The sequence below is a fragment of the Acanthochromis polyacanthus genome, chromosome 11 (genome assembly GCF_021347895.1).
Source record: "Acanthochromis polyacanthus isolate Apoly-LR-REF ecotype Palm Island chromosome 11, KAUST_Apoly_ChrSc, whole genome shotgun sequence".
Classification (NCBI taxonomy): Eukaryota; Metazoa; Chordata; class Actinopteri; family Pomacentridae; genus Acanthochromis; species Acanthochromis polyacanthus.
In genome coordinates, this window is record NC_067123.1 from 3,902,400 (window position 1) to 4,046,578 (window position 144,179).

Sequence of the window (144,179 nt, forward strand, 5' to 3'; positions counted from 1 at the left end):
TGAGTTTACTGATCACTGCAGCTGACAGTCACTGGGGTAATCAGCAGGAGGAGTGAGAGAGAGAGAGACATGAGGAGAGGTGACAGACGGAACCAAACCGAAACAGATCAGAAACAAGAAAGGAGGAAAGAAGGGCAGGGGCCAGAGCAAGATCCTAACAAACTGCATCATAAATATTCAAGACTAAAAACGTGTCGATAAAAACTAAATATTTTTTCAAATTATGATAATTTAGCAAATCCATTTAATCAATCTTTCATGTCAAAATATGTTTTTTTGTTTCTATTTTGTTCACAGTTGAAGGATTTTGATGTAATGTTACATTAAACGTGGACATTCATTGTCTATTTTTATTCTGATATTTGCGCATATTTTTAAAATCTTGAACAAATCTGCAGAATTAAAGGCTTAGGGTTCTGTAAAATTACATTTTTTATTTTTATGTTCTCAGTTCTGCATCATAAGTATTAATGACATTTTTCTGCCCATTTTTTTACATGACAAAAGTAGAAAAAGTTGTAATTGACGGGTTGATTCCAGTAGAAACACTATTTAAATACAGTTTATTATTAGAGATTATAGTCACATTATTAAACTGTCCGGTCAGTAATCACAGTAATCTATTGTTGAAGTAAATTACACTGTAAAAATAGTTTGAGGTTCCACATCTGGATGTATTTGGTGAAATGTTGCAGTAATATTTGTTGTGTTGTGTATAAAGTGGGTTGCATGAGTGTTTCCAGTTGCCAGCCTCCATCTAAAGCATAAAGAGCCTTTAGAAGGAGCAGATCCTCCTCCCATCACGCTGTTATCTCTACAAAGTGTCTCCGTGTTCCACTTCCCCTCCATCCTCCTCCTCCAGCTGCTGGAGCTCTTCCTCCATCACGTCCAGCCTCCTGCAGCTACAGTCCACCGGTTATCTGCAGGAAGATTCACTCTGCAGGTCTGAACCGGAGCTGCAGGGAAGTGAACTTTGCAACACTCTGGGAGTGAACTAAAGGTCAGCGGGAGTCGTTGGAGATAAAGGAGTTCCTCCAGCAGCTCAGATTCAGCTCAGGATTTACTGTTTGCTTATTTAGGACACGGAACTGTGAAATGATTTGGACTGAATTATGAGAAACCACGCCTTTACATTTGGAATTGTTTTTATTTTCACACTCAAAAGTCATTTTATTGGTTCAGTATCTCCAGAAATAAAACTCCTACAGCCATGAAATGTGGTGAGAAAAGTTTTCATCAGATCTAAGTAAATAAATGAACCCAACAGAAATCAAATCTTTAAGTTTTTGACCTCAAAAATGGGGAAACGGTGCAGAAATATTCAAACCAGGCTGGTGTAGTGTCTCCATTAAGTTCCTGTAAGTGTATATAAATGGATGGATCCATGTTTCTACTAAAATACAGTCTTTGGTTGACATTTCACCAACTTTTGAGGCTCTAACATCAGTAGAATCTGATGTGGGGAAAGTTTGACCAGACAAGGTTCCAGTTTTTAGATATTTAGACTTGAAATCTGTCCTAAATGACTTCAATGACCGAAAATGAGTCAAAACTGACTAAAAAATCATCTAAAATTAGTCCAAAATTATCTCCAACTTGTCCAAGATGACTCAAAAATTGCCTAAAGTGACTCAAAATTGTCCAAAACCACTCTAAATAATCTAAAAATAAAAAAAAGGACAAAAACAAATCATTTGCCCTTAAAAATGGAAAAATGTGTAGAATTTTCAACCCAGGCTGCGTCTCCATAAAGTTCCTGTAAGTGCATACATATGAATAAAATACAAACACTAAATGCACTTCTCGTGTGGACTTTTGTGTTGATAAAAACTGCTAATGAACCACAAAGAGAAATGAAACTTGTGCTGTTTAAAGGACATAAAATGAAGTAAAAGCAAAAAATGTGCTGTATTTCTACTAAAATACAGTCTGTGGTTGAGATTTTGCCAACTTTTGAGGCTCTAACATCTTTTTTTTTTTTTTTTTTGAGGCTCTAACATCAGCAGAATCTGACAACTGGCAAGACAGTTTTATTGTTAAAATTATTATTATTGTTATTATTATTATTCTTGAAATCTGTTCAAAAAGATAAAAAAAGTGCCAAAAGTCTTTAAATTCATCCAAAATTACTAACAAATTACAGAAAAACACTCAAAATGATCCAAAATGACGATAATAAACACGTATTGAAGCTGCTTTTTGCAGCGTGTCTGCGGTCATGTGCTGCTGTGTTTGTGGTCCTGATGCTGGCATGCGTGAATCTGACCGTGGATCAGCTTCAGTCTGGGATTCCAGCCGCCGTCTGATCCCACATGTTTCTGCAGCTCCAGATTAATGAACTGAAAGAAAACACTGGAGCAGAGCTTCACGATCCGTTCTCTCCTCCTTCTAGTGCAGAAAAAAAACCTCTAAATCATCAGAACCTCAAAATATGAAGCTAATATTTCTGTTTGATGTGCAACTTTACACAAACTCCTAAATCAAACAACTTAAACTGATTATGAAGCTTTTACTTCTGCAGGAGCAGACCCTGTAAATGTTGTTTCCAGCGTGTGCAGAGTCATGCTTCGTGAAACCTGCTCCATCATGACTCAGCGGATAAGTGACGGCCTGGACTGTGATCAAACCAGCAGACAGCGGGTAAAAAGCTGCTTTTCGTGCAGCTGCTGGGTCTCTTCTGTCTCAGCTGCTCAGCCAAGCTTCAGTCCCGCTGAGCCGCCTCACAACTGCTTTGATTGTCAACCCATAAATGATTCACAGAGTCGTATTTTTAGGCCACTTTGAATGATGCATTTATCAAGTCTGACTCCATATTTTAGCTTCTGCTGCTTTAAAATGCTACAAAATATTCATTTTGCTGCTTCAGTTTGGTGGATTTATAACCCGTCTGAAGGTTTAAAAAGGATCTAAAGGACAGAAAAATGACGTCTGTTAGATTTGAGTCCCAGCTGGAGTTTGTAGAAACGATGAAGTCAAACTATTTAGTTTACTTTTGCTATGAAAACAGTTTGAACATTTTGAAAACATCTGTGTACAAAAGACCCCAAATAAAGTTCTACCTTCATGCTGTGAATATTTCCACAGTTCCAGGTCCTTGAAGTCCATAGAGGTGGGTCCAGATTTATCACCTTTCAATGGACTTTTTCCATCATTTCTGAGCCTCAGAACTTCATCAGTCCAGCAGATAGAACCATGATTCAAATTTATTTATCAAAAAACACATGCAAAATCACCCAAAAACACCCAAATTAGGTAAAAAAGAAGCAAAACTATCCTGAAAGGCTCTAATATGACAGCAAAAACATGCAAAATCACAGAGGAAAGGACCAAAATTATCACAAAACAGGATGAATTACAACAAGAACTGTGGAATATTACTGCAGAAAGGACCAAAATTACCCAAAAAGAGACAGAAAATCACCACTAAAAGAGGCAGAACTACTGTGAAAGATTCAAATTTAGCAAAAAAAAAACCAACAACATGTAAAATGACAACAAAGATACAAAAAAGGTAAAACAACCCTGAAACATTTAACTTTACCAGTAAAAATGTGCAAAATTACCACGAAAAGGACGGAAATGACAACAAAGAGACACAAAAGCACCACAGAACAGGTCAAATACAGCAAATCTACCCCAAAGATTCAAATTTGGCACAAAAAATGTGCTGAATTACCACAAAACGGCTAAAATCACCACAAAAAGACACAAAATCGCCCCAAAGAGAGCCAAAACTACCATGAAAAAATCAAATATGGCAGTAAAAATGTGCAAAATCACCACAAAACAGGTGAAATTGCAACAAAAACTCAAAATTGCCCAAAAAAAATTGGAAAAAAGTGTGACATCAGAAATGACCAAAATGACCACAAAGACAAAGTCACCATAAAAAGAGTCAAAACTACTTTGAAATATTCAAATTTGGTACGAAAACAAGAGACATACAGGCACCAGAAAATCCACCAGAATGACCATAAAGACACAAAAAGAGGCACAATTACCCTGAAACATCCAAATTCGCCTGTTAAACTGTGTAGAATTACCACAAAATGACCACAAAAAGACACAAAAGCACCTCAAAAAGAGCTAAAACTACCCTCAGAGACAGAAATATGCTAGCAATAATGTGCTAAATCACCACAAAAAGACACAAAAGCTCCACAAAAAAGACCAAAATGACCAGAAAGACACAAAAAGAGGCAAAACTACCCTGAAACATCCAAATTCACCAGCGAAATCATGTAAAATCACCACAAAATGGACCAAAATGATCACAAAATCACCCCAAAAAGAGCCAAAACTTCCCTGAAACATTCAAACATGCCGACAAAAACGAGCAAAATCACCACAGAAAGAACCAAAACGAGCAGCAGAAACATGCTGAGTCATACTGAGCAAGTTATAAAGCATCTTGGACAGTCTCTAATTTATTTTTAAATTGGCAGTTTGAGTAATTCTGGACAAGTGTGCACCACTTTTACCAACATTACGACAAATTTCAAGTCATTTTGGGCCATTTTTAACCATTCCACAAACGTTGTTTAGTCTTCCTGGTTGGGTTTCAAAGTGTTTCACATGATTTTCGTGTCACTTTAGACAAATTTAAAGCTATTTTGGCAATTTTGAGTAATTTTGAACAAGTTTCAGATGACTGTGCACCATTTCTACCAAACACCGGACGAGTTTCAAACCATTTTCAAGACACTTTTGAGAAACAGATCCAACAACGCTGAGATAAACGAAACAAAAACACGTATTTATTGCTTTCAGATGCACTTTTCACCTGAAGAACAAACACAGCCCCTCAGCGTTCGTCTTCTTTTTGGTGCTCGATGGCACCTTTCCGTGTTCTCAGCTGCTCTCTATGATGACGATGATGCACAGTTTTCCTCTTATTAACCCGAAGCCGGACCGTAAATCACATTCACGGCGTGGGAGAGAAGTGGGAGGATGATCTTCTCGTCCTCCGCTCGGGTGAAAAATTAAAATATATTTTCTCCAGATAATCTCCTTCATTCTGAGCAGAATAAGTGGGTTTGTGTTGGGAGGCAAACAGATCAGGTGAATCATTCTCTACAGCTCATCATGTCTGATGGGATGAATGAGATCAGGAGTGTGTCGTCTGAACATTTCTCTGTCGGATTCCATAAATACAGAAGTCTGCTTCATTACGATCCTTCCTGCAGGAGACATCCAGACAGACATCCAACGCCAACTTTAGAAGCTGCTCAGATCAATATTTCTAGTCTGACAGCAGGTTGAAGTGACTCAGATGCACCGTTTATCGTTTGAGCGTCTTGATATGTTCACAAGAGTCAGGAAATACTGTAAATTAACTCAAACACATCAGGCTGCAACTTTTCTGCTGCTCGATATGAAAAGAAAACGAATCATTTTCCATTTCACTAATCTAGAAGAGAAGTTCTTGTGATTTTAAGGCTTCTGGATACATTAAATTCATTTATTTTCTGACACTGAGATTGTTTTTCAGTATTAAAATGTATTTTATAGTGCTAAGACACATTTTATTGAGTTAGTTTCATAGTATTAGGATGTTTTTTGCCCTATTGAGATGTTTTTTATACTATTAAGATGTGTTTTGTAGTATTAAGATGTATATTTTATACTGTTTTAAAGACATATTTCACATTAAGAAGTATTTTATAGTATGAAGACGTATTTTTGCTGCATATGTAGCGTCACAGATGCTAATTAGCTGATAGCTAACTCTGGTGCGATCACTTTAAATTGAGCAACGGTCCCTGCAAGAATAAAGAAACAAATTAAACTGATTTAAGTGCATCTTTTTGATAAAAGCAAGTTAGCACTGTCAGTTAGCTCCACATGCAGCCAGCGTAGCTTGACAGATGCTAATTACCCGCTAGCTAACTCTGGTGCAACTGCTTTTAATTGTGCAATTTTCCCTGCAAGAATAAACAAGTAGGCTAAACTAAACCGATTTAAATGCATCTTTTTGACAAGAGTTAGTTAGCGCCGTTAGCTAGCTCCACATGAAGCCTATGTAGCCACAAGGATGCTAATTAGCTGCTAGCTAAGTCTGGTGTGACTACTTTTAGCTGTGCAAATGTTCCTGCAAAACATAAACAAATACACTAAATTGATTGAATTTAAATGCATCTTTTTGACTAAAGTACGATAGCGATATCATGTAGCTGCCTGCGTAGCCTCACAGATGCTAATTAGCTGTTTGCTAATTCTGGTACAGCTACTTTGAATTTACAACCCTTCGTGCAAGAATAAACAAATAAACAAAGCTAAACTAAACTGATTTATATGCAGCTTCTTCACAAAAGCATATAAAGCATATTAGCGCTGTGGTTTAGCTGCCTGGATAGCTTCTCAGAAGCTAATTAGCCACTAGCTAACTCTGAGGCAGTTACTTTTAATTGCGCAATTGTCCCTGCAAGAATATACAAATACGCTAAACTAATTTAAATGCACCTTTTTGATGAAAGCTTGTTGTCACTTAGCCTCATACTTAGCCTTGCAGATGCTAAGAACCTGCTAGCTAACTTTGGTGCAACTACTTTTAATTGTGCAATTGTCTCTTTAAGAATAAAAAATTGACCTAAACTAAACTGATTTGAACAGACCTTTTTGACAAAAGGATGTTAGCGCTGTGGTTTAGCTGCCTTTGTAGCCACAAGGATGCTAATTAGCTGCTGGCTAAGTCTGGTGTGGCCACTTTGAATTGTACTGTCTGTGCAAGAATAAATGAATAAACTAAATGAAACTAAACTGATTTCTATCCATGTTTTTTGACTAAAGCATGTTGGTGCTGTGTTTTAGCTGCCTGGGTAACCTCTCAGTTGCTAATTAGCCGCTAGCCACCTCTGGGGCAGTTATTTTGAATTGTCCCTGCAAAAGTAAACAATCACACTAACCTGATTTCTATCCACATTTTTTGACTAAAGCATGTTAGCGCTGAGGTTGAGCCGCCTGTGTAGCCTCTCAGATGCTAATTTAGCCTCCGGTTGGGCTTTTGTTTTCACTCGTTTGCAGAAAACGAGACTTTCATGGCTCAATTAAAGGAAACGCTGCTCGGTGAGAATGAACTTTGTTTTGTTTTTACATATTTCCTCGCCTGCAGCCCGCTGTGATAATCTGACACGAGGACTTTGATGTGAAAAACAAACCTGACCTTCAGCCTGTTTGTTCTCAGAAACATCGATCCTGAATTAATTCAGCGGAAAAGGATGATATTTGTTATTTCTCACGTCTGTATTTCTTCTATAGCTTCACTAGAAACACCGCCAGACTGAATAAAGCTGTGAGGTTTTAGATTCCAGTCGATCATCAGACCAGAGGACCAGTTTCTGTTTCTAAAGGGAGATTCCACTCAGATTAATCCTCTTTTATTCGGCGTCAGCAGCAGATTAGAGCGGTATAAAAGCTGTAAACATGCAGCTGATGGAGGCGTCAGACTCTTCCCCTCAGCTGGTTCAGCATCAGTTAGTGGTTATAAACTCACAGCGTGTGATGGAGAGCCGCTGGTTTCCATGTGAGGATGAAGAACAGACGCTAATGTGGACAAACAGAGCAGATTTAAGGACGCTCTGGATCTGTGGAGCTTTTTTTAATCAGCGCTGAGACAGATTTATGTTACGTCACTCAGAGCTGCTTTCTAATGATGAGAGCTGAGGGGCAAATAATCGCACAGAATGTGAAATAAAAATGAAACCTGCAGCTATTTTTGAGCATTACTGGATATTAAAGTGGATGCCATTAAAATGCTTCAATGTCGTTCATAATATCTCCAACTACTAACTAGGAATTTATATGTCCCAAGATTTAATACTAGAGGAAAAGAGGGATAATATTTGAAAAACATAGAATATTAGGGATTTTTTCAATTTCTCTGACAGATATTTTCTGCAAAAATATTTGTAAAATTGCGAAATTGTACGATTTATCGGCCATATTTCTCGACTAGACTAGAACCAGAACCTGCGGCTGATCTGAGTCCAGCTGTGAGCCTCTGGATGAGCCTGATTTCCTTATTTAAGGTTCAGATCAGCTGATTTTTAGGTCTCATAATACTTATAAAACACTTGATGTGATCTAAAATTAATAGTTTATTATTGCAAATATGATCGTTAGTGTTTCATTTAGGGGATTTTACATTTTTTCAAAGGCAAATCTTGTAATTTTATATTCAGAAAAATGTTTTAATGTTAAAGATTTTTCCTGTAAAGTTCGAAGTAAAACTCAGATCAGACTTGATATGATCCAAGACTAACAGTTTATTAGTGTAGTTATAATCAAATGTTTAAAAATGATGAATTTACATTTTTAAAAAGAGCTATTTTTTAAATAAAAAACCCCACAAAAAACAAATCAAATCTATTTGAAATAATAAATAAAAAAATAAAGAGTCTATTCATCTCCAGCATTCATTTTTACTGCTTGATTCTAGTCTTAGTTGAAGTTACTTATTTTTATTTTAGCAGCTAAAAAACTATATTAAGAAAAACATTTTTTAAAAAAACATCAAATTTTTTTGAAAGAAAAACTTTTAAAAAAATCTAAAATTAAAAAAAACATGTTTATCTCTCTCTAGCATTCATTTTTAATCTTCTATTGCAGCCTTAGTTTAGGTTGCTTATATTATCTAAACATCTAAAAAATAAATTAAGAAAACATTTAAAAATATATGAAGAGTTCATTTGCAAAAACAGATAACTCTGTTTTGATAAATTTTCAGAAAACTTTTTTTATTTACTTGAGATAAAATCAATCAAACTGAAGTTGAGTGGATTTGACTCAGTAGAAAAATACATGTCAAAATAGAGAAAAAAATAAAATATTAGTATTATTATTTTCTCAAGTTAACAATAAAAAATGAGTTTTCTGAAAATGGAGTTACCTGTTTTTGCAAATGAACTCTTCATATATTTTTCAAAAAATTTCTTTAAAAAAAATCTTAAATAAAAAATGAAAAAATAAAGTGTCTATTCATCTCCAGCATTCAGTTTTCTGCTCTATTCCAGGTTTAGTTTAAGTTATTTTATTTCAGCATCTGAAAAATAAATTCAGAAGAATTCTTTTAAAAATCGCAATAAAAATCTCAAAGAAAAAGTAAATAAAAGTTTTAAAATAAAACATCTGTCACTTTATCATTTTGTTTGGATAAATAAACACTAAACCTGCTTCATGTTTATCCGTGTCTCTAAATCACACGGCTGCTGGTCATACATGTCGGCTCAGAACACGCTACAGGACTGGAGGAGCAGCTGTGGAACATCTGGAACCAGCAGAGCTCTGATTGGCTGAGAGGAAGCAGAGGGGCTGATGGGAGTCTGAGTCTGACAGGCGGCGACATGGGGCTCTTATTATGGGATGTAACAGAGTGTGTTACCGTTCAGCTAATCCTCTGCAGTAACCATGACGACCACATGACCAGGAAGCAGCGGGTCACATGACGGTCAGCGGTTAAACTGCAGACTGTTGATATTTAACATCAAATGAAAATAACAGAAAAGTACCGGCAGCTCATTACCAGGACGGAAGCTTCTGTGAATTCATGATGTGTACAAGAACTTTTTGTTTCTTTTTATGTCTCTACTGATGTTTCTTAAATGTTTGCACTATCTTCATTGCACAAGTGGTCCAGCAGAAACTTACAAGCAGCGTTGCATTTCAGCGATAAATAATTTAATAGATAAGTTACTCAGCAGCCCTGTCACTGACAGTATTTGTACTTTAATATGTTCTGTTATTGGTCACATTTAACCTATCATTGGGAATTTTTAGTGCATATTAGCAGGATGTTTGTGCCATCAAGTGAGTTATTACACGCCTAAGTTCCTCTACATGCAATTAATTAACAGAAAATAGTAGCAGTGAGACATTTTACTGTTTAAAGGGTAAAAATTAACAGTGAAACATGAGCAACCATCACAGTTTTGCAGGAAAATGTGTCAACGACTGCAGCAATTTGAGCTGAAAATTTAAAAAAAACAAACTACAAATGTACAAAATTGAATAAACTGCTGATATCTACAAACAAAAAGTCTAAAAAACTATATTTTGTATGCAGACAGGCTGTGAATTTTTCTACAGTTTAACCAACTTAAATGAAAATGTTTATTTGCAAGCTGCTGGTATTTTACAGTAAAATTCATATTTTGCACAATGGCGATGCCCGACGCTGCCATTGGCAGGGCAGCTCGAAAACAAATTTCATTGTATATGAAAGTGTGCAATGATCAATAAAGTTGATTCTGATAAAGTTCTGATAAATTTACCCATAATTACCTGTGTGTATATATATTACAAGAGTACTCCTGTAAAAAAAATACTGTAAAATATCAGCAAATACTGCAGTTTTGCCAGAAAATGTGAGTACAGTTGTGGCTGAATGAACCTTTTTTGCAGTAATTTGAGCTGAAAATTAAGAAAACAAACATATTTAAGGGAAATGTGAGACTTTCATTAATTAGCCAAATTTAACATGAAATAAAATGCTAATTTACAAGTAAAACAAACACGTTAAAGTTCTTCTATCCACAGTAGAGTGCGGTAATCTGATTAACTGTTTAAATTAATTATATAATTGTCAAAAATGCAGTAAAATGCTGGAAACTCGTGCTGTTTAGTAGGAAATGTCTTCCAGTGATGGAGGATTGAAGCATGTTTTCTGTATTTTGAGCTGAAACTGTTGGATGTTTATGACTTTCCCGTTAAAAGAGGAACAGAAGGAGACCTTTGAGGTGCTCTGATCCTCACAGTCCTGATTTAGTTCCTCTATTATCAGAGCAGCGACCGCCGAGTCACACCGCTGCCCTCCATCCAGCCTCCATTACCAGCGGTCTCCATGGCAACCGGACAGAGTCAGCCGCTTATTATAGGATGGGGCTCAGCTGGCGGGTTTGTCACGACAGGTCGACGAGTCAGAGGGCCAAAGTTTCTGCAAGATCTGGACTCTAAGGAGCAAAATCATGAAGCAGAGTCCACTGGAGACGAGAGTTTTCCTGCAAATAAGTGATGTGAGGGAGAAACAGAACGGAGAGGAGAACCATGCAGCGGGAAAATGACTCCAAAAATCACTCAGACTTCTTCCAAAATGGCAAAAACATGCATGTGCATCAACAAATTTACTGTGTAGAGTCTAAAATAATAACTTTTAGTCCAAAACATGCAGCCACAAGGTGCAGAATAACCACAAAGACTCAAAATCACCACAAAAAGAGATAAATACACCACAAAAAGAGATAAATATATCACAAAAAGAGATAAATATATCACAAAAAGAGATAAATACACAACAGAAAGAGATAAATACACCACAAAAAGAGATAAATACACCACAAAAAGAGATAAATATATCACAAAAAGAGATAAATACACAACAGAAAGAGATAAATACACCACAAAAAGAGATAAATATATCACAAAAAGAGATAAATATATCACAAAAAGAGATAAATACACCACAAAAAGAGATAAATACACCACAAAAGGAGATAAATACACCACAAAAAGAGATAAATATATCACAAAAGAGATAAATACACAACAGAAAGAGATAAATACACCACAAAAAGAGATAAATATATCACAAAAAGAGATAAATATATCACAAAAGAGATAAATACACCACAAAAAGAGATAAATACACCACAAAAAGAGATAAATATATCACAAAAAGAGATAAATATATCACAAAAGAGATAAATACACAACAGAAAGAGATAAATACACCACAAAAACAGATAACTACATCACAAAAAGAGATAAATATATCACAAAAAGAGATAAATAAACAAAAGAAAGAGATAAATACACCACAAAAGAGATAAATATATCACAAAAAGAGATAAATACACAACAGAAAGAGATAAATACACCACAAAAAGAGATAAATATATCACAAAAAGAGATAAATACACCACAAAAAGAGATAAATACACCACAAAAAGAGATAAATATATCACAAAAAGAGATAAATACACAACAGAAAGAGATAAATACACCACAAAAAGAGATAAATATATCACAAAAAGAGATAAATATATCACAAAAAGAGATAAATACACCACAAAAGAGATAAATATATCACAAAAAGAGATAAATACACCACAAAAAGAGATAAATACACCACAAAAGGGATAAATACACCACAAAAAGAGATAAATACATCACAAAAAGAGATAAATGCATCAAAAAAAGAGATAAATATATCACAAAAAGAGATAAATGCATTACAAAAGGGATAAATACACCACAAAAGGGATAAATACACCACAAAAAGAGATAAATGCACCACAAAAGGGATAAATACACAACAAAAAGAGATAAATATATCACAAAAAGAGATAAATACACCACAAAAAGAGATAAATACACCACAAAAAGAGATAAATATATCACAAAAGAGATAAATATATCACAAAAAGAGATAAATACACCACAAAAAGAGATAAATATATCACAAAAAGAGATAAATACACCACAAAAAGAGATAAATACACCACAAAAAGAGATAAATACATCACAAAAAGAGATAAATACACCACAAAAAGAGATAAATATATCACAAAAACAGATAAATACACAACAGAAAGAGATAAATACACCACAAAAGGGATAAATACACCACAAAAAGAGATAAATACACAACAAAAGGAGATAAATACACCACAAAAGGGATAAATATATCACAAAAAGATAAATACACCACAAAAAGGATAAATACACCACAAAAAGAGATAAATATATCATAAAAAGAGATAAATGCACCACAAAAAGAGATAAATATATCACAAAAACAGATAAATACACAACAGAAAGAGATAAATACACCACAAAAGGGATAAATACACCACAAAAAGAGATAAATACACAACAAAAGGAGATAAATACACCACAAAAGGGATAAATATATCACAAAAAGAGATAAATACACAACAAAAGGAGATAAATACACCACAAAAGGGATAAATATATCACAAAAAGATAAATACACCACAAAAAGGATAAATACACCACAAAAAGAGATAAATATATCACAAAAAGAGATAAATATATCACAAAAAGAGATAAATGCATTACAAAAGGGATAAATACACCACAAAAGGGATAAATACACCACAAAAAGAGATAAATGCACCACAAAAGGGATAAATACACAACAAAAGAGATAAATATATCACAAAAAGAGATAAATGCACCACAAAAAGAGATAAATACATCAAAAAAGAGATAAATACATCACAAAAGGAGATAAATACACCACAAAAGGGATAAATATATCACAAAAAGAGATAAATACATCACAAAAGGAGATAAATACACCACAAAAGGGATAAATATATCACAAAAAGAGATAAATACACCACAAAAAGAGATAAATATATCACAAAAAGAGATAAATACATCACAAAAGGAGATAAATACACCACAAAAGGGATAAATATATCACAAAAAGAGATAACTACACAACAGAAAGAGATAAATACATCACAAAAACAGATAAATATATCACAAAAAGAGATAAATACAGAACAGAAAGAGATAAATACATCACAAAAAGAGATAAATATATCACAAAAAGAGATAAATACATCACAAAAGGAGATAAATACACCACAAAAGGGATAAATATATCACAAAAAGAGATAAATACATCACAAAAGGAGATAAATACACCACAAAAGGGATAAATATATCACAAAAAGAGATAAATACATCACAAAAGGAGATAAATACACCACAAAAGGGATAAATATATCACAAAAAGAGATAAATACACCACAAAAAGAGATAAATATATCACAAAAAGAGATAAATACATCACAAAAGGAGATAAATATATCACAAAAAGAGATAACTACACAACAGAAAGAGATAAATACATCACAAAAGAGATAAATACAGAACAGAAAGAGATAAATACAGAACAGAAAGAGATAAATACATCACAAAAAGAGATAAATACACCACAAAAAGAGATAAATATATCACAAAAAGAGATAAATACACAACAAAAGGAGATAAATACACCACAAAAGGGATAAATATATCACAAAAAGAGATAAATACACAACAAAAGGAGATAAATACACCACAAAGGGATAAATATATCACAAAAAGATAAATACACCACAAAAAGGATAAATACACCACAAAAAGAGATAAATATATCACAAAAAGAGATAAATATATCACAAAAAGAGATAAATGCATTACAAAAGGGATAAATACACCACAAAAGGGATAAATACACCACAAAAAGAGATAAATGCACCACAAAAGGGATAAATACACAACAAAAAGAGATAAATATATCACAAAAAGAGATAAATGCACCACAAAAAGAGATAAATACATCAAAAAAAGAGATAAATACATCACAAAAGGAGATAAATACACCACAAAAGGGATAAATATATCACAAAAAGAGATAAATACATCACAAAAGGAGATAAATACACCACAAAAGGGATAAATATATCACAAAAAGAGATAAATACACCACAAAAAGAGATAAATATATCACAAAAAGAGATAAATACATCACAAAAGGAGATAAATACACCACAAAAGGGATAAATATATCACAAAAAGAGATAACTACACAACAGAAAGAGATAAATACATCACAAAAACAGATAAATATATCACAAAAAGAGATAAATACAGAACAGAAAGAGATAAATACATCACAAAAAGAGATAAATATATCACAAAAAGAGATAAATACATCACAAAAGGAGATAAATACACCACAAAAGGGATAAATATATCACAAAAAGAGATAAATACATCACAAAAGGAGATAAATACACCACAAAAGGGATAAATATATCACAAAAAGAGATAAATACATCACAAAAGGAGATAAATACACCACAAAAGGGATAAATATATCACAAAAAGAGATAAATACACCACAAAAAGAGATAAATATATCACAAAAAGAGATAAATACATCACAAAAGGAGATAAATATATCACAAAAAGAGATAACTACACAACAGAAAGAGATAAATACATCACAAAAAGAGATAAATACAGAACAGAAAGAGATAAATACAGAACAGAAAGAGATAAATACATCACAAAAAGAGATAAATACACCACAAAAAGAGATAAATATATCACAAAAAGAGATAAATACATCACAAAAGGAGATAAATATATCACAAAAAGAGATAACTACACAACAGAAAGAGATAAATACATCACAAAAAGAGATAAATACAGAACAGAAAGAGATAAATACAGAACAGAAAGAGATAAATACATCACAAAAGGAGATAAATACACCACAAAAGGGATAAATATATCACAAAAAGAGATAAATACATCACAAAAGGAGATAAATACACCACAAAAGGGATAAATATATCACAAAAAGAGATAAATACACCACAAAAAGAGATAAATATATCACAAAAAGAGATAAATACATCACAAAAGGAGATAAATATATCACAAAAAGAGATAACTACACAACAGAAAGAGATAAATACATCACAAAAAGAGATAAATACAGAACAGAAAGAGATAAATACAGAACAGAAAGAGATAAATATATCACAAAAGGAGATAAATACACCACAAAAGGGATAAATATATCACAAAAAGAGATAAATACACCACAAAAGGGATAAATATATCACAAAAAGAGATAACTACACAACAGAAAGAGATAAATACATCACAAAAACAGATAAATATATCACAAAAGAGATAAATACAGAACAGAAAGAGATAAATACATCACAAAAAGAGATAAATATATCACAAAAAGAGATAAATACATCACAAAAAGAGATAAATATATCACAAAAAGAGATAAATACAGAACAGAAAGAGATAAATACATCACAAAAAGAGATAAATACATCACAAAAAGAGATAAATATATCACAAAAAGAGATAAATACAGAACAGAAAGAGATAAATACAGAACAGAAAGAGATAAATACATCACAAAAAGAGATAAATACACCACAAAAAGAGATAAATATATCACAAAAAGAGATAAATACAGAACAGAAAGAGATAAATACATCACAAAAAGAGATAAATATATCACAAAACTACCACAACAAACTAAGTTTATATCCCATAAAAAGACCCTAAATGTCCACTAAAAGAAGCAAAATTACCACAAAGAAACACAAAATTTCCACTGAAAGCTGGAAAAGTACCACAAGAAAAGATCAAATCAAGAAAAAAGGGCCAAAATTACCACAAACAAACACAAAATCAGCACAAAAAGACACAAAATTACCACAAAAAGGTCAAAACTACCAGAAACAAATTCAAAATCAACACAAAAAAGGTGCAAAAACACCACAAAAAGGGCCAAAATTACCCCAAAAACCATCCAAAACTGTTAATTTATGATTTGAAGACAGAAAACAGAAACATTGCTAATCTTTGCCGTTCCTTTCTAAATTATTCTTTCAATGCAAATTTTAATAAAAAAATTTTTTTTTCGCATATTATCTAAACATAACGGGTAGAAATGAGTCTTTAAGGACATTTTCGTGCATTAATGCAGATTGTTTCTATGTTTCCGGGTGTAAAATCGTCTCTTTATGAACGATGGTGTGACATGCATCTGTCCATAAAAGTACTAAAAAAACTATAAAAACAGCATCTAAAACCAGCAGCAGGTCAGTGTTCACGCTTCTTGGGTATAAACTGTTTTTATTAATATTTCTGTCTTATCCTGCTTTATACTTCCAGTTCAACACATCTCAGAGGGAAATACTGTAGTTTCTATGATATTCAGCAACTTTTAAGATGAAGATTGATCACAATGGATGGAAGACTTTCAAAATAAAACACAAAACTACAGTGTGTTGTTGTATGTCTCACTTGTGTTGTTTTGTGTCTCCTCCTAAATAACTCCCGACTCCAAATATCCAAACATTCTGAATCTTCTAGTTAATTATAATGAAGTTTCTAACTAGTTTGGTTGTGTTTTTCTCTCTATAACTGAAATTCTGACCAGAAAATGACATAAAATCTAGATTGTTTGACGTGTTTTCCATCCAGCTGCGGATGTTTTTGCTGCTTCTTCTCAGTTCTGTCAGGTCAATTAACGTCAGCCAATCAGAGCGCTGGATTACGTGTATCAGCATCAGAGCTGCAATGAGCCGAATCCTCCCGGTAACGAGCTCATTAATCCACCGACTCCTGCAGGAGCTGCCGGATTAGAGTTTCATCATCGTTCATGTTTCTGCAGAACAAACGTAATCCGTCTGATAATCCTGCTGCAGGTGAGCGACCCGTTAATCTGTGGACTCACATCATGGTTTGTAGAGAGACCATTTTACACCTGGAACCAGCTGACTGGAAATGCATAGAAACAATGTCCATTTATGTGCAGAAATGTCCTTAAAGAGTCATTTGCACCTGTTGTATTTAGAAAATATGTATAAACAAAACGCATCAATTAAAATTTGATTAAAAAGAATCTGTCTTCACATCATAAACTGACAGTTTTGGATATTTTCTGTGGTGATTTTGATTTTTTGTGTTGATTTGATGTCTGTTTGTGGCAGTTTTGGCCTTTTTGTGATCATTTTGCACCTTTCAGTGAAGATTTTGTGTCTTTTTGTGCTGTTTTTGTGTTTTTTTGTGGTAATTTTGACCTTTTTTGGTAATTTGGTCTCTTTTTGTGGTTAATTTGTCTGTTTTTATGGTGATTTTGCATCTGTTTGTGGTACTTTGGGCCTTTTTGTGGTGATTTTGCATCTGTCAGTGGAAGTCTCATGTCTTTGTGTGGTATATTTACTTCTTCTTGTGCTGATTTGGCCCTTTTTTTGCAATTTGGTCTCTTTTTGTGGTAATTTTCCAGCTTTTTAAGCTATTTTAGTTGCAGTTTTTACCAGAACTCAGATGTGTTTCTCCTCCTAAATGTCATGTTTCTATCTGCTGGACTGATGAAGTTCTGAGGCTCAGAAATGATGGAAAAAGTCCATTAAGAAGTGATAAATGTGGACCCACCTCTGTGGACTTCTAGGACCTGGAACTGTGGAAATATTCACAGTATGAAGGCTGATTTTACATGAAACAACCCCACAGAGACCAACATTTACCTGAATACAGATAACACATGATTTAGATGGAGATTTGGGAGAAAAAGAAGAATTCTAACTATTGAGGAGGAAATTAAACGGAGTAGCAGCAGTAAGTGAACGCATCCTCTGACATCTGATAAAACACCTTCAGCTGTTAATTCATACATCCACGACTCTAAAACAGTCTTTGTTTGGGTAAACTGAGACGTTTTCTAGTTAATTTCCTGTACAGCAGCAATAAAACTACGGCTGCAGACTAACCCTTGAACAGAGCTGTTTCCTGTTGTCCTGCTGCTTCCATGGCAACCAGCCGTTTACACCTTAAATTAAATCCAGGAGAAATAAATCAGGAGTTCTATGTTTAGAAGTATAATTCTAAAAATAGTAATATGGGCTGTGTGCAGTGAAGCCAAAGAGTTCGTCTGTAATGAGCCTGCAGTCCTGAGCTAACAACATGCTATTAGATTAGCAGCAGAAGAACGCTAATGGGATAACGAGGAAACAGAGGATCGGCCACGCCATGACCCTGAATGTTCTGATCTGAGAACTCTATGGATGAAGCATGTGATCGGATCAGCTGTTGGACGTTTCTGCAGAAAAGTTCAACAAAAGAGTGTAAAAACTGAATCCATGCTAAAGACGGAGCAGCTCTCGACTCTGTTTGTGGAGGATTGACCTGAACTCACCAGCTGCTCTGACGCCGTTTCAAACCGTTTTGTTTTTGCTGCTGCAGACCATAAAGTGTTGAAATCCTCCAAACCTTCCCCTCTTACATTTATCTCCACATATATCATCAAAATACTGCATGCAACACAAAATACTACAACAGTTTGCTTTAGAGGCTGCTTGGTGGTTTACCTCTTTGAGCTAGCCGCTAACTTTAGCATCCTTTCAGACACAGGAAGTCTTTGTGAATCTAATTGATTTTAAACAGAATCAGCTTCAGTCATTGAGCATTTTTAGCTGTATTTTTTAAAAAGAATTGACAATTATTTTTGATGTTTCATTGCATTACAGATAACAACTCACAATAGCGAATGTTAACAATAAAAACATGCCAAAATGCAAATAATCTGTTTCTTTCTTTTCTTTTTTTACACATTAGTTTTAGTACGAAACTTAACTGTAAAATGTCAGATAAACAAAACATATTGTTATCTTACCATTAAGGACCAAAAACACTTTTTTTTTTGTTTGTTTTACATTTTCCCACTTTTGTTAAATTGCATGGTCTTGCATACAATAAGAGCTTACATTTAATATAAATTTTACAAATGAGTAAAAACGGTAGAACGATAGTGAGGTGCAGCAGACCATTCTACAATACAGAATTACAGAATGATGGTGAGGAGAAGCCAGATCATACAACACTGAAGAATTACAGACTAATAATGACATGCAGTTAAACCACTGAACGTTATAAAATGATAGTGAGGTGTAGCAGACCATTCTACATCACAGAATTAGACTGTGTGAGGTGTAGCAGACCATTCTACATCACAGAATTAGACTGTGTGAGGTGCAGCAGACCATTCTACATCACAGAATTAGACTGTGTGAGGTGTAGCAGACCATTCTACATCACAGAATTAGACTGTGTGAGGTGCAGCAGACCATTCTACATCACAGAATTAGACTGTGTGAGGTGCAGCAGACCATTCTACATCACAGAATTAGACTGTGTGAGGTGCAGCAGACCATTCTACATCACAGAATTAGACTGTGTGAGGTGCAGCAGACCATTCTACACTGCAGGACAACAAAACGACGGTGACATGCAGCCATACTATTGTACACTACACAATTACAGAATAACAGTGAGGTGTAGTCAAAGCATTCTACACCACACAATTACAGAATGATGGTGAGGTACATCAGATCATTCTACACTGCACAATTACAGAGTGGTAGTGAGATGCAGCAGACCGTTCTACTTTACTGAATAAACTGGATAAGTGTGACTGTAGGCTCCTGAGCTCCTGTCCAGGTGTGTTACGTCAAATCAAAGCCGACCTGTTGGAGCTACTGAGCTGAATATTTCTGTTTGGCATCATCATGTAATGACAGCAGCTTTCTGAAGCGGCTCACAGATCTAACACTTCCCCTCCTCTTCCTCCTTTTAATCCTTTCATCCTCGTCACTCTGATCTTTCCTCCTTATCTCGTTCGGCCTGAGCGATGGGTCTCTTCTGCGGAGAGGACGGATGTGAAGATAAAAGGCAGGTTTAAAACGCCGGCGACTGGGCCGAGGCGATGTCAGATAAATTGGGACGACACCTCTCTGGTCCCATCAGAGGTTACCTGCTCCAGCGTGAGGAAGGTGCTGCCGCTGTGAGTCCTCACAGTGATTCATGGTGTTAAACTCCTTTAATCAGCCCCTGGTTACGTAGAGTTGAAATGCGCTCCGGTCCTCTTGCATAGATCTTCTCCTAGCTGTTGCTCTGCAGGTGTGACTGATGATCTCCATATGCCTGGACTCAGCAGCCTGCATGTCTTCCTCACCGTGTTTCACACCTGCAGCTGAGAGTCTTCATCACCTTCTCCTCAGTCATCCTCTCCTCTCTCCTGCAGCTGCTCATCACTGCTTGTTTACATCGTCCCTGTCTGAACCTCTCAGCTCACCTGCACTGACTGCTGCAGACACACAACCTGCCTGATGACTGTCACAACACTGCAGACACACAACCTGCCTGATGACTGTCACAACACTGCAGACACACAACCTGCCTGATGACTGTCACAACACTGCAGACACACAACCTGCCTGATGACTGTCACAACACTGCAGACACACAACCTGCCTGATGACTGTCACAACACTGCAGACACACAACCTGCCTGATGACTGTCACAACACTGCAGACACACAACCTGCCTGATGACTGTCACAACACTGCAGACACACAACCTGCCTGATGACTGTCACAACACTGCAGACACACAACACTGTAGATACACAGCAACACTGCAGATACACAACACTGTAGATACACAGCAACACTGCAGACACACAACACTGTAGATACACAGCAACACTGCAGATACACAACACTGCAGAGACACAGCAACACTGCAGACACACAACACTGTAGATACACAGCAACACTGTAGATACACAACACTGCAGAGACACAGCAACACTGTAGATACACAGCAACACTGCAGACACACAACACTGTAGATACACAACACTGCAGACACACAACACTGTAGATACACAGCAACACTGCAGATACACAACACTGCAGATACACAACACTGTAGATACACAGCAACACTGTAGATATACAACAACACTGTAGATACACAACACTGCAGATACACAACAACACTACAGATACACAACACTGCAGATACACAACAACACTGCAGATACACAACAACTCTGCAGATACACAACACCACTGCAGCTCTGACTGTCGTGTTCATAACTCGTGTACATGTAAACAAACTGCATCATCACAGGTGTTTCAGCTTTATGGCTTCACGAGCAGCTGCATTAAAAACTCTAGTATTTATTTGCATTTTTGCTAAGCGTGTGCTACAACTGTGGTACAGGATTTGGCAGCGCTCACACGTCTTCTGTGTGTAACATTTAGCATTTAGCTCATGTAATCCGAGCACGATGAACCGCTGAACACTGATTTTAACAACATGCAGGTAACAGAACACAGCTCAGGTATGTTTATGATTCAGTTTCACATCTCCACCACAAAGCCTCTGCTGTCTGTCGTCTCTTATGAAACCGTGTCGTCTTCCTCCTCTAGAATCAACTGATGTTTGTGGCCAAAGCTGCAAACTTTAGCAGAAACCCTCCGCTGCTGCCGTTTATAACCTCCTCATAAGCCGGGGTTGTCGCGGGTTTCCGTCACCTCGTCCTCTCCAGACGGAGGCTGTCTGAGTCGCAGGTCGAGCTATTTCTCGCTCTCTGGGAGCTTTTGTACTCGGCTGCTTCAGACATCACAGAAGTCTGACATCCCTGGGCTGGTTCAGGTCTTCAGATGCTCCCACCGAGTCGCAGCAGAGTGGCATTCTAACACCGACTCACGAAAACACCGGCTTCTGCTGAGCTGAACCGAGAAAGAGATGAAAACAAGCAGCAAGGAGAGAAACGGCAGCACAGCAACGGAGGCAGGGAAACACTCAAAGTGAACAAGAGGGTGAAAATGATTTATAACTCGACTGCCTGAATTGTACCAGAGATTCTAAAAAAACAACAAATTCTGACTGGAATCTGTAAAAACACAAGTATAAAAGTTGTTTAAATTGAGCTTTTTGTTGGATTAATTTGTCTTTTTAAGGCAGCCGGGTCAGTATTTTAATAAAAATACATCTAAACTATCAAACTGTGTATTTTGTCTGCGTAGGTTCTCATTCATCCAGGTCATGGTTATCCAAAGTAGTTTAAGTCAATCCACTGGACTTTAAGAAAGTTCCTTGAAGATGTTTCACCTCTCATCCAAGAGGCTTCTTCAGTTCTGGTGGTGGTTGGAGTTGCCTCAGCTCTTTAAACCTCTGTGAGGTGTGTCCAGGGCTATTATTCCAACGACCGATACCAAAACTCATCTGACTACTCAACGATGGTCGTTGTGAGTATCAGTGGGGGTCGTTGAAATGCACAGATGTCACTGAGCCCTCGTGTGCTGATGGTGGTCATTAGCATGAGTCTGCTGAGTAGTTCTTTTGGGGAGTTTTGAAAGGACCTGATTGGTGAAAGATGATGTCGCAGACCACCCCCCCTGTTCAGAGATGGCTTCTCTACTTTGACATGGATGGCTTCTTTCACTTCTCTCTCAAACCATCTGTCCTCCCTGTCCAAAATCTGAACATTGGTGTCCTGAAACGAGTGTCCTTCTTCCTTAAGGTGAAGGAAGACTGCCGAAGACACACCTCACAGAGGTTTAAAGGCTGAGGCAACACCAACCACCACCAGAACTGAAGAAGCCTCTTGGATGAGAGGTGAAACATCTTCAAGGAACTTTCTTAAAGTCCAGTGGATTTATTTAAACTACTCTGGATGTGTATTTTGTCCACACAGTTACAGGTTAAGTGGTGTTTGGAGGTCATTAACAGCTACAGAAGTCTCTGTCATGGTGACCCTTTGCTAGACTTCATGTGCATTTTTCTCCAAAGACAAAACCTTGTTTTTGGGTTCTCATGCATTTCTGCAGACGTTGGTTGGTTTTAGGGTTTCCAGTGAGTAGTTTTAAGGAAAGGATGTTTCCTCTGCATTGTTTCAGGGGCAAATCCTTGTTTTTTTGAAGCCTCCCATGCACTTTTTTCAGGAGTAGAACTTGATTGACGAGTTTCCTGTGAATTTTTTTAGAGGTAAACCTTTATCATGGGAACACTTTTATTTTAGATTGTCCTCTGCAGTTTTTATGGGGAAAACTTGTTTTGATGGGTTCCTTCTGTATTTTTTTCAGGGGCAACTCACTGTTTGGGGTTCGTTATTGATTTTAGCAAGGGAAAACTTTGATTGGGCGGTTTCCTATCACTTTTTTCAGGTTCAGTCCCTTGTTTTTGGGGTTTCTTCTGCATTTTTTAAGTGTCAGAACTTTGACGTTTTTGGTGACTCTTTTGAAATCTTTTCAGGGGCAACTCATTGTTTGGGGTTCTTTATGGACTTCAGGAGGGACAAACCCTTTTTGGGCAGTTTCCTTTGAATACCTTGTTTTTGGGGTTTCTTGTCTGTTTTTTAGAATCAACACCTTGTTTTAGGAGGTTTTTATGCATTTTTTTCAGGGGCAATACCTTGTTTAGGGGTTTCCTATGCATTTCTGCAGAGACAGTGCTCGTTTTTAGGGTTTCCTATACATTTTTCAGTGCAAAACCTTGTTCTTGGGGCCTCCTTTGTACTTTTGCAGGGCTAGAACTCGATTTGCAGATTTCCTATGAATTTTTTAGGGGTAAAACCTTTTTCAGGGGTAAGTTTTTATTTTAGGTTGTCCTCTGCAGTTTTTTGGGGGCAAAAATTTGTTTTGTGAGTTCCTTCTATAATTTTTCAGGGGCAACTCATTGTTTGGGACTCGTTATGGATTTTGGCAGGGACAAACCATGTGAGGCCAGTTTCCTATTTTCTTTTTCACAGTCAACTCTTGTTTTGTTTCAGGAGTAGAACCTTGTAATGTTTTCTGCAGTTTTTTCCGGGCACAATTCATTGTTTTAGTCTTTTTTAATGCACTTGTGCAGGCTGATGTCGTGATTTTGGGGCTTCTTATGCAACTTTTTCATGGGCAATTTGTTGTTTTGTTTTTTTATACACTTTAGCAGGGATGGCCCTCATTGTTACGGGTTTTTATGATTTTTTTTCAGGGGCAAACTTATGGTTTTGCAGTTTATTCCGCAGTTTTCTTTGAAGGCGACTTATGTTTTGGGGTTTCCTATGATTCTTTTTAGGAGCAAACCTTTGATTTAGATTTTCCTCTATGTTTTTAGAGGACATAACCTTGTTTTTGGGGCTTCCTGTAATTTTTTTTTTTCAGAATCAAACCCTTGTTTTAGGGTTTCGTTTGCACTTTTGCAGGGCAATACATTGATTTTTGGGGTTTCCCATGCATTTTTGCAGGAACACTGCTTTTTTAGGGTTTGTTATGAGCTTTTTAGGGGCAACACCTCGTTTTTGGAGAGTCATCTGCATTTTTGAAAGACAAAACCTTGCCTAAGTGTTTTTTATACAATTTTTGTGGGCAACTCATTGTCTTCTGTGTGCACTTTTGCACAGACAGCCCTTGTTTTAGGGGGTTAATTCATGCTAATCCAATATTGTCGTTGGCCTGACTGAGGAGAGTGAGCTGAGGCAGCAAAAACCTTAAATCCTTTTTTAAAGTTGAAGATTTTTAATTCATGTGAGCAAGAAAATGACACCAGAGGTTTGGGTACAGAGGCTCAGCAGCAGGATGAGAATTTATTCACTAATTTCCTCACTGCCAACATTTCACAAAGCTTCCAGACTCAAACTGCTTTGGCTGCTTTTTCCGTTTCTGTCTGGCAGCGTTGGTTTGCGTTGACGTCCAGGCTGCTTTTCAGGGAGCTCTACATTTTATTTAAAGACCTGTGAGTGCGTGTGTTCCAGCTATGAACACACATCATGGCTGCACACACACACGTAGACAAATGTAGTGTGTTAAAAAAACAACACAAACAAAAACTGGGTGGTGTGTGTTCAGGGTGTTTGGTGGACGGTTACGGGATCAGTCAGGACGGCATCTACAGCTAATAAGCAGCCAAACACACACACACACACACACACACACACACACACACACACACACACACACACACACACACACACACACACACACACACACAGACGTCTACATGTACACACTCATAGAAATGTGAAAGTGAAGCCAGCAGCTCTCAGCACCACACCCTGAGAATGTGCAGCTCCACCAGCCAGAGACCACATTTAATGAGACTGCCAGGGACGCCGGCTGCACGGAGTCGAGAGACCCAACGCTCGCAAAAACAAACACTCATTAAGAGCACACATAATTCCTCCCAAGGATAATTATTCTGCTGCACACACATCGCTATAGAAACGCTCGTCCACAAGGTACCGCAGAGTATTCCACTGTAGGATTCCTGCAGCAGGTGTAGAGCGGCCACAACACGACTCACCCAGACAGAAGCTGCTCTTATTGATTCCAGTGCAAGTTATGAATAAATATGTAAACAACAGACTTTGTATGCCTGTGTTTATATGAATGCATACGTCTGAACATGTTCTGTTTAGAACTCTGCATCTGCTGGGACAGAACTTTAAGAGTCCATGCAGCTGTCTGAGGGCGAGCTAAAGGGTCGCTTCACCAAAACTAGCTGCAGTTGTTTTTGGTTTCCTGTGACTTTCTACAGACGGTGATTGCTTTTAGTTTCCAGTGAACAGTTTAAGGGGTAATCCTTTGTTTAGCTGTCTCTTCTGCATTGTTTCAGGGGTAAATCCTTGTTTTTGGGGTCTCCTATGTACTTTTCAGGGGCAGAACTTGATTCACAGGTTTCCTCTGATTTTTTTTTTTTTTTGGGGGGGGGCAACCTTTTTCAGGGGTAATCTCTATTTTAGATTGTTTTCTGTAGCTTTTAGGGGGAAAAGCTTGTTTTGTGCGTTTCTTCTGCAGTGTTTTTAGGGGCAACTCATTGTTTGGGATTCTTTTTGCATTGCAGCAGGGACAAATCCTTCTTTGGGGGATTTTCTATGACTTTTTTCAGAGGCAATCCCTTGTTTTGGGGTTTTCTTCTGCATTTTTTAAGAGTCAAAACCTAGTTTTTGGTATATTCAACCTTTTTTTCAGAGTGTAATCGTTGTTTTACGGTTTTTAATGTACTATTGCTGGAACAATGCCTTCATTTTGGGGTTTTTCTGCATTTTGTTTTAGGATCAAAACCTTGTTTTGGGAGGTTCTTATGCTTTTTTTTCAGGCACAATACCTTGTTTAGGAGTTTCTTATGCATTTCTGCAGACAGGTTTGTTTTTAGGGTTTCCAGTGAATAGTTTTAGAGGCAAACCTTTGTTCTGACGTGTGCTCTGCATTGTTTCAGGGGCAAACCTTGTTTTGTACTTTTTCAGGGGTTGAACTTGATTCGTGGGATTCTCATGATTTTATTTCAGGGCTAAGCTTTTATTTTAGATTGTACTCTGCAGTTATAGTGGGGGAAACTCGTTTCAGTGGTTAATTTTTGAAGTTTTTCATGTCCACCTCATGGTTTAGGGTTCTATATGCACTTTAATGAGGACAGCCCCTTGTTTGGCCAGTTTCCTATATTCTTTTTTCATGGTCAACCCTTGTTTTGGGGATATCTTCTGTATTTTTAAGGTCAAAACCTAGTTTTTGTGGTATTCTACCATTTTTTCAGTTTCAAATAATTGTTTTAGGGCTTGTAATGTACTTTTGCTGGAGCAATGCTTTCCTTCTGGGGTTTCTTCTGAATTTTCTTTTAGGATCAAAACCTTGTTTTGGGAGGTTCTTATGCATTTTTTTCAGCAAAATTCACAAAAGCTCCCTCAGTTTTGAAAGTTTTTATGTTTGCTTGAAGTGACTTTTTTGAAAAGACTTCATGAACTTTATGGGAAACACAACATCTTTTCTGATGCAGGACTGCTCCACTTTGTACTAATGCTGATTTGTGCAAAGATAAAGCTGAACTGAAACTAAATTTAACACAGAATGGGCTCTAATTATACAAAAGACAGATTCATTGAACAAGGATCACAGATTTTGTTGCTTTTCTACTACGTTATTATATCTGCAAAACTCAAAAAACTCCGTCAGTTGTTCAAGTTTTTATGTTTGCCTGAGGTGACTTTTTGAAAAGGAGCTGAAAATGAGTCTCATAGGAGATAAAAGCACCTTTTCTGAATCGACTGTGATTGATCCACTTGGTACTGATGTTGATTTATGCAAAGATAAAGCTGAAGTGAAGCTGAATTTGATAAATAATAGACTCTCATATCTATTTTGCTCGTACTGGCTGCAGTTACCTTAAAACTACAAAAGACAGATTCATTGGAAAAGGATCACAGATTTTGTAGCTGTCTGTTAGAAAAACCCAATGGAAACAGCAAAATTTATAAAAGCTTTTAAAGTTTTTATATTGGCTTGAAGTGAGTTTTTTTAAAAGGAGTTAATTGAAAATAATGGCAGATAAAAGTTCTGCTGTTGTGATGCTGTGAATGTTGATTTGTGCACAGATAAAGCTGAAGGGAAGCTAAGCGTAATGTGTAGGTAATAGGCTAAGGTAATAAGTGTAATAGGCTCTAATTATACAAGGTGTGGCTTAAGTTCCCCAACAAACTATGAGTGTAAATTATGCATGGAGGAAACAGAGTACATGTCTGGAAACATCCTCTGCTTATTTCCTGCTAAGTGCTAATCACAGCTTCCACATCGTTCAGGCAATAAGGATTTGAAAGCAAAAGATCAAATGTAATAGAGCTCCATTTAGCCGGAAAGCCACAACACAACATTTTCAACACGCTGAAAGACTGCAGAATTATGTAACGCTTTATCAGACAGAAGACACAGAGACACATGGAGACATGAAGTGTTTAAAACAGGACAGAATCAGTGTGTCGACACCAAGACTCGCGAAGATCATCGAAGCTCTTTTTCTGTATCATTTCTGAACTTTTAGCACTGATCACCTGTTGGTCTTTGTTTCTCCAGAGGGTGAAAGGTGATCAATACCAGCCAAGAAATAATAAAAAATAAAGCAGTTTCTGAAGACTTTCCCTCCATTTTTCTCTTCTAAATGGACAAAATTTGGTTTGTTGGGTTGGACTTTGACGTGTGACTCGCAACACCTGCTTGTTAATATTTTATTCTCTTTACAATTACTGTACCTTTTAGTGTTCACTGTTATGCAGAAGTCAAATTCCTTGTACAGGGTGTCCTCGTTTTACGATGTCCTCTACCTACGGCGTTTCGTCTTTACGTTGGAACTAGTTAGCAAGCAAAGAGGACGAATATGTCGTCACGTGGCACTACTAGACGACTTTGTTTCCATTCTCCAGTTGTACACCACTTTAGATTGCGCTACATTCACTAACTTTTTGACCTTCATTATGGCTCCTAAGCGTAAATCAGACTCTTCTGATGGTTGTGGTTTGAAGCAAAGGAAAACCGTCTCCGTGGAAGTGAACTTTGGTAGAATAAAACGCTCAAGCTCAACATATTCTGTTGTCTTCTTGTAAAATGATTCATACATGTACGGAAGTCACTGGTATTCATGACTTATGAAGAACTGATTAATATGTTGATGCATGTAACGGCTTTGTTTACATTTTTGCCGGAGTTCCAACTTAAAATCGACGTACGTTGATGTGTAGGAACAGAACTCTGATTTCAACAAGTCCTCAAACTCATACGACCACACAGGTCGTATGAACGTGCCCCTGAATACGACCCATGAGAGTGTATTTACGTTAGCGCCCCTACGGGAGACAGGAACGCATTGCGGGATTTAATTTGCGAAACGGCTTTTTCCTCACTTTCGCAAGACGGGTTTAGGGTTATGGTTATGGTTATGGTTAGTGTTTGGTCAAAGTTTGTTCATGGTGACATTTCAGCTGAGACACCGGAGTGTCGATATTTACTCAACCGCTAGAGGTCGCTTAACTTTAAAACGTAACACTCGGTCGTAATACAGGCGTGTACAGACGACCTATGTGGTCGTTTTTTCAAGGAGGACAGTCTCCTGATTTAGGTTGAGGACCTCCTGTGTGTAAAATCCAACTTGACAAAGAAACAGATTCTGACTGAACTGGTTTTGTTTTTTACAGCTAACGTAGCCGACAGCGCCACCTTCTGACGACGGTCGAGGTTATTTCTTCCAAAGCGGTTAAAGGAAACAAAATAAATACGCACGTCCTTCTTTAAGACATTTTTAACCACATATCATAAGTTTTCCCTCGGGTTCACTTGGCAGCTACATGAAAACTGTGAAGGAACTTCAAAAAGTTCTCGGCTTCACCAGAAAACTTCACACAAGAAGGTTTGTTCTTGCAGTATTTTTCAACACAAATCAGGACAGCTGAATAAGCGCTAAAGCTTTCTTTCTCTTGCAAAAAAAATTATGACAAATATTTCAGTTTTTGTGAGAACTGATACAAGGACTTAGAATTTACAGTTACGCACCTTGTTCTAGGTGAAGACAAGAACCTTCTAAAGACCTGATACAGTCTGGGTTATTTGTTAATTATCTGACAATAATGAAGCTAAACTAATTTGCTTTTACTTTTAAAAATACACCTCATTTCGCTTCTACAAGGTCGCTCTGCTTGACCCAGCCACATTGCTCTGTGATTTATAGACTTCTAGCATGGTAGAGTACATGATTTATGTTTTGATCTCAAATGAGTGCTTTTCTTTATCCAATAGTTAATTTTGTATGGTTTATTCTATATACAAACGGTAATTCTCTTCGTCCTGTAAATGTTGACCTGATGCTCGTGCCTCCGGAGCTGTAATAACAACATATAGGAAAAAATTTACGTCTGAGAGGTCGTGCATTGTCTTTTATTTTGAAAGTTCCGGTTTAACGTCCTGTCTGGTGCTTTCTCAACGACAGTGAATTTACGAGGTTTTGAAGCGGCGGCGCAGAAAATAGACCTGAAGCGAATCTCCAGTGCCGTGGCGCGCGCCGGCGCTTCAGGGACGCGGCGCTGGCGCTCCACAGCGTGTGCAGTGGAAATTGTCTGATAGAAGAGAATGGGTTCTAAGTGCTGCGCAGTGCGGCGCTTTCGCGTTATGTGGAAATTAGGGGTCAGATGGACAAAAATCTTTCTTTTTGTTACGTCGCCTGCTGACATTATGCAGCCTAGGTTTATTGTTTTATGACATTTTAAAAGTTCTACTGTCCCTTAACAGATGAAGGTCACATCTTGAGCTTCCAGATTCTCCTCAACAACATTCATGAGCTCTTCATCAATCTAAAAAAAGGATGACCTCCAGATGGCGATTTCAGTTCGGTCTTGTGCAAGTCAGAGGAGTAACGTCCCGAAGCTTCCATGTCTTTGCGAGGGAATGAAATCAAACATTTAAGTTTTGTGGGTAGGTCTGAGGCTTTACAGTTTACGATTATGCCCCAAAATGGAACCTTTTTCCTCGTTCCAACTAAAGTGTCATAAACAATTCTGAGCAGTTTTTTATTGTCTCCATCTTGTCTTTGTTTCCCCGTCGCTCACCTGACGTTAATTCCTCCTCTATTCTCTCTTTTCTCCATTCTATCTTTATCCTGTTTTAAATTCCAGCGCCTTAAGTCATCGGGGCTTTGGGCACTCGGCCAGGACAGTATTTAAATCTGCCCATTCTCCTCCTGAGGAAGCCGTCTTCACGATGTGCCCTGCAGCCGAACACGGGAGCAATAAGCGGTGCAGAGGGGATGACGAACGACAATGAGTCAGGAAATTACTTTGTGTACAGCCAGTATTATTCATAAAGCGCTTAAATTGCTTGAATATTCATATACCTGCTGCTAAATCTGCAGCTCGGGAGATTTTACGGGCCTCCGAATGTACGGAGCGGAGGAAGCGCTGGAGATGTCCTGGAATAAACAAAACATTACTGCAGAGCTGCTGCGAGCTGGCACATTTTCATGAGATCGTTACAGATAAAGTGCCACTTAGTTAAAGATGCATTCCTCAGTATTCTCACAAACACTGCAAAGATTTTCAATATGAATTCCCTGCAAAGGCGGTCGGGTTACAGCCCTTCTGGCAGGAAAGAAAAGACGAAGAACTTTACAGACACAACCGCAGCAAAGTTAGAAAATGTACAGAGTTCACCAAACTAGTGAAGTTTTAAGCCCTAAAAACCAAAACGACAAGCTTGAAGAGGCTGACTTAACTTTATTTACCAACTTTTTTTGGTTAAATGTGCAGACTTGCCGTGAATACATCTTGAATTAAAGGAAACAGAACCTTAAAATAAAACCTTCTCCTCATCAAACGGCAACAAAACTGAAAATTTGAGCTAATGCTCCAATATTTTACAACCCAAAGTGTGTGTAGGTTGTACACAGCAGACTTTAGAGCTTTGACAGTGGAACCAGCCTCTTGGTGCAACAGGAAACATCCATAATTCACCAAAATAAGAAAGTTTTAGGCCTAAAAAATCAAAACAACGAGCTGAAAGATGCTAAAACAGCCGGAGGAACTTCTGAGTCCAATTCCTTTTGTCACAAGAAATCAGTCATTTTTGGATCTGCTTATTAATTATGTTGGGTTGCATTTATATTCAGGTCATTTTTGTTGTTTAAATGTGTAGCTTTGCTGTAAAAAAAATAACTCCAAAGTTGAACTCCTGCTCCAATATTTTCCAATCAAAACTTCGTAATACAGCAGATTTTTGGAGTTTTTACTGTGAAACCAACAGAAAGTGTCCAAACTTCACCAAAATAGTGAAGTTGAAGTAAAGTTTAAAAAACCACAACAATAAGCTAAAAGATGCTAAAACTCAATGGGTCAACTTTAAAGCCAGATTTCCTTCCAACTAATGAATCGTTCTGTTCCTTCCTGATTCACTGATTGGTGAAGCTGCAACAGATAAGAGCCAATTCATGAGTCATTTACTGGTCAGTTTGTTATTTATGCTGGAATGCACTTTTGTTTTTGCCATTTCGTTGTTTAAATGTGAAGCTTTTCTTTAAATACACCTTAGTTAAAAGAAAAATGAAGCCTTCTTACTGACACGACAGCAAAACTCCAAACCTGAAGTCCTCCTCCAATGTTTTCCAACCTAAAGGTCTTAATCCAGCAGACTTTTGGTGTTTTTGTAACAGAAAATGTCACCAGTTGTTCGAAATAGTGAAGTTGTAGGTCTTAAAAACCAAAACAACAAGCTGAAAGATGCTAAAACTTTACAGAGGAACTTCTGAGTCCAATTTCTTTTGGGTTTGTCAAAAGAAATCTGTCATTTTTGAATCTGCCTATTAATTATGTGGAATTACACTTCTATTTGGTCATTTTTTGTTGTTTAAATATGCAGCTTTGCTTTAAGTAAACCTCAAACAAGAGGAAAAAAACTGTAGATTACAACAAATACTCCAAACCTGAATTCCTCCTCCAATATTTTCTAATTCAAAGGTCAAAATCCAGCAGACTTTTAGTGTTTTTGCAACAGAAAATGTCCCCAGTTGTCTAAAATAGTGTAGTTTTAGGTCTTAATGAACAAAACAATGAGCTGAAAGATGCTAAAACTCTACAGAGGAACTTCTGAGTCCAGTTGTTTTGATAATATGTCGATTCACTGTCAATACACCTGAAACTAAATCAAACTGAGCCTTAAACTAAAGCAGGCGGCTACAGAAAACCTGGACTGATCTATAAATGAAGTCTCTGCTGGAGACTCCTGTCACTTCTCCGCCGCCTCATTTCCTTTGTGTCATGATTCTTCCTGCCTTCGTGTTTAATGTTGTTGCTGTTATTGTGTTGGGTCGATGTCTGCTGCTGATATTTATCTCCGTCCCTGTCCTCCTCCTGATAAAGCATCGGTCGGCTGAAACCTGAGCCGCTCTCCTCCCTGCATGCCTGAATAATGACATGAAACGCTGCCGGGTCGGCCGGGTCGCGACCCTCCGTCTTCCAGAGCCGCGACCTCTCCGTGACCTCGGCTCTGGATCTAAACATAACTGGAGGTGGCGCCTTCAGAAGAAGAAGGAGGAGGTTCTGCTGTGACACATCTTCAGACGGCGTTTGAGGTATTTTTAGCAAAGACGCCCCAAAAATAACTCCTTTATCACAGCAGCCCTGAAGCTGGTCCTGACTACAGAATAAAGGAACTTTTATGACGCAAAAACAGCATCTGATCCTTTATTCCTCTGAGGGAACGACGGTCTTCTGTCGGATCCTTCATCACTAGACGTCATTGTGTTGATAAACCAGTTTCCAGACACAGACTGAAGACTGATTAATGTGTTCCGCTGCTCTGACTGATGACAGTTTGACCTCTGACCTCAGTAGCAGCTGTTATATCGATGATTACTTCTAATCACCTGCAACAAATGAATTTAGGCTGTTTGATCATTTAGGACAGAATTATATCTCATGTATCTGATTTAAACTCTTGTCTTTAGTCTGAGTTGTGACACCACAGTAAATATGAAAACAGCACTGACAGTAAATGCAAACACACCACATTACAAGCTCTTATGCTTTTGCAATAATGACTATAAAGATGGATGCTGTGAGACGCACAATTGTCTAATCTGAAGCTAGCTTTTGAAATGTTGCAAAACTTTAGCAGAAAAGTGACTGAGGTTGACTTGTCTCATTAGAAGGTGGCCCTCAATGACCCACTTCTTGTCAAAAAGACAAAAACCTCTAGCCTAGCCGCGCTAGACCCAGGTCTGAAGACGCAAGGGTCTAGGAACTCTCAACAGGGAGGGAGGCGGGCTAAAAGGTTGTCTTTCAAATCACTCTGCAGCAATTGGGTAGGTATACAACCAATCAGGGCAACGAATAGGCTGACAAAGTTCCTAGAGCGCCGGAAATCAGAGGATGCGGGAGTTCGGTGAAGCCTTATTAAACACTTCAGTGCCGTCCTTTGTTTATCTTTCAAGTTGAATTTTAGCTTCAAATCTTTAAGGGCTGTGGCCAAAGCCGAGTCGAAAAATAACTGTTTATTGTGCGCAGCCATCTTCTTCTCTATCCTTGTTTCTATGGTTGTTTCCGGTTGTTTCTGTCAGAATCGTCACGCCTCTGTCGTCACTTCGTTACGCCCACCTTCTGACTCTACACTTCATGGTGATTGGTCCGGCCAGTTTTAGGAGCATCCAGCCTCGAGGCTTATGGAGGGTAACTAGACCCACCCTGGCAGAGAATTAAATTCGTTGCCGTGGGTTGTCTAGCGCGGCTAGGCTAAAAACCTCCATAAAATGACTCAAAATTCATCCAAAATGACAAAAGTTTTGTCCAAAATGATTCAGTTCTTGTCAAAAGTGCAAAGACATCTCTAAAATGACTCAAAACCTCTGGTAGGTACACTAAAACATGACTCAAAACATCTCCAAAATGATGAAAAAAGTCTCTAAAATGACTCAAGTAAAGAGATGTCTTCAAGAAAATATACATATTGGAAAGTTATTTTAAGTGTTCCCTCAATCAAATTTGTCCAAAATGATCCAATTCTTGTCTAAAAAGACAAAGACTTCCCTAAAGTGACTGAAGATTTGTCCAAAATAACTCAAAACCTGTCCAAACTGACTACATTTTATCAAAACTAACCGCAAATTTGTCCAGAATTACTCAAAATTTGCCTAACATGACAAAAACATGTCCAAAATGACAAAAGCTTTGCTAAAATTACTTTCAATTTGTCCAACATTTGTTCAGAATAACTCAAAATTTGCCTAACATGACAAAAACTTCTTGAAAAATGACTCTAAATTTGTTCAAAAATAACTCTTGTTCAAAAGGACAAAAACTTTTGAAAAAATTACAAAAAATGTCTCTAAAATTATCAAAAACTTTCTAAAATGACTCAGGCGAAGAGAAGTCTTCAAGAAAATATACATATTGGAAAATCATTTCAACTTTTCCCTCAACCAGATTAAGAGACGAAAACTTCTCTAAAATGACTCCAAATTTGTCCAAAATGAGACAAAACCGTCCAAACTGGCTAAATGTTTGTCCAAAATAAACGTAAATTTATCCAGAATTACTCAAACATTTGCCTGACATGACAAAACATCTCAAATGACTAAAAATTTGTCTTAAACTACTCAAAATTTCTCCTAAAAGAACAAAAAAATCTCTACAACTACTCAAGTGAAGAGAAGTCTTCAAGAAAATCTACAAATTGGAAAATATGATTTGGAGTCATTTTGAACCAAGTTTTGATTATTTTGGACAAAAACAGAGCTAATTTGGACAGGCTTTGGATAACTTTGGATGAATCTGGAGTCATTTTAGAGACATATTTTCATGATAGATAAGAATTAGGTCATTTTGGACAAATCTGGTTGAGGGAAAAATCAAAATTTTCTTGAAGACTTCTTATTTAAGTTTCGTCTGTTATGTGCAAATGCTATTTATTTCTGAGTGGTAAAACGTTTGACCTGAACAGGAGCAGTGACAAAAGACAGCAGAAATTAAAAAAAAAAAAAACTTCTTATTTAAGCCATTTTGGATCCATTTTTAGTAATTTTGATTGTGTGATTTATTGTCATTGCCAGCATTACATTTTGCTGTCGTATTCCAGCTTTATTTTAATGCATTTATTTATTTCAGTAAGTATATGCTTTTATTCCTATGTTTGTTTATATCACTGTGATTGACTTCATTCTGACTCTTTTTCTTTGCGTCTTTCCATCGGTGGCATTAATGGAATCCCTGCTGGAGTAATCTGTCAAATCCAATTGATTTAATTTAGCAGGACTTACTGCAGCGAACAGTAAAAACAATGAAAAACCGGCATCATTAGCAGCTTCCACTCAACGTTTATTCCCTCTCAGCGCTCCCATTTAATAACCGCCATGGTTTTATTGGCTCAGCGTGGCCTTGGGCAGGTTTAAAGACGGCTCTGGTCGATGTCGGCCGTTAATATCATCTCCTAACTGTGGAAATGTCACAGCTGCTCGTCTCAGCCAGACACATTTTCCAGCGTAGATGTTCGTTTTCCTGACGTTGGCGCTTCCACTTCTCTGCCTGAAACTCGACAAAACAAAAAGCCTCGTGCTAGGAGTGGAGGAAGTGGGCGACCTGCTGGATGAACGTGTTGCTGCCCTTGACAATCGCCGACATTTGGGTTCGGCCTCAGAGAATTCCAGCATGACAACCGTCCATCGATCTGTGCCTCTTTTTCTGCAAACCTGTGCAGCCAAGCGAAGGCTGAGAATAGACCGGCTGACTTGTCCTTAATAAAACACATCCGGCGCCTTGTTCTCGCTGCGACTTTAACCTTTCTTTGCAGAGTTTTTGGTCAACTCGACTTCTATTCCGTCCTGTTTCAGTTTGATCGCTGGGTCACTTTGCCCCGTCGAATCTATATTTTCCATTTTTGCCGCGAGCCACATTCCTGCAATAAACTCACGGTGTGATCTATGAAAATTCAATAGACTATAAAACATCCAGCGTTTGAACCTTTGCCGTCCTGACACCGAGGTCTCTGGGTAAAACTGAGAACCAGACACAAAAAAATGACTCCAAATGTGCTCCAAAATGATTCCATTCTTGTCCAAAATGATGAAAAAGTTCTCTACAATGACTCAAGTGAAGAAAAGTCTCCAAGAAAATAGATTCCTTCAACCAAAATGGTCTAAAATGACCTAACAGTTGTCCAGAATGACCCAATTCTTGTCTAAATGGTCACAAATTTCCCTAAAATGACTCAATTTTTGTCCAAAGGAACCACAAATTTGTCCAAAATGTGACAAAAACTAAACGTAAAATTTGTTCAAAATTATTCAGTTCTTGACTAAAAAGACAAAATTTCTCTAAAATGACTCTAAATTTGTCCAAAATGAGCCAAACCTTGTCCAAACTGACTAAATCTTTGTCTAAAATTACTCAAAATTTGCCTGACATGACAAAAACATCTCTAAAATGACTAAACGTGTGTAAAAATTACTCAAAACTTCTCTAAAAAGATAAAACATTTCTCTAAAATGACTCAAGCGAAGAGAAATCTTCAAGAAAATGTATATATTGGAAAATTATTTTAAGCTTGTCCTCAATCAAATTGGCCCAAAATGACCCAAGTCTAAAAAGACAAAAAGTCTAGAGAGTTGTCCAAAATGTCCCAAAACTTGTCCAAATTGACTCAGCTTTGCCCAGAATAACTGCAAATTTGTCTAAAACGACTCAATTCTTGTCCAAAATGACTAAAACATCTGTAACATGACTGAGAGTTGGTCCAAAATTACTAAAAATGTCTCCAAAAAGATCAAAAACTCTATAATGAATCGAGTGAAGAGAAATGTTCAACAAAATATGCATATTGGAAAATTATTTTGGTTTTGACTTTTTTTTTTAATGGTTTCAGGTTTGGTTTAGGACTGGTTCCAGACTGGATTCTGACTGGTTCTGAACATTTTTGAACTGGTTTAGATTTGATTTTGGTCCTGGTTTTAGACCATTTTAGTTCTGGCTTCAGACTGTCTTAGGCAGGTCTTTTTTTAACCCAAGAACACCAAACTTACCTTCAAGCATGGAGGTGGCAGTATCATGCCCTGAGGAACTGGAGCTTTACACAAAGTAAATGGAACAATGAAGAAGGCGGATCACCTCCACGTTCTTCAGGAAAACCTAAAACCATCAGCAGAAGGTTGATCTTGGACACAGTTGGATGTTTCAACCAGACAATGAGTCCAAACACACATCAGACGTGGTAAAGAAATGGTTCCATCAGAATGGAATGAAGGTTCTAGACTGGTCTCCCAAAGTCCTGATTTAGACCCATCAAGAACCTGAAGAACCAAGTCAGAAAGACCACAGATTTAGTGGAACTGAACCACTACTTCCAGGGTTGAGAACAAACTTTAAGCCTCAGATTCTTCAACCAGGGTGGAAAATAAACGTCCTCACTTCAAACTGGTTCAGCTGAAAGATCCAGAACAAGGAGCTCAAATGCTAACCAAAATGCTAAAAACAGATTATTATAAGCATCTGTCACCTGAAATCTACAAACTGATGATATTAAAAGTGAGTTAACTGACTTAAAAACCACCATATGGAGCCTCATTGAGACAAGAGTTGAGCAGGTTCTACATGAATAAAATTATTACTGTGATCACTATTAATGCTCTGAGCAGCACTGAGCTTCATGTAATCGTGCGTTTCTTTATATTAAACTTAAGAAATCTTCTTCTGCAGCAGAACCTCCACTTTAATCTCCCTCCTGCGTTACGGGGCGGCTCTCTCTTATCAGATTTATTCCTCCTTTGCAGTGTGAAGCTTCTTTTGATTAAGGTGTTTGTATATTAGAGACAAAAGGAGATATCAGATATATGAGTTCCAGAGCAGAATCTGATCTGGGAGCTGCAGCAGCTTATGAGCTCACATGTTGGAGGTTTTGTGTTTTTATTGAGCTAATACGAGGGCGTGTGTTTGCGAGTCGCATTACTGTCACTTAAAAATAAAATAAAATGAAGCACTTTAAATTCTGAGCGTGTCATTAATCCCACCAGGAGTTTACTCTAACGTTCGCTGGGTTTCGTCCTCGATTAATGTGAGAGAGCATTTTTCACATTCACCACCTGTACATTTGAAACTAATTAATCATCTCAAATAAACAGAAAACAAGCGTTGCCATGACGACGTGGCTTCTAAAACAGAGACAGACATGATCTGACTGCACCGCGGTTAGGGTTTAGCAAATGTGGAGCGGAAAGCAATTTCTTTATCGTCATTCGTGCAGAATAAATAATATAAAGTAAATCGACAGCTAGCAGAAAAATAAATAAATCAGAAATAAAATGTTCCGCATCAAAATAAGACCTTAATTGCGAGCCGGTTGGTTTGAAATTCATCTCATCTACAGAAACAAATCACCAGAATTACATCATTTATCAGCCAGCAAGAGAAAAAATCATCAGAATTTCAACTTTCCAGAGGTCCTTGAACTACACGTCTTCATACTAAACCTAAAATTGTGATATTTAATTTCTACTTTACATGCCTCATTTTCAAAAATGTGTTTAAAATAAACCATCTGCAGTAAGCAGATTCTGTAAAAAACTGAAAATTAAGAACTTTTTGGTGCAACTCTGAAGCCATGAATGGTTCACCTGCGACCAAAAGTCACATGACAGAAATTCAGGGACTTTTTGGCTGAACTGCAGGAAGTGTTTGCACAGAGAAGAGTTTGGAAATTAAAAATATAAACAGTAAAATATCTACTGTACAGAATGTGGAATCAGTGTCTTTTTTTTGTCCAGTTGTGGTAACACTTGTGGGCATGGTTAAGGTTTAGTAAATGTAAAACAAAAGAGAATTTCTTTATCGTAACTGCATTTGCAATGAAATTAGTCAATCTCTTCATGTAGAATAAAAGATATAAAGTAGGTACCAAAAAAATGTTTTGCATCAAAATCAGACCTTAATTCCTTACTGGTTGGTCTGAAGTGCATCTTATCTGTTATAATAAATCAGCAAAATTACACCATTTATCAGCCAGCAACAGAGAGAATCATCAGAATTTCAACATTCAAGAGGCCCTTGAACTGCTCGTCTGTGATCTGGGTTCTACTAATTTAATCACAATCACTTTACTCTACATGCTTAATTTGAAAAATGTGCCAAAAATAAACCATCTGCAGTAAAAAGATTCTGTTAAAAACAGAAAATTCCGTGTTTCTTGGCACAACTTGGAAGCCGTAAATGACTCCGCTGTGACCTACAGTCACGTGACAAAAATTCAAAGTCTATTTGTTGATTTTGTTTGAAAATTAAAAATAGAAATAGTAAAATATCTACTGTAAATAATGTGGAAAATATACATTTTGTCCCCAGTGGTAGTAACACCTGTGAAAAGAAAAATGCACATGCTAATTCCAGATTTTTCTAATTTTTTGTAAAGCAAATAATCAAAGAAATTCAACTTTTGTCTTCTTTTCTTTATGTTTTATGGTTGTATAAGTGTATCATCCTGACAAGGCACTTCTTTATGCTGTTCTGTTTCCATAGAGCTGCAGGAGTTTGTCATGCAGCGAAAAACTGACAGTTAATTTCAGGAATCTGTTCTGCTGTTTCACTGAAACTGGTAAAGACATTTTTAGTTGCTCAGCTGAGTGTGAAACAAATAATCTGTTTAAAGACGACACATTTTGTTCATCTATTCATTCACTCTGACTTCCTCTACCTGTGGCTGAGACTCTATAATAAAGTCAGAATACTCAACTGCTCTTTTACTTCTTTATTGTTTGAACATAAAATCATCTCTTGCTGAAATGACTGCTGCTGTTTTTTTCTGCTCTGCAGTCAGTTCAGGTCAACAGCAGTTAGAATGAATCATGTCAAAGATATCAGAGCTCCATTCAGACGGTTAAATCCACTTCTGCAGCAACTTATTCATCCACCAGCCAGCGATTAGTTTAACTGTACAGAGTCTCTGAAGCATTCTGGATGTACGAGGGTCAACAGAGGACGAGCAGATGGTGTTAAAAGGCTGCTTAGAGACGCTTCTGTGGAGGTTTTGATGTAATTTGTAATGATGTTGGCGAGTTTTATTATCAAACAGCTGAAGGAGCAAATATCACAGTCATGGGTTTGGATTTTATACTCATAAACTGGTCAAGAGTTGAGACTAAAACATCACATTTAAGACTGACAACATTTAAAAAAGAAAAGGCAAGTCAAGCTTGTTTCCATTAGCTGTTGAATGAACTTCAGTAGGAGGACACTATAGTACCATCAAGCATGGAGGTGGCAGTATCATGCCCTGAGGAACTGGAGCTTTACACAAAGTAAATGGAATAACGAAGAAGGAGGATCACCTCCAAGTTCTTCAGGAAAACCTAAAACCATCAGCAGAAGGTTGATCTTGGACACAGTTGGATGTTTGAACAAGACAATGATACAAACACACATCAGACGTGGTAAATAAATGGTTCCATCAGGCTGGAATGAAGGTTCTAGACTGGTCCCCCCAAAGTCCTGACTTAGACCCATCAAGAACCTGAAGAACCAAGTCTGAGTCAGAAAGACAACATGTTTAGTTGAACTGAACCAATCCTGTCCTCAACACTCCAACATCCTGATGATATCATGTTTCTTTCCAACAGAATTATGGATGCATCTAGTTTCCAGGAAACCAGGTTTTTGGGAGACAGTGTTTCAGACCAAATCGACTCGTTCACTGTGATAAACTAATTTTGATGCATTAGCTGCTGATGCTCCTCCGTCTCTACATGTGTGTCACAGTGAAGCCATTTAAATGTTGAAACTGAAAGCGCTGAGAGTGATTGCACAGTTATTACACACCACGTTCTGTTTCCCACCAATGAATCCACATCAATGTTTAGTCTAAACATCTAAAAACTGGAATCTTGGCTGTTAAAACTTTCCTCACATCAGATTCTACTGATGTTAGAGCCTCAAAAGTTGGTGAATTGTCGACCAAAGACTGTATTTTAGTAGAAATATGGATCCAGCCATAGATATACACTTACAGGAACTTTATGGAGACACTAGACCAGCCTGGATTGAATATTTTGTACTATTGTTCCATTTTCAAGATCCAATAATTATCCAATAATGTCATGCTAGACTATCCGGGTGATGTTGGCCAGGTTTCAGATATACTGTAAGTCCTTTCAAACTGGATTTTAACTAGTTTTTTAATACTTATGAGTAACTTTGGACATTTTTCTAGTCAGTTTGGGTAAAGTTTGCCAAATTATGGACAGATTTTACTCATTATGGACAAGTTTCACACCTAAATAGCAAGAAACTGGAACCACACATTAAATTCCTACACCAATGAGTCTACATCGACATTTAATCAAAATAGCTAAAAACTGGAACCTTGTCTGGTCAAACTTTTCAGACATCAGATTCTACTGATGTTAGAGCCTCTAAAGTTGGTGAAATGTCGACCAAAGACTGTATTTTAGTAGAAACATGGATCCATCCATAGATGTACACTTAAAGGAGCTTTATGGAGACACATCAACCATAATTGACCAATTTTGCATTTTTCTTTTCCATTTTCAAGGACCGATAATTAAAACTGTATCCTCTGCTGAATCCATTCAATTGTTCTGATCTGATGGAACTATTCTGTCTGAGTCCTTCACATATTTTATTACGATGGGAGTTTTTTTCTGGAGATATTGAACCAGTAAAATGGCTTTTCGGGTGCCGTGCTTTCTTGAGGGTGAATTACAAGAATTACAACAACTCCCAAGTCTGAAAACACGTGAAAATTCTCCAAATTCTACCAAAACATTTCACAGGACTGAGTCGTGTTCACCTCAAGCAAAAATCTGAGCAATTTGTTTTCTGAATTCTGTCTACAGAGAGCAAAGTCTGGGTTCATTGTTGGTGATGAAAGGACATTTTCCAAAGAGAAACTGCGGCATATTCAGCAGCATAAATCCAGGATTGCTGTCATGTTTTGATTTGCAAATATTCAGTGTTGGTAGAATAAAACCCTGAACCCTACAGCAGTGGAGGAGATGAGCTCCTACTTCAGGTGTAGAATAGTGAGGACATTCTTCTTGTTATCGTCAATCCGACAGCAGAGCTCAGGTGATTATATCTCCAGGAGGTGGACAAATTCTGATGGCAGATGCTGACGTGAACCTGCCAGGTGAGGATCACAATAAACCCTGCAGGAAGAGAAGGCTGGGCGGCTATATGAGTGTTTGTGTGAACGTAATGCGGTTGTACATTTGTGTGTGTTAGCGGCGGCGGTGCGGATTTCATATACCAGATTAAAATCAAAATGGAATGACATTCAAAATGAAGCCGAAAGGATCAGACTCGGCCGGCGTTCGTGGTTTGATGGACTGTCAAAACACTTTTGGAGAGATTACCCACCTGTCACAGGAATACCGGCGTAGATGTTATACAACACCAATAACATAATGGGATTACTGTTATGAATTCTAGCCGTGCCCTGGAAAGATTAAAAAAGAGAAGAAAAACACCTTTCGGTATTATTTAAACCGCCGTTGGTGCACCTGCCAACCCTTACCTGCTCCAATCCCAACAAACTGCAGCCTATTTAAGCTGATTTATTGCTGTCTTTTTTTCTCCTCATCTCTCCTCTTCCTCTCTTTTTTCCATCTGTTCTCACCAGTGACTTGATCAAACAGAAGGAAAAGCTGCTAAAACCAATACAGTCAGCCCTGTGTGGAGGACGCCAGATGCCAGAATCTCAGCTCTCATGTGGTCACGTTGCAACCAACTGTGAGTCATCAGGATTTTACTGAGCTTTTAAAGAGGCTCCATAAAACCAGATCTGCATGAAGTTTACGGCCCCTAACAGGGCTGTCAATGAATAGTGGTTGAATGCAATTAATTATGTCAGCGATTAAAATGTGTATGAAACAATAAGGGAGAAGAAGAAGCACATGCATGTCAGTAAATGTATCAAAGATCAGCTGTAGTTTCTGGTTGTTCCACCAGGTGGAGCCTCTTACTGACTAGTTCATCGATGCAATTTAAGGCTAGCTTTTATGGTGATTTTAGATAGGTTTAGAACAAGGTTTAGATTTGGCTTCAGTCTTATTTTAGACTTGATTAGTAATTCAAACAAAGAAGAAGGTCATGATGTCAGTAAATGTACTGTAGACCAGCTGTAGTACCTGGTTGTTCCAGCAGGTGGAGCCTCTTACTGTTTAATACTGTTGAGACTGGAGGAGGCGTCACTTAGACTACAGTTCATGTTAAGCTAGCAATAGGCACCATGACAAAGACTTCTGTGGTGGTTAAGGACCTCCAACTGGAGCTCATTCATGGAAGTGATGAGCAGCTTTTGGGATGATTTTAGACCGGTTTAAAACAAGTTTTAGATTTGGTTTCAGTCTTATTATAGACTGGTTTTGGTCCGATTTTAGACTTTCTTAATAATACAACCAGCTATAGAGATATTAACTGACAAAGAAGGTCTTGTATGTCAGTAAATGTGTTGTCAGCTGTAGTTCCTGGTTGTTCCACCAGGTGGAGCCTCTTACTGTTTAATACTGTAGAGACCAGAGGAGGTGTGGGACTTTAGCTAGCAACGGGCACCATAAAAGACTTCTGTGGTTGATGACCTCCAAGTAGAGCTCAGAAGATTAGCTTTTGGGTTGATTTTAGACGCGTTTCGAAAGAGTTTCAGACTTGGTTTGAGTCTAAATTTAGACTAGTTTTGGTCCGATTTTTGACTTGGTGAATATGATATGGCAAAGACTTCTTGTATGTTCAATGTTTTTTCCTTCCTGAAGGGGGCGGAGCCAGCACTAGCTTAACTACATTTAAAGTTTTTAGAATAACTACAGCCTGGATTATACAGTCATGGAGAAAACACTCATCTTTGTAGTGTTTTTAACTGAAAGACATTCTGTGGAAATGTGAGACTTTAATGAATTTCCTTAAAAACAGGACAATATGGAACCTTTAAAGGCTTAATGAGTAGTATGTTTCCTCGTAGACCAGATAACTGAAACAGTGGTCTTGCTGCTCTTGAATTTGTCTTTTTTTATGGTTTATTTTTTCGTGTCTCTGGACACAGAAAGGCTGTCAAAACCATCCATGTGCTGAAGTTTGAGAAACTTTGTCGTCTTTGACCTCCACTTCCCTCCAGAGGTTTGCTTCTGCTGGCATCTCTGCGGCTCGGCTTTCATCCTGTCTGTTCTAAACTGTCTTTTATTTCCACTTCTGTCGTTCTGCTCAACAAACGGCAGCTCGGTTCTTTAATTCTTTATGTTTGAGGCAACACGTTTGATCTACAGGGTTGATCTCTGGGTCTCTGGTTTTGTTCTACTGGTGTTATTTATCTGTTTTGTTTGAATGAACTTGTATTTTTTTATATATAGCTTCCTATGAGCCTAGTTGTTGGCTTTTGTTTTATTTTCATGCTGTCTGAAGTTGTACAGAGCTGCATGAAACAAATTTCCTTTTGATTATGGTGAAATATATCTCATCTCTCAGGTCTGTAATGGTCCAACATTTCCCGTTATACATTAACTTTATTCAACATTTGTCAGAACCACAGATGATAAAATGATAAACAAACACAAAATAAAACAGGAAAACAAATTAATCCTCCCACATCTTTAGGCTTCAGTTCTGGAGCCAGCAGGTTTCGATATTTTTGGGTTTGGCTCTGCTTCTCTCAGACTCTGCAGAGCTTCACCTGTTCACATCAACTCCCACTGATGTCTTTCCCAAAGCCTGTGGATGTACGATTGCTAATTAGCATTTAGGTCTTCAGTCATGATGCCAGCAAATGTAATTTTCTGGCGCTTACGAGTCTAATATGTAAAGGTGCTTCCAGATGGAAAAATAAATCATTGCAGTGACAATTTATCAGCAGGTCTGGACGTCTCGAGTCTATATTAACTACATGAAGTCATAATATATGCATCCAGCATCTTATTATACTGATTAAAAGTTCAGTTTAATTGCTTCCACTTGCAGTATTTTTGAGCCGTGCAGTGCTCCAGTCTTCTTCTTGTGTTCTGTCTGTTAATAACACAAAACTAGACTCAAAATGTGTCCACAATGATGTAAATAAAGGGGAAGTCTGTACAAAATGACTTACGTTTACCCAAGATTGATCCAAAATGACAGAAAATGACTCAAATGTGTCTAAAATAAAGCCAAGCCGTGTTCTTAATGACTACATTGTTCTCAAAATGATTCAAAAATGACATAAATCTTGTCAAAGATGTTTTTCTGAATGTCCCAAGTGACTTAAATTTTTCCAAAATTCCCAAAATGTGTCAAAACTGAGGTGAAATTCACCCAAAATGACTTGAGTTTATCAGAAGTTGATCCAAAATGACAGAAAATGACAATTTGTATGCATTATGGATGAGTTTTAGTCATTTTGGACTAATTTTGGATAAACTTAAGTCATTTTGGATGAAATTCACCTAATTTTTGACACATTTTAGAAATTTTGGATCAGTTTTAGTCATTTAGGACATTTAGAAAAATATGTTTGACAGGATTTATGTCATTTTAGACTCATTTTGAGAACACTGTAGTCAGTAATGACACAATGTGACTTTTTTGGACATGAGTGATTTTAGACTTTTTTCCTGTCATTTTGGATCAATTTTAGAGAAACATAGGTCATTTCAGAGAGACTTTCCACGAATTTTAGGAATTTTTGGAAAGTTCTCATCATTTTGGACTATTTTTGGGCAATTATTGACCAGATTTGTGTCATTGTGGACACATTTTGAGTCTAGTTTTGTGTATTTGCAATGATGTGTGCTGCTAGAAGCAGAAAAGTGCACACAAGAACATGTTATTTTTACACCTTTCTTGTACATTTTGGGTCTTTTTGGACAATTTTTGATGCATTTTGGGCAAGTTTTCTTACTAATTTTGGACTAATTTTTAATAAACTTAGATCATTTCTGATGGATTTCACCTAAATGTTAACAAATTTTAGTCATTTGGGACATTTTCAAAATGATTTTTTACTCGATTTCTGTCATTTTAGACTCATTTTAAGACATTCTGAGAACATCGTAGTCATTAAGGACACAACTTGCCTTTATTTTGGACACGTGAGTCATTTTAGACTTTTTTTCTGTCATTGTAGATCAATTTTAAAATAATTTTGGACAGATTTCACTTCATTTTTGGACACATTGTTTTTTTTTAAATTTTATAAAAGTTCTAGTCATTCTGGAGTATTTTTGGGTCATTGTTGACTAGATTTATGTCATTGTGGACACATTTTGAGTCTAGTTGTGTGTTTGCAGTGATGTGTGCAGCTGGAAGCAGAACAGAACACAGGAAGAAGACTGCAGCACTTCAAGAATAAAAAATCCTGCAAGTGGAAGCAACTAAACTGAACTTTTAATCAGTGAAAAAAGATGCTGGATGTATATATTATGATGGCATGTAGTGGACCAACACAATATTGGACAGGCGGTCATACACCAGTATATATGTTTACTTAATTTACTTGCTTTCTTACACTTAAAAGTTCCGTTTAGTTCCTTTCACTTGCAGTGTTTTTGAGCCGTGCAGTGCTCCAGTCTTGTTCCTGCGTTCTGTCTGTTAGTGGGCAGGAAATTGGAAGTGACAGGAAGGTGTGTTTGAGCGGTCGCAGGTCGTTTTATCGACATGCAGCGAATGAACAGGAGGCCGACTCGGGCCCTCGGGACTCTTTCTGTGGTGTCGATTGAAGTGAGGAGGAGGTTTCAGATCCATACAGCAGCTCTGACAAGTGTTTGTGTGTCCGGGTCTAAAGCCTCGGAGCTCCCGGGGGGTCCGGTGGATCAGACGGTGGAAGCCGACGGTTCCCAGGAGAACTCCCCACACCTCAGACTCAACCGCCGGTTGTCACGAACACGGAGACACCTGAACGCACCTGCAGCTCCAGGTCGCCTGAAGCAGACGTGTTGTGTCTGGAGTTTCTGCCGCTTCATGACAGGTTCTCTTTCACAGCTTTTATTCAGCGCCATCGTACCGTGACGACACATTACCACACAGACAAGACTTCAGTGGTATCAGAACCTTCTATTTTTAACCTCAGAATCCCTAAAATCTGAGCTGAACAATGTACACTACCATTCAAAAGTCTGGGGTCACTTAGAAATGTCCTTATTTTTGAAAGAAAAGCAGCTTTTTTCAATGAAGATAACAAGAAATGAATCTAGTGTAGACATTGTTAATGTGTTAAATGACTATTGTAGCTGTAAACGGCTGATGTTTAATGGAATATCTCCATAGGGGTACAGAGGAACATTTCCAGCAACCATCACTCCTGTGTTCTAATGCTACATTGTGTTAGCTAATGGTGCTGAAAGGCTCATTGATGATTAGAAAACCCTTCTGCAGTTATGTTAACACATGGATAGAAGTGGGAGTTTTCAAGGAAAACATGGAATTGTCTGGGTGAACCCAAACTTTTGAACAATAGTGTATGTTTGAGTGTAAACATTAATACAGACGTCCAGCATCGTGGTTGTAAAAAGTGATGGGAATGGGCATCATTTTAGAAAGAAATGTTGAAGGTTTGCATCAATATTTTTAAATTCTGACTTCTACTGAAATTATGTTCAATCAACAAACTATATTGAGTCAGATTAATTCCCACCTCCTCTGCAGTGAAAGAATTATTTGGCAATTGGGAGCACAAACACTTGAAATCCTGAACTCAAACTGGTGAAAAGTTAAGTGATCGAGCCAGTTTAGTTAATTTACTAAGGATGTAGTTTAAATTGATTAATACAGAAATCTCAGTTTAAATGACACAAAATGATAATTTGATGCTATGTTATTTAATCTAAATCAGTACTTTCGAGTTTTAACCAAACCTAAACTATTCCTAAAAAGTCCATAAACTCCCAAAAGTCTGAAGTCAATCCTTAAAAGGTCTAAAACCAAAATCAAACCTAAAGCAGTCCAAAAAAATGTTCAGAACCAGCCAGAATACAGTCTCAAACCAGTCGTAAAAAGTGAAAAAAATAGTACAATATCGGGGCAAACCAAATCTAAACTACTCTGAAAAAAGTCCAAGACCCGCCGAAGACAGTCCAGAACCAGTCCACATCCAGGACCAGATCCAGAGTAAAATAAATCCTAAACCAACTTTAAATCACATCCAAAACCAGGAGAACCAAGAATGGAACCAAACATAGACCAGTGCCAAGAAAGTCCAGAACCAGTCCAACATTCAGTCTGAAACCAGTCCAGAAGCTCTTCTAGAAAGCCCCAGAGCATGATACTGCCACCTCCATGCTTGATGGTAGGTTTGGTGTTCTTGGAGTTAAAGGTCTCACTTTCAGTTTTTCTTCCATCTGACCACAGAACTTTCCTCCAGAAGGTCTTTTCTTTGTCCATGTAATCAGTGGAGCTTTAAGGTTCTGCTTCCAGAGGAAGAACGTCCTTCTTCATGGATCCTCTCAGTTCATGTTGATGTAAAACCCTGTGGACACTGACAGCTGTGTTCCAGCAGCTTCTCATCCATTCAGACCTGCTTTCTGATGGTTCTTGGTTGACTTTTGACCATCCTGACCAATGGTCTCTCAGCAGCAGGTGATAGTTTGTGTTTTCTTCCTGGTGGAGACAGTAACACAACTGGACGATGAACTTTATTCTGACAAACAGATGATTTAGGATCTGAAGCTGCTTTCAAATGGCTCCAAGTGACTTTCTGACTTGTTGAAGTTTATGATTTCCTTATTCAGATCTTTGCTGAGCGCTGTGGAAGTTCAGCGAGGTCAAGAGAGGATGAGGAGGCAGACACAGAGAGACACTCTGGTGATTCAGATGACTTAGGTTTTGAGTAAGGTGTACTGACATCAGGAAAAGTGACACCGACAGAGTAGCAGTTCATGCAAGCAATGCCAGCATGAGATCTGAGGATTCTCTCTGATCTTTGGGTTTATTTTGTAGTTGGAAGAGGAGTCAGCAGCTGTAGTCGACTGTAATCACTCAGGAGACGCCAAGAGGCCATTAAACTAAGAAAATTTGATAAAAACAAATTTCTACTTCACCAAAACTGACAATTTAAGTTTCTAAACCAACAGTTGTGGTTGTATTTCCCATACATGTGTGACTTAATGGCATTAGAGGAGATTTAATTTCCTACGACTTTGAACGTAGCATACGCATGCGCACATACAACCTCTCCCTCACCCCCCCAACCTCCCCCCCTTAACATTTATGAAGAAACGCCCCCCTCCAGAAACTTGCGTAGGATTCGTTAAGTTGCCTACAGCCGCAGTATAATACAATAGTATATTTTACCTGTCCAGAAGGAATTTAGCAACCAAGGCATCTGTCTTTAGGTCCATTTGTTGCTTGAGCTGATGCCATCGCCCAAATGACTCGCCAATAATCACTTTTGTTTTTGCATTCTCGCGATCCAGTCGTCTTTTATTTTCTCTGACCTCAAAAAATGCCTTTCTTTTACAGCTGGGTTCCCCTGGATCTTTATCTGCCATTATGTAAAAAAAGATGAGCAAAACAAGTCGCCAGCTAACTACGAAGCTATACCAAAGCAACACATACAGAAAACACGTAAGTCCAAGGCGTACGTAATCTACGTAACTAGGCCTGAGCCGGAAGATTTTTGATTGACAGGAAAGGGAGCAAACCAAACGCCTCGGTTCGAGCGCATTGATTGGCTGATGTTTTCCAGGTCCTGCCATGTCCACAGTTATTTTATTTATTTATTTATTTATTTTAGAAACCATACATACAAGTCCACTAAAGGTCAGTATATTAATTTTATGTGAATCAGACAAATTAAACAAAAAAAAAACATCCTCCATAATGCCTTTAATAAATCTGTGAAAGAACCAATGACTCAATCACAGAAAATTCAGAAGTATAGAAGCCACTGAAACTCAAGATTGTCATGCTAACATGGACTTTATAGGATGGAAACCTTTGTTCATGATTATTTATATGTTTTCATATCTATATTGTGTGCAGGGACACTAAAGTTGAATCTAATTAATACATTTCTAAACAGAAGTACATAAAGAGGTTACAGTACATCAGGCTGTGTTATTTCCTTCCATCCCAGTATCTGTAAAGTTAATTGAACTTTTCTCATTTGAGCCTTTCAGTCTCTCAGTCAATAGAAACCTTTAATCACTACCAGCTCGATGCAAAGTAATTAGAAAAATCATTAAAAGTGAATAATAAAAAGGTAGTTTCCGGGCTCTTTCTTTATTCCCCTCACAGAGATGATCTCACGCTGCACCCCCGTCATCTCATTTTTACTCTCCAAGGCCTTAAATAGCTCCTCTTTCACCGCTCCGTCGCCGAAGGACACGATGTGCACGAGCTCCACTGAGCACGCTCAATGGAGCCATATCTGCTGGCGTTTCTGCTTTCAGTGCCAGGGTCTGAAGTGAGTCTTCCTCCTGGGTCTGCATCTTCTCTGCTGTGGCCAAACCAGATTAATGATTAATCAGAGTCCCAGCAGCCCATCTGTTTTGGCTTCACCCTGCATTGTCCATCAGATTTCTACTGAAATCCAGTCTTTGGTCGACATTTCACCAACTTTTGAGGTTCTAATATCAGTAGAATTTGACGTTTGGAAAGTTTGACCAGACAAGGCTCCAGTTTTTAGACATTTAGACGAAATGCTGATGTGGACTCATTGGTAGGAATTTGATGTGTGGTTCCAGTTTCTCACTCTTTGGACTTGAAACTTGTACAAAATTGGTCAAAACTGCCCAAAATCTCTAAAGACCTGTCCAAAATGAACAAAACTGTATGTAATTTTGCAAATTTGTCCAAAATGACTTGAATTATGTTAAAAATGACTCAGAAATATCTAAAATTTGTTTAAAACCCTGTTTTCTAAATGACTCAAAGTTTATTTGAAACCTGGCCAACATTACTCAGATAGTCGAAAATGACTTTACTGAATAATTCATGGACCTTAAAAATGTAAAAAAGTGCTAAAACTCCAACCCAGGCTGGTCTAGTGTCTCCATAAAGTTCCTGTAAGTGTATATATCTATCGATGGATCCATATTTCTATTAAAATACAGTCTTTGGTCGACATTTCACCAACTTTTGAGGCTCTAATATCAGTAGAATCTGATGTGAGGAAAGTTTGACCAGACAAGGTTCCAGTTTTTAGATATTTTGATTAAATATCGATGTGGACTCATTGGTGTAGGAATTTAATGTGTGGTTCCAGTTTCCTGCTATTTAGGTTGTGGATTCATTGATAGGAAACAGAACCTGATGTTATAGATAGATGTCTAAATGTTGGTGTTCATAGAGGTCTAGATGTTCATAGAGGTCTAGATGTTCATAGAGGTCTAGATGTTCATAGAGGTCTAGATGTTGGTGTTCATAGAGGTCTAGATGTTCATAGAGGTCTAGATGTTCATAGAGGTCTAGATGTTGTTGTTCATAGAGGTCTAGATGTTCATAGAGGTCTAGATGTTCATAGAGGTCTAGATGTTGTTGTTCATAGAGGTCTAGATGTTCATAGAGGTCTAGATGTTGGTGTTCATAAAGGTCTAGATGTTCATAGAGGTTTAGATTTTGGTGTTCGATGTACAGAGTTACAAGTTTGTGGTTCCATATGTGTCTGTATATTATTTATGTCCATCTTTTTTGTCTCGTTTGTGTTGTTTTTTGTGCGTATAGGCAGTTCTGTCTTTTTTTGTCATCATTCATCTTGTTTTTCTTGGTTTTGTGTTGCTTAGTGTCTTGTTTGCTTTGGCTTCTGTGTTTATGTTGTTGTTTTTTTAATCTTTCTGTGGTTGCTTTTTCTCCCTTCTGTCATTTTGTGTTTTGTTTCTCTAGTTTTGAGTCTTTTTGGGCCACTTTGATCTCCTCTGTTTCGTTTTGCGTGTTCTTTTTTAGTTTCAGTTTTTAGATATTCAGACTAAATGTTGATGTGGACTCTTGTAGGAATTTGATGTGTGGTTCCAGGTTCTTCCTATTTGGACTTGAAACTTGTCCAAAATTCATTGAAATTGTCCAAAACAAACCCAAACACCTGCCAAAATGAGTAAAAACTGTCCATAAACAGAAACTGGTGTTCATAGGGGTAGTTTTTAGATATTTAGACTAAATGTTGATGTGGACTCATTGGTAGCTTTTAGATGTTTAGACTGAAGTGACTCCTCCTCCTGGCTCTTCTCTGCTGTGGCCAAACCAGATTAATGATTCATCAGAGTCCCAGCAGCCCATCTGTGTCGGCTTCTCCCTGCATTCTCCTGCGTGCTACTGTACAAACATCGTCTTTAATCCTCTGAATCCAGGACAGAAAACAGAACCTATTTTGCCGTTATCTAGTTTGAAAACATTACCTCAGAATGTGATTAATAGAAACTCTTAAGCTGGGATTTGCTGCTACAAAGCCTATTAATCCACTTATCCCAGGCAGCCTGTCTATTTTTGTTCACACTTACATGTTTTTATTTGAACTCCTGTGAACCTCTAATTGAAAAATCATGAATATAAATTATGTCTTTCTCTTCTTCTGTTGTTGCTTTTATAAGTTCAGCTGCTTGTGAGGCAAGAAAAGCTGGAATGTGAGTCCAATCAGAGCTTAATTACAGCGACCAGTCAGTCCTCAGAGGCCTTCAGATTTAAAGGAATGAAGATCTTGGGCCTCACAGCTGCTTTTCACATCCTTCTGAGACTGTTGACTTCATTTCCTGCAGGTTTTCGCTTCAGGACACTTCGTCTGCTTTCTCACTCCTCCGGTTTTCTATTTCTTCGACCTCTTCTTGCTCCTGAAGTTCTCTCTGGTGTTTTGGTCTCTCTGATTTTTACTTGACCTGAGTGCGACCCTCCCAAACTTCCCAAATATCTCCCAGAGCAAAACAGTCACAGGCGAAGACGTCAACCGTCAAAATGTCAAGCAGGTCCTGGGTGTTTTTTTGTTTCTTCACTGTGGCTCAGTTTTCACCTCTATGCAAACAGAACTACCAGGAAGAAGAGAAGAGAAATCTGGAAATGTCTTCTGTATAGAATGACACAGTTAGAATGACTGAAACCAGAATAAAGAAAAAAAAGTAAAGTTGAATAGTTACTTATTTTACAAAAATAGAAAAACACCTGGAATCAACACGTCCAACATTTTGTCCACAAGTCTTACCAATGTCAGAAAAAACTTATTCTACATACAGATAAATATTTGACGACATATGTTTATATATTTTTCCATACTCTGCTCCGTATAAAGACTATGTGCAGTTTTTTTTTTTTTTTACAGAGTCTGGTTACAGCAATCCATGCTTTTGCAGCATCTGTCTCCCATAAATGCTGCAACTTTTTGTCTTTTCAGCAGGTTTTGAAATTCAGACAGTTAAAGGAAAATCAGAAAATAAAGGATGAGATAATGAGCCGAGCGTGGTGAATGATTTCTGAATTAAACGTTCCTCCTTAAAGCCAGGTAGATGCTCAGAACACCGTTGCTGAGTCATACAGCCACCATCATTTTTAGAAAAAGGTGTAAAAGTTGTGATTTGTAGCCAGAAGAACATGGTGTACCTATCAGAAAAAACACAACAAGTGTTGATGTCTGTGCAGATTTTTAGTCATCCAGATCGTGGCAATCACAGAAGCTTCAGTAGAAATCAACTGGACTTCTCTGGTAGGTCGTTGAAGACGTTTTCACCTCTCATCCAAGATGAGGGGTGAGAAAGTCTCTTGAAGAAGAGGTGAAACATCTTCAAGAACCTACAAGAGCTTCAGTGGAAATCAGCTGAACTTTTCAGGTAGGTTCTTGAAGATGTTTTCACCTCTCATGTTGAAGATGTTTCATCCAAAATGAAAGGTAAAACATCTTCAAGAACCTACTAGAGCTTCAGCAGGAATCAACTGAACTTCTCTGGTAGGTTCTTCTTCATCTTGGATGAGAGATGAAGACATCTTCAAGAACTTACCACAGAAGGCCAGCTGATTCTACTGAAGCTCTTGTAGGTTCTTGAAGACATTTTCACCTCTCATCTTGGACTTCTCTGGTAGGTTCTTAAAGATGTTTTCACCTCTTGTCTTGGATTAGAGGTGAAAGCTCTCTTGGAGAAGAGGTGAAACGTCTTCAAGAACTTCGCAAACCCCTCCCACAACAAAACAATAAACTGTCTGAATGTTTGCGACTGTTGTTCACAACCGAGTCACTGATGGTTTCACAGTTTCACTAAAGAGCTCAAAATTTTTAGTTTTTCATGAAATTAGGTTAAAGTAAACAATCTATTTTTGGCATTTTTTAAAATGAGACGTGATTTTGATAAAATATTACAATCTAAAGTTTAGGTGTGTTTAGGTTTCCTGTCAGAGTGTTTAAAGGCTGTCAGAAAGTTCAAAATCCAACATTTCTTCCTGTTTATGCCGCTTCCGTCTCCAATAAAAGATGTAACTTTACGTCTTTAAAGTTTTCAGCAGGTTTTGGGATTCAGACGGTTAAAGGAAAACCTGAAAATAAAGGATGAGATAAGTCGAGCACGGTGAATGACTTGTGAATTAAACATGAATCACAGGAAACCTGCTGAGTCACAGCTTCTCTCTGATCCTCGGTGAAGCTTCTTTGTGTCGTCTGCTGATGTTGGACTTTACTTTTATCTGCTGCTGTTCTTCAGGAGCTGCTGAGGTTCCTCCACTATTAAAGATTAAACTTGTGACCTCGTAGTGCGGCTTGTGTGTGGCCTCGGATGCAGCTATTTCAGGTTCATCAGAGGGTCAGAGAGACATGGAGGTGATTTATGGTTTCTGCAGGAGGAGGAGGATCCTTCAGAAAGGGATGTTTTGCCAGCCGGCATGTTGGCAGCCTCCGCCGTGACAAACCGTGTCGACAGCACGAACAAAAACAGGGCCAAGGTGCTTTGAGGAACAAAAAAAAACACAAAACTGAAGCCCAACTTTTGTTTTCTAAACACCTTTTCATCAACATTTGCATCTGAACATGTCAAACTGATTCAGATAAGAGATAAAAGCACATTTTTATTGCATCTGTCTTCCAACCAGAACCTCCTCAGGATCACCTGGTTCTTCATCTCCAGTAACTTTATCAATGATCAGAGTTCTACCTTCATACTGTGAATATTTCCAGAGTTCCAGGTCCTTGAAGTCCACAGAGGTGGGTCCAGATTTATCACTTTTTAATGGACTTTTTCCATCATTTCTGAGCCTCAGAACTTCATCAGTCCAGCAGATAAACCATGACATTTAGGAGGAGAATACATCTGAGTTCTGAAAAAACTGCAACTAAAACAACTAAAAGAGCTGGAAAATGACCACAAAAAGAGACCAAATTGTCAAAAAAGGGCCTAAATTACCACAAAAAAACACAAAATCTACACAAAACCCCCATATCACCATAAAAGTAAATAAATTTATCACAAAGACACAAACTTTCCACTGAAATATGCTAAATTACAAAAAAGGCCAAGACTACCACAAAAAGACACAAAATCAGCACAAAAGGACCAAAATTACAACAAATTGACCCCAAATCGCCACAAAAATAAGTGAACATACCATAGAAAGACACGAACTCTCCTCTAAAAGATGTACGGTTCCCACAAAAAGATGAAAAATCACCATAAAGAGGTCAAAATGACCACAAACAGGGTTCAAAGTACCACAAAATGATCTAAAATCACCACAAAAAAAGGTGAATTTACCACAGAAAGACTCGAAATCGCCACTAAAAGAAGCTAAATTACCACAAAGAATCATCTGGTTCTTCATCTCCAGTAACTTTATTAATGATCAGAGTTCTACCTTCAGACTGTGAATGTTTCCAGAGTTCCAGGTCCTTGAAGTCCATTTGTATTACTTTTTCCAGGATTTGTGAACCGAAATGACTTCATAAAATAATCCTACATGAGAAAATGATTCCCCCACAGAGTGAATGGCGTCCATAGAGGTAACTTCTGTGTAAAATGATCCTTTCATCGTCTATAATTGTTCTGATCAACCATCCATCAACATGTGACTTGAACCTTTAAGTTTACCCAGAATGCACTTTTTAAAGTTTTCTCTGGTGAATAATCAGGAAACAGAAACACATCCAGAGGAGCAGTGATTGTTTCTAGGACTCTAAACTGTTCACACTAGAATACATCCCATAACTACCAAAACTCCAACATGAAAATAGATTGGTGTTGGATTCTCCTCTGTCAGTCGAAGAACTTCACAAATCTCTGCAGCATATGCCGAACAATAAAGCACCCGGTCCAGATGGCTATCCAGTTGAATTCTATAAAGAATTTTGGACAATGTTGGCTCCCACCTTTCATAAAATGGTAACAGAAATTAAAAACAAACAAAAAATACCTTCAAATATGAACTTAGCCAAAATTATTTTGTTATTAAAACCAGAAAAAGACCCCACACTTCCATCTAGTTACCGTCCAATTTCATTAATAAATGTAGATCTCAAAATTATCAGCAAAGCTCTCGCCAGTAGAATAGAAAAAATAACCCCCCTTATAATACATCCTGATCAAACAGGTTTTATTAAAGGGAGACATTCTTCTACTAATATGCGCAGATTAATTAACATAATAGATTATTCCACAATACATCATTTAGAATCCACAATCATCTCGTTAGACGCAGAAAAAGCATTTGATCGAGTAAATTGGAAATTTCTGTTTGCAACATTAAACAGATTTGGTTTTGGGCCATCTTTTATAGACTGGATAAACATCTTTTATAATAACCCGGCTGCTTGTGTTAAGACCAGTGACCAGACTTCTCCAAGTTTCTGTTTGCAGAGAGGCACTAGGCAGGGCTGCCCACTTTCTCCATCACTTTTCACCATCTTTATTGAACCTCTTGCAGCTGCCATAAGACAAAATACAGACATCAGAGGAATCCAAGCCAACAATATGGAACATAAAATAAGTCTTTATGCAGATGATGTATTACTTTTCCTAAATAACTCCAAATCATCTATCTCCCAGACAATTACGCTTATTAATAAATTTTCATTGATATCTGATTATTCTACCAACTGGTCTAAGACTACAGCCATGCCTATTAATTGTGACATACCAAGAATATCTAACATCACAATACAGTCTGGAAACCTCAGATATTTAGGCATAAATATTTCTCCCAGGATATCAGAACTTACAAAACTAAATTATGTTCAGTTATTGAAAACAATAGAGGATGATCTTATACGGTGGAAGCACTTACCTTTATCACTCATGGGGAGAGTAGCCACTATTAAAATGATGGTTTTACCTAAAGTTAACTATCTATTCTCAATGATACCATCCAAACCATCCTCCTGTTAGTTTAAATCACTGGACTCATATATATCCAAATTTCTTTGGAAAAACAAACCATCACGTATCAGTTTAAAGACTCACAACAGACTAAAGATAGAGGTGGACTGGATTTACCCAACTTCAGTCACTACTTCCCAGCTAGTAAGTTGCAGTATATTTCCAAATGGTTAAAACCTAGTAATGTAGATGAGTTATGGTTCGATGTAGAGCAAGCAATATGTGAGGACATAGCCGTTTCTGACTTGCCATTTATCAGCACAACTATTAAATCTCATCAGTGTTTCAAAAGCATTAATATCAGCTCCTCTTTAATGGCTTGGTGGGAATTTCTAAAATTAAGTAAGTCTTCAGTCATTCCATGTAAATTTACTCCAATCTGGAATAACCCTGACATTCTACAAAATAAAAAGATGATACATTTTACTCACTGGAGAAACCAAGGGATAAAACAGTTAGAACATATCATAGAAGATGGTAACTTTCTGTCATTTCACACACTCACTTCACAATATGGAATTAACAACACAAAATTTTTAGAATACCACCAACTTAAATCGATTATAGGAAAAAAATACACTCTCAACCAATTACACTGGCAGCTTCCTCTTAGAGTAGAAGAATTCTTAAATTTTCGTCCCCCAAAGCTATTATCAAAACTATATAGAATATTATCAAAGTCAGAAGATACAATCTTTCTTCCTACAACAAAATGGGAAGCTGACCTATCCAGTAATCTTAATCAAAATGCATGGTCACAAATATGTTTAAATACCTTTAAAATGTCAAAGAACTCAAATATGCAGCTTATACAATTTAAAATTCTGCACAGAGTTCATTATACAGGACAAAGGATGTTCAGGATGGGTCTGTCCCATTCGGATATTTGCTCACACTGCAGTGATAACATGACTGACAGTTACCTCCATGCCATGTGGTCCTGCGCACCTGTGCAAAGGTTCTGGCTTGAGGTATGTGAAGACCTGTCATTATGGTTTAAATGCAACATTACTGCAAGTCCCACATTGTGCCTATTAGGTGACCTAGGTGAAATCAACATAGGATCTAACTCTGTATGTATGGTTCTCACCAGCTTATGCATCGCAAAGAAAACTATCCTTATAAATTGGAAAGCCAAAAACAGTCTGTGGGTCTGTGGCTGGCTGCGGGCTGGGGGCCTGCTGGTCTTTGGGGGTGCGCGGCTGCCCGCATCTGGGTGTGGGGTGGGGGTGGTGGTGGTGGGGGCCCGGTTTTGTGGCCCGGTGTCCCCCGGCCTTCCGGGCGTGCCCTCATGGGGCACTATGGGAGGGTGAGTGGCTGATCTTGGGCTGCGGCGGGGGCGCCGGCCCATGCCGGGTGGCCGTCTGGGGTGGCTGGTTCCCCTGGCGGTGTTGACCCTCTGCCTGGGGGGGGCGGGGGTTGCCTCCTTGGCGCCTGGGGCTCGGGGTCCTGTGCTGGGTCCGCCCTGGGCCTCCGGACCCTGGCGGGGTTGGCGGCCGCCGATCTTGGTCGCCTGGGGCCCGACCCTGCTGGGCGCTGGAGGTCCTGGCCGGGTTCTCCCTCTGCCCCCTTCCGGGCCTGTCCGTGGTCGTCCTCGTGGTTTGGTGGCTCGGATCTCTACTCTGGGATTGCTGCCGGCTCGCCTGGGTCTTGTGGGCTCTCAGGCCCGCTTCTGGCCTTCACGGAGGTCAGAGGTCATCGTTGCATGATCACAGTCACAATTGCACCGTACTCTGCATGTGGACATAGCAACCATGTTGTCTTGGGGGGTGTTAAGTTTGTCCTGGTGCCAAAATATCAAAAGACATGTTTCCTCAGTTTATTTGTTTCACATAGATGATTTGAATAATTACTAGCTGTATTTCGTAACAAAACCCGTAGGATGCGTTCTGTTCTTGTCTTTGTTAAGGTGTACTAGCTTGTTGTCTGTTGTGTCGGTTTCAATTGAAAGATAATTGTATTCTTGCACTTTTCCTTTTCTCTTCACTATCCTCTCTTGTTGTTGTTTTTTTTCTCCTTTTCTCGTTTCTTTCTTCCTGCCTTTCCCCTGTCAGGTCCTTCAAATTTATGTATATTTAACTAATCAACAAGTATTCAATCTAAATAAATTACTGTACAGTATCAAGGGGAGTCTTATACTTACGAACTCCCCTTGGAAAAGCAAATTTGTATGGCACAATGCAGCAGCCAGATCCTCATTCTGCCTGCTCTGTTGCCGGACAGGACACAAAAAAAAAAAAAGAATACATCCCATAATACTGATGGTCACAGCTTGTTTTAAAGAAAAATGAACAGAAACCAGATTTATTCTTTAGACTGTGACACCTGGATGGACGTAAACTGAACTAGTGTCAGTTTTGGTCGGGTTTTCATTGTTTTGTGCTCGTTTTTGTCATTTTCTGTCACTTTCTCCACTTTTGTGTTGTTTTTGTGCCTTTGGGGCAGTTTTTTCTGGATGTGATCATTTTATTGTCCTTTTGTTGCCATTTCATGTCTTGTTTTATGTGATTTTGTGTGGTTTTCTCTAATGTTTTTTCATGTTTTGCGTCTCTTCTTCTTGCTTTGTGTTTGGATTTACGTAGTATTTCGCGTCTTCTTTTTCTTGCTTCACATCTTTCTGTGCCTCATTTTTGTGTTTGGCATTTTGATCGTTTTACACGTCTTTGGGACACTTTAATCTCTGACATGAAACTCTGACACATCCCATAATACTGATGATCACCGTTGGTTATAGAGAAAATGAGCAGGAACCGGTTTTATTCTTTAGACTGTGACACCTGGATGGACGTAAAACTGATCCGGTTGGTCTTTTTGCGACTCGTTTTTACTGTTATACGTCTGATTTTTGTTTTTGTCTCTTTTCTGTCATTTTGCATCAGCTTTGTGTTGTCTTTGTGTTCATTTTCTATCTCTCTTTTTCTATTTTCTTTCATTTTTCTTGCTTTTTGTGTGTATTTGTCTTGTTTTGTCTGATTTTGTGTCATGTTTTTTCTTGCTTTGTGCCTCTTTTTTTGCTTTGTGTCCAGATTTAGGCATTTTGCATCTTGTTTTTCTTGCTTTGCATCTTTTTGTACCGTGCTTTGTGTTTTAATGGGACATTTTGATCATTTTACACATCTTTGGGACACTTTTGTCTCTTTGTGACAGGAAACCAGGACACATCCCAGAATACTGATGCTCACAGTTGGTTACAGAGAAAAATAAACAGGTTTATTCTTCAGACAGTGACACCTGGATGACATAAGAGTGAGTGTGAGGCGTTCAGGTGTCTTCAGATTTGATGCTGATGACATTAGCATCTCTGACCAATCAGGTCCTTCACCTCCTCTGCTCTCGTCCTTCACTTAAACATCCTCTCTTTAATCACAATCAGTCCTGATTTTCCCTCCATCGGCTGCTTTCTGTTCTCTTCCTGTAGTGTCTCTGATTAGACGTCCATCGGTTCAGCTCAGAAGCTCTCATGTTGTCTTTGAGGAGCTTCAGCTGAGCAGCATGGAGGCAGTTTGGGAGACGTTGAAGATGTCAGAGAGGTTTCTGTGAAGAGGACGGAAAATACAGATCTGTGTTTATTTTAACGGACAGCAGAGTGTTTGTGGTTTAACTCTGAAAACTTTTTCCATCATTTCTGAACCTCAGAACTTCATCAGTCCAGCAGACAGACACATGACATTAAGGAGGATAAACACATCTGAGTTCTGCTAAAAAGGATTTGTTTTCATATTTTTATTACTCCTCTGTAATTCAAAGACTTAACTTTTAAAATATCCATAGTATCAACTTTCCTCTCATCAGGTTCTACTGATGTTAGAGCCTCTAAAGTTGGTGAAATGTCGACCAAAGACTGGATTTTAGTAGAAACATGGATCCATCCTTTAAAAAAAACAGCCTCGAATGATAATTCTGCACTTTCTTCCATTTTTAAAGACCAGATAATCACTCATTAGTGTCAGTTTTCACAAGTATGGCTCATACTGGACAAGTTTTAAGACTTTTTTTTCAAATATCGATTTATTTTTGACAGTCTTTATCTCGTTTTGGACAAATTTTGAGTAATTTTAGAGAAGTTTCAAGTTAAAAATGCAAAAAAAACAAAACAAGAAACTGAAGCCTTGTCTGGTCAAACTTTCCACTCATCAGATTCTACTGATGTTAGAGCCTCAAAGTTGGTGAAATGTCGGCCAAAGACTGGATTTTAGTAGAAACATGGATCCATCCATTTATATACACTTACAGGAACCTTAAGGAGACATTACACTACATTATACTATCTATTTTGAGGGGCTGATTATTTATTATTATTGTCATTACTGAGTTATTTGGGACCATTTTGTGTAATTCTGGACAAGTTTTGAGTCATTTTGGTCAGATTTCAAGTCAAAACAGCAAAAACTCTGGGGTATTGGGGTTATATGTGCAACTTTGTGGGGTCACAATACCAAGATAGTTTGAATGTTTGACACGTTTTTTCAATTTAAGGGATCAACAAGCGTTTATTACTGGAATTTTTGGATCCATTTTGAGTAATTTTGGACCATTTTTGAGTCATTTTGGACAAGATTTGGGTTATTTTTTAACAGATATTGAGTCAGAATCACAAAAAACTGGAGCCTTGTCTGGTCATACTCTCCTTATCAGATTCTACTGATGTTAGAGCCTCTAAAGTTGGTGAAATGTCGACCAAAGACTGGATTTTAGTAGAAACATGGATCCATCCTTTAAAAAAAAAACAGCCTCGTATGATAATTCTGCACTTTCTTCCATTTTTAAAGACCAGATAATCACTCATTAGTGTCATTTTTCACAAGTTTGGCTCATACTGGACAAGTTTTAAGACTTTTTTTTCAAATATCGATTCATTTTTGACAGTCTTTATCTTGTTTTGGACAAATTTTGAGTAATTTTAGAGAAGTTTCAAGTTAAAAATGCAAAAAAAAACCCAGAAGAAACTGGAACCTTGTCTGGTCATACTCTCCTCATCAGATTCTACTGATGTTAGAGCCTCAGAAGTTGGTGAAATGTCGGCCAAAGACTGGATTTTAGTAGAAACATGGATCCATCCATATAGAGACACTTACAGGAACTTTGTGGAGACACTCGACCAGTCCTTAGATTTCTGAACTTTTTAAGTGGTATTTTTTTTCGGGGGTGAAAGAGAAAAGTTCCCAGGTCTGACAACACATCAGACTCTCTAGTTTTTGGTCTTCAATGACCAACTGTGACATGACAGAGCAGCGTGTTTCCTGAATACGGCCTGGACTGATGCAGGTTTAAGTTACAAACATGATCTGACAGAAAACACATTAACTTTAAAATATAATGGAGAATGCAGTTTGTGCTGCTCAAAATGGCAACTTCTTCAACAGAATCTGCACTAGCTTTTGTATTCTTTCAAAGAAAAACTGAATGTAAAGATTTCAACCTGCAGCTCTTTAAGCAGCTTTTCTTCCTAATCTTGAGGTTTCGTCTTTGCAGAAACAGTCCAGTTCACATCAGACTGCAGCTTCAAGCAGAACTAGCTCCGCTTTTAGAACGTCTCGGCCGCATTTTCCTCGTCCTCGTCTGTTTTTCTAGACTCCCGGACGGCTGACCGACCGGCGGCGGCACACAGGAGTCATTTTGTGCCGTTAAAATATTCATTCATGAAGTCCCGGAGCCTTTTAGTCCACATCAAACATCAGAGCCACAGGAGAGGCTCTGAGCAGCGAGCAAACAGCTCCACCGACCTTCAGCTAAATATTTATGCTCTAAATATACCCCCTATATTCATTGTGTTTTTAGGGAAATGATCTGGATCAGAAGTGAACCAACAGGATTCAGATTTGGGAGGAAATGTGCAGAATTTCTGAACGGTTTTTCAGAGCAGCTGACTTTATCTCTCACCTCTTTTTGCTCATTTTGTGTTTTTCTATTCATTTTGTGTGTTTTTTTTGTCTGCTTTTCAGTTCATTTTGTGTCTCTCTGTTAATTTTGTGTCTTTTTGTTCATTTTGTCTGTTTTTTTCTGTTCATTTTGTGTCTTTTTGTTAATTTTGTCTGGTTTTTCTGTTCATTTAGTGTCTTTTTGTTCATTTTGTCTGTTTTTTCTGTTCATTTTGTGTCTTTTTGTTCATTTGGTCTGGTTTTTCTGTTCATTTTGTGTCTTTTTGTTAATTTTGTCTGGTTTTTCTGTTCATTTTGTGTCTTTTTGTTCATTTTGTCTGTTTTTTCTGTTCATTTTGTGTCTTTTTGTTCATTTTGTCTGTTTTTTCTGTTCATTTAGTGTCTTTTTGTTCATTTTGTCTGTTTTTTTCTGTTCATTTAGTGTCTTTTTGTTCATTTTGTCTGTTTTTTTCTGTTCATTTTGTGTCTTTTTGTTCATTTTGTCTGTTTTTTCTGTTCATTTAGTGTCTTTTTGTTCATTTTGTCTGTTTTTTTCTGTTCATTTTGTGTCTTTTTGTTCATTTGTCTGTTTTTTCTGTTCATTTTGTGTCTTTTTGTTCATTTTGTCTGTTTTTTTCTGTTCATTTAGTGTCTTTTTGTTCATTTTGTCTGTTTTTTTCTGTTCATTTTGTGTCTTTTTGTTCATTTTGTCTGTTTTTTTCTGTTCATTTTGTGTCTTTTTGTTCATTTGGTCTGGTTTTTCTGTTCATTTTGTGTCTTTTTGTTAATTTTGTCTGGTTTTTCTGTTCATTTTGTGTCTTTTTGTTCATTTTGTCTGTTTTTTCTGTTCATTTTGTGTCTTTTTGTTCATTTTGTCTGTTTTTTTCTGTTCATTTAGTGTCTTTTTGTTCATTTTGTCTGTTTTTTCTGTTCATTTAGTGTCTTTTTGTTCATTTTGTCTGTTTTTTCTGTTCATTTGTGTCTTTTTGTTCATTTGTCTGTTTTTTCTGTTCTTAGTGTCTTTTGTTCATTTGTCTGTTTTTCTGTTCATTTTGTGTCTTTTGTTCATTTTGTCTGTTTTTTCTGTTCATTTTGTGTCTTTTTGTTCATTTTGTCTGGTTTTTCAGTTCATTTTGTGTCTCTCTGTTAATTTTGTGTCTTTTTGTTCATTTTGTCTGTTTTTTTCTGTTCATTTTGTGTCTTTTTGTTCATTTTGTCTGGTTTTTCTGTTCATTTTGTGTCTTTTTGTTCATTTGGTCTGTTTTTTTTCTGTTCATTTTGTGTCTTTTTGTTCATTTGGTCTGGTTTTTCTGTTCATTTTGTGTCTTTTTGTTCATTTGGTCTGGTTTTTCTGTTCATTTTGTGTCTTTTTGTTCATTTTGTCTATTTTTCTGTTCATTTTGTGTCTTATTCATTTTGTGTGTTTTTTTCTACTAACTTTGTGTGATTTTCTGCTTGTTTTGACCACTTTTGTGTCAATTTTCAGCTAATTTTAAACTAATTTAAGACTGTTTCAAATGATTTTTTGAAGTTTGTTGTTTTGGTCAAGCTTGAAGTCATTATCTGGGATTTTTCCATAAGTTTGAAGCATCCTTTGAACAACTATGAACAATATTTTTCGGCATTTTGGTTCATTTTTAAGTCATTGTGAGTAATAAACACTTTTAAGGCAGGTTTGGATTAAGTTGGACGGGATTTTTGGAGAAGTTTCTGTCATTTTGGTCAAGTTTGAAGAGAATTTGGAAAACCTTTGAGACATTTTGGATGAGTTTATGGGTCGATTCAGGCAAACTTTTGGTGGATAAGTTTGGGCCATTTGGACAATTTTTGAATCATTTTGAACAAACAAACATATCCAGCGTACCGATGATCGTTTCTACGACTGTCACAGACATTAAAGTGCTGCAGGTTTACTGTTCACACAAGGATGCATCCCATAATACTGATGCTCATAGTTGGTTATAGAGAAAAAGAACAAAAACCAGATGTGGTGTTTAGACTGACAGCTGGATGGAGGTAAAACTGATCTGGTTGCAGTTTGTTTTTGGTCATTTCATGTCTTTGTGTTGTGATTTTTCATCTTTTCTGGTAATTCCGGCTCTCTTTGTGGTAATTCTGTGCTATCAAATGCTTTTTTTCCTCCTTCATTGTTGGTAACACCTTTGGGCACATACGTAGCCATTGCAATATGTTCAATGTTTGGCCAAATAAACGGGATTTTCTTTTTCTTGCATTAAAAAAATGTTAAAGTGGAGGAATCTCACTTCAGTGCTTCACATTCTAGGTTTATACGAGGTCAGAAGACAGACAAAAATGCATCTATTATTACTATTCTTGAACATTAAAGACGAACAGAGGAATCAAATCTGCAGAAAGACACACAGTGGCTCTGAGAAACTGAAGCGGCTCTTCTATAAGATGCTGTGAAAAGCAGCAGCAGCAGCCATCAGTGGAAGCCCAGAAACTACATCTACATGCGCTCTGATCTCTGCTCAGCTCTCACATTTTTGGCCTCAGTCCTGAAATTCCTCCTCGTCTGGATCCGACCGAGCAGAGAAACTGAGCTCACGGTGGTAAAACTGCTGGAATTCAGGTCGCATAAGGTTAAAAAAAGTTAAAACCTGCTGCCAGTAGAGGGAAACTCCAAATGATTTACGTGCTCATTTCTAGTCATTGTTTAGCTGCTGACCTATCCTTAGAACATCACCTGCTGTAACATCTAAATTCCTAAAAATGGGTCCATAATTTACAAAGCTAACATCAAACTGTATTCAAGATGAAAAACGTTCACCAAATGTTCATCAATCTGGGCCAGCTTTTAATCATTTTAGACATGTTTTAGTCACTTTGGACAATTGTTGAGTGAATTAATGAGTCAGTGCAGACATCTCCATCACTTTGGACCAGTTTTTAGTCAATTCAGACAGTTTTGGATGATTTGGGCATTTTTTCAATTCATTTTTGTTTTAACTGGTTCTGAACATTTTTTGGACTGGTTTAGGCTTGATTTCAGTCCTGGTTTTAGGATTTTCAGTCGATTTGGACCAGTTTCACATCATCTCAGGCAACTTTTGAATATTTTTAGACGTATTTCCAGACGTATCTTGGACCATTCTTGAGTCAATCTGGATGATTTTTGAGTTAATGTGATTAATCTTAGCATCAATTTGGGAAGTTTTGGAGTAATTCTAGAAATGTGTTCAGCCACTTTGGAATAGTTTTGAATAAATTTGGACTAATTCTGAGTCAACTTTAACAAATTTTGCATCCACTTAGATGAGTTTTTCATCATTTTCAACATATTTGAGTCATTTTGGACAATTGTTGAGTGAATGTTTGACCATGTCTCCTCAGTGAGATTAAACCATGACAGTCAGTTTTGGGCAATTTTTCCCACTGTGGTGTTTGAGTCTAATGAGTGGATCTAATGGTTCCATTTAAACTGGATCAGAGGAGTCAGCAGAAGACACTAAGAGGCCATGAAACTAAGAAAATAAAACACAACTTTCTGCATCAGCAAAACTGATCATTTAAGCTGCTGTATGTATATTTTTGATCCAGAAGATCTTTAATAAATCTATGAAAGAACCAAAATGCAGCATTGTTTTTTAAGAGTTGAAGGAGTCGCTGGAAACCAAAGAATGATGATAAACATGGACTGTTGTTGATTGTATATGCAGTCTGCGGTTTGGATGCAGGAAAGAACAAACATGATGACAACAACCGGTTAAAAACTGAACTTCTGAGCTGCAAAACTGACTCATGATTACAGTAGAAAGAGAAAACATTTAAATGAGGATGTTCAGCAGCGACGTCTTCAGCCAGTCTGAGGCTTGTTAGCGAGGACTGTTTTGACAGTGAGAGTATTTCTGAGGTTGGAACTTCGTCTGATTATCTCGGGGAAATCCCGTCCCTCAGGTCATTTAGCGGCAAATGTTTGGAGACCGAGTCGAGCCGGGGAATGCAAATATCTCTGAGCCGTGTGAAGAACTCACATCTGCAGGAATCCGACTTTATCAGACCCAACGACTGTCAGGTGGTGTTCTTTTCCCTCACTGATACAATTATACTACCCAGTACTGCAAATATATCACCCATTACTACAACTATACCACCCAGAACTACAACTACACCACCCATTACTACAACTATACCACCCAGAACTACAACTATACCACCCATTACTACAACTATACCACCCAGAACTACAACTATACCACCCAGAACTACAACTATACCACCCATTACTACAACTATACCACCCAGAACTAAAACTACACCACCCAGAAAAACAACTATACCACCCATTACTACAACTATACCACCCATTACTACAACTATACCACCCAGAAAAACAACTATACCACCCATTACTACAACTATACCACCCATTACTACAACTATACCACCCAGAAAAACAACTATACCACCCATTACTGCAACTATACCACCCATTACTACAACTATACCACCCAGAAGTACAACTATACCACCCAGAACTGCAACTATACCACCCAGAACTGCAACTATACCACCCAGTACTACAACTATACCACCCAGAAGTACAACTATACCACCCAGAACTGCAACTATACCACCCAGAACTGCAACTATACCACCCAGTACTACAACTATACCACCCAGAAAAACAACTATACCACCCATTACTGCAACTATACCACCCAGTACTACAACTATACCACCCAGAAGTACAATTATACCACCCAGTACTACAACTATACCACCCAGAACTACAACTATACCACCCAGAACTGCAACTATACCACCCAGTACTACAACTATACCACCCAGTACTACAACTATACCACCCAGAAAAACAACTATACCACCCATTACTGCAACTATACCACCCATTACTACAACTATACCACCCATTACTACAACTATACCACCCATTACTACAACTATACCACCCAGTACTACAACTATACCACCCAGAAGTACAATTATACCACCCAGTACTACAACTATACCACCCAGAACTACAACTATACCACCCAGAACTGCAACTATACCACCCAGTACTACAACTATACCACCCAGTACTACAACTATACCACCCAGAAAAACAACTATACCACCCATTACTGCAACTATACCACCCATTACTACAACTATACCACCCATTACTACAACTATACCACCCAGAAGTACAATTATACCACCCAGTACTACAACTATACCACCCAGAACTACAACTATACCACCCAGAACTGCAACTATACCACCCAGTACTACAACTATACCACCCAGAACTGCAACTATACCACCCAGTACTACAACTATACCACCCAGAACTACAACTATACCACCCAGAACTGCAACTATACCACCCAGTACTACAACTATACCACCCAGAACTACAACTATACCACCCAGAAAAACAACTATACCACCCATTACTGCAACTATACCACCCATTACTACAACTATACCACCCAGAAGTACAATTATACCACCCATTACTGCAACTATACCACCCAGTACTACAACTATACCACCCATTACTGCAACTATACCACCCAGTACTACAACTATACCACCCATTACTGCAACTATACCACCCAGAACTACAACTATACCACCCAGAACTACAAATATACCACCCATTACTACAACTATACCACCCAGAAAAACAACTATACCACCCAGAACTGCAACTATACCACCCATTACTACAACTATACCACCCATTACTACAACTATACCACCCATTACTACAACTATACCACCCATTACTGCAACTATACCACCCAGTACTACAACTATACCACCCAGAACTACAACTATACCACCCAGAACTACAAATATACCACCCATTACTACAACTATACCACCCAGAAAAACAACTATACCACCCAGAACTGCAACTATACCACCCATTACTACAACTATACCACCCAGTACTACAACTATACCACCCATTACTGCAACTATACCACCCAGTACTACAACTATACCACCCATTACTACAACTATACCACCCAGAAAAACAACTATACCACCCAGAACTGCAACTATACCACCCATTACTACAACTATACCACCCATTACTACAACTATACCACCCAGAAAAACAACTATACCACCCATTACTACAACTATACCACCCATTACTACAACTATACCACCCAGAAAAACAACTATACCACCCATTACTGCAACTATACCACCCAGTACTACAACTATACCACCCATTACTGCAACTATACCACCCATTACTACAACTATACCACCCATTACTGCAACTATACCACCCATTACTGCAACTATACCACCCAGTACTACAACTATACCACCCATTACTACAACTATACCACCCAGAAAAACAACTATACCACCCAGAACTGCAACTATACCACCCATTACTACAACTATACCACCCATTACTACAACTATACCACCCAGAAAAACAACTATACCACCCATTACTACAACTATACCACCCATTACTACAACTATACCACCCATTACTACAACTATACCACCCAGAAAAACAACTATACCACCCATTACTGCAACTATACCACCCATTACTACAACTATACCACCCAGTACTACAACTATACCACCCAGTACTGCAACTATACCACCCATTACTACAACTATACCACCCATTACTGCAACTATACCACCCAGAACTACAACTATACCACCCAGAACTACAACTATACCACCCAGAAAAACAACTATACCACCCAGAAAAACAACTATACCACCCATTACTGCAACTATACCACCCATTACTACAACTATACCACCCATTACTACAACTATACCACCCAGAAAAACAACTATACCACCCATTACTGCAACTATACCACCCATTACTACAACTATACCACCCATTACTACAACTATACCACCCAGAAAAACAACTATACCACCCATTACTGCAACTATACCACCCATTACTACAACTATACCACCCAGTACTACAACTATACCACCCATTACTACAACTATACCACCCATTACTACAACTATACCACCCATTACTACAACTATACCACCCAGAACTACAACTATACCACCCAGAACAACAACTATACCACCCATTACTACAACTATACCACCCATTACTACAACTATACCACCCAGTACTGCAACTATACCACCCATTACTGCAACTATACCACCCAGTACTACAACTATACCACCCATTACTGCAACTATACCACCCATTACTACAACTATACCACCCATTACTACAACTATACCACCCAGTACTGCAACTATACCACCCATTACTGCAACTATACCACCCAGTACTACAACTATACCACCCATTACTGCAACTATACCACCCATTACTACAACTATACCACCCAGTACTGCAACTATACCACCCAGAAGTACAATTATACCACCCAGTACTACAACTATACCACCCAGAACTACAACTATACCACCCAGAACTGCAACTATACCACCCAGTACTACAACTATACCACCCAGTACTACAACTATACCACCCAGAAAAACAACTATACCACCCATTACTGCAACTATACCACCCATTACTACAACTATACCACCCATTACTACAACTATACCACCCAGAAGTACAATTATACCACCCAGTACTACAACTATACCACCCAGAACTACAACTATACCACCCAGAACTGCAACTATACCACCCAGTACTACAACTATACCACCCAGTACTACAACTATACCACCCAGAAAAACAACTATACCACCCATTACTGCAACTATACCACCCATTACTACAACTATACCACCCATTACTACAACTATACCACCCAGAAGTACAATTATACCACCCAGTACTACAACTATACCACCCAGAACTACAACTATACCACCCAGTACTACAACTATACCACCCAGAACTGCAACTATACCACCCAGTACTACAACTATACCACCCAGAACTACAACTATACCACCCAGAACTGCAACTATACCACCCAGTACTACAACTATACCACCCAGAACTACAACTATACCACCCAGAAAAACAACTATACCACCCATTACTGCAACTATACCACCCATTACTACAACTATACCACCCAGAAGTACAATTATACCACCCAGTACTACAACTATACCACCCATTACTGCAACTATACCACCCAGTACTACAACTATACCACCCATTACTGCAACTATACCACCCAGAACTACAACTATACCACCCAGAACTACAAATATACCACCCATTACTACAACTATACCACCCAGAAAAACAACTATACCACCCAGAACTGCAACTATACCACCCATTACTACAACTATACCACCCATTACTACAACTATACCACCCATTACTACAACTATACCACCCATTACTGCAACTATACCACCCAGTACTACAACTATACCACCCAGAACTACAACTATACCACCCAGAACTACAAATATACCACCCATTACTACAACTATACCACCCAGTACTACAACTATACCACCCATTACTGCAACTATACCACCCAGTACTACAACTATACCACCCATTACTACAACTATACCACCCAGAAAAACAACTATACCACCCAGAACTGCAACTATACCACCCATTACTACAACTATACCACCCATTACTACAACTATACCACCCAGAAAAACAACTATACCACCCATTACTACAACTATACCACCCATTACTACAACTATACCACCCAGAAAAACAACTATACCACCCATTACTGCAACTATACCACCCAGTACTACAACTATACCACCCATTACTGCAACTATACCACCCATTACTACAACTATACCACCCATTACTGCAACTATACCACCCAGTACTACAACTATACCACCCATTACTACAACTATACCACCCAGAAAAACAACTATACCACCAGAACTGCAACTATACCACCCATTACTACAACTATACCACCCAGAAAAACAACTATACCACCCATTACTACAACTATACCACCCATTACTACAACTATACCACCCATTACTACAACTATACCACCCAGAAAAACAACTATACCACCCATTACTGCAACTATACCACCCATTACTACAACTATACCACCCAGAACTGCAACTATACCACCCATTACTACAACTATACCACCCAGAAAAACAACTATACCACCCATTACTACAACTATACCACCCATTACTACAACTATACCACCCAGAAAAACAACTATACCACCCATTACTGCAACTATACCACCCAGTACTACAACTATACCACCCATTACTGCAACTATACCACCCATTACTACAACTATACCACCCATTACTGCAACTATACCACCCATTACTGCAACTATACCACCCAGTACTACAACTATACCACCCATTACTACAACTATACCACCCAGAAAAACAACTATACCACCCAGAACTGCAACTATACCACCCATTACTACAACTATACCACCCATTACTACAACTATACCACCCAGAAAAACAACTATACCACCCATTACTACAACTATACCACCCATTACTACAACTATACCACCCAGAAAAACAACTATACCACCCATTACTACAACTATACCACCCAGAAAAACAACTATACCACCCATTACTGCAACTATACCACCCATTACTACAACTATACCACCCAGAACTGCAACTATACCACCCATTACTACAACTATACCACCCAGAAAAACAACTATACCACCCATTACTACAACTATACCACCCATTACTACAACTATACCACCCAGAAAAACAACTATACCACCCATTACTGCAACTATACCACCCAGTACTACAACTATACCACCCATTACTGCAACTATACCACCCATTACTACAACTATACCACCCATTACTGCAACTATACCACCCATTACTGCAACTATACCACCCAGTACTACAACTATACCACCCACTACTACAACTATACCACCCAGAAAAACAACTATACCACCCAGAACTGCAACTATACCACCCATTACTACAACTATACCACCCATTACTACAACTATACCACCCAGAAAAACAACTATACCACCCATTACTACAACTATACCACCCATTACTACAACTATACCACCCATTACTACAACTATACCACCCAGAAAAACAACTATACCACCCATTACTGCAACTATACCACCCATTACTACAACTATACCACCCAGTACTACAACTATACCACCCAGTACTGCAACTATACCACCCATTACTACAACTATACCACCCATTACTGCAACTATACCACCCAGAACTACAACTATACCACCCAGAACTACAACTATACCACCCAGAAAAACAACTATACCACCCAGAAAAACAACTATACCACCCATTACTGCAACTATACCACCCATTACTACAACTATACCACCCATTACTACAACTATACCACCCAGAAAAACAACTATACCACCCATTACTACAACTATACCACCCAGTACTACAACTATACCACCCATTACTACAACTATACCACCCATTACTACAACTATACCACCCATTACTACAACTATACCACCCAGAACAACAACTATACCACCCATTACTACAACTATACCACCCATTACTACAACTATACCACCCATTACTACAACTATACCACCCATTACTACAACTATACCACCCAGTACTGCAACTATACCACCCATTACTGCAACTATACCACCCAGTACTACAACTATACCACCCATTACTGCAACTATACCACCCATTACTACAACTATACCACCCAGAACTACAACTATACCACCCAGTACTGCAACTATACCACCCAGAACTACAACTATACCACCCAGTACTACAACTATACCACCCAGAACTGCAACTATACCACCCAGAACTGCAACTATACCACCCAGTACTGCAACTATACCACCCATTACTACAACTATACCACCCAGTACTACAACTATACCACCCAGAACTACAACTATACCACCCATTACTACAACTATACCACCCATTACTACAACTATACCACCCATTACTACAACTATACCACCCAGTACTACAACTATACCACCCAGAACTACAACTATACCACCCATTACTACAACTATACCACCCAGTACTACAACTATACCACCCAGAAAAACAACTATACCACCCATTACTACAACTATACCACCCAGAAAAACAACTATACCACCCAGTACTACAACTATACCACCCATTACTACAACTATACCACCCATTACTACAACTATACCACCCAGTACTGCAACTATACCACCCATTACTGCAACTATACCACCCAGTACTACAACTATACCACCCATTACTGCAACTATACCACCCATTACTACAACTATACCACCCAGAACTACAACTATACCACCCAGTACTGCAACTATACCACCCAGAACTACAACTATACCACCCAGAATTACAACTATACCACCCAGAACTACAACTAAACCACCCAGAACAACAACTATATCACCCAGTACTACAACTATACCACCCAGAATTACAACTATACCACCCAGAACTACAACTATACCACCCAGAATTGCAACTATACCACCCATTACTACAACTATACCACCCAGAAGTACAATTATACCACCCAGTACTACAACTATACCACCCAGAACTACAACTATACCACCCAGAACTGCAACTATACCACCCAGTACTACAACTATACCACCCAGAACTGCAACTATACCACCCAGTACTACAACTATACCACCCAGAACTACAACTATACCACCCAGAACTGCAACTATACCACCCAGTACTACAACTATACCACCCAGAACTACAACTATACCACCCAGAAAAACAACTATATCACCCATTACTGCAACTATACCACCCATTACTACAACTATACCACCCATTACTACAACTATACCACCCAGAAGTACAATTATACCACCCAGTACTACAACTATACCACCCATTACTGCAACTATACCACCCAGAAGTACAATTATACCACCCAGTACTACAACTATACCACCCAGAACTACAACTATACCACCCAGAACTGCAACTATACCACCCAGTACTACAACTATACCACCCAGAACTGCAACTATACCACCCAGAACTGCAACTATACCACCCAGTACTACAACTATACCACCCAGAACTACAACTATACCACCCAGAAAAACAACTATATCACCCATTACTGCAACTATACCACCCATTACTACAACTATACCACCCATTACTACAACTATACCACCCAGAAGTACAATTATACCACCCAGTACTACAACTATACCACCCATTACTGCAACTATACCACCCAGTACTACAACTATACCACCCATTACTGCAACTATACCACCCAGAACTACAACTATACCACCCAGAACTACAAATATACCACCCATTACTACAACTATACCACCCAGAAAAACAACTATACCACCCAGAACTGCAACTATACCACCCATTACTACAACTATACCACCCATTACTACAACTATACCACCCATTACTACAACTATACCACCCATTACTGCAACTATACCACCCAGTACTACAACTATACCACCCAGAACTACAACTATACCACCCAGAACTACAAATATACCACCCATTACTACAACTATACCACCCAGAAAAACAACTATACCACCCAGAACTGCAACTATACCACCCATTACTACAACTATACCACCCAGTACTACAACTATACCACCCATTACTGCAACTATACCACCCAGTACTACAACTATACCACCCATTACTACAACTATACCACCCAGAAAAACAACTATACCACCCAGAACTGCAACTATACCACCCATTACTACAACTATACCACCCAGAACTGCAACTATACCACCCAGTACTACAACTATACCACCCAGAACTGCAACTATACCACCCAGTACTACAACTATACCACCCAGAACTACAACTATACCACCCAGAACTGCAACTATACCACCCAGTACTACAACTATACCACCCAGAACTACAACTATACCACCCAGAAAAACAACTATATCACCCATTACTGCAACTATACCACCCATTACTACAACTATACCACCCATTACTACAACTATACCACCCAGAAGTACAATTATACCACCCAGTACTACAACTATACCACCCATTACTGCAACTATACCACCCAGAAGTACAATTATACCACCCAGTACTACAACTATACCACCCAGAACTACAACTATACCACCCAGAACTGCAACTATACCACCCAGTACTACAACTATACCACCCAGAACTGCAACTATACCACCCAGTACTACAACTATACCACCCAGAACTACAACTATACCACCCAGAACTGCAACTATACCACCCAGTACTACAACTATACCACCCAGAACTACAACTATACCACCCAGAAAAACAACTATATCACCCATTACTGCAACTATACCACCCATTACTACAACTATACCACCCATTACTACAACTATACCACCCAGAAGTACAATTATACCACCCAGTACTACAACTATACCACCCATTACTGCAACTATACCACCCAGTACTACAACTATACCACCCATTACTGCAACTATACCACCCAGAACTACAACTATACCACCCAGAACTACAAATATACCACCCATTACTACAACTATACCACCCAGAAAAACAACTATACCACCCAGAACTGCAACTATACCACCCATTACTACAACTATACCACCCATTACTACAACTATACCACCCATTACTACAACTATACCACCCATTACTGCAACTATACCACCCAGTACTACAACTATACCACCCAGAACTACAACTATACCACCCAGAACTACAAATATACCACCCATTACTACAACTATACCACCCAGAAAAACAACTATACCACCCAGAACTGCAACTATACCACCCATTACTACAACTATACCACCCAGTACTACAACTATACCACCCATTACTGCAACTATACCACCCAGTACTACAACTATACCACCCATTACTACAACTATACCACCCAGAAAAACAACTATACCACCCAGAACTGCAACTATACCACCCATTACTACAACTATACCACCCATTACTACAACTATACCACCCAGAAAAACAACTATACCACCCATTACTGCAACTATACCACCCAGTACTACAACTATACCACCCAGTACTACAACTATACCACCCATTACTACAACTATACCACCCATTACTGCAACTATACCACCCAGTACTACAACTATACCACCCATTACTACAACTATACCACCCATTACTACAACTATACCACCCATTACTGCAACTATACCACCCATTACTGCAACTATACCACCCAGTACTACAACTATACCACCCATTACTACAACTATACCACCCAGAAAAACAACTATACCACCCAGAACTGCAACTATACCACCCATTACTACAACTATACCACCCATTACTACAACTATACCACCCAGAAAAACAACTATACCACCCATTACTACAACTATACCACCCATTACTACAACTATACCACCCATTACTACAACTATACCACCCAGAAAAACAACTATACCACCCATTACTGCAACTATACCACCCATTACTACAACTATACCACCCAGTACTACAACTATACCACCCATTACTACAACTATACCACCCATTACTACAACTATACCACCCAGTACTGCAACTATACCACCCATTACTGCAACTATACCACCCAGTACTACAACTATACCACCCATTACTGCAACTATACCACCCATTACTACAACTATACCACCCAGAACTACAACTATACCACCCAGAACTACAAATATACCACCCATTACTACAACTATACCACCCAGAAAAACAACTATACCACCCAGAACTGCAACTATACCACCCATTACTACAACTATACCACCCATTACTACAACTATACCACCCATTACTACAACTATACCACCCATTACTGCAACTATACCACCCAGTACTACAACTATACCACCCAGAACTACAACTATACCACCCAGAACTACAAATATACCACCCATTACTACAACTATACCACCCAGAAAAACAACTATACCACCCAGAACTGCAACTATACCACCCATTACTACAACTATACCACCCAGTACTACAACTATACCACCCATTACTGCAACTATACCACCCAGTACTACAACTATACCACCCATTACTACAACTATACCACCCAGAAAAACAACTATACCACCCAGAACTGCAACTATACCACCCATTACTACAACTATACCACCCATTACTACAACTATACCACCCAGAAAAACAACTATACCACCCATTACTGCAACTATACCACCCAGTACTACAACTATACCACCCAGTACTACAACTATACCACCCATTACTACAACTATACCACCCATTACTGCAACTATACCACCCAGTACTACAACTATACCACCCATTACTACAACTATACCACCCATTACTACAACTATACCACCCATTACTGCAACTATACCACCCATTACTGCAACTATACCACCCAGTACTACAACTATACCACCCATTACTACAACTATACCACCCAGAAAAACAACTATACCACCCAGAACTGCAACTATACCACCCATTACTACAACTATACCACCCATTACTACAACTATACCACCCAGAAAAACAACTATACCACCCATTACTACAACTATACCACCCATTACTACAACTATACCACCCATTACTACAACTATACCACCCAGAAAAACAACTATACCACCCATTACTGCAACTATACCACCCATTACTACAACTATACCACCCAGTACTACAACTATACCACCCAGTACTGCAACTATACCACCCATTACTACAACTATACCACCCATTACTGCAACTATACCACCCAGAACTACAACTATACCACCCAGAACTACAACTATACCACCCAGAAAAACAACTATACCACCCATTACTGCAACTATACCACCCATTACTACAACTATACCACCCATTACTACAACTATACCACCCAGAAAAACAACTATACCACCCATTACTGCAACTATACCACCCATTACTACAACTATACCACCCATTACTACAACTATACCACCCAGAAAAACAACTATACCACCCATTACTGCAACTATACCACCCATTACTACAACTATACCACCCAGTACTACAACTATACCACCCATTACTACAACTATACCACCCATTACTACAACTATACCACCCATTACTACAACTATACCACCCAGAACAACAACTATACCACCCATTACTACAACTATACCACCCAGAAAAACAACTATACCACCCAGAACTGCAACTATACCACCCATTACTACAACTATACCACCCATTACTACAACTATACCACCCAGAAAAACAACTATACCACCCATTACTACAACTATACCACCCATTACTACAACTATACCACCCATTACTACAACTATACCACCCAGAAAAACAACTATACCACCCATTACTGCAACTATACCACCCATTACTACAACTATACCACCCAGTACTACAACTATACCACCCAGTACTGCAACTATACCACCCATTACTACAACTATACCACCCATTACTGCAACTATACCACCCAGAACTACAACTATACCACCCAGAACTACAACTATACCACCCAGAAAAACAACTATACCACCCATTACTGCAACTATACCACCCATTACTACAACTATACCACCCATTACTACAACTATACCACCCAGAAAAACAACTATACCACCCATTACTGCAACTATACCACCCATTACTACAACTATACCACCCATTACTACAACTATACCACCCAGAAAAACAACTATACCACCCATTACTGCAACTATACCACCCATTACTACAACTATACCACCCAGTACTACAACTATACCACCCATTACTACAACTATACCACCCATTACTACAACTATACCACCCATTACTACAACTATACCACCCAGAACAACAACTATACCACCCATTACTACAACTATACCACCCATTACTACAACTATACCACCCAGTACTGCAACTATACCACCCATTACTGCAACTATACCACCCAGTACTACAACTATACCACCCATTACTGCAACTATACCACCCATTACTACAACTATACCACCCAGAACTACAACTATACCACCCATTACTACAACTATACCACCCATTACTACAACTATACCACCCAGAACTACAACTATACCACCCAGTACTACAACTATACCACCCAGAACTGCAACTATACCACCCAGAACTGCAACTATACCACCCAGTACTGCAACTATACCACCCATTACTACAACTATACCACCCAGTACTACAACTATACCACCCAGAACTACAACTATACCACCCATTACTACAACTATACCACCCATTACTACAACTATACCACCCATTACTACAACTATACCACCCAGTACTACAACTATACCACCCAGAACTACAACTATACCACCCATTACTACAACTATACCACCCAGTACTACAACTATACCACCCAGAAAAACAACTATACCACCCATTACTACAACTATACCACCCATTACTACAACTATACCACCCAGAAAAACAACTATACCACCCATTACTACAACTATACCACCCATTACTACAACTATACCACCCAGTACTACAACTATACCACCCAGAACTACAACTATACCACCCAGTACTACAACTATACCACCCATTACTACAACTATACCACCCAGTACTACAACTATACCACCCAGAAAAACAACTATACCACCCATTACTACAACTATACCACCCATTACTACAACTATACCACCCAGAAAAACAACTATACCACCCATTACTACAACTATACCACCCATTACTACAACTATACCACCCATTACTACAACTATACCACCCAGAACTACAACTATACCACCCAGTACTACAACTATACCACCCAGAACTGCAACTATACCACCCAGAGCTGCAACTATACCACCCAGTACTGCAACTATACCACCCATTACTACAACTATACCACCCAGAACTACAACTATACCACCCAGAACAACAACTATACCACCCATTACTACAACTATACCACCCAGTACTGCAACTATACCACCCATTACTGCAACTATACCACCCAGTACTACAACTATACCACCCATTACTGCAACTATACCACCCATTACTACAACTATACCACCCAGAACTACAACTATACCACCCAGAATTACAACTATACCACCCAGAACTACAACTAAACCACCCAGAACAACAACTATATCACCCAGTACTACAACTATACCACCCAGAATTACAACTATACCACCCAGAACTACAACTATACCACCCAGAACTGCAACTATACCACCCAGAACTGCAACTATACCACCCAGAACTACAACTATACCACCCAGAACTGCAACTATACCACCCAGAACTACAACTATACCACCCAGAACTACAACTATTTCACCCAGAACTTCAACTATACTACCCATTACTGCAAACAAACAACTATACAGCTCAGTACTGCAAGTATACAACTCAAAACTGCAAATATGTACGTATGTATGTTGATGCAGTTTTCATGTCTGTTTGTCGGTTATTTATTTATACATTCCTAAATAAAACCAGTATTCGTAGGTGCAGTGAGATGAAGCATTCTTCCCCTGATGCTGCGCTGTAAATGAGCAGAGTTGATAAACGTCGCTGTGAGGTAAACCCATCGACAGCGTGACCTTCAGATGTTGGCAAAACGGACTGAATCAATACGAGAACAGCTTTTACTGAACAAACCTCTCCGGAAAATACGCTAGCACTCGAAACGTGTCAAAGATCTGCTGTAGAAGTCATCTCAATACGCCGAAGACAGTTTATGAACCAAACACGAGTCTGTTGTGTTCCGCTGATGACTTTCATGGATTTTTAACAGCTTCAAAGAAACATAAAAGCAGCAGATCGTGTTTGACAAAGGCCGAAAATTATAGAAAACCTGAGAAAACAATTAGTGGAGACCAACATCCAGCTGACCTCCAGCGCTTTGTCATGAATGTAAGAGAATTAAATTAATAAAAAGAGCCGAACGGAGGGCGGATTCTGCATCCAACCGAGCAGAGGAAAGAGGAGAATTGATGCTTCGACGGGGAGAGAAACTTCCTTTTATTAAATCCAGATTTTTCCCAGAACAGCTTTAAGCTTGTGAAGCCACCAGCAGCTTTGAAATGTTCATTATCTTTAAAATAAAATGAAAAAAGAGCAAAATGACGTCTTCTGTCTTAATCAGAAACAGCAAAAGAAAAACACTTGTTGGTTGCTTGAAGTAATCATGTGTGACTTCCAGTTTGGGCAAGAAAAAGCTTAAAATTGCAAAAATTTATCAAAATTTCTTGGTTTGATTGTTAAAAAAAACCCTGAAAGTCATCTGGCTCCAGTTGTCTAAGTCACATGATTCATATTTAACCCGATTTATTGGAGCAAAAACAGAAAAAACAGTCAGAAAATTAATCGGATCTGAGCTTTAAGTCCTGACATTTTATCATGATTTATTTAAAAGTTCACCATAAATAAAGTGTGTGAATAAAACGTGGAGCTTCTTCACAGTTTGCCCTGTTTTTATACAGTCAGCATGTAAATAACAGTTTTTTTTATATGTGGTCTGAACATAAATATACAGAATTCTTCTTTCAAACAACAGCAAAAATATTGAAAAATTATATATTTTTTGCAGATTTAGTAAAAATAGTGTAATTTAGGGGTCAACTGTTACAAAAGAACTAATTATTTTTAGTAAAAAGTACCATTTTTTTGTAATTCACTTTTTATTGCTTTTTAGAACATAAAAACAATAGAACAGTAGAACAAAGACATTAATTGGACTTCAAAACTATTCCCTTATAATAACAAAATGAAATTCCACAATAAAAAGACAATAACCAATTTTTGAAGTGGAAATTATTTACAGTTTTTTTTTTTTTTTTACAGTCCACATATAAATTGTTTTTTCTATGGTTTCAGTAAATTATATTTGGAATTAAAAAATTTTTTTGCCATTTTTAAAATCACTAATATGTGTAGGCTACTATACAACCCAGTACTGTAAATATATACAACTATACAGCCTAGTACTACAAACAAAGCCAGCTGTACAACCCAGTACTGTAAATATATACAACTTTACAACCTATTACTACAGCGATACAACCCAGTGCTGCAAACACAGGACTACTGCGGTTTGTTCTGGTGCTGCTGCAGCTGAATTCAGGTTTCCGAACACGGAGGTGAGATCTTCAGGCTGAGAAACGCTGCTGTGAGAAAAACACCTCAGAAAGTCAACAGAGCTTCACAAGGAAAACCGTGTTCTGAAGCCAGAACGTGGAGGAAGGAACGCTCACATCTGGACGAGAGGAAGAGGAGGAGGAACTTCAAACAAGTTTAAAAGTACACTGTTAAAAAGATAATCTACAGAAAACAGACAAAAACCGTCAATGTGTGAGCAAGACAAAATACTAGATTACTTACTGTGTACTTATAATTGGAGATTTTGCACTTTTTTTTCCATTTCAAGGGAATTTTTGATAATTTTTATATATTTTATGTCAACATTTAAGTCATATTGGACAGATTTCAGGTCATTCTGAGTAAATTATGAGAAATCTGGAAGTCATTTTTGAACAATTGTCGGAATGATTTTGGACATTTTTCTATATTTTTTGGACAATTGTGAAGAGCCTCAAAAGTTGGTGAAATGTATTTTAATACAAATATGGATCCATCCACATAAAAAAACAGCCTCATATGATAATTCTGCATTTTCTTCCATTTTTAAAGACCAGATAATCGCTCATTATTGTCATTTTTCACAAGTTTGACTCATTCTGGACAAGTTTTAAGACATTATTTCAAATATTGATTCAGTTTTGACAGTTTTTATCTTGTTTTGGACAAATTTTTAGTAATAATTTTTATGTTACTATAACTTTATGGAGACACTATACCAGCCTTGTACGATAATTTCTTCTTACTACTTTCTTCCATTTTTGAAGACCTGAAAATCATTCATTAGTGTCATTTTTTACAAGTTTGACTCATTCTGGACAAGTTTAAGACCTTTTTGGTTCATTTTTGACAGTTTTTAAGTTGTTTTGTTCAATCTTTGTCTGCTTTTGGACACATTTTGAGTAATTTTCAAAGACATGTTGGCCAACTTTGACTCATTTAGGACAGTTTTCAAATTAAAAATGGAACCTTGTCTGGTCAAACTTACATCAGATTCTACTGATGTTAGAGCCTCAGCAGTTGGTGAAATGTCGACCAAAGACTGGACTTTAGTGGAAACATGGATCCATCCATTTATGTACAGTTACAGGAACTTTATGGAGACACAGTACCAGCCTGGATTGAACATTTTGAACTTTTTTCCCCATTTTTGGGGTCCAATCATTAAAAACATGTCCTCTTTTGTATCGTCTTTCCCTCCTGAGTTTGTCAGACGACATTATAAACATAAGTTCTCAGAGACCTCTGTGCTCATGTAGTGTTAATGAGCCGAGCTTCAGTCGCTGTTGTTTTCTTGTCTGATAACAGAAGCTTCATTATGTAAATGAGAGCAGCTTTACTGGGAGTGGAGCTGCTCTAAAGCAAAGAGGAGCCAGCAGATGTAAAGGCCCTCCTGGGTGTTGGTGTTGGTGCAGTGAGCTCTGCGGCTCTGAACAACAAACACCGACTTGTTGTGTGATGATCTGAACAAACCAGACTTTGGAAGAAACTTTTACTCAGTTGAACTCTGCAGCAGCCGACATTTTATTGAACTGGAGCCAAAAACAACCAACAGATGATAAAAAACAAGTCAGGGTGAAGATAGGACGACCTCAGAGAAGGAATGAATCAGGTCTGTAGATGATTCTGGTTTCTTCTGAGTGTAAAATGATGCTTTCATTGTCTGTAGAAGCTCTGACCGACCATCCATCACACATGCTGACATGAGCCCGAACGTTTACCCAGAATGCACTGTTGAGAAAGATAAACACTTCTATAAAATGACTCAAGATTTGTCCAAAATGACTCAAAGCCTGTCCAAGCTGTGTAAATTTTTGTCCAAACTGACAGCAAATTTGTCCAAAAATTACTAAAAATGTGTCTAACATGGTTAAAAAAAAAACTCTAAAATTACTCACACGAAGAGAAGTCTTCAAGAAAATACACATATTGAAAAATTACTTTAAGTTTTTTCTCAACCAAATTTGTCCATAATGACCTAAATTCATCCAAAGTGACTCAATTCTTGTCTAAAAAGACAAAACCTCTCTGAAGTGACTCCAAATTTGTCTAAAATGATTCAATTCTTGTCCAAAACAACAAAAAAATCTCTGAAATGACTAAAGGTTTGTCCAAAATTACTAAAAATGTCTCCAAAATGATTAAAAAAAAATCTTTAAAATGGCTCAAGTGAAGAGAAGTCTTGAAAAAAAATATACATATTGGAAAATTATTTTTGAAGCTTTCCCTCAACCAAATTTGTCCAAAATGACCCAATTCTTGTAAAAAGAAATTCAAAAATTTCTCTAAACTGACTCAATTTTTGTCCAAAGTAACCACAAATTTGTCCAAAATTACTGAAAATGTGTCTAACGTGGCAAAACCTTCTCGAAAATGACGAAAAATTTCTCCAAAATGATTAAATTCTCGTCCAAAATGACAAAAACATTTCTAAAATGGCTAAAAGTGGGTCCAAAATGACTAAAAATTGTCTCAAAAATGATCAAAAACTTTTGCAAAATGACTCAATTGAAGAGAAGTCTTCAAAAAGTCTTCCTTAACTAAATTTGTCCAAAATGATCCGAAACCTGTCTAAACTGACAGAATAGTGACTGCAAATTTGTCCAGAATTATTCAAAATTTGTCGAACATGACAAAAGCTTCTCAAAAATGACTAAAATTTTGTCTAAAGTGATTCATTTTTGTCCAAAATGACAAAAACATCTCTAAAATGACTAAAAAATTGTCCAAAATGATCCATCCATCGTCTAAAACTCATGTCTAAAAACACAAGAGCCTCTATAAAAGGAAAGTTATTTGCCAAAATTAACACAAATTTGTCTGAAGTGACAACAGCTTCTCACAAATTACTCCAAATTTGTCCAAAATAACTGCAAATCTGTCCAGCATTACTGACAATTTGTCTAGGATGATCAAAAACTTCTCTAAAATGACTCAAGTGAAGAGAAGTCTTCAAGAAAATATGCAGACTGGAAAATTTTTACCTCAACCAAATGTGCCCAAAATGACCCAATTCTCGTCTAAAAAGACAAAAACTTCTCTAAAGTGACTGAAGATTTCCCAAACTGACAAAAGCTTGTCCAAACCGCAAATTTGTCCAGAATCCCTCAAAATTTGTCTAACATGGCAAAAACATCACAAAAAATGACTAAACTTTTGACCAGAAAGACGAAAAATGTCTCCAAAATGATGAAAAAACGTCTCTGACATGACTCCAGATGAAAACTGTTCACCAGCTATAAATCTAAAGCTTGTGAATCCTGCAGTTTCATAAATCAGTGAGAATCCATCGCTAGCATGAAAGAGCAGAGAGGTTTACAGGTGGAACGTCCGCAGAAAGTGGTCTGTACGTTGGGTTGCCTCCTCTCTGCTGCAGCTCTGGAGAGTTTCCTGGAAAATATTTGAGCTTTTGGAGGTAACTGAGACAACAATGGGTCTGGAATCCAACCCGACATTTCTCTCCATTTTCCCTCCAGCCGAAGCCGTTTGTTTGGAGAAATGTGAGCTTGTTGTTCTTCACCATCGACAAATCCCTTCAAGAACAGAACTGGAGATACAGCGGCAAGAAAAGTGTGTGAACCTTCAGGAACTTCATGGCTTTCTGGATTCATCTGTCATCTTTTAATCAGTGTTTTTGTTCCATTTTGGTCATTTTATTCTTCCATTTTGCTCGTTTTGTGTCTTAAATTGTTAATTCTGCACATTTTCACGGGTATTTTTGTTCCAGTCTGGTCATTTTTTTGTTCCATTTTGGTCATTTTATTCTTCCATTTTGCTCGTTTTGTGTCTTAAATTGTTAATTCTGCACATTTTCACGGGTGTTTTTGTTCCAGTCTGGTCATTTTTTGTCACATTTTGCTCGTTTTGTGTCTTAAATTGTTAATTCTGCATATTTTCACGGGTATTTTTGTTCCAGTCTGGTCATTTTTTTGTTCCATTTTGGTCATTTTGTGTCACATATTGGTAATTTTGTGTGTCTTCGTGGTCATTTAGCATTTCATTGTGGTTGTTTTTGTTGTTTTTTTGTTCATTTCGTGTGTTATTTCAGTCAGTTTGCTTTTTTTTCTGCCATTTCGTCTTTTTTTGTGCCATTTTGGTCATTTTGTGTCTGATATTGTTAATTTTGTGCGTCTTTGTGGTTATTTAGTCTCACGTTGTGTTTTTTTTGTGTTGGTTTTTTGCTCATTTTGTGTGTTATTTTTAGTAATTTTGCAACTTTTTGTTGCCATTTTGTGTCTTATATTCTTAATTTTTGTGTCTTTATGGTTGTTTTTGTTTCAGCATCGTCGTTTTCTGACACATCCTGATTGTTTTGCATCTTTTTTGGACTATTCTTTCTTTCTTGGTCATTTGGTGTCTTGAATTCTTAATTTTGCATCTTTTCACGAGTGTTTTTGGTCCATTTCAGTCATTTTTTTGTCCCATTCTGGTCATTTTGAGTCTCGTATTGTAAATTTTGTGCGTCTTTGTGGTCATTTAGCCTCTCATTGTGGTTGTGTCTGTTGTTTCTTGGTCATTTTGTGTGTTCCTTTAGTCATTTTGCATCTTTTTGTTGCCATTTTGTCTCAAATTGTTAATGTTGCATCACTTCATAGGTGTTTTTGTTCCATTGTGGTCATTTTTTTGGTTATTTTTTCTCACATTTCAGTCATTTGGCGTCGTATTGTTAATTTGTGCGTCATTGTGGTCATTTAGCCTCTCATTGGGTTGTTCTTGTTATCTTTTGGTCATCTTGTGTGTTATATTAGTTATTTTGCATGTTTTTATTGCCATTTTGTCTATTTTTGTCTCATTTTGGTCATTTGGTGTGTCTATATGGTAGTTTTTGTTTAAGTATCATCACTTCCTGCCACATCTTGATTGCTTTACATCTTCTGGTGACCATTCTTTCTGTTTTGGATCATTTGATATCTTTAATTGCTACTTTTGCATCTCTTCATGGGTGTTTTAGTTCCATTTCAGTCATTTTTTGGGTCACATTTTGGTCATTTTGTCGTCTCATACAACCACAAAGTTCCAAAAGGTTCACATACTGCTTCTTGCCACTGTATATTTTCAGATGAATTGAGGACACTTCCAGCTCAGCTCCTCCTGATCGGCTCTTCTTCGCCTCCACGGATGTGAGTTTTGCTCAACAGTTTGTCCTTAAAGCTGAGCTGCTGCTCGCTGCCAGGGAAAGTCTCTCGGATGAATCCAGTCTTTTGTTTTTGGCCGCCCGGCGTACAGTAACGACATTAATTCTCTGCTCGTTTGTTTCTTCTTCAGTTTGCTGCTAAATTGCTTTTCTCCCTAAACTGTGATAATGGTTGCAGACACATTTTCCAGTCTGGAAAACTTTCTTCTGATTGAATGATGGTTCGCCCGTCTGGTTCTGTTCTGGATGTTTGTTTGTTCTGTGGGAGTCCTGCCAGCTACGAGACCGACGGTTCTGAAACCGAACGCTCCCTTCCACCCCCCACGGAATTAAAACAAATCAATGTCAATGGCATTTATTAGAGCAGCAGAGAAACTTCCCCTGTGCTGCAGATGTTTGCTTTGTTGGCAGCCAGAGCTGACAAGCACGATGCTCGTGTTTGCGTCTCGTTGATGATGCACATTAAAATCGGCGGCGTTGTGACATTTGGAAATGGCAGAGCTCCATATCTGTGTTCTGTCTGAGCATCTGCTAACCATCAGCAAAACACCACTTCAGAGGAGACGCAGCTGAAAACAAACCGGCACGGATAAATAGCAATCAAAGAATAAAACAGGAAATAAAACCAAACGCTTGCTTCACCATCTTGACAGCGTTTGTGAGACTTTTCTGCTATCAAAGGAAAACTTAAACACGAGGAAGTGATTTGTCTCGTTGCTAACGAAGCCACGTTGACTGTTTGCTCTTAGAATTATGCGTTCACGAGTTTGTGCAACAACAACATGAGGTTAAAGAGTGACAAAAAAGGAGTTTGTGCACAATAAAAATCACTTTTTCCACAGAACATATCTGTAGATACAGGGATCAAATTTTTGTGTTACCCAAAGTGGATCCACATATTTCCAGTCCAACGCAATATTCCAAGATCAACTACATAATATCTCACTGTTTAATACTGTCATGTAGGCAAGCAGAGAGCATTGTGGGAGTTTCGCTAGCAACGGGCACCAACAAAAGACTGAACTTAAGTCAAACCTGATACAGGGGGTCCTCGGTTTATGACGTACAGTGTTTTGACGTTACAATGGAGCTGGTTATGTGGAACTAGTTGGTGAGCGAAGCAGACGATACGTCGCCACGTGGCGCTAAAACACGGCTTTGTTTCCATTCTCCGGTTGTACTCCTTGGATTGTGCTACATTCACTAACTTTTTGTCCTTTATTATGGCTCCCAGACTCTTCTGGTGCTTGGAGGAAAAGGAAAGCCGTCTCCATGGAAGTGAAATTAGATGGAATAAAACGCTCAAACTGTACAAACACTGCAACATATTCTGTTATCTTCTTGTAAAATGACTCCTACATGCATGAAAGTCGTTGGTATTCTTGACTTTTCTGAAGAACTGATCGATATCTTGATGCATGTAACGTCTTTGTTTACATTTTTCTGGAGTTCCGACTTCCAATGGAGATCGACTTCCATCGATCCGTAGGAACAGAACTCTGGTGAACGTCAAGGACCCTTTGTACTGCGCTCTGGGTGCTTTTCTTATCATTGATTGGAAGTATTGCCTTCATGACACATAAAATTGTCCAAAATTCACATTTTCATCTTCTATGACAACTGTGTGACAGCAGACGTCAACAAAAGATTGGACTTAGTTAAACCTCATACTCGGTTTGAAAATGCCTCGATTAAATATATCTCCACAAAAGAGAATATCTGTAAAAATCCACCTCTTTCTCTGCCTTTGCTTGACTTAACTTGATACTTCTCATATTGCCTCATGGATTATGCTCTAACGTAAACCACAGCTTGTGCTACTGAGGTTTGGAGAGTTAGCCGAGTGTTTTGGTCGCTCTTCAGGAATGAAAATTGCTCGACTCTTTGCCTTACTGCTCGTCACAGTGTGTTTACACCCATCACTGCACGTTTCTTTTCCACTAACCATGTGTTTGACGCCTCCGATCTGAAAACCCGGATCTGGACCTTCAGGCTTCTGCAGGACGCCCTCCTCTCATTGGGATCCAACAGGACAGATTATCTGCGGAATTCCAACATCTGGAAGCAGTTGAGGGCCGAGGAGCCGCTTCTTCTGAGAAATATACAAATATGTGGGACAAAGTGCACATGAATGGCATCCTCACTGTAGATAACTGCATCCTGATGGGCTCCGGGGTTACAAACGTTCACACAGTTTAGGAAATATCTACAACTGTGTGCACTTTAACTTGTCAAACAACTTGTCCTTTAACTGTTTAGCTGTGGCATGTGGTTTGATTGGCAAAACTGAACAAATTTAACCTTAAAAATCACTTTATTCTGCCTTTAAAAAAATAGAATATTTGCACAAGTTTTCATTTTTCGAAGTGCAAAAGTTAAATTCCATTAGATTTACTTTTCTATTCTTGTCTATTTTAGTTCTTTTATTACAGTATTAAAGTATTATACTTATAGCGTATTGATCCTTAGAGAAAAAGAAGATTGAAATAAAGTCCTCATTTCGACTGCTTAGCAGAGAGAGTTTTCTTTCTGAAGGGGGTGGGGCTAGCAGGAGCTGATGTAACCCTGAAACGGCCGCTTTAAAACAAAACTAAAGCCAGGATGATACAGTCATAAAGAAATGGCCTGAGTTTATCAAAAGTTAGTCAAAAAATGACTAAAATTTGTTTGAAATGCATCAAAAATTGTCCAGAAGGACCCAAATTCTTTTCAAAATTAATCAGAATTCATCCAAAATGACAGAAAATGACAAATTTGTCCAAGATCAAGTCAAATTGTGTCTTCAGTGACTACAACATTTTCAGAATGACTCAAACTTAGTCTAAAATGACTAAATGAATTGTCATTTTGGACAATTTTTGATGCAGTTTGGACAAGTTTTAGTCATTGGGACAGATTTCACTTAATTTTGGACATAGTTTAGGAATTTCAGCAAAGCTTTACTCTATATTTGGGTAATTGTTGACCAGATTCATCTCATTGTGGACACATTTTGAGTCATTTTCAGAACATTGTAGTCAATAAGGACATAATTTGACTATATTTTGGACACATTTGAGTCATTTTGGACCAATTTTGGATAAACTTAAATCATTTTAGATGGATTTCACCTAATTTCAGACACAATTTAAAGAAAATTTAAGAAAAGCTGGAGTCATTTTGGACTTTTTTTGGGTAATTGTAGTCCAGATTTATGTCATTGTGGACACAATATGAGTCTAGTTTTGTGTATTTGCAATGATGTGTGCAGCTAGAAGCAGAACAGTGCACACAAGGACGTGTTATTTTTGCACCTACTTTCTTCTGTTTGCACATTTTGGACAATTTTTTATGCATTTTGAACAAGTTTTAGTCATTTTGGACTCATGCTGGATCATCTCAAAGCTCCATGACTGCATCATCCGTGCCGTTAGTTTTGCTCTAGTTATGTCTTTAGCTTTAAATCAGCTCCTGTTAGCCCGACCCCTTCAGGAAGAAGACTCTCTCTGCATCTGTGACTCACAGACAAAAATCGTCCAAAAACAACAAAACCTAAAGCTTAAAACAAGACTATTTCTCAGATTTTAAAACATTTTCATCATGATCTATTCTTCTATTACTAAAACTCCATAATCTGTAAGAGGGAGCCTTCTAAAGTCATCAACTCTACTCGTGTGAAACCTGTTTTTTGAAGGTAATTCTCCGTTTTAATGGTGCTGAATGAGCCTCTGCAGTCATTCACCCTCAGCTCGGTCTTGCAGGAACTCAGTCCTTTGAGAAAAAGTCTATTTGATGAATGCAAAGAAGGAAAATTGCAGGTTTTTGTGAAACAGTCAAAATGTTCCGACAGGAGCCTCCTCGGTTATTCTGCGTAGTGGATTTTCACAAAGACACACCTGCATGAGAATTCACACATGATGACGATAACATCCCTCCATCTGTGGATTCATTAGCACCTCGTCTGCACGTGAATGCTGAATCCTCGTGCTCGGCTCTCTGGAGGGCGACATGTAGCCGAAAGCAGGTTTTCGTTTTGATTTTTTTAATGATTCAGACGAGTGCAAAGCATCAATCAATTAAGAGAAGCTGTCAGAGCTGCAGAATGGTTTCAGCGCTGCTTCTTCCAGCAGTAATTACCACATAATTACCCTGAGTCATCTCAGGTACAGCTACCTGGTTGAGAATATAAATGCGTGGAACGTTAGTTTCGAGTGACTCGTTTGAAAGCAGAGCTGCTGTCGGGGAAACAGCGGCAGCGACGCGCGAAGAAACCGAACTGATAATGTGATGATTAGAATTACAGACGATTTATATCCGACCGGCAGATTAGATCTGTGAGTAAACAAGTAAAAACTATAAAAATGTCATTCCAGAGGAAGTATAGAGCAGGAAATCTGCATGAAACCATATAAAAATCTGCTGGATGTGAATACTGTGTTGTATTTTTCTTCCTCTGTGATTTTTACACTAAAAAAATGCTCAAAATTATCAAAATATCATCAAAGATTAACTTAAATTAGTCCTAAATGACAAAAGCTTGTCCAAAATGGATAAAAAAATTGTCCAGAATGACCCCAAATGAGTCCAAAATGTGCAAATAGTAGAAAGAAGGTGCAAAAATAACACATCCTTGTGTGCACTGTTCTGCTTCTAGCTGCACACATCACTGCAAATACACAAAACCAGACTCATATTGTGTCCACAATGACATAAATCTAGTCAACAATGACCCAAAAAAAGTCCAAAATGACTAAAACCTTTCTAAAATTGACCCAAAATGACAAAGGATGGCTGAAATGTGTCCAAAATAAAGTCAAATTGTGTCCTTCATGACTACAATATTCTCAAAGCGACTCAAAATTTGCTTAAAATAACATAAATTTTGTTAAAAAAAAAATACTCTTCTATTTGTCCCAAATGACTAAAACTTAACCAAAATTCCTAAAAAAAAAAACAAGAACGTTGCAGTCATTAAGGACACAATCCGACTTTATTTTGGAAACGTTTGAGTCATTTTAGAATTTTTCTGTCATTTAGAATCAATGTTGGATAAACTTTAGTCAATTTGGATGGATTTCACCTAATTTTGGACAGCATTTTGACAAATTTTAGAAAACTTTTAGTCATTTTGTATTATTCTTGGGTAATTATTGACCAGATTTATGTCTTTGTGGACACATTTGAGTCTAGTTTTGTGTATGCATTGTCCAAAATAGGGCTGCAGCTAACGAAGCCTCGAGTAATCGTCTGAGCACGATACGCCATCAAAAGCGGAAGTGAGCGCGCAATGCAACAGAAATCAGCATCCGACCGGAGCGCGGAACACGGACGGACATCGGCGCTGCATCGTGCATGTATTATGTATGCATGATGCAGCGTGGACGTCCGCGTTTAGATACAGCTGTATAGTACACGCCGAAATCCGTGTTTACGATAGATCGCTGATGTCTGCGCTGCATTGTGCATACATAATGTACGTACGATGCAGCGCCGATGTCCGTCTGTGTTCCGCGCTCCGGTCGGACCCTAATTTCTGTTGCATTGCGCGCTCACTTTCGCTTTTGATGACGTTTCGTGCTCAGACGATTACTTGAGGCTTCGTTAGCTGCAGCCCTAGTCCAAAATGTGTAAAAATTGTCTAGAATGACTCAAAATTCCCGTAGACGGCCTGGTGTGTCATTTACCTGGGGAACACATGGCACCAGGATGCATTTTGGGAAGAAGACAAGCTGGAGGAAGTGTGATGCTTTGGTCAACATTCTGCTGAGAAGCCTTTGGTCCTCCATCCATGTGGATGTTACTTTGACACGTACCTCCTACCGAAGCCTTGCTGTAGACCATGAACACACTTTCATGGAAACGGTATTCCATGATGGCCTCTTTCAGCCACAAAGCAAAAACGGTTCAGGAATAGTTAGAGGAGCACAACAACCAGTTTGAGATGTTGACTTAGCCTCCAATGTTCCCTAGATCCCAATCCAATAGAGCAACTGTAGGGTGTTCTGGTCAAACAAGACCGACCCATGGAGGCCCCACCTCACAACTTCCAGGACATCAAGGATCTGATGCTGACATCTTGGTTCAGATACCACAGCACACCTTCAGGCCTAGAGGGGTCCAGATATCACAGAACACCTTCAGGGTCTAGAGGAGTCCAGATACCACAGAACACCTTCAGGGTCTAGAGGAGTCCAGATATCACAGAACACCTTCACGTCTAGAGGAATCCAGATGCCACAACACACCTTAAGGGTCTAGAGGAGTCCAGGTACCACAGCACACATTCAGGTCTAGAGGAGTCCAGATACCACAGCACACATTCAGGTCTAGAGGAGTCCAGATACCACAGCACACCTTAAGGGTCTAGAGGAGTCCAGATACCACAGAACACCTTCAGGTCTAGAGGAGTCCAGGTACCACAGCACACCTTCAGGGTCTAGTGGAGTCCAGGTACCACAGCACACATTCAGGTCTAGAGGAGTCCAGATACCACAGCACACCTTAAGGGTCTAGAGGAGTCCAGATACCACAGAACACCTTCAGGTCTAGAGGAGTCCAGGTACCACAGCACACCTTCAGGGTCTAGTGGAGTCCAGGTACCACAGCACACATTCAGGTCTAGAGGAGTCCAGATACCACAGCACACCTTAAGGGTCTAGAGGAGTCCAGATACCACAGAACACCTTCAGGTCTAGAGGAGTCCAGGTACCACAGCACACCTTCAGGGTCTAGTGGAGTCCAGGTACCACAGCACACATTCAGGTCTAGAGGAGTCCAGATACCACAGCACACCTTAAGGGTCTAGAGGAGTCCAGGTACCACAGCACGCCTTAAGGGTCTAGAGGAGTCCAGATACCACAGCACACCTTAAGGGTCTAGAGGAGTCCAGATACCACAGCACACCTTCAGGTCTAGAGGAGTCCAGATACCACAGAACACCTTCAGGTCTAGAGGAGTCCAGATACCACAGCACACATTCAGGTCTAGAGGAGTCCAAGCCTCGACGGACCAACACAGCATTATCTAGGTGGTCATATTGTTAGACCTGATCGGTGTGTATTTGTCCATGGAATTAGAAAGCAGTACTTTGAGTAGACGTACTTGAAGCCACAACTGCAGTTAAAGTCAAAGTTTAAAACCTTCCGATGCTCCCTTTACCTCCAGTCAGCCTTCATCCCAACACTTCCTGCTTCTTCATCCTCAGAACAAACCGTGTGGCTGTAATAAGACAATAAGAGCCGTTCTGGCTGACAGAACAGAGCCGGGCCTAAATTACTGCACATTATCAGGACGGCGGCGCTGAAACATCCACGGCGGCAAACTCACGGCCCTCGCAATCTAATGAAACGAAGCTTCGCGTGAAACAATAACGCTGACATTCAGTTGGGCCCGGATTTGCCTTTCAAATGAGGCTATTGATGGTTTAGAAAGTCACAATCCAGCTGCGCCGGCCGGGAAAAAGCAACAGTCAGATCGGAACCTTTGTTCCTGTCACGCCGTCCTGCCTCCATCTGCTGCATCGAGGTTTTTATTTTCCACCTGCCGTCGACACAATAAAACAAATATCATTGTCTTACTCCGGCCCTGTTGGCGCCGCATATTATTAATAACAGACAACTGACAGTGGAGTCACATTCAGAGGCCTCTTAGTGTCAGTCCAAAATATGACAATAGAAGAAAGAAGATGTAAAAAAAAAACAATAAATCTAGTCAACAATTACCCAAAAATAGTCCAAAATGACTAGAACTTTCCTAAAATTAATACAATTTGTCTAAATTGTGTCTGAAATTAGGTGAAATCCATCCAAAATTACTTAAGTTTATCTGAAATTAATCCAAAATGACAGAAAAAAAAGTCTAAAATGTCTCAAATGCAATCACAATGTTCTCAAAATGGCTTGAAATTGTTCCAAAAGACTAAAACCCGTCTAAAGTGATTAAAACTTGTCCAAAATGCAGAAAAAATCATCCATAATGACCCAAAATTCATCGAAAATGTGCAAATAGAAGAAAGAAGGTGCAAAAATAACATGTCTTTGTGAGGCTGTTCTGCTTCTAGATACACACATCATTCAAATACACAAACCTACACTCAAAATGTGTCCACAATGACATAAATGTGGACAACAATTGCCCCAAAACAATCCAAAATGGCTAAAGCATTTCTGAAATTCCTAAAATGTTTAAAAAAACTGAGGTTAAATTGGTCCAAAATTACTTGAAAATCGATCCAAAATGAAAGAAAAAGTCTCAAATGGCTCAAATGTGTCCAAAATAAAGTCAGAATGTGTCCTTAGTAACTACAATGTTCTCAGAAGGACTCAAAAATGAGCCTAAAATGACAGTTTTCTAAATGTCCCAAATGACTAAAATTATCCAAAATTCATCAAATTTGTCCAAAATTCAGCGAACTTCATCTAAAATGACCTGAGACTATCCAAGATGAATAAAAATTGTCCAGAATGACTCAAAATAAGTCCAAAACGTGCAAATAGAAGAAAGAAGGTGCAAAAATAGCACATCATTATGCACACTGTTCTGTTGCTAGCTGCACACATCATTACAAATATACAAAACTAGACTCAAAATGTGTCCACAATGACAGAAATCTGCTCAACAATTACCAAAAATAGTCCAGAATGACAAGAACTTTTCTGAAATTCCTAAATTGTGTCAAAAATGAAGTGAAATCGGTCCAAAATTACTTGAAAATCGATCCAAAATGACAGAAAAAAAGTCTAAAATGGCTCAAATGTGTCCAAAATAAAGTCACATTGTGTCCTTAGTGACTACAATGTTCTCAGAATGACTCAAAAATAAGCTTAAAATGACATAAATCTGGTCAAAAGTATTTTTCTAATGTCCCAAATAATTAAAACTGATTCAAAATTCAAAAAAATTGTCCAAAATGTGTCATAACTTAGGTGAAATTCATCCAAAATGACTAATATTTGTCCAAAATGCAGAAAAAATTGTCCAGAATGACCCAAAATTAGTCAAAATGTGCAAAACTAACACGTCCCTGTGTGGCTGTTCTGCTTCTGAACAAGTTTGAATCATTTTGGACAAATTTTAGATAAACTCCAGTTTTAGTCATTTGGGACATTTAGAAGAATATTTTTGACAAGATTTATGTAATTTTAGACTCATTTTGATTCATTTGGTAGAATGATGTCATTTTCTGTCATTGTGGATCAATTTTGGATAAACTTCAGTCATTTCGGACCGATTTCACCCAAAGTCCGGTGACAAATTTTAGGAATTTCAGAAAAGTTCTCGTCATTTTGGGCTCATTTTTGGTCATTCTGGACAATCTTTTATGCATTTTGGACATGATTTAGTCATTTTGGACTAATTTTGGAGAAACTTAGGTCATTTTGGATGGATTTCACCTGATTTCAGACAATTTTGAGAAATATTAGTCAATTTTTATCCATTTTGGACTATTTTTGACCAGATTTATGTCACTATGAACACATTTTGAGTCTGGTTTTGTGTATTTAAATGATGTGTACAGCCAGAAGCAGAACAGTCACACAAGCATGTGTTATTTTTGCACCTTCTTTCTCCTATTTGTATATTTTTTCTTTGTTTTAGATGCATCCTGCCTCCACATCTAGAGGCCTCTTGGTCTCGGGGCTAATTAAAGTCATTCTTCGGTAATATTCCTAAATCAACTGCTTCCTCTTTAGCTCGTTTAGCGGCTAATTGGAAGCATGTGCACCAAAGCCAGAGGCTCCCTTTTAACCCCTGACACTTGGAGAATGTGTCTGTCGCAGGCATTGATTTATTTCTCTTTATTCTCGCATCCAGGAGGGAGAACGTGCAGCTTTCTAATTACGTTTGTCGATGCGCCGCCGCTGCTGCTGCTGGTGTTTATCTCAGCGCTTCATGCTGGCAGGAGGAGTTCAGGTCACGGTTTCTGGTAGAAGAAGTGATGTTTCACCAGGAGAAGCAGCAGAAACAGGAGTCTGACTAAAGACTGTGACAGAAACATTATTTCCTGAATTGCAAAGTGTTTTCTTTTGTGCGATTTCACTCCCGTTTCATCAGCAAGACAAAGACAAATTATCGACAATGTGATGTTTCTTGTTCACAGCGAGATTTTCTGTACAGTAAATAAAGGGACTATTTTCTACACAAAATTCAAATTTACTGATTTTAAGAAACCTTCCGAGTTGCAAATGTTATTTTAAAGAGGTTTTGGCAGAATAGTGTTGGATAAACTTCAGATTTTGTGCAATTTAAACTAAAATGCTGCATTAATTGTTTTAAAAGTTACTTAATTTTGAGGTAATTCCATGAAATTGATGCAAAAATTTAAGCATCAGTGGAATTAATGAATTTCTTCAAAGCGACTACATGAACAAAAACAAGAAAAATCCAAAAACTGCTCATTTAAATTATTTTAACGTTTCAAACTTTAAAACTTGTGTTCATATTTAAGGCAATTAAGTAATTAATGCACAAAAAATACTTCAAATAACACGAAAAACCACTTTGTTGAACAACTTAATGTGATGAGTAATTGCCTCAAAGTCTTAAAATAATTCAAAATCCCTCTTTTTTAGATGTGTAAATATCCTTTATCAGATATTTAAAAAGATTTTAAAATGTAAAATTAAGACTAGAAATAATATTTAAATTATTCAACCATTACTCAGCCATATTTAGAGCTAATTTTGTTGTTCTAAGACATATAAATATTCTTTATTAGATATTTAATACATACACAACATGTTAAATTAAAACTAGAAACAGTATTTTAATTACTCAGCCATATTAGGAGGAATTTTGTTGTTTTAAGACATATACATACACCCCCCGCCAAAAGTTTTGAGACGGGTTCTCATTCATTTGAATGAGAATCCGTCTCAAAACTTTTGACAGGGGATGTAGCCTTTATTAGATATTTAAAACAAGATTTTAAAACATACACAACATGTTAAATTAAAACTAGAAACAGTATTTTAATTACTCAACCATATTTATGAGGAATTTTATTGTTTTGAGATCTATAACGATCCTTTATTAGATATTAAAAATATTTAAAAACATACACAATATGCAGAATTAAAACTAGAAGTGGCTTTTAAATTACTCAATCATATTTAGAGCTAATTTTGTCACTAGGAATAGTAGCTTAATTATGGAATTTTTAAATATTTCAGTCATTTACAGCAGTTTTTGGCACTCCGGCTGCCAGAATATTTCCATTATTTACATTTATTCTACTGTCTGTCCATGACTGTGAACATTCTGAACACATTTGGACTTTAGGAAGCCTTGGAGGGAAACAACTCGCCCAATTATTTTAAATTTTCTCGTTCTTTTATTATTTAAAAGTTGATTTCAGACCAAACATCTCCTGTCTGACTGCTTGCAGCTCATTATGGCCTCGCTGCACCTCAGAGATTCTGTGGACCCGACAGACGGTTTTTATTCTCCTTCTGCTGCAGCAGTCGAAGGTTTTTGGTGTTTATCTGCTCAGACAGCTTCCCTCTGAACTCCCGTTAATCATTCATGTCGCTCCATTTCTGCAGCAACAGAAAAAACAAAGCAAACAGAATAACACTGCGACGGAGAAACGTCTCCAGATGCTGCAGCAGGTTTACTGAGGAGAACGAAGCTCGTCGTCTTCAACCAGGAAACAATCGGAGGACGGAGATTGATTTCCTCTTTCTGATCCATTAAGCTTCACCTCTCCTGGATCCTCTCAAACACCTGCCTCCTGACGGGACATTAGCGGTGTTTTATACATTAGCTAACCCTCTGATGCGTCCGTCTGAGCACAGAACCACCGTTTCTGTGCGCATCTCCATTTAGAGGAAGATCGTTTCTGTTCACCGGATCGTCCTCATGGAGAAGGTAAAGGTAGGACGAGGACAGAACAGACGGAGAAACTCTATGGAATCATCAAAGGATCACCAGACATGAGACGTTACAGACTTTAGAGCAGCAGTTTATACAGAAAAACCAATAAAAACAGATAAAACCTCAATAATGTTCCTGTTTTTAGCTCATTAATAGACGAATCACTCATCAGGTGTTCACTCTTGCAGCCATTTGTGTCATTTTGGACTCATTTTCAACTCGATTTAGACAAATTTTTAACTAATTTTGAGTCATTATGGGCAATTTCCAGTCATTTTGGACAAATTTGCAACTCATTTTAGGCAAGTTGTTGTTGTTTTGAACAAATTTTGAGTCATTTAAGATGAGCTTAAATTGCCTTTGGAGAAGTTTTGAGTCATTTTGGACAATTTTTCCCACTAATTTTAGGTTTGAGTGAATTTTTAACTCAATTTAGACACATTTTTGTCATTCTGGATAAATTTTAATCAATTTTGAACTTGTTTTTATTCATCTTGGACAATTGTCAAGTCATTTTGTATAAATCTGGGTGCATGAAGACTCTTGTGTTCACTCTGGCAAACAGTTTTTGTCGTTTTGGATTCATTTTTAACCCAGCGTGGATAAATTGTCATCATTTTGGACTAATTTTGAATCATTTCAGACAAGTTTCAATTATTTTGGACTAATTTTGGGTTATTTTAGACACGTTTCAATTATTCTGAACCAGTTTTGAGTTATTGTGGACGAATTTCCAATCATTTGGGACATGTCTGAGTACATGAAGACTCTTGTGTTCATCTAACAGCAGAACATCAGGTGAGTTTAGCTCATGGCTCAGACATTTTTGAGATTTTTCAAGTTCAAATTCTAAGTCATTTTTGACAAATTTTCAATAAATTTTAGACAAGTTTGAGTGCATGAAGACTCTCGTGTTCACTCTTACAGACAGTTTTTGTCATTTGCAACTCATTTTTGTACACATTTTAATTAATTTCAAACCAGTTTCAAGCCATTTCAGACACTTGGAGTGCATGAGGACTGTTGTGTTCCCTTTGACAGCAGAACATTTGGTGAGTTTTGTTCGTGGTTCAGACATTTCAAAGTTTGGCAGAAGCAGCTGTAGAAAGTAAATAAACCTAGAGGACTGTGAGAAAGCTGCAGGAATCCCTGACTGGCCGTTATGAACAGGAGGAAAAACAATAGAACGATTTAAACTGACAAGTGGGAAGTTGAACAGCTGTGAACCAAGCCTTTAATGGAATCAGTTGTAGAAAAAGAGCCATAAAAGCTCTTTCTTTTTTTGGTGGCACCTTATAGAAGAGCCTTCCAAGACCCTACTTGAACCCAACTGCTCTGAAGATTACTTCAACGAGACCCATCTCTGGTCCTACTTTGGATCTTACTTGTGAGGAACTCCGTAAACATCCTGTAAAAATGTCTTGTGACCACTGCTGTCCATTCAACAGCTATGTTTCTTTTTGTCCATTATTTTTACACACATAAAACTTATTTACCAGTTAAAACCAAATTTCTCCACCTTTAAACTCCTCCGCTAACAACAGTGACTCTCTGTTCAGACAAACACTTGCTTTGCTGAATCTTTATGACACAAACAAACCAAAGACGTCACAAAGTTGACTTCATGATAGTTTCTGAGCAGATCTGAAGCCTCAAATATCAACAAATCCTAAAAAAAACTAACATTATTAGCAACAAACTGGCCTCTCAGCAGGTGGATAAAGAGGTGTTTGAGCTTCCTGGATGTTTGCTGCTGGGTGCCAAACTGAGGTCACCACAGAAAGACGTGTGGTTTGATGTCAAAGGTCCTGAGGAGGTTTTTGTCCACAGCGCCCTCTGCTGCGCGCTGAAGGCACTGCAGATCTTTTCCAGTGTTCAGGAGCTCAGCTGTGAGATTTATTCAACAACGGGCTGATGCTCACTAATTAGCTTGTTTAAGATAATGAACCAGCCGATTATAACCGACGGATCCCAACTGTCCCGCCTTTGCACAGCTGCTGCAGGAAGATGGCGGCCATGTTTGGCTTTTTGATGGAACTGGAAAGCAAAGTGGTGTTTGAGAGATTAAATCAGGAGTCAGCCATGAATGCAGCACATCAAATTGGACCTGAGTTGGTTTTATTTGGACGATTTTTTTGTTTTCAGATTGTTGTTGTTGTCTGGAACAACTTTTGGGTGATTTCAGACACATTTCAATTATTTTTGAACAAGTTTTGTGTCATTTTGAGCAAATTTCCAACTCATTTTAGACCCGTTTTATCATTCTAGGCACATTTTATTTAATTTCAAACTAGATTTGAGTCATTCTGTACAAATTTCCAGTAATATTGGAGACATTTTCAACTCATTTTGGAGTTTTGAGTCATTTTTGGGAAAGTTTGGGTGCATGAAAACTCTCATGTTCACTCTTGCGGACATTTTTTGTTATTTTTGACTAATTTTAACTCAATTTAGACAAGCTGTTGTTATTTTGGATGAATTTTGAGTAATTTCAGACATGTTCATTATTTAAGTTAAGTTTTGAGTCATTTTGGGCAAATTTTCAACTCTTCTTGGACACGTTTCTGTCATTCTGGACAAATTCTAATCAATTTTAAACCACTTCTGAGTCACTCTGGACAAATTTTCAACTCATTTTGGAGTTTTGAATAATTTTGGGCAAGTCTGAGTGCATGAAGAGTCTTATGTTCACTCTTACAGGTAATTGTTGTCATTTTGGATTCATTTTAACCCAGTTTGGACAGACTGTCAACATCGTAGACAAATTTAGAGTCATTTTAGACACATTTCAGTCATTTTTGGACAAGTTTTGAGTAATTCTGGACAGTTTTTCCAAGTTATTTTAGACACATTTTTGTCATTCTGTTCAAATTTTTTGTTAATTTCAAACTACTTTTGAGTCATTCTGGACAATTTTCCAGTCATTTTGGACTAATTTTGAGTCATTTTAGACAAGGTGTTGTTGTTGTTGTTTTGGATGCATTTAAATTATTTTGGGCAAGTTTTGAGTCATTCTGGACAAGTTTGAGTGCTTGAAGATCCTCGTCTTTACTCTTGCAGCCATTTTGCACAATTTTTTTATCTGAATTTAGACAAATTTTCAACTCACTTTGTACTGATTTTGAATCGTCTTAGACACGTTTCAATTACTTTTGGCCACATTTGTGTCATTCTGGACACATTTTAATCAATTTCAAACTAGTTTTGAGTCATACTGGATCATTTTCCAGTTGTTTTCAAGGTATTGGACTAATTCTGAGGAATTTTAGACATGTTCCAGTTATTTTTGGACAATTTTTGAGTCATTGTGGAGAAATTTTCAACATGTTTTTGTCAGTCACAATTTTCCAGCCATGCAGGGGGAATATCAAAATCAAATTAATATCTGACATTAATGAGCATTTCTAAGATTAGAAATGCTGAAAGGGAAAACAAAAGCAAACCGGAGCACACCCACACTTCTGTTTAAATCTTTCTGGTTAAAAGCAAACTTCATGACAATATGGAAACACTTTTACATTGCATAACGTCGGCCGCAGACACGAGAACAAACTGCCGTTAAAAACAAACCAACACATTGTCTGCAGCCTACAGTAAGTGATGTTTTCCCATAAACTGCTCAGTGGAGCTATTTCCAGCCTGCTGATGTAAATCTAGTAATTGCTAACAGAGTGCCGTGATGTTATTTTAGCAGCTTCAAGCTCCAAGATGCAGAGATTGGCCATTAAAGTGGAATAAAATGACACCGTTTAATTCGCGGCCATCGACAGGCCTCATGCTCTGCTAAGCTGAGAGCGCATTGTGCTGTTTCATGGGTACAGAAGTGCATTTTACGGGGTAATTGAAAGGCTTTTATGTCGCAGAATGTTTGAGTCCAAAGCCGGCACTGACGGATTAAACCCGACTCTGACAGAGCGATACAAAGAGGGGGCACTTCACGGAGGAGACATGAAAGCATTTCTTGGATCCAAAGCGATAACTTTAATCTCGGAGCCAAATTTTCCGCAACAACCTACAGATGGATGAGGCTTATGTGTCATCAGTGCGGCTCTGGCTGATTGTGTTACTGTATTCCGACACTAAACAGACTCGTGTGCGAGAGTGGCAGTTGAATCAAGACGGCAGCTTCTCCAGTGCCATCTAGTTACAGTTCCGCATTTAATGCGATTAGAGATGAAGTTCTTGCTTTGGGGGGGATGAAACTAAATCTGGAACGAAACAGGGAGAAAGAAACATTTATCTTACTTTAAAATGAGTTTTTCCGAGCCTTAAATCCAATTCTGTTATTCCGAGGCATCTTGATCATAGCTCCCCGTCTGTCCCCAGTTGAGTTTCTAATCACGACTTTAAAGTAGGGACAATCAAGTTTTCTTTGCCCCCAAACTAAACGAGTCATTTTATATTTAGTATTCTGTGACACTGAGCCCAAATCCAACACCATTTTCCTCGAGAATACAAACTTCAAGTACATTAAAGTTATTATAATCCATTGAATGCATACTGAACTGAATATTTCTGCAATGCATTAAGAAAAAAAACTGCACTTCTGCACCCAAGATGTTCTTTACTGTTCTGTAGGTGTTCAGAAACCATCTACAAAACTCTGGACACATGAAAAAAAAAACTTTTTCTCTGCATGATGTAAGTAAATCTGTTGTATCTCAGCTGTAATACCAGGTTGTTCCTCCAGGTGGAGCCTCTTGCCGTTTAATACTGTAGAGACCAGAGGAGGCGTCACTAGGATTAAAGTTCATGTTGGCATTGTGGGAGTTTAGCTAGCAACGGGCACCATGACAGAGACTTTGGTGGTTGTTTATGACCTCCGACAAAGAGTTTGTGTATTTAAGACAAACTGTGATAGGAGTTTATTAATCCTCTGTGAGATAACTGCAGTGTAAGAGGTAAGTGGAAACAGGCAGAAAATTTAAATAAACAAAGAAATGTCCACGTGCAACCAGCACCATGACAAAGACTTTCGTGATTAATGACCTCCGATCTGCGATATTTTGTGTCCACATCAGAAAAGGTTGCAGGTTGGACGATAACAAACGTGTCTAATGGTTTAAAAAGGTTTATTTTATCCAAATAAAAATTTCTAATGAATGTGTTACAGTTTAAAGGTTTATTTGTCCAAAAATATTACTCTCTGTCCGGGTACTTACAGGTTTATTCTATCAATATACCGCTTCCTAACTAACAAGTTTTAGATTTAGAGGGTTAATCCAGTCCAAATTGTACATACTTCATTTTTTTGGAGTCTCTCTGGGCTGGAAATGCTAACCGGTCAGGTCACTTCGAACAGTTCATGCTGTCAACCAGACAGCATTGACAAAGACTTCTGTGGTGGTTATGACCTCCAATTAGAGCTCTTGCATGCAAGTTGAGAGTAGCTTTAGGGCCGACTTTTAGACTGGATAAGAACTTGGTTATAGACAGGTTATAAACCAGTTTTGTACTTCGTTTCAGTCTTGTGCTTTAGGACTGGATTGAAGCTAGCTTATAGGCTAATTTTAGACTTGTTCAACTTGTCAACCAGCGATAATGCATGCAAGTCGAAAGTAGTTTTAGGATTGATTTTGGACTGATTTCAGACTTGGTTTCAGTCACGTTCCACATTGTTTTAACCCTTTGAGGCACAACATGGCTCAAAAGTGATCCATATTCAAAAGAAAATGGGCATCTCTTGACCCATGTTGTGCATCAAAGGGTCAAGACTGGATTGAAGCTAAAGTCTGGGCTGATTTTAGATTTATTTCCAACTAATTGGACTACAGACAGTTCACGGTAGCAAGCAGAGAGCATTGTGGGAAATTTGGCTAGCAACAGGCACCATGACAAAGACTTCTGTGACGCTTAATGGCCTCTGAACAGAGCCTGTATTGAAGTAAAGCCGGAATCAGTAAGGATGTTTTTACTGTGTCCCAATGGTAGAAATATCTGAGCCACTTTTATGGTCCAGATCATGTATTTACTGGCTAAAATAGCTTTACAACCACAGTTTAAACCTTTAGTGGGTTAAAGTTTTATCATTGAGCTCATGTCCTTGGATGTAAACTAAGGATCAGGTTTAGAGTTTTTCTTACCAGTCAGTTAAAAAATGTCTTGATGCCAATCTTTGAGATCGGATCGGGACTCCCTGCATTTAACTATGAAAAAAACAGTCCAACTTTTAAATAGACAGAAGTTCCCAGGAGACCAGAGGAAGCCAGAGAGGAGCCAAATCCGCCAACTAACCAGGAAACCGCCATCAGCCCCCATCATTGCTGCACCATGACATCACCCAGCTTCCTCTCTCTGCTGTCTGTGGTCTGGACTCCCCATTCTGAAGGTCTCAGCAGGGCTGGGCAACTTAATCCAGCGATGAGAGACGAGAAAATAAGAGCGAGGTACTGTAGCTCTCTGCAGCATGTCAGCAGGAATACTGCCCCACTGCAGAGCTCTGTGATACAACCTGACATTACCAGCTTGGATTGCCCCCAAATTAGACGGAGGTATTTTGCTTTGGCTGCGCTCGCCGCTCCGCAAAAACCTGGACACCGTCTAAACTCCAGAAACGTCTCTAATGACAGACATATGGGACCGAAATGTGACCCTGAGCTGCAGATAATCACTGTCATTTAGCGTTAGAGCAAATCAGCGCAGGCCATTAACACTCAGACCGAAGCGGTGCTAAAAGATCCCTTTGGTTAATATGACTGCAGAGGCCGGAATCTAAAATACATGTGTTTAAAGCTGCGACAGATGGTTTTACTGCCTCCATCCAGGGCAAACAACAGTTAGATTAGTGTCATTCACTTCATACTTTATACTTACAGTTCCTACTTCTTGGTCATTTAGGTTTCATCCAGTAAATCAAATCCCATGTTTGGTATCTGAAAGAGAAAAGACAAATTTAGAGCTGAAATACAAAAGTTGATGAATAAATGAATGAATGAGTAATTTCACATTTAAAGACAGAAGATGTTCGATTTTGTGATATAAAACTGATGTGATGGCAGTGTCAGGTGTGAGAGTTTGCTTCTTACATGACCACAAAACAAAGTTGAAGGCATCAGTTTGGGTTCTGAAAGCTACGACAGATATTTTTCATCATTTTTTGACTTTAAAATGACCAAATATTTACTCAGTTAATTGAGAAAACAGATTAATAAGCCAAGAAAACAATCATTCCTTGTAGCTCTACTGATACTGTTGTCACTGCAAACAGCCGTCCTAACACCAGCTAGGAGGCCACGCTAACTTAAATCACTCTTAAGTTTGGATTATACCTCAAACATATAGTTGATGTTTAACTACTTTTCTAAGCTGTGACTCGTTTTTCTGGATTACAACTGGGTGACTCTGTGTCACCTCATCGAGATTATGGGAGGTCAGTTGCTGAAATTCCAACATTTTCATAATTCTTCACCCAATGGAAAGCTTCAATAAATCATCTGCGAATTGGAAATCTAACAAGATGCCACTTTTAGACGTCCGTTTCTCTTAACCCTTTAAGCTTCAGTCAATTCCAGCCATTTTCAGTACAAAAAAATCGCTAATATTCTATTTTTAAATTAAAAAAATGACGAAAAATACAGGGAATATTGGACGGGCATCGCGAGGTGCATTTCCTTGAAACTAACCGATTCGTGGATTTTATACCGACTTCAGGACATGTTTTGGACAAAATAGTTTACTGGCTTGTGTCATCTGGATGTAAAAGGTTGGATTATGGCCGTTTTTTGTGGAATCTTTTTTTTTGTGTGTAATAATGAACCCGGAAATGTGAGTCGCGCTGTGTACGTTGAAGCCGTGTATAGAGAACGGATGGATGGATATTCGTTTTTGTCGGACACGTGTTTTTCTCACCCGCTGTGGTAATCGCATCTGAAAGTGGTTTATACCGGCGGATTCATGAGAATCTAAGCTTTCAATCGGCGTATAGTGTTTGTATAATCGCGTTTGCAGCCGTCGGACATTCTTGAAATTCCTATGCAAATTAGTAGGTGTACCACCGGCGGTACACTGAAGCTTAAGGGGTATACGTCTTTGAGTCTTCAAAACTGCATTCTTTCTTTCAGCCAGCAGGGGGTGGATCGTCTGGTGGTAAAAACATGTCTGATTGTACAGAAGTCCATGAGAAAATAAAACTAAAACAAAAAATAAATAAATACAGATAAAACTTCAACAAGCTCAGCTCATTAATGGAAGAATCGCATGTCCAGGTTGGACTGAAGCTCAACAGGAGACATGAAAACAGTCTTTGAATTAAAGTTTCCACAGAGATCTGACCATCAAAGCTAACGTTAGCCACATTAGTGAAACAGCATGCTAACACTCAGGATTTACCATCAGTAATAGAGCAGTGATACAGGTGATGTTCAGTTCCTGTGATGCTGGCAGTGCATGAAGACTCTCGTGTTCACTCTCGCAGACAGTTTTCCAGTCATTTTGGACTCATTTCCTGCTCATTTTAGACAAGCTGTTGTTGTTTTTGATGAATTTTGAGTCATTTCAGACACATTTTAATTATTATTGGACAAGTTTTGAGTCATTGTGGACAATTTTCTAATCATTTTGGACAGGTCTGAGTGCATGAAGACTCTTGTGTTCACTCCTACAGTCAACAGCAAAACATTTGGTGAGTTTTGCTCGTAGCATTTTAGAGTTATCAAGTTCAAACTCTGAGTCATTTTGGACAAATTTTCAGCTCATTTTGGTGTGCGAGTCATTTTGGGCAAGTTTGGGTGCATGAAGATTCTCGTGTTCACTCTTGGAGCCCGTTTTTTGTCATTTTGGACAAATTTTTAACTCAATTTAGACTCACTTTGAACAGTTTGTACATGTTTTTGTCATTCTGGACGAACTTTGAATCATTTTGGACTAATTTTGAATTAAAACCAGGATAAATGAAACATGTTAGCATGAAGACAACATGGAAGAAAATTGAATGTTTGCACACAAGTTGACAATATCATCTCTTGCCATCTCAGATTTCACCAACCTACCCATGATTTAAGGTGTCCATTTGGCTGAAATTAGTCATTTTGTGGCCATTATTTATCCATTCTGTTGTTGTTTTGTGTCTTGTTTACGTCTTTTTGTTTCTTTGTGACAGTTCTGTCTCAGGTTTGTAATTTTTTGTCTCACTTCTGTCATTTTGTGTCATTTTTGTCCATCTGTGCTTTGTTTATGTCATCTTGAGTCTATTTTTTTACGTTTCAACAGTAGTGGAAATATATTTGTATGCCTGACAGTAGGATATTAACAAATAGTTAGCATATAAGGAACTGAGTATTTCTTTGTAATACTTTCTAAGGAAAAGTAACACCTATTTGAGTCTTTTGTTGTTACGAATCTTGTGTTCCAACTTCATGGCTGATTTTAATGGTACTACTACTCTTACAAACACTACATTCTGTACTTAAACTGGCACATGTTGATGTTTTTCAGGAGAAAAAAATGGGAATATATTTGACATTGCTACATATTTTTAGATGTAAAATTTCTCTTTCTTTAGTGTTAAGTTCTTCATTTTGAATTAAAAATAGCTTTTTTGGCAGTATTTCTACTTAATATCAGAGTACTTCTTTTACCACTGCAAACATTCATCAGAGAAAAGGTTAAAATAAAGCAATGTAAGAGTTTTAAAGGTTTAATGCAGTAAACTGGTTAATTCAAAGGTGATGAAGTCCAAGATGTTTGGTTTGGTCTCAAATATACTTAGATAAACATCTGATGTCTTATGCTTCTTACCCTGTGACACTTTTCTCTCTCTATTAAATTTTCTTCACTGTAATCAGAGGCTGAAGGATTAATTACTGACACTAATTACACCCGTGCTTCTCCTCCAACACAAATACTTCATGACAAAACCATTCAGTCAACAAGTCAGAGCGGCTTCTGGATTCTTTTGTGAATTTTGGGCCTTAAAAGAGTTTTAAACATTCATCTTATTAAAAACAAAGTAGGACAAAGGTGGTAGCTGAGATTGACACTGACTCATTACATTAAATGCAGCGTCATTTTCGACTCAACAAAATCCACACATCAGAGCATTTTTCACTACCAAAACCTATATTTTTTAACACTATTTTTTCACTTTACTCTTCATACTGAACACTTTTATCTTCTTACCTAACGCAGTTGCTCAGCAAACTGACATTTAACAAGTTCATGATCAAACATTTCGTCTTTCTTCGCTTTGCGTCGCCTCTTTACAACGTCTACAGGCGAAGCTTAATAGTTTTGACCTGTGAGCGCTTCCGTACCGGAGTGGCAGGTTCCAGGAAGTGGCTTCGCTCTCACAACAAACAGCGCAGTTTTCTCGCCAAACTATGAACAATTTTACCAAAGTTCTCGGTAAATCAGTCCACAAAACAGGACGCTTTCCATGTGGAAACAGTCCAGTAACCGGTCGAAGTTTGCTGCCAGGACAGTTTTTCCTTTTTTCGTTTAGTTTGATGGAGATTCGAGCAGGCTAACAAAGTTAGCCACAGCAGCTAACAGATGTTCCAGGAACTTTATTTGGCTGAAGATGTTTTTTAATCGACTTTAAATGTGATTTCAGACCGTTTAGAGGAAGTAAACATACAGGTGAGTGATTTATTTAACTTGTGTTTATTCATGTAATGTGTCGGCTGTAATTTTAGGTCTATATAGACACATAGGTAAACTATAAATCGTAAATCTGATCATATTTATACCTCATGTATACAAAATGCCAATAATCCTGTATTTAATGTTATTAACTTTATGCGCATTATTGGAATCTGCACTGAACTTTTGGTTCACATCAAACATGCTCTTTTACACATATTTAAAGCTGTACATAGTAAACACTCATTTTCCTTATTAATTGTGCTGCCCTTTTTTAAAAAAAAAGAAAAGAAAAAGTGTTTCTTCTGTAAACAAAAATTCCTAGTTTGTGTTGTCATACTGACAGACTAAAGCTAATTTAGAATCTAATAAACTGAATGTCCCTTAGTAGCTGTTTTCCATTGAGTAAACTGGTTCTGCATTTGTTGTAGTTTCATCCAAAGTAAATTAAAGAATGTACTGAATATTATGTACAATCTAGAAATGTAGTTTTGACTGTTGAAGAACCCAATAAGCAGAACGTCCTGTATCGTCACAGCTCTTCTCAACTTCTGGGTCAAGATCCCAAAATAAGGTCCTGAGATAAAAGATAAGATACATGAAATTCAAATATTTTGTCAAATTTTCCTTTTTCCAGGACACTCTTACGTCTTAAAATCAGTGAAAAGCTTTGGAATAAAGTTTTATACTCAATAGTTATCAATCCATTTTTGTTCCAAATGTTCAGATATTTTCAGCGCAGTTTTCTTTACTGAATTCTAAAATCTTTTTCTTGGGCTCTGATACCTTTTTCTATCACCATCAGTGTTTATCTGACTGGTGACAAGTAGTAATCTCCTGTCAGCACTGACGAATAAATAGCGAAAAGTCCTCTTTTAATTGAACGTGTATAAAATTTCAAAAAGGTTTTGAGTTACTGTGAATTGTGACAGCAAGATTTTCAGTTTTTGTTCAAATATGTGTCAAAACACAAAACAAAACTTATCGATCAACCCCTATCTGGAGAAATGCAACCTGTGATGAGGATTACAAGCACAAAGCTGTCTTTTCTATATTTATATATTATGTTCTTCTTGTCAGATCTGTCACTTTAAAGTGTCTTTATATGTGTCCTAAGTTCCAAACTAACAGACCTTTCTTCACTGATTTTGACTCCATTTATCACCAACAAGTGAATTTTAAGTTCTCAGATTTTCACTGATTTATCTGGAGCATTTTAATGTCTTTGTTTCAGATGTGACACTTCAGATGTCGGCCGATATGATGTTGTGTTTTTTTTTTAAGGCAGATAACTGTAGAGAAAACACAGCCTCCCACACAGAACTTAATCGAAAGCCTTTGTTTATGAAATTTTCCATCTGCTTAATTTTAAAAGGAAAACTTTTTCAGCATTTATCCTTCAGTGCTGTTTCTGGTGATGCAGAACTGTGGGTTGAAATTGTTTTCAAATTAATTCATTCATTTCACAGCCTATGGCAACGCCTCTGAGTGTTTAATGCTTTCTACAGTTGGATGCCAGTTTATTAGGAACACCTAATCTGATCACAGAGCTTCAGTTTTTACAACTACAGGATTGTGTAGCTTGTTGTGCTTTAGAGCTTTATTTAGGGTCAGGGTTAGTTTTAAAAGGCAGAAGTAAGACTCACTTTGTCAACAGAACTTTAAGATATTAGTCCATGACTGATGTTGTAGCTAATGCTAATGCTAGGTTAGTGGGACCTGCAAAATGTGGTTCTGTTCAGTTATAAATTAAAAAGGCAAAGTAAGGGTTGCGACATTAAAAGTGGACTGTTTTTTTAATTTAGTTGCAGTTAATCTGCTGTTTTTCCTTCCTGGTTGCAGAACGATGCCGCGCCTGCAGTCCGGCGTGTGGAAACATTTCACACTGGCCATCAAGGATGGAAGAGAAACCTTCATGTGCAACTACTGTCTGAGGACCTACACCAAGAACGCCACCAAGATGCAGATGCATCTGGACAAGTGTAAGGAGTTTTCTGTGGTTTCTCAGCGGTCTCCAGGCCCAGAAGGAAGCTCCTCGGCCTCCATCCCGGTTCCCTCCTACTCCTTCCTGCCGGCGGCCTCGTCTGGGGGACAGTTCCTCATCGACTCGGTGGATCAGCGGAGCCAGGCGCTGGCTGACGAGTGTCTGGCGAGGGCCGTGTTCGCCTCGTCTTCAGCGCTCAGCCTCACAGACAACATCTACTGGAAGCGATTCTTCGGCGTCCTGCGGCCGGCGTACTGCCCCCCGACCCCCGAGGCTCTGTCCACCCACCTGCTGGACGACGAGTACGACCGAGTGAGGAGCGTGGTCCATGAGGCCGTCAGGAAGGCCGACTGCGTCTCCATCATCTGCAGCAGCTGGTCCGACGTTAATGAAACAGGAACTGTCGTCTATGTCGTCACCACTCCTTTCCCGCTCTTCTACAAAAGCAGCAAGACGAAGGAGTTCACAGCCGAGGAGCTGAAAGACGTCATCAGCGAAGTTGGACCTCAGAAGGTTTTCGCTGTCGTCACCGATGACTCTCCTGAGATGGTGTCGGCGTGGCTCCAGGTGGAGGAAGCGTTTCCTCACATATCGGCCATCGGCTGCTCTGCTGCTGCCGTCCACCGGCTGTTTGATGACATCATGAAGCAGCCGTCTATGATGTCACTGTGCAGCCGAGCTGAGCAGGTGTTCAGGTGTTTAAGAGAGCAGAAAATACCAGCAGAGACTTCCAGAAGCTGGAAAACTACCAAACTAAGAAAGCGGTCTGACAGGCTGGAGCTGCCTGACTGGACCGATGTGGTGACCCTGCTCAGCTGTCTGCTGGAGGATCAGAACCATCTCCAGAACCTGACCCACACGCTGGACGTGGATGCTCCCATCAGGTCGACTCTACAGGACGAAGACTTCTGGAAAGGTCTGAGCAGCAGCAGAAACCTTCTCTACCTGGTCGGGAGTCATCTGGACTTCATGAGAGGAGAAGATGCCGTTCTGTCTGGGGTTGTCGACATGTTCGGTCGGCTACGATACGCCATTGGAGCAACTCTTTCCGGGTCGGTGCTGCTCAGCGGCGAGCAGGAAGCCGTCATGGCGTCGCTGGACAGATGTGAGGAGTTCTGCGTGAAGCCGATCCACACCGCGGCGTTCATGTTGGACCCGAAACACGCCGGACAGCAGACGCTCTCCGGGGAACAGATCAGCGGCGCCTACAGCCTCATCTCCACGCTGTCGCAGCACCTGGACCTGGACGAGGGGAAAGTTCTGGCCAGCTTCGCTCGTTTCTCAGCTAGACAGGGCCTGTGGAGGGGATCAGGGATCTGGAGCTCCTGTCAGCACGTATCTCCATCCACCTGGTGGAAAGGACTGTGTTCGTCTGAGCCGATGTCCGCCGTCGCCTTCGCTCTTCTCCAGATCCCTCCCACCACGGCGGCCTGCGATCGCCTGCGGTCGCATTTCAATCACGCTAAAACAGAAACTTTGATCTCAGCTGAAAGGTTGCACAAACTGGTGGCCGTTCAGACGAATCTGAACCTTTTAGAGCCGCTGGAGAGTGAAGAAGAAGAGAAGAAGGTTTTATGTCAGTCTGAGACTAAATGTGAACCCATGTAGAGAAAAACTGCCTTCAATGGCACGTTCCCACCAGCACCTACTCAGCTCGGTTTGTGAGGTTTTTTTATTTGGACGTAGTACCAGCTACTATTTAATGACCTACTGAGGGTTCCAAGCGAGCTGAGTGGAGCAGATAATGTGACATCTACAGAATGCAGGCCACTGATTGGACAAGGAGTGATGACACACGAGAGCGACTCCATCACGAAAACCAAACCCACCATTTAAAAAACATAGCAACAGCGACGGTGTGCACTGTTCTTCATGGAATTGAGAAAATCTGACAAAAAGCCACAGACGGAGCAGCAGGTTTACCGTCGCCTCCACCCACGATGAGGTGGAACTCAACTGTGATGGAAAACGACCTAAACTGAGCCCAGTTGAGTAGGTGCTAGTGGAAAAGCACCTAAAATGAACAAAATCCAGTTTATTAGATCAAATGTAGAGTTTTTCTGAACTATCAGTTTTGCACTGACTTTCTGTGACACTTAATCTGATGTGTTTAATTGCACATTATTGAACTTTTTTATTACAGAAATAAATTCTGTAAATCAACTTTTTGTAATCACAATGTGACACTTTAACACACTAGCAGTCTTTGTTAGAACATTTATTTACATGATGTAAATAAAACCATTGTTTATCTAAAAGTTCTGCTTCTTCTTCTCCATAGAGGGTTAGAGGGAGGGTTAGGGTTAGCCCTAACACTAACCCTAGCGCTATAGAGTGTAGAGCGTTTTATTTCACAACTGAGATTTATCCTTAAGGTGTAGTTGGCAGTTTAGCAGCGAAAACATGGTTCGAGTTCAGATTAAACACCAAACTGCACCATGTTGATTAATAATAAGCATATTTTTATACCTTCTTTCAGTTAGTCTTGCTGTTTCCAGTCTTTATGCTAAGCTAACTAGCTGCTAGCTGAGAACCGTTCACATATCTGCTGGCAAATAAAATGGAAAAAGTCCAGGTTTAGCACTTCACCAAATATTTAATGGAGCAAAATTTAGCCTCAGGCTTCTTTTATCACAGAAATACACTTTGGGAGGTGAAAGTTTGGCAGTTTACCAGCAAATTTCTACAGGTTAAACACACCAAAGAACACCATGTTGATTTATTCTAAGTGCATTTTGATTTTATTTTTTGCTCATTCTCTCTGTTTCCAGTCTTTATGCTAAGCTAACTAGCTGCTAGCTGAGAAACGTTCACATATCTGCTGGTAAATAAATGGAAAAAGTCCAGCAGCAGCACAAGTGTAGTTGGCAGTTTACATTGAATACATGGTTCTAATACAGATTAAACACCAAACTGCACCATGTTGATTAACAGTACGTGTGTTTGTATACCTTCTTCTAGCCAGACTTGTCATTTCCGGTCTTTATGCTAAGCTAACAGGCTGCTAGCTGTTGAATGCTCACATATTTGCTGATAAATGCGATGGAAAATGTCCAGGTTTAGCGCTTCAAAGATTTAAAGACGTAAAATTTCGCTTTAGCTCGTGTAGAATTTAAAACCACAGTTTGACGTGAAGCTGCAGCGTCGTTTCTCTGAAGCGTCGGCTGGTTTTCCTCGCCGCTGGTCGGTGGTTTTGGCTCCGAGGGGAGATGCGAGGCCTTGTAAACAGCAGCATTATTAATCTTAATAGGAACCTGCACTCTCTGCTGCTTCACTCCATAAATCCTCGGCTGCCTCTTCGTCCTGCTGTCCGCTCTGAGGGGGTTTCAGGTCGTGTGTGGGCAGTAACTACAGCGGCGTATGTATCGTCGTGATGTATGCTGTTTATGACAGATGGCGGCGTGTTGGCTGCTTCTTAAAGTTGCCCTCTCTGTGATTCAGCAGTGAAATCACTGCTATGCTAATTTTACACTCCGGTCACGGCTTCATCTGTGTTTAATTTTCTGCAGGCTTCCATTATCGGTGTCATCGTCGGTCGTGTGTCATCCACTCAAAGCTTTAGCACAACACAGACGGGGAAACATTAGAACCTACAATAAATCTGGTGTGATTTTAGGTTTTTCTTAAGGGAGGAATCCTGAAAGCTTCAGTTAAAACCAGCTGGAGATGGATTCAACAGATGTAGATTAGAAAACGGAGTCATCTGTCGGTATTTATTAAGATGATATGATATTTGATGAACATCTCTGTTTAATGCTCATTATCTCTGACTGGGATTTCGGGTTTTGTTGTTTCGTTTAACTCAAACAAAACCTGGATATGTTGAACTTCTCATCTGACTCTCAGACAAAAAGCAAATAACGTGTTTCCTAAAAAGTTGAGGTTTTCATTTTAAACATTTCATAAGCAATCTCTGCTTTCTGCGAGCCATCAGCTGGTTCCATTCGGCCTGTTTCTTTACAGCTGAACCCACATTTACCGCAGCAGCATTTTACATAAATACGCTTCTATTGAACCTCTTTCCTCTGTGATATAATTCAACCCAGACAAGGCGGCTCTTCATACATTCAGAAAACTTGCTCCGCTGAATCAGGTGTCAGAAAGCAGAAGGTGTTGAAGACGGTGAACAGAGTCCGAACACAAAGACTCGTTGATTAAACCTCATTCTCCCTTCAGGGTTTCATATTCGGCTCCTTGAAACGTTGATAAAAATACAAGTTTCTGCTGTCGGTGATGCAGACAAACTGGCTTTTGTCTACAGTTGAAGCAGCCGATCTCTTCCCCTCCACAGCCAGTCATTGTTCAGGTCCAGATAATAGCATCGGGGCTTGACGGGGGAGTTTGACTTGGATCGGAACCAGCTGTTAAAGCAGAAACACTTTATCAACCTGATTAGATTACTCTCTATCTCATGTGGCTTTAATTGTCAGACGGTGATACGTCTCCAACCTGACGGAGACGTCATGGAGTCATTTAGTTTAATGATCTGTGGAGGTTTAATTCAGGCAGATTAATCGGTGTTCGGATCAGAACCCTCAGAGGAAGGAGAAAGAAAGAGTTTTCATTGTTGGCTGTTGTTTCCAGACCACCTTCAGCGACGGTGTTCATGAGCTGATGTGGTTCTTCAGTGCAGTTGTGTTCTTTTGTGTTTAAATGTAAGAATCTGTAGTAGTACGCAGAGGCTGAAGACTTATTTGGTGTTATAGGTGGTTGTAGGTGTGTATTCATGCAGGACCAGATAGATGGCAGCTATGAGGATCTCTCTAAAAAATGAGGAACCATCAATATACACTGCCTGTCCAAAAGAAAAAAAAGTCACCACCTGGATTTAACTAAACAAATAGGTAGGAGCCTTCCATTGGATAATTACTGCAGTGATGAATATGTTTCAGCTGCAACAACTTATTTAACTCTAGCTGATGCAGTGAGGAGCTTCTCATTTCTTATACAAACATGTTGGAAGACAAATCCTGTGGTCATGGAAAGGATGTTAATCTGTCTCAGAAGGGTCAAATTATTGGCCTGCATCAAGCAAAGAAAACTAAGGAGATGAAACGACTAAAATCCAGTTAAGAACCGTCCAGCGTATTATTAAAACCTGAAGGATAGTGGAGAACCATCATCTTCTGGAACAAACTCTTAGATGATCGTAGAAAACTAACAGTAGAACTCAAGGCTATTTAGTAGTGAAAGTAAGAGCAAACTCAAAGGATTGGGACTAAACAGCTGTAGCTCTAAGAAAACCACTGATCAGTAAAAAAAAAAAAAAAAGGCTTCAGTTTACTGTGGAGCATAAAGATTGGACTCTGGAGCAATGGAAGAAGGTCATGTGGTCTGATGAGTGCAGATTTACCCTGTTCCAAAGTGATAAGTTTAGGGTTTTTTTATTTGGTCCCGACTTTGTACTGGTTTTTGTCTTTTTAGGACTGGTTCCAGACTGTATTCTGACTGGTTCTGAACACATTTTTGGACTGGTTTAGGTTTGATTTTGGTCCTGGCTTAAGACTTTTTAAGGACTGGTCTGAGACTGTCTTAGGCAGGTCTTGGACTTTTTTTTTTTAACCCCAAGAACACCAAACCAACCATCAAGCATGGTGGTGGCAGTATCATGCCCTGAGGAACTGTAACTTCCCGCCATATGCATGACATGGACTCCTTAATATTTGCAGTTATGTTGTATACTGTCATAAAATACTACTAATAATACATAAACTCCACTCAGATGCGACTGCAGTTATATGGAGTCAAAAGGCACCTTTACTTTGGGACATTTCTGCCATTTTTGACCTTGATAATAGTTAGAATTTGCTGTGGACTGGATTCATGTTTTATTCTGCGGCTGCTACATCCGGCTGACTTCTGTATTTAGAGATGACCGTGGTGTCGAACTGTTGGTTGCTAACGTTCAGCCTCCTGTAATAACAGACCAGCAGCAGTTTGTGGTCAGAACCTCCCATAATTTCCTCATTCCTGACTCCGACCAGCACCAGCCCACCATCAGCCCTCTGTAAGAGCAGCAGAACCAGAAGTTCAGCTGCAGATCTGTAAAACAACAAGTCCTGTTCCTGTTCATGATGCTTTCATAATTACACTCCAACCAGCCGAATCACGACGCGGTTTTTCTGCCACTTCAAACCTGAACAGCGGCATGAAGATGTATTATAAGACATAAGATCAGTGACGGCGGGCGTCCTGCTGAGGAAGATCATCACAGCTCAGATCTAGAACATGGCGTTTCCATGGAACACGGAGAGCTGACGTTAACCTTAAAATAATCTCATTTGTTCCACTGAATGTGTTGAAAACCGTCATCCTGCTGCAGAGCTGAAGGTCAACATCTCCACGCTTTGTTCCATCTGAACCAGCATTTAATTATGTATCATTACTAAACAGAGTGGTGTTTCATCACTGCTTTAAAGGCGAGATTAGATAAGATTTGAGGTGGCATGGCTCAGTGGGTAGAGTGGCTGTCTTGTAACTGGAAGGTTGCCAGTTCGATCCTCGGCCCGTTGTGCTCATGTTGAGGTGTCCCTGAGCAAGACATCGAACCCCTAATTGCTCCTGGTGGGTCGTGGTTAGCGCCTTGCATGGCAGCTTCCACCATCAGTGTGTGAATGTGACGTATCATGTAAAGCGCTTTGGATAAAAGCGCTATATAAATACAACCATTTACCAAGATTTATTCAACTCAGTTTGTTTAAATTTACATCGCAAGACCTCACAAAATCTGAGGAACCCAACAAATGTAGAGTTTCCTTTAGAATTCCTTTGAACAACTTGACAACTGTGTTTTTATGTATGCATCTTGAAAAAAAAACAACGAAAATCCATGATTTTAATGTAATTTTTGCGTATCTGAAACATCCAAATGCTTAAGTTTGTAACAGAAGAGCAGTAAGGAATTGTTGTTTCAAGTTTCTGAAAATGTTCTTGTTTAGCATGTGGCTAAACTACATCAGTTCAGACTATTTTAAGCTGTAATCATAGGTCATATTTGAAGGTCAGTAGCTTAGACATGGTTTATACCAGACACATGACCCACAACGCAAACCTTCTCCATCTTGTCAGCTATACCTGTGTGAAACTCCAAACCCGTAGAGCAAACTTTATTAAAATTACACACTTTGTAGTTTGTGGTGTCTGAACCTCAATGCTCAAAGACAAGGTGATGCTCAACACAGCTGATATTACAGGTGGTTTCTCCAAATTCCAGACAAAATACTCCTTTCAATGACCAACCAACCACTGGAGGTTTCATGTTTTGTTTCATCCACTTGCGTCAGGCAACATCTGGATCCCGAAAGCAGTAAAACGTTGTGTGGAATGAGTTTGTTGCTACGAGCCGCTGTGTGATTTTTTAGTATTTTGTTGGCAGCGTTTGGTCGGAGCTGGCAGCCTCGCTTTATTCCAGCAAACATTGGCTTCGGCTGAAAGTCGGGGGACTCATCTGGGATGAGAGATGGCAGCAAATAACCCAAATAGTGATGGAAGCGCTGGGAGGAGGTCCGTCTGCTGCATCTGTGGAGTCTTTTATATCAGAAAAGGCTGCAAAAAAAAACCCCAAACACAAACAGGCTGAAAATAACGTCTCATGTTTGATAGTCGCTCCGGCAACCTGCATCTAACCGGAAGGAGACCGTCGTCGCTGGATCATCAGTCATCTCTGGAGGCATTTTCATCCTCACACTTTTATCCCAACCCAGAAGGAATCAGAAGAAGACGAAGAAGAAGAAGGAGAAGAAGAAGGAGGAGGAGGAGGAGAGAAGAGCAAGAAGAAAGATAGAAGAAAAGGAGGACAGAAGAAGAAGAAAAAGAAGGATAGAAGAAGAAAGAAGAAGGATAGAAAGAGGAGAAAAAGAAGGATAGAAGAAGAAAGAAGAAGGATAGAAAGAGGAGAAAAGAACGATAGAAGAGTAGAAGAAGCACAGAAGAAGAAGAAGAAGAAAAAGATGAAAAAAGAATAGAAGAAGCGGAAAGATAGAAGAAGAAAGATAGAAAAAGAAGAAGAAGAAGAATAGAAGACAGGTAGAAGAAGAAGAAGAGATAGAAAATGATAGAACAAAAAGAAAGAGAAGAAGAATATAAAGAAGGATAGAAAAGAAGAATGATAGAAGAACAACAAAGATAGAAGAAAAGAAGGATAGAAGAAGAAGTAGTATAGAAAAAATAAAAAGAAGGGTAGAAGAAGAAGAAGAACAACAACAGACAAAGGATCGAAGAAAAAAGATAAAAGAAGAAGAAGGAGGAGAATAGAAGAAAAGGATAAAAGAAGGATAGAAGGAGAAAAGAAGGGTAGAAGAACAACAATAGATGAAGGATAGAAGAAAAAGGATAAAAAGAGAAGGATTGACTATGAAGAAGGATAGGAGAACAACAATAGAAGAAGGATAGAAGAAAAAGGATGAAAGAAGAAGAAGAAGAACAGAAGAAGAGGAAGAAGAAGGATAGAAGAAAAAGGACGAAAGAAGAAGAAGGAGGAGGATCTGTGACTTCCCTCGTCTCTCCTCCCACCCATGAAGACCAAAGGTGGAGCTGCTCTGGATGCTTTGTTTTCCACTTGGGAGTTGAAGAAGTGAGATTCAGAGCTGCTGCTGCTGGAGAGAAAAAAAACCTGGTCGCTGCCAAGAAACGCAGCTTTAACTGCAACCAGATGTACAATTAGAAGCACTTACAACCGCCGAGGCCTTTTGGTGGGTGAAGGAAAGCGGCAGATAAACTCGAAGGCCAAACAAGCAACGTTCTGCAGAAATATTTATCTGCTGCAGCTTTAATGCGCCCGTTTTTATTGTCTCTTAGATGCAGATTGTGGGCCGCTGGTTTTATACGCTAATTACAGCCTCTGGACTGATTTCCATCCAGCTCATTATTGAGGCCGATTCAGTGACTCAGACTCCTAACCTGCTCTGTTCGTCTCTTTCTGCGGTTATATTCGGGCTGACGTATAGTTTCCTGAGTAGCGCCAACCAGAACTCCGTGTTTTTTTTTTTGTTTTTTTTGAGGATTCGGTGGGAACTTTCAGAAGGCGATGGAGAAAATGAGATAGAGGGAATGAAAAGCAGCTGTTTTTATGTGTCGGAGAAAGAAAATCAATCTTGTAAAAATGCTTTTCTGTTTTTACAATCTCAAATTTGAAGGCCTAGAAATACTCGAAAACATGCGACAATTGCCACACGTATCGGGATTGGTTAAAAATTAGATATTTTAGGGGATTTGCATAGATGTGATCCAAAATAGCTCAATAGCGCCACATGGAAAATTTCAAACAGGAACTACGGCCACTACATGTCACCTACAGCTATGAAATTTATTAGACATATGTAACTCGTCAAGAGGAACGAAAATGTAATTGGAAACCATATCTAAGACACAACAGGAAGTCAGCCATTTTGAATTATATGTTAAATTTTTGATGATTTTGGTGCAATTTCTAAGCGGGAGGAGGTCGTCATCAATCATCTCTGGATCTCTCGTTTTCATCCTCACACTCTCATCACAGCCCAGAAGTAATGAGAAGAAAAAGAAGACGAAGAAGAGGGATAGAAGAAGATGAAGAAGGTGAAAAAAGATAGAAGAATAGAAGAAGAAAAAGAAGGACAGAAGGAGAAGAGAAAGGATAGAAGAAGAAGAACAAGGATAGAAGAAGACAGGAGGATAGAAGAAGAAAAAGAAGGATAGAAGGAAAAGAAGGAGAAGGATAGAAGAAGAAGTATTTTGGGGGATTTGCATAAATGTTATCTAAAATGGCTCAATAGCGCCATCTGAAAAATTTCAAACAGGAACTACATGTCACCTACAGCTATGAAATTTGGTAGACATATGTAACTCATCAAGAGGAACGAAAATGTAATTGACACCCATACCTAAAACACAACAGGAAGTCGGCCATTTTGAATTATGTCATATTTTGGATGATTTTGGACCAATTTCTAACTGGGAGGAGGCCGTCGTCGCTGAATCATCAATCAGCTCTGGATTGCATTTTCTTGGACCAATTTGCACATTTTCAAAAGCTCTAAACTCTGGGTAACCCCGACAGAGCTCAAACTTGGCCAGGATCTACAGCAGGCACGGGCGATCAAAAGTTATCAAAATGCTCCGCAAAAGTCTGAGGGAGTGGAAATGGCGGCAATGACACAGGAAATGCTGTGTAACTGGTCTGTATATGCTCCAATCTGCCTGAAACTTTCATGTGTGATCAGATTCCAGCCATGATGGCATTCACAGGCTGATATGCAGTCCTGTAATAGCGCCACCTATTGGATGGTCAGGAAGTGATGTATAACTAGCCTGTACATGCTCCAATCTGTCTGAAACTTTACATGTGTGATCAGTCGGGCCCTCCTCACATCCATGGGCTGAAACACACTCTCAGTCACACCTGGTGGACATGCTTGGATTCACTGACCAGCAAGGATGCGAGGACCCGTTCATTTTTCTGTTCCTGAAGTGATTGTTTTTTTGATTTTTTTTAACATTTACCCGCCGTGCCCTGATCAGATTTTTAATGCGGCTGTCAAGACTTAAGAGAAGCAGATTTATTATTCAAAAGTGTCGGTGAATTTTTCAGACGGCAATTTATTAATTTCAGACAGAAATAGACAAAACCAGGCTTCAGTTTTCAGACCAGAGACGGTCGATTTTCCTAAAACTGTCACCATGGATACGCCCTAATTAAGATAATTAAACTACATGGGTCGGATTGTCAGTGATGATTTTTTTTTCATGTTTATTGGTTTAAAATAGCACCTGCTTCACTGAAAATCAGCTTTTTAATAAGTTCATATGGTGTTTTTGCCTTTGAAAAGCAAATTGTGAGTGAAATCAAGATCCAGCCTCTTGTCAGCGCATTTCCTCCTTAAAACTGAAGTATACCTGTGACAAAAACACAAATGTGTAAACTTGCAGTGTAGGATTTTCTTTAAAAGAACAAATTATCATTTATAAAAATACAGAAATACAGATTTTTTTTTCAATTGCAGACGTTTTGTACAGCTTCATAGCACTTTTTTCCCTCTTTCCAGTCACTTCCATCAGGTTACTGCAGCTCCTGAGCTCAACTGTTACCTAAAATCAGCCACAAACATTGCATCAAATATTTATCACTACGACAGGAACCTTAAAACAGCAGCATCAACATGCAGTCACTCACCTGGAACAACAGCGTTCACCTCCTAACACACCTGGAACCGCAGTGCGGCCGACTCAGCGTCTCGTTTGCTTGCTTTGGTTTGACAGAACGTCCATTCATCCACCAGAACCTCCGTCACTCTCCACTGGAGTGTTTTTATACTGAGATGCTGGAAAATCGTCATTTTACACCAGAAACAGACTCACTGGAAGCCAAACAATCTGGATCCTGTAAAGACTGCATGAGGGGGTTTTATTATCATCACAGAGAAGTTCATGTTCCGGATAGAAATGAACTTGAAAAGTAGATTTGAAAGGTTCTCAGAGGAGTTTTTGACCTTGGGTAATGCTGAGAAGATGTTTTTCTGGATATTAATAAAGTGAGCAAAGGCAGTGAAAAAAAGAAGATTGCTCACAAGGAAACACCGTTTTTAAATGCTTTATTTGGAATATCTAAAAAAATTAAATGTGTAGATGTGTATTTCTGAAAAACACTGAATGTAAATCTACTTCCTGTTTCTTTAAGGACAATCCACATGGAAAACATGATTTTAGCAAAGAAGAAATGTATTTAGATAAGAACACAAACAATTTAAGACTGATTTAAGTGTGATTTTTAAAGAAGAAACCAAACTTTAAGGTGCTTTATGTCCTAATAGTCAAACAACTGGAGCTGAAATGATATTAGCACCAAAATTCTAAAATTACAGAAACAGAAATACTAATATGAATAATTTATTTTAAGCATTTAGGTTCATAATTAAACCAACCTGCAGCTTTTTACAGTTACAAACAAATCAGAAAAGACAAGAATCTTAATCAGCAGCAGAGATGACGCTGCTCTGCTTGATTAAAAAAGTCATTTTTAACTGAAAACTGTTTTTGCTTGAAATGTTGCTGCTGAAACACTGAAAGCTGAGTTCCAGAGGTGAAGATCTGCAGAGCTTTAGTCTAAAGTCTGCAGGTTAAACACAGAACACGAGTCCATCTGTGGCTTTTACCCACTGAATCTGACTTCTGAGTCCAATCTGGAGGAAATAATCCGACCAGCTGACACTGGAGCGTCACCGGGGAGGAGGAGGAGGAGGAGGAGGAGGAGGAGGAGGAGGAGGAGGAGGAGGAGGAGGAGGAGGAGGAGGAGGAGGAGGAAGAGGAGGATCTCCAGTCTGAAGAGTTTTCTGGAGTCACGCTGTAGAATTCAGATGAGTCACTGTTTGGAATAACAAGTAGTGTCGCTGCAAAATGATTTATTCCCTCTTAGACAACGTGACTTTATAAGGATCAGTGTTTTATTTAAAGCTCCATCAGAGGTTTCAGCACGATTTACAGAATAAACTCCTCTTTTATCTGTGATTCTTCTTCTTTTACTGAAAGTTTTTCTTATAAAAATCAACCAAATCTGAGCAAACGTCCTCTCAAACCACCTCGGAATCATCTGGTTCTTCATCTCCAGCAGCTTTATTAATGATCAGAGTTCTACCTTCATACTGTGAATATTTCCACAGTTCCAGGTCCTTGAAGTCCATAGAGGTGGGTCCAGATTTATCATTTTTTAATGGACTTTTTCCATCATTTCTGAGCCTCAGAACTTCATCAGTCCAGCAGATAGAACCATGACATTTAGGAGGAGAAACACATCTGAGTTCTGATAGAAACTGACACCAGATCAGTTTTACATTCTTTATCTCTATAACCAACTGTATCCATCAGTATTATGGGATGTATCCTGGTGTCTATGAAATGGGCTCCTAGAAACTTTTATTTTCCCCTGGATGTGTTTCTGTTTCAATTAAATCCAAAATTGCTCAAAAAGCTGTCCACAATGTCTTTAATTTGTCAAAAATGTCTCATAATTTGTCCAAAATTACAAAATAATTGTCCAAATTCTGCCAAAGATTGGCCAAAATACCTCAAACTTATGCAAAACCCCACAAAACAGAAACAAAATTGCTTAAAATTTGACCAAAACAGCAAAAGCTTGTCAAAAATCATTCAAAACTGGCTTTAAATTCTTTAAAAATGAACAAAACAGATTTTTAAGAAACATGAAATTACTCAAAAATTGTTAAAAATTTCTCCTAACATGTTTCTGATGAGGGGCTGCACAGTGAAGTAGTGGTTAGCACTTTCGCCTTGCAGCAAGAAGATCCCCAGTTCAAATCCTGGGGTGGGCCTGGGATCTTTCTGCATGGAGTTTGCATGTTCTCCCTGTGCATGCGTGGGTTTTCTCCGGCTTCCTCCCACAGTCCAAAAACATGCTGAGGTTAACTGATTACTCTAAATTGTCCGTAGGTGTGAATGTGAGTGTGATTGTGTGTCTGTATATGTAGCCCTGTGACAGACTGGTGACCTGTCCAGGGTGTCCCCTGCCTTCACCCGAGTCAGCTGAGATAGACTCCAGCACCCCCCATAACCCTAGTGAGGATAAAGCGGTGTACAGAGGATGGATGGATGGATGTTTCTGATGATTCACCAGAGAAAACTTTAAAAAATGCTTTAAAGATAGGATGCATTTTGGATTAGTTTGAGGTATTTTAGGACAATTTATGGCTCATTTTGGACAATTTCTGGCAGATTGTGGATAATTTTGGGCACATTTTTGAGGATTTTTCCACACAGAAGACACCAGGGTCATCTAGTAGACATCATTCACCCGGTAGGAGAATCATTTTATAATAAAGTCACAAATTAAACACTAGAAAGTTAAAACATTCCTGCTTGATCCTTTTGATAAAGACATCTTTCAAGTTTGTCAGATCTTGTGAAGACTCAAATAAAAGTGTTTGTGAAGCCAGTTTAATGTTGTTTAATGTTTAACCAGCAGCAGAAAACATTTCTAGGAACCTCGTGTTTGATTTGAAGGAAAGCGAGAGAATTAAAGCAACAGCTGCTGGTTTCTGGTTTACATGAGGATGATTGGTGGACAACAAGAGAAGAGAATCATTCCAGTGTGTTTTTTAAAAGCACTAAATACCAGAAGTGTGATTGAAGTGTTGCTGAAGCGATTTAATCGTTACATACACACGTGGACAAAATTGTTGGTACCCCTCAGTTAAAGAAGGAAAAACCCACAATTCTCACTGAAATCACTTGAAACTCACAAAAGTAACAATAAATAAAAATTTATTGAAAATTAAATAATCAAAAACAGCCATTACTTTTGAATTGTTGATTAACATAATTATTTAAAAAGACAAACTAATGAAACAGGCCTGGACAAAAATGATGGTACCTCTATAAAAGATTGAAAACTATTTGACCAGAGTGACATGATTAACTCAGGTGTGTCATTTAATTGACATCACAGGTGTTTCCAAACTCATAATCAGTCAGTCTGCCTATTTAAAGGGAGACAAGTAGTCACCTTGCTGTTTGGTGAAAAGGTGTGTACCACACTGAACATGGACAACAGAAAGCGAAGGAGAGAATTGTCCCAGGACATCCGAAAAAAAATGATAGACAAACATCTTAAAGGTAAAGGCTATAAGACCATCTCTAAACAGCTTGAAGTTCCTGTGACAACAGTGGCTCATATTATTCAGAAGTTCAAGACCCACGGGACAGTAGCCAACCTCCCTGGACGTGGCCGCAAGAGGAAAATTGATGACAAATTGAAGAGACGGATCGTTGGAATTGTATCCAAAGAGCCCAGAGCAACCTCCAAAGAAATTAAAGGTGAACTCCAAGGCCAAGGTACATCAGTGTCAGATCGCACCATTTGTCGTTGTTTGAGCCAAAGTGGACTTCATGGGAGACGACCAAGGAGGACACCACTGCTGAAAAAAACTCATAAAAAGCCAGACTGGAATTTGCAAAAATGCATGTTGACAAGCCACAAAGCTTCTGGGAGAATGTCCTTTGGACAGATGAGACCAAACTGGAGCTTTTTGGTAAGGCACATCAACTCTATGTTCATAGACTCAAAAACCAAGCATACGAAGAAAAGAACACTGTCCCTACGGTGAAACATGGAGGAGGCTCAGTAATGTTTTGGGGCTGCTTTACTGCATCTGGCACAGGGTGTCTTGAAAGTGTGCAAGGTACGATGAAATCTGAAGACTATCAAGGCATTCTGGAGAGAAATGTGCTGCCTAGTGTCAGAAAGCTTGGTCTCAGTCGCAGGTCATGGGTCTTCCAACAGGACAACGATCCAAAACACACAGCCAAAAACACCCAAGAATGGCTGAGAGAAAAGCGTTGGACTATTCTAAAGTGGCCTTCTATGAGCCCAGATCTGAATCCCATTGAACATATGTGGAAGGAGCTGAAACATGCCATTTGGAGAAGACACCCATCAAACCTGAGACAACTGGAGCTGTTTGCTCATGAGGAGTGGGCCAAAATACCTGTTGACAGCTGCAGAACGCTCATTGACAAATACAGAAATCGTTTAATTGCAGTGATTGCCTCAAAAGGTTGTGCAACAAAATATTAAGTTATGGGTACCATCATTTTTGTCCAGCCCTATTTCATTAGTTTGTTTTTTTTAAATAATTATGTTAATCAACAATTCAAAAGTGATGACTGATTTTGATTATTTAATTTTCAATAAATTTTTATTTATTGTTACTTTTGTGAGTTTCAAGTGATTTCAGTGAGAATTGTGGGTTTTTCCTTCTTTAACTGAGGGGTACCAACAATTTTGTCCACGTGTGTAGTTTGCTTCTTTGACAAGCTTTAGTGCTTTTATGGTGAAAAAAACTCTCTAAAATCTGTCTGATGTTATTGTTCAACCTTTAATACACTAAATTACATCCCTGTAAAACTAAACTGCATCTACATTTAGAGGGAAACATGGTTTATTTACAAAGTAAACGTATTTTCTCAGCTATGACGTCATGTTCAAAGCGTCCATATCGAAGCTGGAGGCAGACCAGAGTTTAAAATCTTTATTGAACTGATTGGTAGAGTGTAAAGATCAGCACTTTTCTGTGCAGTTAAAGAACAAATGTAGGTGGACAATACACTAAATATTGCTTTTATACACTCACCGGACACTTTATTGGCACACCTGTTCTACTGCTTGTTAACACAAATGTCTAATCAGCCAATCACATGGCAGCAACTCAGTGCATTATTCATGTAGACGTGGTCAAGACGACCTGCTGAAGTTCAAACCGAGCATCAGAATGGAAGAGAAATGATATTTAAAGGACAAACTGCTGATCTACTGGGATTTTCACCCACAACCTGTTGTGTATTATCTTATATACTGTTGTGAGAAATCCATATGCATGTGTGTGTTGAATCTGATGTACTGGCCCTGTAACCTGTACTGCATTGATTTACCTGGTACCTACTGAAAACAGTGTAGATGAAAAATAAAGAAGGCATGAGATTGGGGTTGGCATGAAGCCAAAGGGAGGATCTCTCCCTCTGGGGAATTGCCAGCCCAATATTCAATTTTTAATTAAAACTTAGGGAGTACCAGACTCTATTAAAATTAAACGGATGAGGTAATGGTGTAAAAGTGAAAGTTGGCAAGGGATAAAAGTAGGATGGACGAGGGGTGTCACCTACGCCAGCCAAAAAGTATAAAAGACAGGGCATTCTGGCAGATATTCAGAACATATCTCCAGAGGTATCTTCTCACCTGTCATGTACAGAGATAAACACTTTTTCTTGGCATCTGAAGACTGACTCCTGGACTTTTCTGGTGAGACTTTGATTATTTTACAACAAGAACCTAGCAATGATTTATAAGTGTCTGTATTATTGAAGTGAATAGTTTAGTGATTGACCTTAAGTAGTGGACATCTGGCCAAGACACTACAAACCATCTCCAGGGTTTACAGAGGATGGTCCCAAAAAAGAAAATATCCAGTGAGCTGTGTGGACCAGAGGTCAGAGGAGAATAAACAGACTGGATGGAGATGATAGAAAGGTCAACAGAAACTCAAATAACCACTGGTTCCAACCAAGGAATGCAGAATACCATCTCTGAACCTTACAGCAGCACCAGGTTCCACTCCTGTCAGCTTAGGCCCCGTCCACACGAAGACGAAACGCTGAACAGTTTCAAAAACGATCGCCGTAAAGACGATGGCGTCTCAGAAAATTTATGCATCTACACGAATGCACTCGATACGCATGGAAACGCTGTAAAACACATGTCAGACCTCTAGGGGCGCTGTAACGATATGACGGAAACACGCGCAAACGGAAGAAAAAAACTGTGGGCATGTAGCCTAGCCCCGCTAGACAACCCACGGCAACGAATTTAATTCTCTTCCAGGGTGGGCCTAGTTACCCTCCATAAGGCTCGAGGTTGGATGCTCCTAAAACTGGCCGGACCAATCACCATGAAGTGTAGAGTCAGAAGGCGGGCGTAACTAAGTGACGACAGAGGCGCGACGATTCTGACAGAAACAACCGGAAACAACTAGCCTAGCCGCGCTAGACAACCCACGGCAACGAATTTAATTCTCTGCCAGGGTCGACAACAAAAACGACAACAGTCGTTGAGCTCCATTACCACCGACTCTGAATAATCTTTCTGTTAACATGTCTGTAATATACTTGAGCTTCACCCATTGACTGTATAAATAAGGCTTCACCGAACTACCGCATCCTCTGATTTCCGGCCTATTCGTTCCACTGATTGGTTGTATACCTACCCAATTGCTGCAGAGTGATTTGATAGACAACCTTTTAGCCCGCCTCCCTCCCTGTCAAGCGGCCCTAGACCCTTGCATCTTCAGAGCATGGGTCTAGCACGGCTAGGCTAGTGGGCATGCGCACTTGCGGCAAAAGTTGTAAACAGAGAGCTTCATCAGCACATTTGCTACACTGTACGCCGCCATTGTTGTTGTCGTTGCCACGTGTGGCTCATGCGTGTCAATGAAGATACGAAACTATGACACAAGCGTTTCTGAAAAGCAGCAGATCGCCCGTACACACGGAGCTGTGTAAACGGCGTTTCAAACTCTTTCCACTCTGGAACCCGTTTTCAAAAAAGATCGTTCACAGACCCCCAAAACGCCGTCTTCGTGTGGATGATACGCAGATTTGGTAAGAAACTTATGCGTTTAGACCTCGTTTCGTCTTCGTGTGGACGGGGCATAAGAACAGGAGACTGAGGCTACAGTCCACACAGACTCACCAAAACTGGACAATAGAAGATTGGAAGAACGTTTCCTGGTCTGATGAGTCTCCATTTTAGCTGCAGCATTCAGATGGTCAGAATTTGGAGTAAACAGCATGAAAGCATGGATCCAGAAAATTAGAATAATTTCACTCATAAAACCCCAACAAAAATAGATTGAAAATGACAAAAAATATAACAAAAAACTACAAAAACAAATTGAAAATGATTTTAAAAAATGGGACCAAAAAACAACAATAAGAAATTGAAAATGACAAAAAAAAATTAGACAAAAACAACTACAAGAGATGAAAATGACCAAAAATAAACAAAACAACAAAAAATAGATTGAAAATGACAAAAATTGAGATAAAACAAGAAAAAGATTGAAAATTACAAAAAAGTGAGACAAAAAAAAACAAAAAGATATGAAAAGTGACTAAGAATGGGACAAAACAAAGCAAAAGAAATTGAAAATGACCAAAAATTTTACAAAAAACATAAAAAGATCGAAATTGGCAAAAAGTTTGACAAAAAAACAACAAAAGAGATTGAAATTTATTAAAAAAAATAAGACAAAAAACAACAAAAAAGATTGAAAATTATAAAAAATTGAGACAAAAAACAACAAAAAAGATTGAAAATTATAAAAAATTGAGACAAAAAACAACAAAAAAGATTGAAAATTATAAAAATTGAGACAAAAAACAACCAAAGGAGACTGAAAATGTGGTGTGGGGGATATTTTGTTAGTGCCAACTGATCATGGTTTAAACTCCACAGACTACCTGAGTATTGTTGCTAAAAATGTCCATCCCTTTATGATCACAGTGGACCGTCTTCTGATGCTACTTCCAGCAGAACAATGCTCCATGTCATAAAGCTCAGATCATCTCAAACTGGTTTCTTGAACATAGCAATGAGTTCTCTGGACTCCAGTGTTCTCCACAGTCACCAGATCTTAACCCACTAGAACCTTTGCGATGTGGTGGAACGGGAGATTGGACCATGGATCAAATCTGCAGCAACTGTGTGATTCTATCATGTCAATATGGACCAAAATCTCTGAAGAATGATTCCAGCACCTTGTAGAAAGTATGACACCAAGAACCAAGGCAGTTCTGAAGACAAAGGAGGTCCTACCTTTTACTAGCAAGGTGTACCTATTAAAGTGGCTGGTGACTGTATATGAGAGTTTACCAATGATGGAACCTTTGGGTGGCTAACGCAGGCCGTCCCACCCCAGAGTAGAACTCACAGTGTTGTGTCGACACGTTACAATTCATAATAAACCTCAGAGCAGCATGGTAAAGTATCTGAAGACATCAAGGAGAAGAATTCATCTACAAAAGATGTCTGCAATCCAACACAGACAAAAAAGTCAAGCCGCTTTTTTTGAATTTAAAAAAAAGATGCATTGATTGGAAAGATCTATGTCGTGTTACAGGCTAACAGCAGAAAGTATGTTTTGTTGCTGGTTCTGCTGAATAACTTTACGTCGGTTTACAGATTCATCACAGTTTCGTGGCAGCGAGTTTCTCCTCGGATCTGAAACTTCCTGCAGCTGCAGACTCTTGAGTTGGTCTGAGGAGTTCATGGGAGGTTTCTGTCTGGATGATGGAGCTCAAAGTCACGACTCGGCCCGGTTCGGTGCAATTTGCAGCACCCAGCACGTTTGCTGTTGCCATGGCAACACAGAGCTGGTGAGGAAAACGTCCCACTTTCTGTCGGCACAGCTGAGACAGAGAAACAACTGATCTTGGTTCGGTCAGAGTGTTCCCCAGGCTGCTTATTTCCACACCTGAGATGGTTTTTATTGTCCCGCTGCAAGTTTTCTATAAAACATCCAGTCAATGCTGCACCTGCAGACTGAATAAGTTCTGTTAACATGGAAACCTCACACAGCGAAACATGACGTATCACAGAGAAAAACTGAACTTCTGGAGGAGTTTGTCACTGATGAGATGTCTAAAACCTGTTTGGACGACATCTAAAACTTTGTTGTGAGTCATTTTAAAAGTCTTTGTTGGATGTCTAAAACATCTTTGTGGGACATCTAGAACATCTTCAGGAATGTCTGAAACATCTTTGTTAGATGTGTAAGACATCTTTGTGGGATGACCAAAACATCTTTGTGGAACCTCTAAAACTTCTTTTGTCAGACATCTGAAACATCTTTGTGGGATGTCTAAAACATCTTTATGGGACATCTAAAACATTTTTATGGGATGTCTAAAACATCTTTGTAGGACATCTAAAACATGTTTGTGGGATGTCTAAAACATCTTTGTCAGATATCAAAAACGTCTTTGTTGGACGTCTAAAATATCTTTGTGAGACATCTAGAACATGTGTTGGGACCCCAAAAACCCCTTTGTGGGAGATCTAAAACATCTTTATGGGACATCTAAAACATCTTTTGGGACGTTTGAAACATCCTTGTTGAACATCTAGAACATCTTTGCTGGACATCTAAAACATCTTTATGGGACATATAAAACATCTTTTGGGACGTTTGAAACATCCTTGTTGAACATCTAGAACATCTTTGCTGGACATCTAAAACATCTTTATGGGACGTATAAAACATCCTTGACTCAAGCATGTTTGCTGTTGCCATGGCAACGTAGGGCTGGCCGGCAAAACATCCCAGTTTCTGAACAGCTGAGAGAGAAAAAAACTGATCCTGGTTCGGTCAAGCTGCTTATTTCCAGACCTGAGATGGTTTTTATTGTTCCGCTGCCAGTTTTCTATAAAACATCCAGTTGATGCTGCACCTGCAGGCTGAATAAGTTCTTTATTAACATGGAAACCTCACACAGCGAAACATGACGTACTGCAGAGAAAAACTGAACTTCTCGACAGGTTTGTCACTGAAATAACTTCCTCTGAACTCAGATGGTCTCTGTTTAGTCTTCATGAAACGTCACACTGGTTCACTGCTCATCAGTCTAACAAAACGCTGCTGAGTATTGTGTCATTTCCTGATAATTTAATCCTAAGTGTGGCATTAAATCCAGTATTTCTTTATTGACGTGCAGCAGCAGCCTGCAGGGATCAGAGGAGTTAAATGTTTCCAATGAATCGAAATGAGAAAGTGGTTCATGTGACGTTTCCTCCTTCATGTCTCAACAACATGGATTTACAGAAACGATATCAGCAGCAGCATGTCACAGCCGCTACACAATCAATGGAAACCCAATCCTGCTGGAAGTCAGTGAACAGAGATGAATCAGATAAGTTTTATTTCTCAGGAGGATAAAAGGTGAAAAAAGCTGCAGCCTCCACAGATTCTGTAACATGTGACAGTGAACGGATCGCACTCTGAACTCAGCCTCCTACATTACTGAACAGCAAATAAACGAAGGTTCCGACAGGTGAAATCACAGGTTACTGGGTTTTTCTTTGAGTGAAACAAACATTTCTCACTCTGCAGATTGTGTATGAAGGAAGCATCGATATTCTCAGATGTGATCAATTCTTGGATGCGGCTCTTTTGTTTTCATTCATGACTTCAAGCTGGAAGGTTTTGTGATGCGTAAAATATACGTCTATCGGAGCCAGGTTCTCATTTGCCACTTTGATGTTGTTTCTTATTTAAGCTCAGCTGCACTTTTCAGTCCGGTCTTATAAAATTGTGTAATTTTATCTATAAGTGAGGATGTTTAGAGGTTTCTAGACCTTTTAGAGCTGCTGAACACTGTGCAGGTTCGTCCAGTGCTGGAATAAAACGCTCTGAACCTTCAGGGCCTTCAGGTGTTCGGCTGTAGATCAAATCTAAAACCATTTTGTGAGACGCCTAAACATCTTGATGCAACATCTAACACATCTTTGTTGGACATTTAAAACCTCTTTTTGAGATGTCTTTTACGTCTTTGTGGGACGTATAAAACATCTTTATGTAATGTCTAAAACATCATTTTGCGACACCTTAAAAGTCTTCCTTGGAGGTCTGAACCATCTTTTTGGGATGTCTAAAACCTCTTTGGTGGACGTTTCAACATCTCTGTCAAATGTCTAAAACATCTTTATGCAATGTCTAAAATATCTTTGTGGGATGTCTAAAACATTATTGCGAGATACCTCAGAAGTCTTTGTTGGACGTCTGAAACATCTGTGTAGGACTTCTAAAACCTCTTTGCTGGATGTCTAAAACATCTTTGTGAGATGCCTTAAAAGTCTTTGTTGGACATTTGAAACGTCTTTTTGGGACATCTAAAACCTCTTTGCTGGACGTCTAAAATATCTCTGTCAAATGTCTAAAACATCTTTATGCAATGTCTAAAATATCTTTGTGGGACGCCTTAAAAGTCTTTGTTTAACCTCTGAAACATCTGTGTGTAAAAACCTCTTTGCTGGATGTTTAAAACATCTTTGTGAAATGCCTGAAAAGTCTTCACTGGATGTTTGAAACATCCTTTTAGGATGTAAATACGCCCTGTGCACAGAGGAATAAAAACACAGTGAGCTTTGCTTGCACTTACAACACAAAATTAGCATAACTAGCACCCTGTGCTAATGCTTTCTCCCTTTAAACATCTGTGTGACGGCAGAAGTAAACAAAGGATCAGCCTGAAGTTCCTGCTGATCAGAACATCCCTCCAAGAAACCTGTTAAAGTGCTTTCCAGAAGGACAACCTCCATCAGAACACGTTTATTCCTTTCAGTTTCTGCCAGTCGCTGCCTCCGCTGGGTGCCAGCATTTGCATTTTTAACCAGAGAAGGTTGTTCTTGTCCATGTTTGCTGCTCGTCCTCAGCGGACTCAAGGTTCACTCCTGATGTTGTGTTTGGTACGCTGAATACGAAATGAGGCAGCCCGGCCTCCTGCGAGTCGGATCATCCTGACCTCAGCTGTGAACAAACACACTTGTTTATTGTGCGTCCTTGTGAGGTCGCCTCGCCTCGTGTCATCATCCTTCATGGAACGAATCGCTGTGAACCGGAAAAGAAAAGCTTTCAGAGACTTGCAGGTATGTCCTAAGTAATAACTATGATAATGACTTCATTGTGCTTTCAGTGTCATCTTCACCTGCAAAAAGTCTGCTGGAGACGAGCTGCATCTCAGAACCCAAAGTGGCTGAAATGAGAGGATGACAGCAGAGTCTGACCATGGAATACACTGAATACAGTACAAAATCAAACAAAGGAACCCTGAGCAAATATTTGCATTACGTCTACAGCTCTGAGTGGATAATTTAGTTCAAAGTTTATTCTGCATAGTTTAACTTTCAGCCTCAATACAGTTGAAACTGAAGAGGAAGAATAAAAATCTCCACTGTACAGTCCCCTTAAATGGTCAAATTACCTTCAGAGACCAAATCTATTTTCTCTACGAGGCTGTAAACTTAAAAGTCTTTGTTGGACATGTAAAACATCTTTGACACACCTTTGTTAAATGCCAAAAACATCTTTGTGGGACGTCTTGTACATCATTCCACAATCGCACTGACTTTACATGACAATTTGGATTTTTGCTCACTTTTGAGGGAGCATGTTAAGTTTCTTTCATCATCTAGTGCATCAGAAAATTTTCCTGGATGCTTTTTGGGTTTTTTCCCCATCACTGATTCACAGTATTTCTAGTTGCTGTAGTCTTCTCCGTGTACGTTGTCATGGTTGCTCTCCTTTTCACCTGAACTTGCAGGTTGGTCTGGAATACAACTTTTTAACTCATATTCTGCAGCATCAACAATCAAAAAGCAGTGACATTTATTTCAACACTGCTGCTCTTCCTCAGCAGTGCTTCACGGTTACACCCAGCGTGCATTAATACCCATGTGATCTGCATTAGCAGGTATGTTAGTATGCACGGTGAATATTTCTGCTAAAACGTTTCTGAAAATGATAAAGTATTCTGGTGCATGCTCCTTTGGAGGGATTTATTTTGTGTCGATAGGCTTCATCAGTTTCGGGTTCACTCGCCGGGCAGAGAAATGTGCTTTTATTCAAATGTAAAGGCCCAACAATCCAGCTTTAATTGTCCTGTTGAGCCGTCTTGACAGCTTTTCCAAATATTTCATTCGCTTTACAGATTTTCGTTTCGTTTAAATGGTGCTTTTCCGGTCTGAATGCTCATTAGTTGTAACAGCAATAATCTTTAACGCCTTTGCAATGCATGCAAATAAACTGTTAAATATCTGCAGGTGATTTCTCGAGTAAACTTCACCTTTTTTTCCCCAGCTGGTGGTCCGTTGGGTTCATCAGACAAACGTCCATTACATCAAAGTCATTTATCCTGGCAGACAATTCATTCGACGGCAGAAAGCAATCAGACTGTGTATGTGTAATTAACAGTCATCTCTGCCACCGTTAAATACCACACCAGTATCTGAGCCCCGTGTCCCCATTATGCACCGCTTAATTAAAAATGCAAATTAAGCTGCTTCTTAATTACACATTAACTGACATGGAAGTGGACAGAGCGGCGAGTCTGTGTGTGTGTGTGTGTGTGTGTGTGTGTGTGTGTGTGTGTGTGTGTGTGTGTGTGTGTGTGTGTGTGTGTGTGTGTGTGTGTGTGTGTGTGTGTGTGTGTGTGTGTGTGGGCCGAATTACCAGAAGGTGAACAATCGAGCTAATGGTCTGAGTGGCGAGTTGTGAGGTTTGGTGAAAATGAAATTGCAATGAAGGACAATTAATGAAACTTTGTTAATGTCTGTCAAACTTTAAAGGTTGAAATGAATCCCAGTCCGCTGCTGTCCACCAATCAACTGCTTACAATTCTGTCCATCCACTGGAATACTCCTTGAGAGAAATCTTCCTAAACGGATCTAATAAGTCGGTAGAAATGCCCTGAAGTGCTCCTTTCAGCTATGTACGACGTGATTTTTGCAAATGCCACAGCCCTTGCGTGTTTCTAGATTGTGTTAAACGTCTACTGGGGTTGTTAGAAGCATTCAAAATCAGAGTCAGGCAGTGATGAATTACAGAGACTATGTCTAGACTTTTACAGCAGCTATAAGAGAGTTTTCCACTTTCATTGCTTTTCAAAATTTAACTGTGGACATTTTAATTTGGCTTTTTTTCCCTTTTCAGCTAGAAGTGATTCACCCAACTGAAACTGCAGCCAGTTGGTGCTGGAAGTCAACAGTTAGTAAATGGATGATCTGAGGTCAGTGAATGTCGTATAAAGACTCCTGGATCTGGAAGGTCCAGTCTCTGCTGGATCAGTTCTCCTGGATAGAACTACACCATGAAGACAAAGGAACACTCCAAGAAACTCTGAGAAAAGGTTGTTGAAAAGCATCAGCCAGGATGATACAAGAACATCTAAAGTTCCTGAAGATCTCCTAGACTCCAGTTAAATCCATCATTAAGAAACGGAAGGAAGATGGAACATGAATAAATCTGACTAGAGCAGGACGTCCTCAGAAACTGAGAAACTAGTGAGGGAGTCCACGAAGACACCTGTGACTCCTCTGAAGGAGTTCCAGGTTCAGCAGCTGAGATGTTAGAGACTGTTCATCCAATAACTGTTGTCTGTTCTTCACCAGGCACAGCTTTATGGAAACAAAGAGAAAGATTCTGTTGGAAAAAAATCAAATTAAATCTGGACTAGAGTTCACCAGAAGACATGTGGAGACTCTGAAGACACCTGGAAGAAGGTTCTTTGTTCTGAGGAGACCAGGATGGAGCTTTATGTCCATCAGACTAGATGCTAGGATTGATGGACGCCAAACATCCTAAACATATCATTGGAAGAATCACAATGTGAAGCACGGCGGTGGCAGCATCATGATGTGAAGCACGGCGGTGGCAGCATCATGATGTGAAGCACGGCGGTGGCAGCATCATGATGTGAAGCACGGCGGTGGCAGCATCATGATGTGAAGCACGGCGGTGGCAGCATCATGATGTGAAGCACGGCGGTGGCAGCATCATGATGTGAAGCACGGCGGTGGCAGCATCATGATGTGAAGCACGGTGGTGGCAGCATCATGATGTGAAGCATGGTGGTGGCAGTATCATGATGGTTTGTAGAGTGTAAAATGAATGCAGCAAAGTATAGAGAAATCCTGGATGCACCTTTTATAGATCTGTATAATGATGTTTTTGTGTGAAACGGCCTTGTGGGTCATTTGTTCTTCACCTTCTTTTCAGCTGTCAAGTAGAAAAAAATTAAATTATTTGCAGAGAATTTCTGACTTTAGTAATAAGATTCTTATTGTATAATTGCTGCCTGGTCTGTAAATTCAGATAATTTGACAAGATCTTAGCTTTTATTCACATTTACAGATTTTTTATCCTTTGAACCACAAACGTTGTTTTTTAAGGCATTTTATCATTTTAAAAGTCGCCAAAATTACACCATTAATCAGAAGAACATTAGCCAGCCTTCCAACTTTAAGATGGTCCACTTATCTCTGATGTTCCTTCACTAAATTGAAGTCGTGTTTTGGTTCAGTCGTGTTATTATGACTGCTATTTGTCGCCTGACGTACATTTTCGGTCTGAGTGAACTCTGTATTAAAGTGAAAGAGTAGGGATCCACATATCTGCAGTTATTGTGTTAACGCCAGCACTTGAATTTAAAACATGCAATCTCTCTGCCTCTTATTTATATGGAAATGATTCGAGTCGAGGCTTCTGGAAACTCGTCAAACCTCACATAGCGGCTGTAGCGAGATACGCTGCCGCTGCCAAGTTGACCTCGTCATTTGTGTGCTTAGACTAAATGTTGCTTCCAGGGAATACAAGGATAAAGAAAGGAGCGAAAGTTGAGCTCGTTTTGATTATCCGAGGAGAGAGGGTTTTTCTTTTTGCATAAAACACGGGAAAATGTCGATGCAGGAAGTTCAAATTGAGGTTGAAATTGATTCGTGGACGAATGCGTGGAACCGTCAGCTCACCCTGCAGCCAAGTTTTCACCCTCGCTTCTTGAAATCGGACGTGACAGCCTGAACAGAAGTGACGCAAGAAGACGTTGAAAAGGAGACTTCTGAACGCTGACGAGATAAACACAACAAAAGAAGACGGAGGATTGCGTTCCCTCATCTCTGCAGGTCTTCATGTATGTGCTGATCTCCGGCTGTCAGAACTCGTCTCGGTTGGCCGGCCTCCAGCTCCAGCAGGCCTGCAGCGCTGCGTAGGCCCGGTTTCCTCTTTCTCATGGAAACAACGGGGTTCTAGCATGCCGTGGGAATCTCCTTGGACTGCAAACATCTCCTATTTAACCTGTGAGCAAGATGGATTTGGCTTTCTTAGAAAATCGAACCCTTTCAGAGGCGTTCGGGGGCAGCTTAAACTCTCCTCTTGTCTGCTTGTTGTTGTGGAGGTTCAGCCTCGGTCTGGAGAATCGCACTGTTCTCTGCTTTCACATCCACTCTGTCAAATGTGTTTGTCTGATTTTCACTTGAGTGTACATCACTCGTCTCAAGCACTCAGTCATTAAACCCTGATCTGTTTCTTCAGACAGAAATAATTAAGTGTTAAAGCGTCGCCTCAGCCCAGCAGCATCAGAACATGACAGAGTGAAATCTGTCATGTTCTGAACAACACAAGGATCCTCTTTATGAGCCACAACAAACTGGAAATAACTGACGGACCACAACCAGGAACTAGAAGCTGCATATCAGCCTGAGGTGAAGCTTTTCCTACGTATAGTCTTACATATTAAACAAGCGCTGCTGATGTGAGGAGTGTTTTTTACTCTGCTGAACTGGTTTGAACTCCTCAGTAAGCGTGGTTCAGGGAAACTAGGTGAAGTGTATTCAGGTAAGGTCAGCTCACATTTATGATTGCTGCCTTTTCAAATTACCCTGATTGTGCCGCATCAATTCGTAAAACTGAACAGCGTTGAAGTGCAGCATCAGAGCGCTGCATACGACTGGAGAGAAACTGAGTAAAGCAGCAGCAGCCTGGTGGGTTCTACTGATCAGTGTTTAAAGTATAATGGGAAAGGCTGGAACAAACTATGCTTCTGTACTAGGATGTCATTTAGCACCACCACTTCCTGAAAATGAAACTACTTTACTGGAAGCATCCGATGTTCTCCTCGAAACGAAGCCGTCAATCTGTGTCAGTTCATGCAAAATTTAATAAATCTGTTCATCCGTCATCTCAGATTTGGTCAGACGTGACTTATTTTTGAATTTTCAGTATTTCATGTGTTTTCAGACATGTGAATCTTTCTATTTTCACCCTAAAAAACATTGTACTAAGGAAGTCATTTTAATGGTTTAATATCTCCAGAAATAAAACTCCCACAGCAATGAAATGTGTTGAAGACTCAGACAGAATATTTTCATCAAACCAGAATAATTGAATGGATCCAGCAGAGAACAAATTTTTTAATCATTGGCCCTTGAAAATTGAAAAAAAAAATCTGCAAAATGTTCAATCCAGGCTGGTAATGTAGCCGCAAGGGGACACAAGCCAGTGTCTTATTGTGTCGGTCCCAAGCCCGGATAAATACAGAGGGTTGTGTCAGGAAGGGCGTCCGACGTAAAATTTTGGCCAAATCAAACATGCGAATCAAATGTATGACTTCCATACCGGATCGGTCGAGGCCCGGGTTAACAACGACTGCCATCGGTGCTGTCGACCTACAGGGTGCCGGTGGAAAATGGACGACTGTTGGTCGAAGAAGGAGGGGAGGAAGGTGTGCTCATAGGAAGAGAGAGAAGAAGAACACCAAGAGTCTAGGACTGAGAATAGGGACTTGAATGTTGGAACTATGACAGGAAAAGGTAGAGAGCTGGTAGACATGATGCAGAGGAGGAAGGTGGACATACTGTGTGTCCAGGAGACCAGGTGGAAAGGTAGTAAAGCTAGAAATTTAGGAGCAGGGTTCAAGTTGTTCTATCATGGTGTAGATAGGAAGAGAAATGGAGTAGGAGTTATCTTGAAGGAGGAGTTTGTTAGGAATGTCCTGGAGGGAAAGAGTGTCAGATCGAGTGATGAGCCTGAAGCTAGAAATTGAAGGTGTGATGTTCAATGTTGTTAGTTATACCATGACACTTTTTGAAGGTGGTCACCTTCAACAACTAACATTTCAAAAAAACAAAACATACATAATACTACCATTGGAATGACTACTAATACTTGTATCCCAATTTAAAGGACTGAAAAGCAAAAAACCATTTTGACATTACCCATGCCATTTTGAGTAAGAATATCTCAGTAACTACAAATATAACCCTGCTGCTTTTTTGTACAGTGATAGAAGACAGATGGAACTGTATTGTAGAAAAATTTGGGGTCTCTGGTACCTGTCCCACACTGAGATTTTTGCCACCAAAAATAGCCCATTAAAAATCTCGTCCAACTTTGGGAGCTCATATTTTCCAAACTGAGGTACCTAGAAAGCTCCAGTTTGTTAAGTTATCACACAAGTTTGTGTAGAATGGAACCCAGGGATGTTAGAACACTTCTGTGCAGTATTTGTAGTACTTTTAAGGTCCCAAACCCCACTCGTGAGTAGGTATCTCTTTTAGCATTTTTAGCAAGCCCCCATGGCCTGCAGAGTGTAGGGAAACACCTGGGGATGTTTGTGGGGCACTAGCTACATGCAGAGGCCTTGTTTACCAACTCACAGCTCTCTGGTATGTCTAGAGGATGAGAAATAACCACTTAAAGATGCAAAAAAAATGCTGGCGAGGCTTTTTATAGCCCAAATTCTGAAAATTTCAGACCCCCACATCTCAGAAACTATTTGAGCTACAGGCCTACAATTTTGCATAGAAAGTACTTTTGTGACTATCTAATGGCATGCAAATTTAGGACTAATTTGAAAATGGTGCAGCAACACCCCCAAGGAATATCTGGTCATTTCACCTGGAATGACCCAAGAGTGTTGTATGACTTTCAGGAAAGAGTTGAGACAGGCTTTGGATGGTTCAATCCAGGCTGGTATAGTGTCTCCATAAAGTTCCTGTAATATATACATGGATAGATCCATAATTCTACTAAAATATGATCTCTGATCAACATTTCACCAACTTTTGAGACTCTAACATCAGTAGAATCTACGGAGCCCCCTAGCGGACATCCTTCCTGTTTGTGTTATATCCCTTCCTGTTGTACTTTTTCTCCTCCGCGTTTGTATTTTATTCCTTCGCGTTTGTGTTTTTTTTCCTTCGCGTTGTACTTTCTCTCCTCCGCGTTTGTGTTTTATCCCTCCGCCTTTATTTTTTAAGGAACACTTTTGTCATTTTTGCCCTCCGCCTTTATTTTTTAAGGAACACTTTTGTCATTTTTGCTGTTGACAAGTTGTTTTTCAAAGACGGAGTTCGCGTTCAAAGTCGAACTCCGCTTTCAAAGTCGAACTCCGCGTTTAAAAACGAACTCCGCGTTCAAAGTCGAACTCCGTCTTGGGCCCGAGCAGTGTCACTCAGTCAGTCTGTTGAGCGTGCAGCAGGGGAGTCAGAGGACGGATTCCTACGGTACTACTTCCTGTCCAAACTTAGTTTGGAGGTTTGCTTTGCCTGGCACACCGGCTGATCATCACCTTGGGACATTACACGCCAAACGGTAAATAATTATTTTAATGAATACCACTGTGCTTCGTCTATTGTTCTGAACTCTGCTTATCTCAAGTCACATTAGC

The 144,179-nt window shown here is 38.8% G+C and overlaps 1 protein-coding gene and 1 long non-coding RNA gene across 2 annotated transcripts; one reads left to right on the plus strand and one right to left on the minus strand.

Annotated features, from left to right (window-relative positions):
- Positions 1-61,092: 61,092 nt before the first annotated feature.
- On the minus strand, positions 61,093-107,745 carry LOC127536070 (uncharacterized). Its single transcript, XR_007945081.1, has 3 exons — positions 107,675-107,745; positions 90,954-91,100; positions 61,093-61,438 (listed from the first exon to the last, which is right to left on the minus strand). It is a non-coding gene; the product is annotated as an uncharacterized LOC127536070 (long non-coding RNA).
- Positions 107,746-111,089: 3,344 nt separating this feature from the next.
- Positions 111,090-115,681, plus strand: LOC110963460 (uncharacterized). Its single transcript, XM_022211839.2, has 2 exons — positions 111,090-111,436; positions 113,282-115,681. Exon 2 carries the CDS (start codon positions 113,286-113,288, stop codon positions 115,029-115,031), a length of 1,746 nt encoding a protein of 581 aa, XP_022067531.2. The 5' UTR covers positions 111,090-111,436; positions 113,282-113,285; the 3' UTR covers positions 115,032-115,681.
- Positions 115,682-144,179: the final 28,498 nt, after the last annotated feature.

What these genes read in the sequence shown, in the direction of transcription:
- LOC110963460 (XM_022211839.2), top strand. Translation starts at nt 113,286, where the DNA reads ATGCCGCGCCTGCAGTCCGGCGTGTGGAAACATTTCACACTGGCCATC.